At 44.9% G+C, this 122653-nt stretch overlaps 2 protein-coding genes across 3 annotated transcripts in view; one reads left to right on the plus strand and one right to left on the minus strand.

Moving 5' to 3' along the window:
- Positions 1-16383, plus strand: part of rcan2 (regulator of calcineurin 2) — a 148990-nt gene extending 132607 nt beyond the window's left edge. For both annotated transcript variants that reach the window (XM_029750542.1, XM_029750549.1), the window contains one exon: positions 12539-16383. In XM_029750542.1, the coding sequence (XP_029606402.1) occupies positions 12539-12693 (155 nt within the window). In that variant the 3' untranslated portion in view covers positions 12694-16383. The remainder of the gene's footprint in view (positions 1-12538) is intronic.
- A 6673-nt stretch (positions 16384-23056) lies between these two features.
- Positions 23057-110723, minus strand: msraa (methionine sulfoxide reductase Aa). The gene is made up of 6 exons (XM_029750561.1): positions 110516-110723; positions 66561-66629; positions 64120-64239; positions 55668-55772; positions 52004-52110; positions 23057-23582 (listed from the first exon to the last, which is right to left on the minus strand). The coding sequence occupies exons 1-6, from the start codon at positions 110649-110651 to the stop codon at positions 23418-23420; spliced, it is 702 nt and encodes a 233-aa protein (XP_029606421.1). The 5' UTR covers positions 110652-110723; the 3' UTR covers positions 23057-23417.
- Positions 110724-122653: the final 11930 nt, after the last annotated feature.

Below are 122653 nucleotides of genomic sequence, written 5' to 3' on the forward strand. Positions count from 1 at the left end.
GAAATAGACCTAAACGGAGTGCCAATCATCTTTTTGTCTGGCATGTTTTTCATATCTCACTAAATGCCTGATACGAGAGTGCTTTCTGTCCAGCAGTAAACCTAGGCCTTCTCAAAAAGCCAAGTTTGGTGATTACATAGTGTCCAGTAGTTAAGCTGTGAAAGGTAGGCTACTACTTTCTTACAATGCTTCATCTCAGTGTGTATGTAAATGTACAGGGATTATATTCCATACAGCCAGAGTCAAGTCCATCTGCCTTCCTGGCCAGAGACTCATTTTCTTTTCAGAACAGCTGTTTCACAGATTCTTGCCATTCTGCTAATTTTAGCTTGACTTTGCTGGAGCTGCCAATCGCACGGTTAACTCCCACGTAAAGAAACCCTTACTCCCAGTCAATGATGTGAAGGGAGGGAGGGAGGGAGGGAGGGAGGGAGGGAGAGAGAGAGAGATAACACCTGCAGTTTCTTGCTAACCTCTCTATTTCTCCCTCTCACGCTCTCTCTCATTCCTTCTCCATCTCTCGCTCTATCTCCCCCCCCCCCCCGCCCCCTCTGCTAAACTGACACTACCTCAGGTCAATCAAGGAGGCCATTTTGAAAAGTGAATATTGAATGTCACTGTCTGTCTGTCAGTATGTCAGTATGTCTGTCTGTCTGTCTGTCTCTGTCTGTCTCTGTCTGCCTGCCTGCCTGCCTGCCTGTCTGTCTGCCTGTCTGTCTGTCTGTCTGTCTGTCTGTCTGTCTGTCTGTCTGTCTGCCTGTCTCTTCTATTTGTAGCTGCAGTGGATGTTAAAATGGCTCTGGGTGGTGGGATGAGATGTAGGAACATTTAGATTATGCAACAGGGTTTGACATTACTAACTCTCAGCTGTCAACCCCCTAGGGAACTGTATCTTTCTTTCTCTCTCTCCCTCTCTCTCTCTTTCTCTCTCTCTATTTCACTTTCTTTTTATTTATTTCGTTCTCTCTCTCAATTTCAATTTCAATTACATTTCAATTTAAGGGACTTTATTGTCATGGGAAACATATATTTACATTGCCAAAGCAAGTTAAATAGATAATAAACAAGTCTTGCTGTGATGGCACACTGTTTTTATTTTTATTTAACTAGACAAGTCAGTTAAGAACAAATGATTATTTACAATGACAGCCTAGGAACAGTGGGTTAACTGCCTTGTTTAGGGACAGAATGACAGATGTTTACTTTCTCAGCTCAGGGATTAGATCTTGCAACCTTTCGGTTACTAATCCAACGCTCTAACCACTAGACTACCTCCCGCCCACTTAGTCTGTACATAGTCAAAGCTTTCCTTACGTTTGGGTCAGTAACAGTGGTCAGGTATTCTGCCACTGTGTACTCTCTGTTTAGGGCCATATAGCATTCTAGTTTTCTGTTTTTTTGTTAATTCTTTCCAATGTGTCAAGTAATTATCTTGTTGTTTTCTTATGATTTGGTTGGGTCTAATTGTGTTGCTGTCCTGGAGCTCTCTCTCTCCCCAAATCCCATCAAAACACATCCCGCTGAGAGTTATCTCACTCTCTCTCTCTCCCCAAATCCTATCAAAACACATCCCGCTGAGAGTTATCTCACTCTCTCTCTCTCCCCAAATCCCATCAAAACACATCCCGCTGAGAGTTATCTCACTCTCTCTCTCTCCCCAAATCCCATCAAAACACATCCCGCTGAGAGTTATCTCACTCTCTCTCTCTCCCCAAATCTCATCAAAACACATCCCGCTGAGAGTTATCTCACTCTCTCTCTCTCCCCAAATCTCATCAAAACACATCCCGCTGAGAGTTATCTCACTCTCTCTCTCCCCAAATCTCATCAAAACACATCCCGCTGAGAGTTATCTCACTCTCTCTCTCTCCCCAAATCTCATCAAAACACATCCCGCTGAGAGTTATCTCACTCTCTCTCTCTCCCCAAATCTCATCAAAACACATCCCGCTGAGAGTTATCTCACTCTCTCTCTCTCCCCAAATCTCATCAAAACACATCCCGCTGAGAGTTATCACACTCTCTCTCTCTCCCCAAATCTCATCAAAACACATCCCGCTGAGAGTTATCACACTCTCTCTCTCTCCCCAAATCCCATCAAAACACATCCCGCTGAGAGTTATCTCACTCTCTCTCTCTCCCCAAATCCCATCAAAACATATCTCACTCTCTCTTTATTCTTCCCTCTCTCCCTCTATCCTCCCTCTCTCTCGGTCCCTCTCGTTCTCTCTATCCCTCCTCCTCTCCCTGATCTGATATGCTGGGGTCATCCCTATACCTCAGGGAATAGACTGCATGACTGCATAGGCCCACTAACTGGAAGACACCGTAGGCCTACAACTAAGATTGGTTACTCATACGAGTCCTCAAGATCAGTTGCATTTGAATAGAATGATCTTCCTGTATCTATCAAGATAGACATACAGTATACTTACAATTCTCTCATATTTACTCGGACACCATTTCATATTCATATTGACTTCTTGTTTGATATTACGCGCATCTATTATGATGTAATAGTAGCGGATAGTGGTACTGAAGGTAGTGATTCACCTGTAGGTAGTGAAGCACTAGGCTCTGTGCACAAGATGGTGAAAGTGATCTTACCCGTCACTGTAACAGGCTCATTGTGTACGGGACATTGTCTGGCTTCATACTGTATAATAACTCTACAGACGGTTAGAGTTGGGTCTAAGCAAATCACCCATTCATAGTCATTAACACTGTAGGTGTACTTGTTAGTGGAGCCCAGGCCCTGTCAGTATGGGTCAGCCTGGGCTCCAGGTACGTCTCTCTGGGGCCGAGAGCTCTCTCTAGCTGGGTCTAAACCCCCAGGACAGCCACAGCTGGAGGTTACCACCATACACCAGCCACTTCGTGGCCTCATAGCCCTCTAAGTCGCTCTATATAGTGTCTAACTTTTACAAGCACAAAAATATCCCACTTGAAATGTTCCTTTACAGCACATGAAATGTCTTTCAAGTGACTGTATTCTTTCCTCTGTTTAGGGACTAGAGTGGGTTGCATAAGAGATTCATTTAAAGGATATTGCATATTCATTGAAGTGGAGTGGAGCAGAGCAGGATCAAACTGGTCTTTACCTCCTGTATCACTGGCCTTTCGTTTATACACTGACCTAGAATCAGAAGTGGAGCAGAGGCTGTCTGAACTCAGGGGTCAGAGACTGACATGAGGTCAGGGAATCGTAGTGCTTGAAGATGACTGTGTGAAAAGTGTATTTGGAGTAGAGGGTAAATGGTATGTACTGTAAGCAAGTGGGAATGGTTATTATCTGACATGTTTAGAAGACTTCGAGTGCAGCAGCTAGAATGTGATTGGGCTAACAATAACGATGCCTTGGTGGTGAATATTTCCTGGTACACTGAAGTAGCACTTCCATGATAAGGCCTGGTCATATGCCTTTTATGTCATGGAGTAGAGTGCAGTATGTATATGAATGTAAACTTTTAAAACCCTGTCTAGACTCTGATGTAAGGCTGTAGAGTGCAGTTTGTATAGAAACATTTTATTTTAAAGCTCTACCTTTTAAACTGTAAACATTACAAGCGCTTACCATAGCTATCTGTCATACATCATTAGTCTATGTTTGTGTGTATGCGTACGTGCATACTCCATTGTGTGTGTGTGTGTGTGTGTGTGTGTGTGTGTGTGTGTGTGTGTGTGTGTGTGTGTGTGTGTGTGTGTGTGTGTGTGTGTGTGTGTGTGTGTGTGTGTGGGTGTGTGAGAGAGCGCATTGCAGGCTTTTATTCTTCAGAGTATTAGTGGAGAAGCTTTAGGGTGAGCACTACCGAGAAAGTTGACTCAGTCATTCTGGTGTTTCATTTAACAAACAAATGATGGAGTTAATAGAGAATTGAAATATTAGCCTTCATATATTAGTTTATTGACACCGTCTTTAAGCTATAAACATTGTAATGTTTCTGCTGTTTCCTAACTACATTAAACTGTCTCAACACATCCCCATTAAATGAGCAAGAGACATATGGTTACAGAAACAAATGACTCATTCCTTATACATACCTTGATCATGTCAGATTGACCTCTTCCAGTGTGGCAATAGTAGCCAGTTACACAAGGAGAGGAAGTGTGTGTGTGCGTGTGCGTGTGTGTGTGTGTGTGTGTGTGTGTGTGTGTGTGTGTGTGTGTGTGTGTGTGTGTGTGTGTGTGTGTGTGTGTGTGTTTGCACTGGCAATTTTAGCATGTAAATCTTGGTGGGACAAGATTTGCATGCCAGCAAAGCCACTAAACAAACAGCACTGAACAATACATTAATTGCGCTATAACGGTGACAAACGGTGCCCACAAACTGTTAGGGCCTACATAAAGCTGTCCCAACAGCAGAGCTTTCTTTTCAGCACCATGGAGTGAATCCTTACCACTATAACACCTGGCTATCAGTGAAGCCTCGTCTGGCATCAAACAGTTCATTCAGCCTCATTTACTGCCTTTTTAAAAAACATAGCTGATATGGCTGACTTGCTTAAACAAATGTCGTTTCTACTGACAATTGAGATGTACAAATTATGGCATAAGGGAACAATGAGTGGATAAGAGGCAATCCTTCATTTCGATTAAGACATTAATGACCGAGCTGAGACGGACGTAGTCAATATAACTATTTGTTCAGCACTTTTGAAATGTACAGCGACAGAATTCAGAACATGGGCTGTTCTTACAGTATTCTCCCTGTACACCAAGTCAGAACGGTAGGATTAAGAGTGTATACAAGCAGACAATGAAAGCTCTTACAATAATCGATGATGACATTTCTCTAAAACAGACTATAGGCTACATGTGCACCACCAAGTCAGAACAGTAGGCTAAATTCTGAGGGGGGAAGGGACCAAATGATTAGGGTGAGGCACATGGGCTACTAACAGCTTACTACACAACATGCATTTAGTATTACTTTCTTAGCTACAGAATACATATCTCCCTGGCATATTACATCATTTATGCAGCAGCATACAACACATTGTTGGACTCACAGTTGTGCTGTGCTCACTTGAACAGGAAGGTGGCGTGGCAGTCCTTCTTGTGGGCAAATTTTGGCATACAACTTTGTCTTCAAAGTCTGGCATTCTCTGGATTTATGGTGCTTTCAAGACAACTGGGAAGTCTGAAAAAAACAAGGTTGAATCATGACATCAGTGATCTTCAGGTCGTAGCTCTAGAAAGAGGCCAGAGTTGCCGACTTGGAATTCCGAGTAGGATGACCGTTCAAAACGTATTTTCCCAGTCGGAGCTAGTTCTTTTCAGTTTCCAGTTGTCTTGAACTCACTGAAGTCTGAGATTTCACAGTTCTGAGTTTCCAGTTGTTTTGAAAGCGGCAGAAGTCACCTGGCTTGACAGCATGGCCAAAGTATTCAACCTTTTCTGGCCCATGGTGTTTCATGTGAATGTTTATCCTTTTAAGCTTTGAAAAGAGACCCTTAAACCCAGACTTGGACCACACACCCTCTCCACCGAATAGCAGGCAGGGGATGCAAAATAGTGATTGCTTTGCAACGCTTGTAGTGAGCCACTGATTCCTTCCAAACCACTCATTGTTGAATTTGCGATTTCCAACTTGTTGTGTAATGTTTATGTCCAATGGCCGATGAGCACCGATACATTTTATCTATAGGTTCTCTTCATATGACAAGGATGGAAAAGGATTTGCCAGTAGATTGTCGATGTGATTCATGATGATTATTGTCTAGCTTGCTAGCAAAGATTTTGAAATCACTCCAATCAAAGCTACGGTAAATTTGTCGTTATTTTATCTGTGGTCAATGACCTTGAGCCTTCTTGGATGGGCACTTCTAATGTAAATCTATAGCAGCACCCAAGGGGGCTTCAACTTTCAAGCTCTCCTTGTAGATTTCGTGGTGACGTATTGTCCCCATGAGTGACAGAACACTGAGCCAATCACGGCCCACCACAGAAAGCACTGAGCTAGGCTGAAACAAGTAAGAAAGTAAAAATGTATGCGGCTTTATATTTTATTTTTTTACATTGTTATCAAACTGATATATGACATGTATTAATGGCAAAATAACAAACAAAACAGGAACAAACCAGGTGGGGCTCAAAACAGGTGAATGACGAGTCGCCACTGTGTGTGTATGTGTGTGTGTGTGTGTGTGTGTGTGTGTGTGTGTGTGTGTGTGTGTGTGTGTGTTTCATCCAGTGCAGTGTTTCCACATGCACGCCAGCCTTCAGAGAGACTAGCTGAGTGTAGCGTGATTACGGCTCCACCAGTCTGCCTCCCTCCAACACAAGCCCTCGTTAAGGAGAGAATGCTTTTGTTGTTCCCAGCTTGTTTACAAGGCACGTATCCAGCCTTTCACTCGCTCTCTCACTAAGCCTGAGAAATAAAAACATTTGAGGCGCATCTGTGGGCAAGGGGGTTGCCAAGATGTGTGGCGGCAGGCAGGCAGGCAGGCAGGCAGGCAGGCAGCGCTGTACCATTACTATACCAGGGTCTGGAGCTGAAGGAACAGTGGTACAGTACTATAGTAATACTGTAGTAATACAGTGAAATCACGGCTGGGTGTATTGGCCCTTACGGTATACAGTAGAATAGATAAGGTCTTTAACATTTTTATTTCACATTCTAGTCATTTAGCAGGCTCTCTTATCCAGAGCTAATTGCAGGTAGTGCATTCACTTTAAGTTAGCTAGTTGGGACAACCACATATCAAAGTCATAATCAGTGCTAGTTTTCCTCAATAAAGCAGCTCTCAGCAAAACCAGTAAGAAAACGTTTCCACACTAGAACAGATGATGTCAGTGTATGGCATGCAGCAAACATATCAAATCAATTGTTATTTGTTGCGTACACATATTTTGCAAATGTTTTCGCAGGTGCAGCAAAATCCTTAGGTTTCTAGCGCCAATAGCGCAGTAATACTTAACAATACAAAACAATACACACAAATGTGAAATATCAGAACGAGCAATGTCAGAGTCCAGCATATAAATATACATGTATATTTAAGCAATAAAGCCCGAGGAGGTGTGGTATATGGCCAATATACCACAGCTACGGACTGTTCATAGGCCGCATACCCGTGGTATACGGTCTCATATACTACGGCTGTCAGCCAATCAGCATTCAGGGCTCGAACCACCCAGTTTATAAATATATGTATATAATGGTGTGTATAGACAGTATGGACAGTATATGAATAGAAAAGGTGTGTACAGCAGCAGTCAAACGCTCCTGAAGGAATTGTTGCCTCACCCATAACGGGGTTAACTCTGTACCAGAAGAGCAGTCCTGTGCTGTAGTCTACTACACCCGTTTATTTTGGGACTGTTGCTAAGGAATGTTGTATATTTAAGAAATGGTGATTCAGAGAGTGTATTATTTGGAGTGTTTGGCCTGGCTTGAAAGAATGCTGTAAAAGTAGCTGCACTGTGTTAGTGGTCCTGGGCCTAGGCCACACTGAAGCCCAAAGAGAGAGGCCATCACGTCCAGCTGTCCATCTGTCCTTCCACCCCCACACACACGCTCCGCATGGCACGACCCATTAGGTGCCATCCAATTTGATCCTGGTTAATACATAGCTTTGATAGGAGCTGGCCAGGTGGGTTGTGGTGGGATAGGCGTTCATTGCCATGGGGTTAGAGATGGTGAGCTTACTGCATACAGTACAGTCCCCCCACACACACACACACACACACACACACACACACACACACACACACACACACACACACACACACACACACACACACACACACACACACACACACACACAGAGCACATTCATTAGCAGAGCCTGAAATAGCAGGGATAATGCCAGGTGTGCTGGGAATGACAATGAACTCTGTGTGTGTGTGTGTGTGTGTGTGTGTGTGTGTGTGTGTGTGTGTGTGTGTGTGTGTGTGTGTGTGTGTGTGTGTGTGTGTGTGTCATTATGTGATAATTAGCTGTAGTGTTGTCGTTATCAGAACCCCTGAGACATACTAAATGACAGATGAGGGTATACTGTATAACAGCTCTTAAGGAGAGTGTTGAACCCCCAGTGTGGAGGTGAGTGTGTGTTCTGGGCTCTGTAGCTGATCTGGGAGTGAGTTGACTGATACTTATACAGTTCCATTATGTTGTTCTGAGTACTGGGCGTGTGCTGAGCCTCTATTATCCCCCTCTCATTCTCTTCCTCTCAGTACCTCCCCTTCTCTCTCTATTTCATTTTCACTCTCTTCTCTGTTTTCTGCATTCCTCTCCCTCTCCCACTCCCCTCCCCCACTCCCCTCCCCCTCTCGCCCCCCTCTACCTCGCTCCCCCTCTACCTCTCCCTCTCTCCCCCCTCTACATCGCTCCCCCTCTACCTCTCCCCCCTCCCCCTCTACCTTTCCCTCTACCTCTTCCCCCTCCCCCTCTACCTTTCCCTCTACCTCTCCCCCCTTCCCCTCTCCCTCTCTCCCTCTTTCTGACTCTGACTGTCTGACCCGGAGCGCCAGCACGCAGCAGCATTGACGTCACCCAGCGGTTGGCTGAGGAGCCCAGTCCTCAGGAGAAATGGAGGAAGGGAATGAGGGAGGGAGGATATTGCTTCAGTCCCCCCTGGGTTCAGGTCCTCCTAACCAGAGAATTACATAGTCTTTCTGTATATTAAGCTTCTGCCCCCAATTCTCACATGACCATTTAGTAATTATGAGGAGAAAATCATCACCCATGTTGAGTTTGCCTCACCTCACTGATTTACTGTCTCTCTTGGAACCAGGGCTCCCTCTTGAGGTCATGTACGCATTTACATTTTCAAATGTCTTGTACTGACCATCTCTTCCTCTCTCCCCCTCTGCTCTCTCTCTCTCTTTGTCTGTTTAAAAAAAACTACAATTTAGGGGGTAGATCAGCTTTAATATTGCAGTTAGATTGTAGCTTCCATCAATGTAATTATCTGCATCACTTCCAATCCCCCATATATATTTGGGCATATATATATACATACATACATACATACATACATACATACATACATACATACATACATACATTTTTTGAATATATTTTCCTTTATTACTTTCTAACCCTACCACTCCTTCCCTGATTGGAGTAAACGAAGGAACATCACCACTTAGGCTTCTACTTCCAGCTTATACATACTATATACATTTTATGGACAAAGTCTATTTTACAACAGTTCTAATTTGTTAGTTTTTACTCCTGTCCTTCCTCTACCTTCAACCTCTACCATCTATTTTGATGTCTTCCTCTACCCTCCCTCTCCCATCTATTTCTGATGTCCTTCTCTACCCTCAACCTCTACCATCTATTTTGATGTCCTTCCTCTAACCATCAACCTCTCCCACTATTTCTGATGTCCTTCCTCTACCCTCAACCTCTACCATCTATTTCTGATGTCCTTCTCTACCCTCAACCTCTCCCAATCTATTTCTGATGTCCTTCCTCTACCCTCAACCTCTACCATCTATTTCTGATGTCCTTCATCTGCCCTCAACCTTTACCATCTATTTCTGATGTCCTTCCTCTACCCTCAACCTCTACCATCTATTTATGATGTCCTTCCTCTACCCTCAAACTCTCCCATCTATTTCTGATGTCCTTCCTCTACCCTCAACCTCTCCCATCTATTTCTGATGTCCTTCCTCTACCCTCAACCTCTACCATCTATTTCTGATGTCCTTCCTCTACCCTCAACCTCTCCCATCTATTTCTGATGTCCTTCCTCTACCCTCAACCTCTACCATCTATTTCTGATGTCCTTCCTCTACCCTCAACCTCTCCCATCTATTTCTGATGTCCTTCCTCTACCTTCAACCTCTACCATCTATGTCTGATGTCCTTCCTCTACCTTCAACCTCTACCATCTATTTCTGATGTCCTTCCTCTAACCTCAACCTCTCCCATCTATTTCTGATGTCCTTCCTCTACCCTCAACCTCTCCCATCTATTTCTGATGTCCTTCCTCTACCCTCAACCTCTACCATCTATTTCTGATGTCCTTCCTCTACCCTCAACCTCTACCATCTATTTCTGATGTCCTTCCTCTACCCTCAACCTCTCCCATCTATTTCTGATGTCCTTCCTCTACCCTCAACCTCTACCATCTATTTCTGATGTCTTCCTCTACCCTCAACCTCTACCATCTATTTCTGATGTCCTTCCTCTACCCTCAACCTCTACCATCTATTTCTGATGTCCTTCCTCTACCCTCAACCTCTACCATCTATTTCTGATGTCCTTCCTCTACCTTCAACCTCTACCATCTATTTCTGATGTCCTTCCTCTACCCTCAACCTCTCCCATCTATTTCTGATGTCCTTCCTCTACTCTCAACCTCTTCCATCTATTTCTGATGTCCTTCCTCTACCCTCAAACTCTACCATCTATTTCTGATGTCCTTCATCTGCCCTCAACCTTTACCATCTATTTCTGATGTCCTTCCCTCTACCCTCAACCTCTACCATCTATTTCTGATGTCCTTCCTCTACCCTCAACCTCTACCATCTATTTCTGATGTTCTTCCTCTACCTTCAACCTCTACCATCTATTTCTGATGTCCTTCCTCTACCCTCAACCTCTCCCATCTATTTCTGATGTCCTTCCTCTACTCTCAACTTCTTCCATCTATTTCTGATGTCCTTCATCAACCTCTACCATCTATTTCTGATGTCCTTCCTCTACCCTCAACCATCTATTTCTGATGTCCTTCCTCTACCCTCAAACTCTACCATCTATTTCTGATGTCCTTCCTCTACCCTCAATCTCTCCCATCTATGTCTGATGTCCTTCCTCTACCCTCAAACTCTACCATCTATTTCTGATGTCCTTCCTCTACCCTCAACCTCTCCCATCTATTTCTGATGTCCTTCCTCTACCCTCAACCTCTCCCATCTATTTCTGATGTCCTTCCTCTACCCTCAACCTCTACCATCTATTTCTGATGTCCTTCCTCTACCCTCAACCTCTACCATCTATTTCTGATGTCCTTCCTCTACCCTCAAACTCTACCATCTATTTCTGATGTCCTTCCTCTACCCTCAACCTCTACCATCTATTTCTGATGTCCTTCCTCTACCCTCAACCTCTCCCATCTATTTCTGATGTCCTTCCTCTACCCTCAACCTCTCCCATCTATTTCTGATGTCCTTCCTCTACCCTCAAACTCTACCATCTATTTCTGATGTCCTTCCTCTACTCTCAACTTCTTCCATCTATTTCTGATGTCCTTCCTCAACCTCTACCATCTATTTCTGATGTCCTTCATCTACACTCAACCTCTACCATCTATTTCTGATGTCCTTCCTCTACCCTCAACCTCTCCCATCTATTTCTGATGTCCTTCCTCTACCCTCAACCATCTGTTTCTGATGTCCTCCTCTACCTTCAACCTCTACCATCTATTTCTGATGTCCTTCCTCTACCCTCAACCTCTACCATCTATTTCTGATGTCCTTCCTCTACCCTCAACCTCTCCCATCTATTTCTGATGTCCTTCCTCTACCCTCAACCATCTGTTCTGATGTCCTTCTCTACCCTCAACCTCTCCCATCTATTTCTGAATGTCCTTCCTCTACCTTCAACCTCTCCCCATCTATTTTCTGATGTTCTTCCTCTACCCTCAACCTCTCCCATCTATTTCTGATGTCCTTCCTCGTCCTCTACCCTCAAACCTCTCCCATCTATTTCTGATGTCCTTCCTCTACCCTCAACCATCTGTTCTGATGTCCTCCTCTACCCTCAACCTCTCCCATCTATTTCTGATGTCCTTCCTCTAACCTCAACCTCTCCCATCTATTTCTGATGTCCTTCCTCTACCCTCAACCTCTACCATCTATTTCTGATGTCCTTCCTCTACCCTCAACCTCTCCCATCTATTTCTGATGTCCTTCCTCCACCCTCAACCTCTCCCATCTATTTCTGATGTCCTTCCTCTAACCTCAACCTCTCCCATCTATTTCTGATGTCCTTCCTCTACCCTCAACCTCTCCCATCTATTTCTGATGTCCTTCCTCCACCCTCAACCTCTCCCATCTATTTCTGATGTCCTTCCTCTACCCTCAACCATCTGTTTCTGATGTCCTTCCTCTACCCTCAACCTCTCCCATCTATTTCTGATGTCCTTCCCTCTACCCTCAACCTCTACCATCTATTTATGATGTCCTTCCTCTACCCTCAACCTCTACCATCTATTTCTGATGTCCTTCCTCTACCCTCAACCTCTCCCATCTATTTATGATGTCCTTCCTCAACCTCTACCATCTATTTCTGATGTCCTTCCTCTACCCTCAACCTCTACCATCTATTTCTTTCACAAAAGTTCTTAACCTATACATCTTTTACGGGCACAGTATTTTTTACATTAGTTTACATCTAGTTTAGTTTACATTAGTTTACATCTAGTTGATATTAGTTTTTATTACTTCCAACCTTCAGCTCCATTCAACCCATCCCATCTATCTCTTAACACCATCCATATTGGATTTCTATTTGCCATGTATTTTTCAACTGTGCTATGATGTTGCTCTCTCTCCCGTCTCTCTCTCTCTCTGTCTACAGGAGAGAAGTTTGAGCTGCATGCAGGAACAGAGTCCACCCCCAGTGTTGTTGTCCACGTCTGCGACAGCGACACCGAGGAAGTGGAGGAACCAAAGAATTGCCCCAAACCAAAAATCATCCAGACCCGGCGCCCTGACCTTCCTACTTCTCACTGAACTCTGTCCCCCTGCCACTTCCTGCCGTAACATCGTCGCCTGGAGGAAGGAGAATCGATCCCCTGTCTCTCTCTCTCTCACAGGAACATTCCCCGTGTTCAGCACTCCCCACCCTACGGCCGCCCCGCCCGGGCCAGAAAGGGAAGTGCTCTCTGTTCCTCATCCTCGTCGACATACAGCCGTTGATGTGCTACATGTATGATTGTGTTGGCAATACTCCATACTTACATCAAGATTCAGCCACCATACCCTCAGTGATTGGTTCCTGTCTGTATGATTCTGTTGTTGTAATGTCACACAGTTAGCAGTGATGGGGCAGCACCTTACTTTGAGCTCGGCCTCTGATTGGCTTAGGGGTTGTGGCGAATGCCCGTGTAAAGAAGCCCATTGGTCGCCTTTATAGACGTGTGTTAGCTTTGCTCTCGCTCCACTGCGTATGTACCACAAGCACTGACAATGAATAGCGCTTCTCTCATTAGGGCATGCTAGCTACTGAGGTGGTGGGATGAGTTGAAGTAACCTGAAAGAGCATTATGCTAAATGGTCAATACTTAGTCTTATAGTCCCTTAAAGTTGTCAGAGGTTATCCATCGTGTTATCAGTGCTGTCTGTCGACCATGGGAATTTCTTCAATCTTGCCAATGCATGCACTGGTCTGATATAGTTTGTGTGTTTACTTTGTTCTGTTTTCTGTATGTAGCTGTCAATTTGACCTCTCTCTCTCGCTCTCTTCTCTAACTTCTCTCTTTTGTCTCCCTGTGTTTTCTGGCTATCGGTGTTCTTCACAGAAAACAATGCTAATAACAGTTACAATCCATGCATCTTCAAGTGAAAGCATTATGTACAATGATATTTCTGTGATTTTTCCTCAATGTGAATTTTTCTGTGCCCATGTCTTGTCCCTGAAAGTCTGTTTAAAGAAAAAGGAGTCTAAGAAAACAAAAGAAAAAAACAAAGAAAAAACGGAATGCCTGGTGGCCACCTTTTCCTTATAGGCTGAAATGGAAAGCCAATCATATATCATCACGTGAAGCCAGTCTATAAAGTGCATGGTTACATTTTTCTAGAGATATTGTGTTGTCTGAGAATCGTGGTTCAGTCATGGGATTTCCTCGTGTTTCCTTTATGTGCCTCTGTAGGGAGCGAGAAAGAAACATTTATTCAAACTCATAACGAAGAAAATAAATGCATGTTGACGATCCTGAGATGAGTAAAACAGAAAACAATGATGTTATTATAGAGTTATATTACACAAATCTTCCAAGTGCTATTACACAGTTTCTGTCGAGATGGTCAAGGGGAATTACATACTGTACTCTCACACACAACCATGTTTGTTTTCCTTTATTGTGTGTTTTGTTTTTCCTGTGTTGGTTCAATGAGTGTCTTCTTGGTGTGCCTGATTTAACTTCTAGGCAGTAGAACAAGCCCTGTACAAATTGGACCTCCCTGTCTAGTTGTGGAGAGCTGGCGTTGTGATCAATTTTCTATTGTCCAAACTTTTGACCCTTCCTGTTTCAGACATTGCACCTACACTCTGATTCTACATTACTGTGACCCACTGATTCAACCCTTGGTGCTTTTATACACTCTAAACCCTCACTCTAAACCCTCACTGTAACCCCTCACTCTAAACCCTCACTGTAACCCCTCACTGTAACCCCTCACTGTAACCCCTCACTGTAACCCCTCACTCTAAACCCTCACTGTAACCCCTCACTCTAAACCCTCACTGTAACCCCTCACTCTAAACCCTCACTGTAACCCCTCACTCTAAACCCTCACTGTAACCCCTCACTGTAACCCCACACTGTACATCATTCCAATCCCCATCTCTGATAACGATGGCTCAAATGATCAGATTTGATAACCCAGTTCAAAGTGCACTAACTGAAATAATTGTTTTATTCCAACCAGCTCCAGTAGGTTGTAGTTTTATTCCAACCAGCTCCAGTAGGTTGTAGTTTTATTCCAACCTGCTCCAGTAGGTTGTAGTTTTATTCCAACCAGCTCCAGTAGATTGTAGTTTAATTCCAACCAGCTCCAGTAGATTGTAGTTTTATTCCAACCAGCTCCAGTAGGTTGTAGTTTAATTCCAACCAGCTCCAGTAGGTTGTAGTTTAATTCCAACCAGCTCCAGTAGGTTGTAGTTTAATTCCAACCAGCTCCAGTAGGTTGTGGTTTAATTCCAACCAGCTCCAGTAGGTTGTAGTTTAATTCCAACCAGCTCCAGTAGGTTGTAGTTTTATTCCAACCAGCTCCAGTAGATTGTAGTTTAATTCCAACCAGCTCCAGTAGGCTGTAGTTTTATTCCAACCAGCTCCAGTAGGTTGTAGTTTAATTCCAACCAGCTCCAGTAGGTTGTAGTTTAATTCCAACCAGCTCCAGTAGGTTGTAGTTTAATTCCAACCAGCTCCAGTAGATTGTAGTTTAATTCCAACCAGCTCCAGTAGGTTGTAGTTTTATTCCAACCAGCTCTAGTAGGTTGTAGTTTAATTCCAACCAGCTCCAGTAGATTGTAGTTTAATTCCAACCAGCTCCAGTAGGTTGTAGTTTAATTCCAATCAGCTCCAGTAGGTTGTAGTTTAATTCCAACCAGCTCCAGTAGGTTGTAGTTTAATTCCAACCAGCTCCAGTAGGTTGTAGTTTTATTCCAACCAGCTCCAGTAGGTTGTAGTTTAATTCCAACCAGCTCCAGTAGGTTGTAGTTTAATTCCAACCAGCTCCAGTAGGTTGTAGTTTAATTCCAACCAGCTCCAGTAGGTTGTAGTTTTATTCCAACCAGCTCCAGTAGGTTGTAGTTTTATTCCAACCAGCTCCAGTAGATTGTAGTTTAATTCCAACCAGCTCCAGTAGGTTGTAGCTTTATTCTACCTGCAATATTTTCCTATCTGCTTTTGTAAAACATTTAGTCATTCTAATTGATATTTTAAGCAGATCAAAATATGTTGGTAATAATGAGCCACTATCCTTGTGGAAGTCATAGACTTCAAATGAAATTGAGTACAGGCCCTTTTCTAAAAACACCAGGTTTGAATCATGTATTGTATATGGTGCATATCAAATGGTTACAATAGTGTATTCCTCTTCCTTGTTTTATTTCATACATGCTGGCTTTAAGACACTGTTCCCTCACTGTATGGTCAGATAAACCAGACACAACACAATGACAAGCCACTGTCCAAGGTATGTACTACAGCCACCATTACTACCCTCAATGAGGTGACTTGTATACATGCAATGGGTTTTGTTCTGGACTTTGGTGTCTTTCGCCTAGACCTCTGGTCTGTTGAATCTGCACTCTTGTCCTGCAGTCATATTCCTCAAAACCTAAACACAGTAGACAGTATGTACCTGTGTATGATTCAACATGTCCAGATATTTGTATTTTATTTTCAAATTAAAATCATTATATTATTCTCTGTTTCTTGTAAGAGTCAGTTGGATTGGAAGGGAATATCAGTGATGGGGGTAACCAATAGGTGTATTGTGTAAAAATTGTGTATGACCATCAATGTACTTGTCATTCTACATGTAACGTTACAACAACCTGCCTGCCTACACTAAGGAGACATATCTGTATATATTAATCAATACTATTTTTACTGCATTTTTGTACAAATATTCATGGTAGCCATGTACAAGTAGTTCAAATGATTCTATGGTAGTATTAAAATAGTTTGGTTTTAATGAATTGTCTCGTGTTGTTATTTCATGGCTCTGTTGCTTATTGGACTACTGATTGTATAGGAAAATGAGAAGCGTTGTAACGGCTGTCGTCGGGAATAGAGGACCAAAACGCAGCAGGAATGTGGATGCTCATCTTGTATTTATTTTCAAATAAAGAGAACACCAAAATAACAAAACAGTCTTGTCATGCTCACACAGGCAAAACAAGAAACAATCTCCCACAACACTACACCAAACAATTACCCATATATAGGACTCTCAATCAGAGGCAACGAGAAAGCACCTGCCTCCAATTGAGAGTCCAACCCCCCATTAACCTACACATAGAAATACCACAAACCAGAAAGAACATAGAAATACAAAACATAGACCAAAACCCGGAAATAATAAATCAAACACCCTACTACATAAATCATTACCCCGAACCACATAAACAAAATACCCTCTGCCACGTCCTGACCAAACTACAATAACAAATAACCCTTATACTGGTCAGGACGTGACAAGCGTCTACATCACCTCCCCAGCCCAGCCTCCATTTACATGACTCCTATCTTGTAAAGTCTCCCCATTCAGCTAACCGTCACTCTATCCCCTTTAATTCCCTCCCTAGTGGAGCATCAGTGTGTACGGCTAGCCACGGCCAACAGCCATCACCATGGTACGGTGTTTCATTCTGAACAAAGAGGACGTCACAAAACGCAACGTTCACCTCATCTCTCTCTATCTCTTTCCCTTCCGCCCTCTCTCGCTCCCTCTCTCCTGATCCTTCCTTATTGCTTTATCCTCTGTCGGAGATCGCTTGTTATTCCCCTCACTCCACTGTTGCCGTGGGTTTCTAGGGCGATGCTGACGCAACAGCCGTCAATCACGCTGGTGTTTCCAGTGCTCGCCCCTTCTAGTGTGGATGACAGGTTACAATATGACGCTGATGTTCATTGTTCAGTCAGGGGGCTACAGGCTATGTTTATGAAGGCTTCAACTTTTTCTCCTTGCTGTAGGACAGAAATGATATGAAAAGTGGTGCTTTGACTCGCCCTCCTTTCCTCTCTTCTCCACAGTCTCCTGCCTCCTTCTAGCTGTTAGGTCATCCAGACACAAACCACTCACAAACCACTCACTAACTGGCTCCCACATAGACATGTAGAAACCACAGGCTTGAACTATAGGATGAGAATAAAGCCTGCTTATAGACACAACAGTGACATCAATCATCGTTCTTGCCAAACATATAACATTCACCAGGGTTGTAGAGTAACGGATTGTTTTATGGGTTAGAGTTAGGGTTAGGGTTAGGGTTTCTGACAGGCTGACAAGTGCAATGTATTATCAATGTAGGGTTAGGGTAATACATTGTGGAGCTGAAACCCTAGAATGGTAATACAATGCACTTACATCTGTTAGACTAACTCTTACCCTGTCCTTTCAATGGGTACATGTAACACAATACTGGATTTATTACACTGTACTTATAGGGGTAATTACACGCTCATAACAAAATTGTAATGCAAAATGTGACCATAAAAAATACTTGGTTTATTGTTAATACATTCCATTACTTATTTTCAAAGCAGTGTTTATGTCTAATTTGCTTGCCAAACATCTAGGTCTTTATGGAGATGTTAGGAGACAGACCGTAAATAAAGTGTTTGCTGATGAACCGGTGGTTTTCAGTAATAATAATATGAGACTGTGATGCTTGTGAGTAATAGATTAGGATTTACCATCTTCTATTTCATTGCATAGTAAAAATCCACAGCAGACATTAATCAATTCGCCTCTCTCTGCAGAGACGAGCAATATCTGCATGGACCACTAGGAGGCAGTAAATACCTTCCATTTTATAGGCTGCCTGTTTTATGGCCAAATTTAAGCAGCTGAGATTTGATTTTATGGGTGTTATTAAAAGGAATGATCATATCATTATAAAGTGAAATGCCACCATAAAATAATATATAGCCCCGTTTATACCTGGTTCTAACTTGCGTCCTTTGTCTTGATTTTGTCCACATTCTGATTGTGCACACATTGCCAGACAGGTGTAGACAATCAAAAGACACATTGTAATCTGATTGTGATCAGATCATCCTGCCCACATCCGGAGGTAGTCAGACAAGCATTGTGTCTGGATATCTTACAAGTGTAAACAGATCTGGACAGAAAAAACATTTAAATCATAATTTTTCCACCCTCTAAAATCATTAACAGGTGGCACCATTGACTGATTACATCAATGTGTCTTACATTAAATTAAAAAATCATATTTTGAAAGAATAGCTGTGAAATAATTTGCATAAAGGAAGAGACCAGGGAATCTGGTCACAATGCAGACACATTGGATGGATAACAGACACATTTTAATACCATGTGTAGACACATTTCTGGAAATATGCGTACGATCAGAATGTAGAAAAGATCAGGACAAAGGACCCATGTTAGTACCAGGTATAAACGGGGCTTTTGAATGCCTGTTAGCATGTAGACAATGTTGAAACATCACTATAGTGCTAGAATGACAGACAGTAGGCCACTGTACAATATAATCATTTCAGACCAGCTCTGTCAGTGTTCCATTGCTAATATTCATTTCATCGAGTCCATAAATATAACATTTGTTTCTTTGTTGGTAAAAATGTGTGTGTGCGTATCAGTGGTTGTTTCAGGGGGAGATGCTGTGTGACTTTCTGTCTGTGCCTATAGTACATATATGTGAGCATGCTGCGTAGCTCTCTGTTTTGTTTTGTTTAAGCATGTGTGCATGTGCGTGTGTGTGTGAGCGCGCACGCTTGCTGTTACCATGCTCCAGTGCTCTGACCATTTTTGATCCTGCATCCTGATCCCCAGAGCTAGGCGAGCTGTGCCCAGGCTGTGGTGGCAGATTTGGGGCAGCTGAGGTGGAGGAGCTTGGGGCAGGAGCCACCTGGTCTGGGTCTGGGGATTAGCCCAGCCAGCATGGCCTTCAGCTGCCTACTGAAACACCTCACCACAACCATCCTTTACTACCATCATTATGTTTACTGTAACAAACACCTCAGCTGAAAAACAAGCCTGTCCGTTCGGCCATCCATCCATCCATCAGAACAATCACTGATTCCCCTCACTAACACTCCTCATTATTACATCCCAACCCAACCAAAGACCATGCTTAGGCTACTGTAGAACTGCAACTCACCCTCACAAACCCCACATCAGCCGATAAAACTATTGTTGTTCAGCGGAGGAGAGTGTTAAGGAGAATGGCTTTGAAAAAAATGTCCTGCATGTTTTTTACAGCATCAAAAGATTCTTCAGCGATAGAAAAAGGATTCAGCCCATTTCCTTGGGTTGTTGGGAACAATGGTTTCTCTACGGGCTCTGTTCCAGCAGCAGCCCATTGTAAACGGACATGATCACAGCGTATTGGCATGCTGTTTGTTAGTGAAGAGAACCAACGCTACACCAAAGGAATCATATCCTGGAAAGCATCTTAATGTTGATGTGTGAGCCCGGCATAAAGGCTCTTCTTTGTTTGTGGGTTGTGGTTGTCAGTCAGCTCTTTTATTCAAGAGCTGGCTGGATGGGTGGCTGGGTAGCTTGGTAGCTAGATGGGTGGCTGGGTAGCTTGGTAGGTGGATGGGTGGCCGGGTAGCTTGGTAGCTAGATGGGTGGCTGGGTAGCTTGGTAGGTGGATGGGTGGCTGGGTAGCTTGGTAGCTAGATGGGTGGCTGGGTAGCTTGGTAGCTAGATGGGTGGCTGGGTAGCTTGGTAGCTAGATGGGTGGCTGGGTAGCTTGGTAGCTAGATGGGTGGCTGGGTAGCTTGGTAGGTGGATGGGTGGCTGGGTAGCTTGGTAGGTGGATGGGTGGCTGGGTAGCTTGGTAGCTAGATGGGTGGCTGGGTAGCTTGGTAGGTGGATGGGTGGCTGGGTAGCTTGGTAGCTAGATGGGTGGCTGGGTAGCTTGGTAGCTAGATGGGTGGCTGGGTAGCTTGGTAGGTGGATGGGTGGCTGGGTAGCTTGGTAGCTGGATGGGTGGCTGGGTAGCTGGCTGGCTGGGTAGCTGGGTTGGTGGCTGGCAGCGTTAGGCAGACTAGAGGACAGATGGAAAGGTGAATAGATACAGCAGGTGTAGGAACTGGAGAGACAGATAGATGGGAGATACAGATGTACTGTACTGGCTGCTATTTAGGTTTACAGAGTACTGGGTGTGTAAGTGTGTGTGTGTGTGTGTGTGTGTGTGTGTGTGTGTGTGTGTGTGTGTGTGTGTGTGTGTGAGAGAGAGAGAGAGAGAGCGAGAGAGAGAGAGATTCCAGATCAAGACTATTTATTAATCCTTCATTAAATGCCAGAGGTTCATCTACATACTCTTGGTGTACTGTAGCCCTGTTGTAGATGTAGAAACATCATGCATCCAGACACAGGGGTGAACAAACTAAATGTTAAAGCCTAACGTCTTGTCCTTGACTAGAACATATTTTAGAGCAGCAGTCTACAGTAAGAAGTACCAGTCAGACATCTTTTAGAGCAGCAGTCTACAGTAAGAAGTACCAGTCAGACATCTTTTAGAGCAGTAGTCTACAGTAAGAAGTACCAGTCAGACATCTTTTAGAGCAGTAGTCTACAGTAAGAAGTACCAGTCAGACATCTTTTAGAGCAGTAGTCTACAGTAAGAAGTACCAGTCAGACATCTTTTAGATCAGCAGTCTACAGTATGAAGTACCAGTCAGACATCTTTTAGAGCAGCAGTCTACAGTAAGAAGTACCAGTCAGACATCTTTTAGAGCAGCAGTCTACAGTATGAAGTACCAGTCAGACATCTTTTAGAGCAGCAGTCTACAGTAAGAAGTACCAGTCAGACATCTTTTAGAGCAGTAGTCTACAGTAAGAAGTACCAGTCAGACATCTTTTAGAGCAGTAGTCTACAGTATGAAGTACCAGTCAGACATCTTTTAGAGCAGCAGTCTACAGTAAGAAGTACCAGTCAGACATCTTTTAGAGCAGTAGTCTACAGTAAGAAGTACCAGTCAGACATCTTTTAGAGCAGTAGTCTACAGTAAGAAGTACCAGTCAGACATCTTTTAGAGCAGTAGTCTACAGTATGAAGTACCAGTCAGACATCTTTTAGAGCAGCAGTCTACAGTATGAAGTACCAGTCAGACATCTTTTAGAGCTGTAGTGTACAGTAAGAAGTACCAGTCAGACATCTTTTAGAGCAGCAGTCTACAGTATGAAGTACCAGTCAGACATCTTTTAGAGCAGTAGTCTACAGTATGAAGTACCAGTCAGACATCTTTTAGAGCAGTAGTCTACAGTAAGAAGTACCAGTCAGACATCTTTTAGAGCAGTAGTCTACAGTATGAAGTACCAGTCAGACATCTTTTAGAGCAGCAGTCTACAGTATGAAGTACCAGTCAGACATCTTTTAGAGCTGTAGTGTACAGTAAGAAGTACCGGTTAGACATCTTTTAGAGCAGCAGTCTACAGTATGAAGTACCAGTCAGACATCTTTTAGAGCAGTAGTCTACAGTATGAAGTACCAGTCAGACATCTTTTAGAGCAGTAGTCTACAGTAAGAAGTACCAGTCAGACATCTTTTAGAGCAGCAGTCTACAGTATGAAGTACCAGTCAGACATCTTTTAGAGCAGTAGTCTACAGTAAGAAGTACCAGTCAGACATCTTTTAGAGCAGTAGTCTACAGTATGAAGTACCAGTCAGACATCTTTTAGAGCAGTAGTCTACAGTAAGAATTACCAGTCAGACATCTTTTAGAGCTGTAGTGTACAGTATGAAGTACCAGTCAGACATCTTTTAGAGCAGTAGTCTACAGTAAGAAGTACCAGTCAGACATCTTTTAGAGCAGTAGTCTACAGTATGAAGTACCAGTCAGACATCTTTTAGAGCAGCAGTCTACAGTAAGAATTACCAGTCAGACATCTTTTAGAGCTGTAGTGTACAGTAAGAAGTACCAGTCAGACATCTTTTAGAGCAGTAGTCTACAGTATGAAGTACCAGTCAGACATCTTTTAGAGCAGCAGTCTACAGTAAGAATTACCAGTCAGACATCTTTTAGAGCTGTAGTGTACAGTAAGAAGTACCAGTCAGACATCTTTTAGAGCAGTAGTCTACAGTAAGAAGTACCAGTCAGACATCTTTTAGAGCAGTAGTCTACAGTAAGAAGTACCAGTCAGACATCTTTTAGAGCAGCAGTCTACAGCATGAAGTACCAGTCAGACATCTTTTAGAGCAGCAGTCTACAGTAAGAAGTACCAGTCAGACGTTTTGGTTGACAGCCGATTGTGCATCATTCTGTCCTTCAGCCATTAGGCCTACCCACAGTGCCTTGCTCCAGTCCCTGTGTAAGGAGGGGGACTGCCAGCCTGTGTGTGTGTGTGTGTGTGTGTGTGTGTGTGTGTGTGTGTGTGTGTGTGTGTGTGTGTGTGTGTGTGTGTGTGTGTGTGTGTGTGTGATGCTGCCCCTCTCTATCTCTCTCTCATTGTGTTATAGTTGATGCCAAGCTACACAGGCCCTGGCAGAGGGCTCTCTCCCACTGAGTGTTTGCCTGCACAAGCCACACACACCCCTCTGACAGATGAGTCAGGGAGTGATCAGAACAAGGCTTAAGGCAAAGATCAGAGAAAGGAGGTCATCCAACACACACCAAACACCACGCAAAGGAACCAGCCATACATATCAACACACAGTTTCATCATTTAATCCACCAGCACACACCATAGAGTTCAATCAGATGTACATAATGTAGCTGATTTGATTCAAACAAGACAATGTACACTAATGTGCATTCATTTAAACAGGTCTTATGTATGTAGTGCTTGATTACCAAACTATTTAAATGATACAAGTCTAGACTCAGATACAGACTGTTTTTATATAAACCCTGAATATGCTTCAGTACTGCATCATAATTAAGGTGACTTCCATTTAAATGAATAGATTAAATACTTATTTTGCAATGAGCAAGCGGAAATGCGTCTTTACATTTCCTCGTCAAAATCAGACAATCAGAGGTTGGTGGTCATTCCCTATTGGACAGAGGTGGTTATTTCTTGAGTCCTATTGGACAGGAGACTCCGGTGCCGCTCAGGCCACAGTATCCACCGGGGTTCTTGCTGAGGTACTGCTGGTGGTAGTCCTCAGCATAGTAGAACTCCTGGGCCTCGGCGATCTCTGTGGTGATTTCTCCAAAGCCCCCCTCTATCAGGACCTGTAGAAACAACAACAACACTGTATCATTAGGACTGACCTTCATGAATGAATGGCTCAGGATTGAATGGTTACAACACAAGAACATTTTTCTAAAAGTCACAAATGAACCATTTTGGAACCATTTTCCTGCCTTCTTCCATGTAATTACATTCAAAACGTTCGTCTGCCTCCTTCAAGGAAAATATTTTCTTACAAAGAAATGTATTGTTTTTCAAGATTACACATATTCTTACTGTTAGCAGTGTTACAGCTAATGCAATCTCTCTCTCTCTCTCACACTCTCTCTCACACTCTCTCAGTCATTTGTAAAGCACTGGAGCAGAGACGAGCACAGAGGTCATTAGTGCTCGGGTGGCCCTACGGGTGAGGCCCAGACAGATGTCGACTCACATGCCCCAGATGTGCCCAATGTGTGTGTATGTATGGGGAGGGGGCATCGGGTTTGTGTGTGTGTGCATGTGTGTGAGCTGTGACATGCCCCCACCAACCCAGTATACCCAATGCCTACAGCACGTTTATATGGTCCACACACACACCTCAGCCAGCCTGGCCTGGGTAATCTCCTCTAACCCCCAGCACAGGGCCGTCTAAGCAGGTACACCTCAGCCAGCCTGGCCTGGGTAATCTCCTCTAACCCCCAGCACAGGGCCGTCTAAACAGGTACACCTCAGCCAGCCTCACTGCTTTTCGTCCTCTATGAAAAATCCCAACAACAAAAAATAATACTGGACTTTTTAGGGTTACTGGTGCCTGGTGTCAGAACTCTGGGTTGAACTGTATACCAATGACACAGTTAGGCACTGGGAGTGACTCCCCACTGAAATCCCATTCCACATCACAGCACCTGTCCAAGTGGCAGTCAGTCAGTCAGGTTTAATAGATAGAGCCAGGCTGAATATCATTCGAAATCTGCCTCTGCGAGCAAGGTTTACATTTGAAGTGTACACTAGTCTAGCATGTACAGCATATTGAGAAATCCAGGTTGGAAGTAAATATATTGTTCTTGTGAGAATATGGAGATTCTAAACTGAGAAATGGTTATGTTAAGGGGAAAGAGGACAAAGTGGGGATATTGTTGACACAATGCCACTTGGGAGTTTCAAGAAAGTGATGCAAGGATGTGTCTATTGCTTTCCTTCTCTCTTTCTCTCTTTCCGTCTTTCTTTCTTTCTTTCCATCTATCTCCATCATTTCCCACTCTTGCTCTCTCTACATCTCCTCCGCCAACCTCCCCCTATCACTAATGTTTGTTGCTAAGTGTCTATGTGTGTGTGTGTGTGTGTGTGGCAGGGAGGGGGGACAGCGGGCTGTGAGAAGGAACCTGCCAACTACCTCATTTCTCGGACCATCTGCCTGGAGGCAGCCACGCACCTGTTAGGAGCAGCTGCCACCATACAGGAGACAGGAGAGAGAGAGAGAAAGGTAGCACAGAATCAACTCTCCTCTCCCCGCCAGTACCAGACCCAGTCCTAGCTCTATATACCTTCATCCCCAGCTCCAGCCCTAGCTCTATATACCTTCATCCCCAGACCCAGTCCTAGCTCTATATACCTTCATCCCCAGACCCAGTCCTAGCTCTATATACCTTCATCCCCAGCTCCAGTCCTAGCTCTATATACCTTCATCCCCAGACCCAGTCCTAGCTCTATATACCTTCATCCCCAGACCCAGTCCTAGCTCTATATACCTTCATCCCCAGACCCAGTCCTAGCTCTATATACCTTCATCCCCAGACCCAGTCCTAGCTCTATATACCTTCATCCCCAGACCCAGTCCTAGCTCTATATACCTTCATCCCCAGCTCCAGTCCTAGCTCTATATACCTTCATCCCCAGACCCAGTCCTAGCTCTATATACCTTCATCCCCAGACCCAGTCCTAGCTCTATATACCTTCATCCCCAGCTCCAGTCCTAGCTCTATATACCTTCATCCCCAGACCCAGTCCTAGCTCTATATACCTTCATCCCCAGCTCCAGTCCTAGCTCTATATACCTTCATCCCCAGACCCAGTCCTAGCTCTATATACCTTCATCCCCAGACCCAGTCCTAGCTCTATATACCTTCATCCCCAGACCCAGTCCTAGCTCTATATACCTTCATCCCCAGACCCAGTCCTAGCTCTATATACCTTCATCCCCAGACCCAGTCCTAGCTCTATGTATCTTCATCCCCAGACCCAGTCCTAGCTCTATATACCTTCATTCCCAGACCCAGTCCTAGCTCTATATACCTTCATCCCCAGACCCAGTCCTAGCTCTATATACCTTCATCCCCAGACCCAGTCCTAGCTCTATATACCTTCATCACCAGACCCAGTCCTAGCTCTATATACCTTCATCCCCAGACCCAGTCCTAGCTCTATATACCTTCATCCCCAGCTCCAGTCCTAGCTCTATATACCTTCATCCCCAGACCCAGTCCTAGCTCTATATACCTTCATCCCCAGACCCAGTCCTATCTCTATATACCTTCATCCCCAGACCCAGTCCTAGCTCTATATACCTTCATCCCCAGCTCCAGTCCTAGCTCTATATACCTTCATCCCCAGCTCCAGTCCTAGCTCTATATACGTTCATCCCCAGACCCAGTCCTGTCTCTATATACGTTCATCCCCAGACCCAGTCCTATCTCTATATACCTTCATCCCCAGCTCCAGTCCTAGCTCTATATACCTTCATCCCCAGACCCAGTCCTAACTCTATATACCTTCATCCCCAGCTCCAGTCCTAGCTCTATATACGTTCATCCCCAGACCCAGTCCTGTCTCTATATACGTTCATCCCCAGACCCAGTCCTATCTCTATATACCTTCATCCCCAGACCCAGTCCTAGCTCTATATACCTTCATCCCCAGACCCAGTCCTAGCTCTATATACCTTCATCCCCAGACCCAGTCCTAGCTCTATATACCTTCATCCCCAGACCCAGTCCTAGCTCTATATACCTTCATCCCCAGACCCAGTCCTAGCTCTATATACCTTCATCCCCAGACCCAGTCCTGTCTCTATATACGTTCATCCCCAGACCCAGTCCTATCTCTATATACCTTCATCCCCAGCTCCAGTCCTAGCTCTATATACCTTCATCCCCAGACCCAGTCCTAGCTCTATATACCTTCATCCCCAGCTCCAGTCCTAGCTCTATATACGTTCATCCCCAGACCCAGTCCTGTCTCTATATACGTTCATCCCCAGACCCAGTCCTATCTCTATATACCTTCATCCCCAGACCCAGTCCTAGCTCTATATACCTTCATCCCCAGACCCAGTCCTAGCTCTATATACCTTCATCCCCAGACCCAGTCCTAGCTCTATATACCTTCATCCCCAGACCCAGTCCTAGCTCTATATACCTTCACCCCCAGACCCAGTCCTAGCTCTATATACCTTCATCCCCAGACCCAGTCCTAGCTCTATATACCTTCATCCCCAGACCCAGTCCTAGCTCTATATACCTTCATCCCCAGACCCAGTCCTAGCTCTATATACCTTCATCCCCAGACCCAGTCCTAGCTCTATATACCTTCATCCCCAGACCCAGTCCTAGCTCTATATACCTTCATCCCCAGACCCAGTCCTAGCTCTATATACCTTCATCCCCAGACCCAGTCCTAGCTCTATATACCTTCATCCCCAGACCCAGTCCTAGCTCTATATACCTTCATCCCCAGACCCAGTCCTAGCTCTATATACCTTCATCCCCAGCTCCAGTCCTAGCTCTATATACCTTCATCCCCAGCTCCAGCCCTAGCTCTATATACCTTCATCCCCAGCTCCAGCCCTAGCTCTACATACCTTCATCCCCAGACCCAGTCCTAGCTCTATATACCTTCATCCCCAGCTCCAGTCCTAGCTCTATATACCTTCATCCCCAGACCCAGTCCTAGCTCTATATACCTTCATCCCCAGACCCAGTCCTAGCTCTATATACCTTCATCCCCAGCTCCAGTCCTAGCTCTATATACCTTCATCCCCAGACCCAGTCCTAGCTCTATATACCTTCATCCCCAGACCCAGTCCTAGCTCCATATACCTTCATCCCCAGACCCAGTCCTAGCTCTATATACCTTCATCCCCAGCTCCAGTATCCACAGACATTTAGGCCTCTCATTAACTCTCTCAGCCTCATCATCCCTCCTCTACCTCTCACTCCTCTCTCCCTAATCTTTCCTATGCCTCTGCCCCTTTCTAGTCTCTCTGTCAGCCTCTTTCTCTCTCTCTCTCTGTCTCTCTCCCTCTCTCTCTGTCTCTCTCGCTCTGTCTCTCTCTCTGGCTCTCTCTGTCTCTTTCTCCCTCATCCTCTCTGTCTCTCTCTAAACTCATCCTCTCTCTCTGTCCATCATTCACTCCCACATCCTCTCTCTTTCTCTCATTCTCCCTCATCCTCTCTCTTTCTCTCTCTGTTTCCCTCTCTGTTTCTCTCTCTGTTTCTCTCTCTCTCAATCTCTCTGTCTCTCTCTTGCTATCTGAGGCCCTGTGTGTGCTTTACAGTGGGGCTTAGCAGCTCCTATATCTCAGCATGGACACCCAGCAGGTAGCTATCGCCATCCGCAGTACACCACCGGGTGCACCCCTGGTTGGCGCCGGGCCAAGCTGGCACCACCAGATATGATTTAAGAGACGCATTTTTCTGTGGTGGTACCAAGTTGGGACGTCATGCCATCGTTCTGAATACCCATCATGGCAGCCTCCCTAAGAAGCCTGGTCGCTAGGGAGACCTCAGCTGCAGTGGGCAGCGCTAACACTTATTGTCACAGCTAGATGGGAGGAAGATGTGTGTGTGTGTGTGTGTGTGTGTGTGTGTGTGTGTGTGTGTGTGTGTGTGTGTGTGTGTGTGTGTGTGTGTGTGTGTGTGTGTGTGTGTGTGTGTGTGTGTGCTGGTGTTTTTCTCCCACTCAGCTCTGGAAAATGGAGCAGAGCAGGAGCTTGAGACAAAAGGCTGAGGTGAAACAAAACAAGGTGAGCAGGCCTGGTGGCCAAGAGGCTGACCACTTGGCAGTGCATTAAACCCAATCCCCAGTAGTCTATTTGTAGTCTATTTCTGGGCAATAAGGGATGTGTGAAGAGTGAAATATTTCATTGAGCATTAAGAGGTTGTAAAACACAACATAAGACTCCAGCAGCAGCAGCACACGTCTAAAGCAGCCTGTTTATGCATGGCCTCTGTCACAAACACACACAGCCTTGGATGCAGGTAGGTGAACAAAATTATTGAGGGTGTTGCTGAGATTTCAGCACTACCGTTCTGAATGTAAAGAACTAGAGCTACCAGTTCATATCTCCTATTCCTTTGTTTACAGTTTGCTAGCATCTTCAGGGAACTCGTGTTCATATGTGTGCTGATAGGCGTGTGTTTGAATACTTACAATGTGTAGTAAATGTATAGCTCCAGGCTTCTAATGTCTGTCCTGGTGCATATAACCACTGGGCTTACTGTACTATCCAACCAGATCCATCCAACCAGATCCTCCTCTATGAAGATACATGTCACTCTGGCAGCAGATGGCTCATAGTTCATCTGAGAGATGAAGGAAACCATGCAGAAGAAGAAGGACATGTTTATCTCTCATTTCTAATCTGTCTAAGCACTGAGTCATGGCAGGTTGGAGCCAACGGTTTAGAAGTGCACGGAAGCAAATGGGACTTGGCATTCATCCACTCTCTTGCCTCTCTATCCACAGCCTAATTCAGTCAGTCCAGGACCCTGGTGAGTGAGGTTCCTCTTCGTTTGCTCAGCTGACACACTCCCCTTCATCAGCTGACACACTACCCTTCATCAGCTGACACACTCCCCTTCATCAGCTGACACACTACCCTTCATCAGCTGACACACTCCCCTTCATCAGCTGACACACTCCCCTTCATCAGCTGACACACTCCCCTTCATCAGCTGACACACTACCCTTCATCAGCTGACACACTACCCTTCATCAGCTGACACACTCCCCTTCATCAGCTGACACACTCCCCTTCATCAGCTGACACACTCCCCTTCATCAGCTGACACACTCCCCTTCATCAGCTGACACACTACCCTTCATCAGCTGACACACTCCCCTTCATCAGCTGACACACTCCCCTTCATCAGCTGACACACTCCCCTTCATCAGCTGACACACTCCCCTTCATCAGCTGACACACTACCCTTCATCAGCTGACACACTCCCCTTCATCAGCTGACACACTACCCTTCATCAGCTGACACACTCCCCTTCATCAGCTGACACACTCCCCTTCATCAGCTGACACACTACCCTTCATCAGCTGACACACTTCCCTTCATCAGCTGACATACTCCCCTCATCAGCTAACACACTCCCCTTCATCAGCTGACACACTCCCCTTCATCAGCTGACACACTTCCCTTCATCAGCTGACACACTCCCCTTCATCAGCTGACACACTCCCCTTCATCAGCTGACACACTCCCCTTCATCAGCTGACACACTCCCCTTCATCAGCTGACACAACTACCCTTCATCAGCTGACACACTACCCTTCATCAGCTGACACACTCCCCTTCATCAGCTGACACACTCCCCTTCATCAGCTGACACACTCCCCTTCATCAGCTGACACACTCCCCTTCATCAGCTGACACACTACCCTTCATCAGCTGACACACTCCCCTTCATCAGCTGACACACTCCCCTTCATCAGCTGACACACTCCCCTTCATCAGCTGACACACTCCCCTTCATCAGCTGACACACTACCCTTCATCAGCTGACACACTCCCCTTCATCAGCTGACACACTACCCTTCATCAGCTGACACACTCCCCTTCATCAGCTGACACACTCCCCTTCATCAGCTGACACACTACCCTTCATCAGCTGACACACTTCCCTTCATCAGCTGACATACTCCCCTCATCAGCTAACACACTCCCCTTCATCAGCTGACACACTCCCCTTCATCAGCTAACACACTCCCCTTCATCAGCTGACATACTTCCCTTCATCAGCTAACACACTCCCCTTCATCAGCTGACACACTCCCCTTCATCAGCTGACACACTACCCTTCATCAGCTGACACACTACCCTTCATCAGCTGACACACTACCCTTCATCAGCTGACACACTCCCCTTCATCAGCTAACACACTCCCCTTCATCAGCTGACATACTTCCCTTCATCAGCTGACACACTCCCCTTCATCAGCTGACACACTCCCCTTCATCAGCTGACACACTCCCCTTCATCAGCTGACACACTCCCCTTCATCAGCTGACACACTACCCTTCATCAGCTGACACACTCCCCTTCATCAGCTGACATACTTCCCTTCATCAGCTGACATACTTCCCTTCATCAGCTGACATACTTCCCCTCATCAGCTAACACACTACCCTTCATCAGCTGACATACTTCCCTTCATCAGCTGACACACTTCCCTTCATCAGCTGACACACTCCCCTTCATCAGCTGACACACTCCCCTTCATCAGCTGACACACTCCCCTTCATCAGCTGACACACTCCCCTTCATCAGCTGACACACTCCCCTTCATCAGCTGACACACTACCCTTCATCAGCTGACACACTCCCCTTCATCAGCTGACATACTTCCCTTCATCAGCTGACATACTTCCCTTCATCAGCTGACACACTCCCCTTCATCAGCTGACACACTCCCCTTCATCAGCTGACACACTCCCCTTCATCAGCTGACATACTTCCCTTCATCAGCTGACATACTCCCCTTCATCAGCTGACATACTTCCCTTCATCAGCTGACATACTTCCCTTCATCAGCTGACACACTCCCCTTCATCAGCTGACATACTCCCCTTCATCAGCTGACACACTACCCTTCATCAGCTGACACACTCCCCTTCATCAGCTGACATACTTCCCTTCATCAGCTGACATACTTCCCTTCATCAGCTGACACACTCCCCTTCATCAGCTGACACACTACCCTTCATCAGCTGACACACTCCCCTTCATCAGCTGACATACTTCCCTTCATCAGCTGACATACTTCCCTTCATCAGCTGACACACTCCCCTTCATCAGCTGACACACTTCCCTTCATCAGCTGACATACTTCCCTTCATCAGCTGACATACTTCCCCTCATCAGCTAACACACTACCCTTCATCAGCTGACACACTACCCTTCATCAGCTGACACACTCCCCTTCATCAGCTGACACACTACCCTTCATCAGGTGACACACTACCCTTCATCAGGTGACACACTACCCTTCATCAGCTGACACACTTCCCTTCATCAGCTGACACACTCCCCTTCATCAGCTGACATACTTCCCTTCATCAGCTGACATACTCCCCTTCATCAGCTGACACACTCCCCTTCATCAGCTGACACACTCCCCTTCATCAGCTGACACACTCCCCTTCATCAGCTGACACACTACCCTTCATCAGGTGACACACTCCCCTTCATCAGCTGACACACTCCCCTTCATCAGCTGACACACTACCCTTCATCAGGTGACACACTACCCTTCATCAGCTGACACACTCCCCTTCATCAGCTGACACACTCCCCTTCATCAGCTGACACACTCCCCTTCATCAGCTGACACACTACCCTTCATCAGGTGACACACTCCCCTTCATCAGCTGACATACTCCCCTTCATCAGCTGACACACTACCCTTCATCAGGTGACACACTACCCTTCATCAGCTGACATACTCCCCTCATCAGCTGACACACTCCCCTTCATCAGGTGACACACTACCCTTCATCAGCTGACACACACACATCTCATCAGCTGAGAATGACATCATGCTGTGAACAGAGGTCACACCTCTCCTCTAAACCCCACACATCCAATCATTCTATCACCCTTTCATTAGCTGGGGCTCCTCGGTTCAGAGGTCATCCTACCCCCAGGTGGACTAGCATGCACCCTGATCCCAGCTGGGACTCCCTTGTAGGGGTAGACGAGGACAGGGGCTCCCCTGAGAGATCCAGGGGACTTGGATCTCCTCAATGGCTCTGTCTCTGTCTACTGAGCACAGAGGCCAGGCAGCCAGGCAGTAGGGTCCTTGCTATCCAGGATCCTAGGGATGTCCATACCCAATTGATGTTGACATTTTAAATGGTTACGGTAAGGATTAGGTAGGGGTTATGGTGAAGGTTAGGGAAGGGTAGGGGTTAAGGTTAGGGTTAGGATTAGGGTAGGGGTTAAGGTTAGGGTAGGGGTTAAGATTAGGTTTTGGGGTTAGGGTTAGGATTAGGGTAGGGATTAGGGTTAGGATTAGGGTAGGGGTTAAGGTTAGGATTAGGGTAGGGTTTAAGGTAGTGTTAGGGTAGGGGTTAAGGTTAGGATTAGAGGTAGGGGTTAAGGTAGTGTTAGGGTAGGGGTTAAGGTTAGGATTAGGGTAGGGGTTAAGGTTAGGGTTAGGGTAGGGGTTAAAGTAGGGTTAGGGTAGGGGTTAAGGTAGTGTTAGGGTAGGGGGTAAGGTTAGGCTTAGGGTAGGGGAAGGTTAGGATTAGGTTTGGGGTTAAGATTAGGGTTAGGATTAGGGTAGGGGTTAAGGTAATGTTAGGGTAGGGGTTAACGTTAGGGTTAGGATTAGGGTAGGGGTTAAGGTTAGGATTAGGGTAGGGGTTAAGGTTAGGGTTAGGATTAGGGTAGGGGTTAAGGTTAGGGTTAGGATTAGGGTAGGGGTTAAGGTAGTGTTAGGGTAGGGATTAAGGTTAGGGTTAAGGTAGAGTTAGAGAAGGGGTTAAGGTTAGGGTTAGGGTAGGGGTTAAGGTAGGGATTAAGGTAGTGTTAGGATAGGGTAGGGGTTAAGGTTAGGGTAGGGATTAAGGTTAGGGTTAGGATTAGGGTAGGGGATAAGGTTAGGGTAGGGATTAAGGTTAGGATTAGGTTTGGGGTTAAGGTTAGGGTTAGGATTAGGGTAGGAGTTAAGGTAGTGTTAGGGAAGCGGTTAAGGTTAGGGTTAGGATTAGGGTAAGGGTTAAGGTAGGGTTAGGGTAGGGTAGGGGTTAAGGTAGTGTTAGGGTAGGGGTTAAGGTTAGGGTTAGGGTAGGGGTTAAGGTTAGGATTAAGTTTGGGGTTAAGGTTAGGGTTAGGATTAGGGTAGGGGTTAAGGTAGTGTTAGGGGTTAAGGATAGGTTTAGGATTTAGGGTAGGGATGTCCCAAGGATCCTGGAAAGCACTAACCCAGGCAGTAGGGCTGGAACTCGTCATATGAACGACAGGTTCCCTTTTCACATCCAAACCATGGAGATACTGCATCCAACTACTACTGTATCTATTGACTATAAACTATCTACTGTATCTATCTACTCTATTGACTATAAACTATCTACTGTATCTATCTACTCTATTGACTATAAACTATCTACTGTATCTATCTACTCTATTGACTATAAACTATCTACTGTATCTATCTACTCTATTGACTATAAACTATCTACTGTATCTATCTACTCTATTGACTATAAACTATCTACTGTATTATCTACTCTATTGACCAAAAACTATCTACTGTATCTATCTACTCTATTGACTATAAACTATCTACTGTATCTATCTACTCTATTGACTATAAACTATCTACTGTATCTATTGACTATAAACTATCTACTGTATCTATTGACTATAAACTATCTACTGTATTATCTACTCTATTGACTATAAACTATCTACTGTATCTATCTACTCTATTGACTATAAACTATTTACTGCATCTATTGACTACAAACTATCTACTATATCTATTGACTATAAACTATCTACTGTATTATCTACTCTATTGACTATAAACTATCTACTGTATCTATCTACTCTATTGACTATACACTATCTACTGTATCTATCTACTCTATTGACTATAAACTATCTACTGTATTATCTACTCTATTGACCAAAAACTATCTACTGTATCTATCTACTCTATTGACTATAAACTATCTACTGTATCTATCTACTCTATTGACTATAAACTATCTACTGTATCTATTGACTATAAACTATCTACTGTATCTATTGACTATAAACTATCTACTGTATTATCTACTCTATTGACTATAAACTATCTACTGTATCTATCTACTGTATTGACTATACACTATCTACTGTATCTATCTACTCTATTGACTATAAACTATCTACTGTATTATCTACTTTATTGACTATAAACTATCTACTGTATCTATTGACTATAAACTATCTACTGTATTATCTACTCTATTGACTTTAAACTATCTACTGTATCTATTGACTATAAACTATCTACTGTATTATCTACTCTATTGACTATAAACTATCTACTGTATTATCTACTCTATTGACTATAAACTATCTACTGTATCTATCTACTCTATTGACTATAAACTAACTACTGTATCTATTGACTATAAACTATCAACTGTATTATCTACTCTATTGACTTTAAACTATCTACTGTATCTATTGACTATAAACTATCTACTGTATCTATTGACTATAAACTATCTACTGTATCTATCTACTCTATTGACTATAAACGATCTACGGTATCTATCTACTCTATTGACTATAAACTGTCTACTGTATCTATTGACTATAAACTATCTACTGTATCTATCTACTCTATTGACTATAAACGATCTACTGTATCTATCTACTCTATTGACTATAAACGATCTACTGTATCTACCTACTCTATTGACTATAAACTATCAACTGTATTATCTACTCTATTGACTTTAAACTATCTACTGTATCTATTGACTATAAACTATCTACTGTATCTATTGACTATAAACTATCTACTGTATCTATCTACTCTATTGACTATAAACCATCTACGGTATCTATCTACTCTATTGACTATAAACTGTCTACTGTATCTATTGACTATAAACTATCTACTGTATCTATCTACTCTATTGACTATAAACGATCTACTGTATCTATCTACTCTATTGACTATAAACGATCTACTGTATCTACCTACTCTATTGACTATAAACTATCTACTGTATCTATTGACTATAAACTATCTACTGTATCTATCTACTCTATTGACAATAAACGATCTACTGTATCTATCTACTCTATTGACTATAAACTATCTACTGTATCTATCTACTCTATTGACTATAAACGATCTACGGTATCTATCTACTCTATTGACTATAAACTATCTACTGTATCTATTGACTATAAACTATCTACTGTATCTATCTACTCTATTGACTATAAACGATCTACTGTATCTATCTACTCTATTGACTATAAACTATCTACTGTATCTATCTACTCTATTGACTATAAACGATCTACTGTGTCTATCTACTCTATTGACTATAAACTATCTACTGTATCTATCTACTCTATTGACTATAAACTATCTACTGTATCTATCTACTCTATTGACTATAAACTATCTACTGTATTATCTACTCTATTGACTATAAACTATCTACTGTATCTATCTACTCTATTGACTATAAACTATCTACTGCATCTATTGACTATAAACTATCTACTATATCTATTGACTATAAACTATCTACTGTATCTATTGACTATAAACTATCTACTGTATTATCTACTCTATTGACTATAAACGATCTACTGTATCTATTGACTATAAACTATCTACTGTATCTATCTACTCTATTGACTATAAACTATCTACTGTATCTATTGACTATAAACTATCTACTGTATCTATCTACTCTATTGACTATAAACGATCTACTGTATCTATCTACTCTATTGACTATAAACTATCTACTGTATCTATCTACTCTATTGACTATAAACTATCTACTGTATATATCTACTCTATTGACTATAAACTATCTACTGTATCTATCTACTCTATTGACTATACACTATCTACTGTATCTATCTACTCTATTGACTATAAACTATCTACTGTATATATCTACTCTATTGACTATAAACTATCTACTGTATCTATCTACTCTATTGACTATAAACTATCTACTGTATCTATCTACTCTATTGACTATAAACGATCTACTGTATCTATCTACTCTATTGACTATAAACGATCTACTGTATCTATCTACTCTATTGACTATAAACTATCTACTGTATTATCTACTCTATTGACTATAAACTATCTACTGTATCTATTGACTATAAACTATCTACTGTATTATCTACTCTATTGACTTTAAACTATCTACTGTATCTATTGACTATAAACTATCTACTGTATTATCTACTCTATTGACTATAAACTATCTACTGTATCTATTGACTATAAACTATCTACTGTATTATCTACTCTATTGACTTTAAACTATCTACTGTATCTATTGACTATAAACGATCTACTGTATCTATCTACTCTATTGACTATAAACGATCTACTGTATCTACCTACTCTATTGACTATAAACTATCTACTGTATCTATTGACTATAAACTATCTACTGTATCTATCTACTCTATTGACAATAAACGATCTACTGTATCTATCTACTCTATTGACTATAAACTATCTACTGTATCTATCTACTCTATTGACTATAAACGATCTACGGTATCTATCTACTCTATTGACTATAAACTATCTACTGTATCTATTGACTATAAACTATCTACTGTATCTATCTACTCTATTGACTATAAACGATCTACTGTATCTATCTACTCTATTGACTATAAACTATCTACTGTATCTATCTACTCTATTGACTATAAACGATCTACTGTGTCTATCTACTCTATTGACTATAAACTATCTACTGTATCTATCTACTCTATTGACTATAAACTATCTACTGTATCTATCTACTCTATTGACTATAAACTATCTACTGTATTATCTACTCTATTGACTATAAACTATCTACTGTATCTATCTACTCTATTGACTATAAACTATCTACTGCATCTATTGACTATAAACTATCTACTATATCTATTGACTATAAACTATCTACTGTATCTATTGACTATAAACTATCTACTGTATTATCTACTCTATTGACTATAAACGATCTACTGTATCTATTGACTATAAACTATCTACTGTATCTATCTACTCTATTGACTATAAACTATCTACTGTATCTATTGACTATAAACTATCTACTGTATCTATCTACTCTATTGACTATAAACGATCTACTGTATCTATCTACTCTATTGACTATAAACTATCTACTGTATCTATCTACTCTATTGACTATAAACTATCTACTGTATATATCTACTCTATTGACTATAAACTATCTACTGTATCTATCTACTCTATTGACTATACACTATCTACTGTATCTATCTACTCTATTGACTATAAACTATCTACTGTATATATCTACTCTATTGACTATAAACTATCTACTGTATCTATCTACTCTATTGACTATAAACTATCTACTGTATCTATCTACTCTATTGACTATAAACGATCTACTGTATCTATCTACTCTATTGACTATAAACGATCTACTGTATCTATCTACTCTATTGACTATAAACTATCTACTGTATTATCTACTCTATTGACTATAAACTATCTACTGTATCTATTGACTATAAACTATCTACTGTATTATCTACTCTATTGACTTTAAACTATCTACTGTATCTATTGACTATAAACTATCTACTGTATTATCTACTCTATTGACTATAAACTATCTACTGTATCTATTGACTATAAACTATCTACTGTATTATCTACTCTATTGACTTTAAACTATCTACTGTATCTATTGACTATAAACGATCTACTGTATCTATCTACTCTATTGACTATAAACGATCTACTGTATCTACCTACTCTATTGACTATAAACTATCTACTGTATCTATTGACTATAAACTATCTACTGTATCTATCTACTCTATTGACAATAAACGATCTACTGTATCTATCTACTCTATTGACTATAAACTATCTACTGTATCTATCTACTCTATTGACTATAAACGATCTACGGTATCTATCTACTCTATTGACTATAAACTATCTACTGTATCTATTGACTATAAACTATCTACTGTATCTATCTACTCTATTGACTATAAACGATCTACTGTATCTATCTACTCTATTGACTATAAACTATCTACTGTATCTATCTACTCTATTGACTATAAACGATCTACTGTGTCTATCTACTCTATTGACTATAAACTATCTACTGTATCTATCTACTCTATTGACTATAAACTATCTACTGTATCTATCTACTCTATTGACTATAAACTATCTACTGTATTATCTACTCTATTGACTATAAACTATCTACTGTATCTATCTACTCTATTGACTATAAACTATCTACTGCATCTATTGACTATAAACTATCTACTATATCTATTGACTATAAACTATCTACTGTATCTATTGACTATAAACTATCTACTGTATTATCTACTCTATTGACTATAAACGATCTACTGTATCTATTGACTATAAACTATCTACTGTATCTATCTACTCTATTGACTATAAACTATCTACTGTATCTATTGACTATAAACTATCTACTGTATCTATCTACTCTATTGACTATAAACGATCTACTGTATCTATCTACTCTATTGACTATAAACTATCTACTGTATCTATCTACTCTATTGACTATAAACTATCTACTGTATATATCTACTCTATTGACTATAAACTATCTACTGTATCTATCTACTCTATTGACTATACACTATCTACTGTATCTATCTACTCTATTGACTATAAACTATCTACTGTATATATCTACTCTATTGACTATAAACTATCTACTGTATCTATCTACTCTATTGACTATAAACTATCTACTGTATCTATCTACTCTATTGACTATAAACGATCTACTGTATCTATCTACTCTATTGACTATAAACGATCTACTGTATCTATCTACTCTATTGACTATAAACTATCTACTGTATTATCTACTCTATTGACTATAAACTATCTACTGTATCTATTGACTATAAACTATCTACTGTATTATCTACTCTATTGACTTTAAACTATCTACTGTATCTATTGACTATAAACTATCTACTGTATTATCTACTCTATTGACTATAAACTATCTACTGTATCTATTGACTATAAACTATCTACTGTATTATCTACTCTATTGACTTTAAACTATCTACTGTATCTATTGACTATAAACTATCTACTGTATTATCTACTCTATTGACTATAAACTATCTACTGTATTTATCTACTCTATTGACTATAAACTATCTACTGTATCTATTGACTATAAACTATCTACTGTATTATCTACTCTATTGACTTTAAACTATCTACTGTATCTATTGACTATAAACTATCTACTGTATCTATTGACTATAAACTATCTACTGTATCTATTGACTATAAACTATCTACTGTATCTATCTACTCTATTGACTATAAACGATCTACGGTAGCTATCTACTCTATTGACTATAAACTATCTACTGTATCTATTGACTATAAACTATCTACTGTATCTATCTACTCTATTGACTATAAACGATCTACTGTATCTATCTACTCTATTGACTATAAACGATCTACTGTATCTATCTACTCTATTGACTATAACCTATCGACTGTATCTATTGACTATAAACTATCTACTGTATCTATCTACTCTATTGACAATAAACGATCTACTGTATCTATCTACTCTATTGACTATAAACTATCTACTGTATCTATCTACTCTATTGACTATAAACGATCTACTGTATCTATCTACTCTATTGACTATAAACTATCTACTGTATCTATCTACTCTATTGACTATAAACTATCTACTGTACCTATCTACTCTATTGACTATAAACTATCTACTGTATCTATCTACTCTATTGACTATAAACTATCTACTGTATTATCTACTCTATTGACTATAAACTATCTACTGTATTTATCTACTCTATTGACTATAAACTAGCTACTGTATCTATCTACTCTATTGACTATAAACTACCTACTGTATCTATTGACTACAAACTATCTACTGTATTATCTACTCTATTGACTATAAACTATCTACTGTATCTATCTACTCTATTGACTATAAACTATCTACTGTATCTCCGAGGGTGTGAAACCCACACACATACGGCTCAACCTTCGTCCTGGTCAGACGAAGTGCAAGTGGCAGAATCCCCAAAATGGCGTCACTGTCCCTCATCTTCTCTCCCTCAGATGCTAGCTGCTGTGTTTGTTCCAGCGGTCCTGTGCTGTGTTCCGTTACCACATGGCTAAATGCATAATTCAGACTAATTCATTTGCATATCAGACAGAGCGCTCATTTGGAATGCAAATACCTGTGCGCCCTGGTTAACCGCAGAAACGTGAAAGGCAGCGATAAGCAGCCTGACATGACTTTCTATTCAGCCATTTCAGGCAGACAGGAGAAAGAAGAAAACGTGGGGGCAGAGAATGAAATGAAAAATACACACCCGCCGCGGCATGTTAAAAGAGCCAGAGCAGGATTAGAGAGAGGGAGAAGACAGGAGACACGGTACACACACACACACACACACACACACACACACACACACACACACACACACACACACACACACACACACACACACACAGCCTTTGTGCACAGAAATGGACACTCAGAGAAAAGAGGGGAGAAACAAAATGAAGAATGAAGGAGGAGGGAGAGGAGAAATGATTGAAAGAAGAAATTAATTTCTAGGAATAATTTATGCGAACACAAAGGGAGCAGCCCTCCACCCATTGAGGAATCAGGAGTTATCACCCAGGCCAGGCAGAGGTGAAAAGAAGACACAGTAGTTAGTCAGTAAGTCCTTCTACCCTAGCCCCTAATTCCACACACACACAGAGAAATACAGAAAATGATAGCGGTGCATCCAAGACACACTTTGCGACAACAAAGGGACGTCAAAGCCTAAAATAAAGGCGTGATCAGCAGGTGCACCATCCAGAGACACCACTACCTCAGGAACAATGGAGCACACACCCCAACCATAGACGAGTAGAGGGGGAGGGAGAGAAAGAGGGAGAGAGGGAAAGAAAAGGAGAAAGCCTTGTCTTTCTCTGTAGCCCCTCAGCCCCAGCCTCAGAGGTCATTTTCTGCAGTGCTGTGCCTCACACAGAGTGCTCCCCAATCACTCCCCATGTGAACAATACAATCAAGCCAGCCAGCGGAGCATACACGGTCAATACCCTGACATTAAATTAACCAGACTCTTCCCAATCCTCCAGCCCTTCAGGCCAATACTAAATGGAGAATGGAACAGGCAGTGGCTGAATCTGCTTTTTTCCCCCCGTTACAAATGGCTGTGAATGACAATACTTGGTCACGAGGCAGATTAGCAGAAAGAAAACATGTATTCTATATGGACGTATTCCTTCCTGACTGAGTGATTGTCAGAGAAGGGATGGGAGGCATTCACAATGCTCTGTAATGATTGCCTAATTTCAAAATGGGAAACACTGAAAACATTTCTAATGCTTTCAACATTGACTGTCAGGACAAGAGTCTGTGGTATCAAGTAGATGGATAGAGAAGGAGGAAATGGACTCATCTTCCTCGTACGAGACAGTCAGGTCATTCAAACAGAGGTAATATCCTCATGTGCATGCCTGCGTGTATTATTCATTATGTTTCTGCATGCAGTGTCTATGCAGTGTCTATGTAGTGTCTATGCAGTGTCTATGTAGTGTCTATGCAGTGTTTGTGCCGTGTCTATGTAGTGTCTATGCAGTGTCTATGTAGTGTCTATGTAGTGTCTATGCAGTGTCTATGCAGTGTCTGTGCAATGTCTATGTAGTGTCTATGTAGTGTCTATGTAGTGTCTTTGTGCATGTGTGCATATGTAGTGTATGCGTGTGTGCATGCGTGCGAGTGTGTTCTGCGTGCCTGGCTTTGTTCATGTGTGTGTGCTCTGTGCTGCTGGCGCGGAGTGTGGCTTCACTGGAGAGGAAGATGGCATGGCTCCCTCCCTGGCAGAGCAGACCCTCTGTCCATAATGATGTTTAGGGAAATGTGGGCGCACGTGCCAAAAATCTGTTACATACCATTTGTTCAGGTCTCCTGTGGGTACCATCAGAAAGCAAATGAAAATGGGAAAGTCTGCTTGTGAGAGGAGAGCAAAAGAACAGGAGGAAGGAAATAAGATGGGCTGCTTCACTCCTTTACTAAACGAAAGGCAGAGGATGGGAAGTGTGAAGAGCAGGCTGTAAGGACAGAAGGACGGGAGAGTGAGCGACACCAGTGAGGTAGCATGACTGTTCACACCCTGATGAGATGATGAGATGGGGACTGACCATCACAGCTTCACCGCCATCATAGAAGTGGAGAGATGGATGGATGTGTGTGTGTGTGTGTGTGTGTGTGTGTGTGTGTGTGTGTGTGTGTGTGTGTGTGTGTGTGTGTGTGTGTGTGTGTGTATGTGTGTGTGTGTGTGTGTGTGTGTGTGTGTGTGTGTGTGTGAGAGAGAGAAAGAGGATTTTGAGGCTATATATCATAATGCCCAGTGAGAGAACCAGGTTTCCAATGGGATATTGTGTATTAAAAACTTTGTGGGTAGAGCCCTGAATGCTGATTGGCTGACAGCCGTGGTATATCAGACCGTATACCACGAGTATGACAAAACATTTATTTTTATTGCTCTAATTACGTTGGTAACCAGTTTCTAATAGCAATAAGGCACCTCGGGGGTTTGTGATATATGGCCAATATACCACGGCTAAGGGCTGTGACCAGGCACTCCTCGATGCGTCGTTCCTAAGAACAGCGCTTAGCCATGCTATATTTGCCATATACCACACTCCCTTGGGCCTTATTGCTTAATTATAAACACCTGTGTTATTATACAACCAACAATCCAAGACTCTCGCTGAACAACAGAGGGACAGAGGTTGAGAGGAAGATAGAACACAATGGAAAAGAGGCTGATCTAGAGTCTGTAAGTCAACAGGGAGGATCTACACGACAGATTCATCTTCCCAAGGTGGACAGACAAGGTTCCAATACGGGTGAGTGTGACCCAACGTTTTCCCCCCCGACACCCACAACAACACCCTTATTTACTCAACCTCTGTCCTCTTAACATTCCAAGACATTATGAAGGACGGAGGGAGAGGGAGTGAGCGACAGAGAGAGGAGTTTAAAGGTGAGGAGAGGAGAGGAAGAAAGCTGAGTTCGCTACTAAAGCAATTCGAAGACAGATTTGGCCGGCAGATGGTGTTTGTTAAACCAACTGGTGTGGAGCATTAGGATGTTGGGAGCAGCATGCTACCCTGCTCCATCTAAAATAGCCACAGATGGAGGGGTACAGGGAGGAAGGGGGAGGTCGAGGGGGGGAGCGCCAGGGCCCGGCAAGCTGGTCAGGAAATAACGAGAGCAGCTAGCGAACGGAGAGGAACAGATAATTACCCCGACCATAGTCTCCAGTCACTCACTCATTCCACCGAGTGAGGAGATGAAAAAGGGGGAGAGGCGAAGAGAGGGGGAAGGTGTGATCTCTCAGGGTGTGCAGGTGAGAGGCTGTCACAGCTGGAGAGCAACCCCCCTCCATCACCAGGGGGGAGACTCACATTCACACCTCTCTCTCCCTCTCTGCCAGAGCAGGAGATCAGACAGTAACATTGTGCCACAGTACAGTATGCCACCTACCCTGTGCAATCTCCCCCACAGTGTCCTCCTAGAATATCACTCTATATTTCATAGCAGTCCTCTTTCCCCTCACCCTCCTAAGTCTGCCATATCCCTATATCTCCTCTCTCTCTAACAGTCCACTAACTGTCTCCTCTCTCTCTAACAGTCCACTAACTGTCTCCTCTCTCTCTTAACAGTCCACTAACTGTCTCCTCTCTCTAACAGTCCACTAACTGTCTCCTCTCTCTCTAACAGTCCACTAACTGTCTCCTCTCTCTCTAACAGTCCACTAACTGTCTCCTCTCTCTCTAACAGTCCACTAACTGTCTCCTCTCTCTCTAACAGTCCACTGTCTCCTCTCTCTCTAACAGTCCACTAACTGTCTCCTCTCTCTAACAGTCTACTAACTGTCTCCTCTCTCTCTAACAGTCCACTAACTGTCACCTCTCTCTCGCTAACAGTCCACTAACTGTCTCCTCTCTCTCTAACAGTCCACTAACTGACTCCTCTCTCTCCAACAGTCCACTAACTGTCTCCTCTCTCTAACAGCCCACTAACTGTCTCCTCTTTCTAACAGTCCACGAACTGTCTCCTCTCTCTCTAACAGTCCACTAACTGTCTCCTCTCTCTCTAACAGTCCACTAACTGTCACCTCTCTCTCTCTCTAATAGTCCACTAACTGTCTCCTCTCTCTCTAACAGTCCACTAACTGTCTCCTCTCTCTCTAACAGTCCACTAACTGTCTCCTCTCTCTGTAACAGTCCACTACCTGCCTCCTCTCTCTCTAACAGTCCACTAACTGCCTCCTCTCTCTCTCTCGTCCTGTCCTTGGTGTGGTTCAGTAGGGCCTTACATCTTGACTGCTGTCCACAGAAAGCATTAAATCAACCCCACCATGACCTAATGGCTCTGTGTATGACACAGTGACACAATGACACTGTCTGGCCCTCGCCATTAAAAGTCGAGGACACTGCTGGCTGCCACGGTTTCTCCCTGAATCAGGTCTGCTGTCAGGCCTGTCATATCACCTTGACACTAGTCTGTCAGTGTATCTGCACTAACCTCAATAGTAGCCCTGTTGAAAGGCTTATTGTGCACAGCAAACACACTCACGCACACAGTTGCTCCTATGCCATATCAGCTACTAAACAGCATATCTATATCACTATGTCCACATCAATATCTAGCCATAACAATCTCATAGCCTAACACAAGAGACACTGGAAATTGATAATACGGATAATGATAACATGGAGGGTCCTGGTAAATAGCATGCTTGCCCCGCACTGGTCACCTGTAGACAACAGCACTGATGATGCGAGAGTAGAGTCATCCTAACAATTTGATGGTGAAGGAGAAGACCAGGAGACAAACGCCGGAGATTGACTCTCCACCAATTAATCCGACTGTCAGTGTGGGTGAGAAATCAGCCTGTCTGTAATTAGCTAGCTAGCTTCCCCCGGTCTGCCTGCCTACTGCTATACACCAGCTCATGAGAACAGATCTCAGTAGGCAGGCAGACCGGGGGAAGCTAGCTAGCTAATTACAGACAGGCTGATTTCTCACCCACACTGACAGTCGGATTAATTGGTGGAGAGTCAATCTCCGGCGTTTGCCTCCTGGCTGGTCGGTCGTCTCAGCAGTGAACAGAGGTAAGCAGCAGAACACATGGTTTACAGCCTCTGAGGTAGAAAGCTGTCTATTGTTGGCCTGTAATTGACACACTAATAGATGGGAATATTTCATACTAGTTTCTATCTTGACTCTTCAGAGGAGGATGAAGTCAAGTTTACATTTGTCTGAGATGAGGAGAAGGGAGACGGAGGGAGAGGATCTGCTGTCTGTGTGTCAGTCAGGTGCCATGCTGTGAATGGTGAATGGGACACAATTCCCCCTGGAGATCAAAAACATGCATATTACATCTGAAATGTTCACTTTCCCTCGCAGACCATTTTTTTATAAAAAATGTGTAGCAATACAGTACTGTTGCTCAAATCCATACACAGGACACTGTTACAGTAGCTCAGCATATGGCTACAGGCCAGGCCAACTGATTCCAAACAGATAGTAACCCCACTGCCCCTTGCCTAGAACTTTGTCCAGCTTGTCTTTTGACTTCCTACACCATCATTTACTGAAACAAACTGAGACGGCAACGACAGTTGACTTGTTATTGACAGCCATCCATCTGTTGGGGGGGTTATGGGCCACTTCTGTTGGGCTACTTCCTCGTGGTCCTTCAGTGACTGGTCCTCGCAGGGGAAGGTCAGTGGAGAGGGAGACCCCACTGAATGAAGTGCTCTAGTGTCCATGTGCAAACTCCTCCCTCTCTCACTCTGGATTCCTCTCTCCTCCTCCCCCCTCCCTCCTCCTCTCCTCCCCCCTCCCCCCTCCCTCCTCAAACCCCCTCCCTCCTCCTCTCCGTCCCCCCTCCCTCCTCCTCTCCGTGCAGCCCGGCCCTCCCGCTGTGTGGGATGATGTGGCACCTCAGACGGCAACGCTCCGACGCAATAAATATTAATAACCCTAAACCCCCCAAAGTGGAGCGAGGGGGGGGGGGAATAACCACCAGCACCACACCCTCCCAGTCTCCCTCCACCTCCCTGTACCCCAGGAAACAAAGAGCAACCAACCCCCACCATATTGCCCTTTCGCTTTCCATTGGCCTCGCGCACGTCCAACCACTGTGCCCCTTAACCCCCTTCCACTTTAACCCTCTCCTCCCCCCCTCCCGCCATTACCCCCCTCCCTTCCCCCCCTCTCTCTATCTCTCTCTATCCCTCCCCTGACTCCCCCCATTAAGGACCCAGCCACCAGTCAGAGCGAGCTTTATTAACCCCTTCCCTGACATCCATTTCATTACGTCGGGGGTCAACAGCTGATTAAAATACAGCCGAGGTGCCTCTCTACAGATGACCTACGACCCCAGCCAAACCCCGCTTAATTTGGTCTGGCTGGGCCAATCAGAGGGCTTGAGGGATGGGACTGGGCTAGGAGGGGTGGGGGGTGGGGGACCCTCCTCTGTTTCCATGGCAACAGGGCCCTGCTGCTGGGTTTGCAGTGCGGAGCAGAAGTCTCAGCAGGGGGAGGAGGAGGGAGGAGGAGGGAGAAAGAAAGAGAGAGCAGACAATGGAGGAGGAAGAGAAGATGGGAGGAGAACAAAGAGGCAGCAAGGCCAGCAGAGGGAGTGTGTGAGCGTGTTTGTATTGTCTGTCAGTCTAGTCTGTGTGTGTATGTGAGCGTGTGTGTATGCAGCACACTTTGTCAGAGTAGTCATTGTGTAAGTGGAGGCTGTCGCTTTGTGCCCAGAAACACAGCCAACAATAGCAAACGCTACAGTAAAATAAACAGGTGGCATTGTCTCAGACACGTGACTGGGGGACATTAGTGGCAAATGGCCTCCTTTCAGCCGAGACGAGACACAACGAGACGAGCTCCGCTCACAGATGATATGATTGTCATGGTAGATGAGACATGAACCGGAGAATAAATTAGACCCCACTCCACAACCAATCGACGCAAATGTCAAACTTCACAGTTGGAGAAAACACACGAACCCAGTAAATGTGTGTTTCAAAACACCGCCACTGTTTTCAGCAAACAGCAGAGAAGCTAACAATGTAATATAACATGTAGCAGGTGATAATGTTCTGTTAAAGGGGGAAATGAAATGATGATTTCCCTTTTTATATGTCTGGAACACCTCCAAATCTTCCTGTCCTTCAGGACAGACAGACAGACAGACAGACAGACAGACAGACAGACAGACAGACAGACAGACAGACAGATAGACAGATAGACAGATAGACAGATAGACAGATAGACAGATAGACAGATAGACAGATAGACAGATAGACAGATAGATAGATAGATAGATAGATAGATAGTATTTTTTTAGGAACTCAGTCGGGGTCTCAACTTACTATTAATAGTAACAATAGTATAATACGCCAGGTAGTGGTAGCAGTTGTGTGGTAAAAGAGACACTGACAGTAGCCAATAGAAGGTCTCTCCTGCAGTGGCTGCAGGGCTGTGGCACCTGGCTGCATGTGTAAATGGGGTTCATTTGGGTGAGAGACTGGGCTCTATGGGAGGGGTAGAGGAAGGGGCGATGGGATGGAGGGACATGGGGGAAGGGGGAGAGAGGGAGGAGAGGGTGTCCTCTGGTCGTCTGTGTTATTAGGCAGCCATTAGGAGAGGAGGGGCTGCAGTCTGCAGGCTCTCAGCCTCCCTCCCAGTAGCTTCATCAGCTGGAGGCAGCACTCCGTGAAGGAACAAATCCAACCCATATGCTGCACCTCCTCCTCCTCCTCCAGCTCCTCCTCCATCTATTCCACATCCTCCTTTTCTCTGGGAGTGTGCTCCCTATTGCACCGGCTTGCCCAGACAACTCAACCCCGGTCTGACAACACCTAGCCACCTCTACACCCTGGGAAGCAGCATGGGGCTCTGTTAGCCTGATGAATAGCCCAATGGGGGTCAGGCACAGTAGAAAAGGAGGGAATGGAGTGATGGGGTAGACAAACTGAAAGAAAATGTGTGTGTTGGCAGCAACTAAACATACGCTTGTTTCTATTGAAGAAACATAGAAAGTGTTGAAAATGTAACTACTTAACGTTCATACCTTTCATAACTAACCAGAAACCAGATGTAGTGTATAGCTCCAAGCTTATTTCAGTCACGTCCATGTCTCAACTCAACTGTGTCTGCTCTGTGCCTCCCGAGTGGCGCAGTGGTCTAAGGCACTGCATCGCAGTGCTACCTGTGCCACTAGAGATTCTGGGTTTGAGTCCAGGCTCCGTCGCAGCCGGCCGCGACCGGGAGACCCATGGGACGGTGCACAATTGGCCCAGCGTCGTTCAGGTTATGGGAGGGCTTGGCCGGCAGGGATGTCCTTGTCCCATCGTGCACTAGCGACTCCTGTGGCGGGCCGGGCGCATTGCATGCTGACACGGTCGCCAGGTGTACGGTGTTTCCTCTGACACATTGGCGTGGCTGGCTTCTGGGTTAAGTGGGCATTGTGTCAAGAAGTAGTGCGGCTTGGTTGGGTTGTGTTTCGGAGGACGCACGGCTCTCAACCTTCTCCTCTCCCGAGTCTGTACGGGAGTTGCAGCGATGAGACAAGACTGTAACTACCAATTGGATACCACGAAATTGGGGAGAAAAAGGGTTAATGTCACAACGTCCACAGAAGGTGGCGCCACTCCCCGGTCGGGCGGCGCTCGGCGGTCGTCGTCGCCGGCCTACTAGCTGCCACCGATCCATGTTTCATGTGTTTGTTAGTTATGTCTGTTTTGTGCGCACCTGTTTCTTGTTTGTAATTAGTGGGAGGGTATTTAGTTTGTCAGTTTCTTGTTTGGGGTTGTGCGGGATTGTTTCATGTCTGTTCTTGTAGGTTAGGGGAATTTCTTTTCTGTCCATTTATATTTTAGCGTTTTGGCATTAGGGTTGCTGGGCTGCGTCCCGTGATATTCTGAAGACTTTGTTTAGTCTTCCTTTTGTTGGAATATTTTTCCCTGGCCTGGTCGGCTTTATATTTTGGACTTGGTTTTTTCCTTCATTAAAACATTTACGTGTTTCACGTACCTGAGTCTCCTGCGCCTGACTTCACCCCTCCTGCAGAATTATTATTTGACGGTTAAAAAAAATTAAAACTGTCTGCTCTGCTCTGTGCTGCCGATGAAGAGGTGGAGCATTGCTCATCCAGACGAACTCGACGAGTCTTCCTCTCATCTTTGCACAAAGACAGTACAGCAGCCCTTCATCTGAATCCAGCAGCTCAACAATAGAACCATGAAGGTATCCAGACATTCAAGGTCATCTCATCAACAATCTCCAGTGAGATTCAACTGTCAATAGAGACAAGGACACGTCTTTATCCATCTCACAGACCAACATCATATGGCTTACATAGAATGCCTCCGCTCCCATAAGGAACAAAGGACAGAGAAGAAGGGCCAGCGAAATGGAGAGCGAGGCGAGGGCGGAAAGCAGGCGAGAGAAAGGATAGAGGATACAGAATTAATCAAGACGAGAGAAGAGCAGTAAGGTTGTAGAGAAAAGATAGAAAGAGAGAGAAGAGCAGTAAGGTTGTAGAGAGAAGATAGAAAGAGAGAGAGAGAAGAGCAGTAAGGTTGTAGAGAGAAGATAGAAAGAGAGAGAAGAGCAGTAAGGTTGTAGAGAGAAGATAGAAAGAGAGAGAGAGAGAGAGAAGAGCAGTAAGGTTGTGGAGAGAAGATAGAAAGAGAGAGAGAGAAGAGCAGTAAGGTTGTAGAGAGAAGATAGAAAGAGAGAGAAGAGCAGTAAGGTTGTAGAGAGAAGATAGAAAGAGAGAGAGAGAAGAGCAGTAAGGTTGTAGAGAGAAGATAGAAAGAGAGAGAGAGAAGAGCAGTAAGGTTGTAGAGAGAAGATAGAAAGAGAGAGAAGAGCAGTAAGGTTGTAGAGAGAAGATAGAGAGAGAGAGAAGAGCAGTAAGGTTGTAGAGAGAAGATAGAAAGAGAGAGAAGAGCAGTAAGGTTGTAGAGAGAAGATAGAAAGAGAGAGAGAGAAGAGCAGTAAGGTTGTAGAGAGAAGATAGAAAGAGAGAGAAGAGCAGTAAGGTTGTAGAGAGAAGATAGAGAGAGAAGAGCAGTAAGGTTGTAGAGAGAAGATAGAAAGAGAGAGAAGAGCAGAAAAGGTTGTAGAGAGAAGATAGAGAGAGAGAGAAGAGCAGTAAGGTTGTAGAGAGAAGATAGAAAGAGAGAGAGAGAAGAGCAGTAAGGTTGTAGAGAGAAGATAGAAAGAGAGAGAGAGAAGAGCAGTAAGGTTGTAGAGAGAAGATAGAAAGAGAGAGAGAGAAGAGCAGTAAGGTTGTAGAGAGAAGATAGAAAGAGAGAGAGAGAAGAGCAGTAAGGTTGTAGAGAGAAGATAGAAAGAGAGAGAGAGAGAGAGAAGAGCAGTAAGGATGTAGAGAGAAGATAGAGAGAAGAGCAGTAAGGATGTAGAGAGAAGATAGAGAGAGAGAGAGAGAGAGAGAAGAGCAGTAAGGATGTAGAGAGAAGATAGAAAGAGAGAGAGAGAAGAGCAGTAAGGATGTAGAGAGAAGATAGAAAGAGAGAGAGAGAGAGAGAGAAGAGCAGTAAGGTTGTAGAGAGAAGATAGAGAGAGAGAGAAGAGCAGTAAGGTTGTAGAGAGAAGATAGAAAGAGAGAGAGAGAGAGAGAAGAGCAGTAAGGTTGTAGAGAGAAGATAGAAAGAGAGAGAGAATAGCAGTAAGGTTGTAGAGAGAAGATAGAAAGAGAGAGAGAGAAGAGCAGTAAGGATGTAGAGAGAAGATAGAAAGAGAGAGAGTAACAGCAGAAAGAAACCAATGTATTTCCACTGTAAGCTTGGATGTATTCTCCCTCTCTCAGTCTCTCCATTGTTCTGGAAGCCATGCATGCAGCAGTGCTGGAGAGGGTGGGGTCTTAGCGCAGCAAAGCTGCTCCACATAGCTTTCCTGAAAGAGATTCTGCTGTACCTCCGCGACTGTTCTCTCCTCTCACTGGGGGAATCAGCTGCAGCATGCCATCCCTCTCAATTAAACATATGCATATGTAGGCTGCCCGGCTCCATGCATGTTCTCTGTAAGGTGATGGGCTTTGAACCTTGACTGATTCTCTCTGGAGAGACGGGTGTGTTGCAGCAAGCTTTTAATGTGACTGGTGACTGATGCAGCCTAAAAACCTTGTTGGCTGGTACAATGTGCTCTGGTATGGGTACTGAATGTGATTTATTTGGGGGGGAAATAGATTTTCTTCCACACCAAGCTTTTGTTTCTAGAACATCTCTAGAGAACTGATTATTGAGTTGATGTGACTCCCACACACAGAAACGTTACCTTCTGATAGTCATCTTTGGAGGCCAGAGCCTGTTCGAGCTGCTCCTGTGTGTATGTGTAGATGGCTGATCGATAGGTCGTTCCTACGTCGTTGCCCTGACGCATTCCTGACAATGAGAGAGAACACAATGTTGGGTAACTTTAAGAGAAGTTACTGGACTAAAGAAAATATATTTCACTCAATATAGAGTAAGACATAAAAGAAGGACAAATCCGACAGACAAAGAGACACACACACACACACACACACACACACACACACAGGGTTACAAGGTACTCTAAGTTGACAAAAGTTTACTTCCATATAATTTCTTCTAAACGTCTAAACTATTCTGTCCATCCACCAACATACCAGCATACTGTTTACTTTGTGTGCTCTGACAGTCTTACGAAACAAACTCACAATCAACCCTGTTTGTCTGTCTGGGGAAAACAACCTGGGGACCAGACCAACTGCGGTGTCATTTCAATCAAAGCACAGTTCACCTTGATGCAGATGTAGAACATGATACAGCTACTGCCTGCCTGCCTGCCTGCCTGCCTGTACCTGCCTGCCTACCTGCCTGCCTGCCTCTGTGTAATTATTATGTTGCTGGAAGCGTAGCAGAGTGTGAGCCGTGCAGACAGACAGTGAATCACACTGATTTTGTTCCCTGACAAAAAGCTCCCATTCAAACACGCAATCGTTGGCTAGGTGTTAAAGGACACAGTGAAAATGTCTTGGGGGATGAAGACAAACCATTTAGTCATTCTGTTGAGAGGAGCCTCATGGAATCAGTAGGTTAACCTTATCTAGCATCACTGGGCATGTGAGCAGCACTTCAGAGAATACTTGACCTTAGTCTCTATCTTGACCTTTCTGAATAGTATACCCATATTGCATCCATACTACAGGTACATACACTACATGTCCAAAGGTATGTGGACACCTGCTTGTCGATGACCTCATTCCAAAATCATGGCCATTAATATGGAGTTGGTCAGGCCTTTGCTGCTGTAACAGTCTCCACTCTTTTGGGAACCATGAAAAACAGGCCCAGACCATTATTCCTCCTCCACCAAACTTTACAGTTGGCACTATGCATTCGGGCAGGTAACGTTCTACTGGTATCCGCCAAACCCAGATTTGTCCGTCGGACTGCCAGATAGAGAAGCGTGATTCATCACTCCAGAGAACACATTTCCACTGATCCAGAATCCAATGTCGGGTATGTTTACACCACTCCAACCAAAGCTTGGCATTGAGCATGGTGATCTTAGGCTTGTGTGCGGCTGCTCGGCCATGGAAACCCATTTCATGAAGCTCCTGACGAACAGTTCTTGTGCTGACGTTGCTTCCAGAGGCAGTTTGGAACTCTGTAGTGAATGTTGCAACCGAGGAGAGACGATTGTTACGCGCTTCAGTGCTCAGTGATCCCGTTCTGTGAACTTGTGTGGCCTACCACATCACGGCTGAGTCGTTGTTGCTCCTAGACGTTTCCACTTCACAATAACATCACTTACAGGTCACCGGGGAAGCAATAGCAGAGCAGAAGTTTGACAAACTGAATTTGTGGCGTCCTATGACGGTGCCATGTTGAAAGTCACTGAGCTCTTCAGTAAGGTCATTGTACTGCCAATGTTTGACTATGGAGATTGCATGGCCGTGTGCTCGATTTTATACACCTGTCAGCAACGGGTGTGGCTGAACTAGCCGAATAACCTAATTTGAAGGAGCGTCCACATACTTTTGTATACTGTATATAGTGTTGGTAATACATTATGGATGCATATAAACTCAGCAAAAAAAGAAACGTCCTCTCACTGTCAACTGCGTTTATTTTCAGCAAACTTAACATGTGTAAATATTTGTATGAACATAACAAGATTCAACAACTGAGAAATAAACTGAACAAGTTCCACAGACATGTGACTAACAGAAATGGAATAATGTGTCCCTGAACAAGAGGGGGGTCAAAATCAAAAGTAACAGTCAGTATCTGGTGTGGCCACCAGCTGCATTAAGTACTGCAGTGCATCTCCTCCTCATGGACTGCACCAGATTTGCCAGTTCTTGCTGTGTGATTTTACCCCACTCTTCCACCAAGGCACCTGCAAGTTCCCGGACATGTCTGGGGGAATGGCCCTAGCCCTCACCCTCCGATCCAACAGGTCCCAGACGTGCTCAATGGGATTGAGTTCCGGGCTCTTTGCTGGCCATGGCAGAACACTGACATTCCTGTCTTGCAGGAAGTCATGCACAGAACGAGCAGTATGGCTGGTGGCATTGTCATGCTGGAGGGTCATGTCAGGATGAGCCTGCAGGAAGGGTACCACATGAGTGAGGAGGATGTCTTCCCTGTAACGCACAGCGTTGAGATTGCCTGCAATGACAACAAGCTCAGTCCGATGATGCTGTGACACACCGCCCCAGACCATGACGGACCCTCCACCTCCAAATCGATCCCGCTCCAGAGTACAGGCCTCAGTGTAACGCTCATTCCTTCAACGATAAACGCAATTCTGACCATCACCCCTGGTGAGACAAAACCGCGACTCGTCAGTGAAGAGCCCTTTTTGAGTGAAGAGCACTTTTTGTCAGTCCTGTCTGGTCCAGCGACGGTGGGTTTGTGCCCATAGGCGGCGTTGTTGCCGGTGATGTCTGGTGAGGATCTGCCTTACAACAGGCCTACAAGCCCTCAGTCCAGCCTCTCTCAGCCTATTGCGGACAGTCTGAGCACTGATGGAGGGATTGTGTGTTCCTGGTGTAACTCGGGCAGTTGTTGTTGCCATCCTGTACCTGTCCCGCAGGTGTGATGTTCGGATGTACTGATCCTGTGCAGGTGTTGTTACATGTGGTCTGCCACTGTGAGGACGATCAGCTGTCTGTCCCGTCTCCCTGTAGCGCTGTCTTAGGAGTCTCACAGTACGGACATTGCAATTTATTGCCCTGGCCACATCTGCAGTCCTCATGCCTCCTTGCAGCATGCCTAAGGCACGTTCACGCAGATGAGCAGGGACCTTAGGCATCTTTCTTTTGGTGTTTTTCAGAGTCAGTAGAAAAGCCTCTTTAGTGTCCTAAGTTTTCATAACTGTGACCTTAATTGCCTACCGTCTGTAAGCTGTTAGTGTCTTAACGACTGTTCCACAGGTGCATGTTCATTAATTGTTTATGGTTCATTGAAAAAGCATGGGAAACAGTGTTTAAACCCTTTACAATGAAGATCTGTGAAGCTATTTGGGGTTTTCTTTGAAAGACAGGGTCCAGAAAAAGGGACATTTCATTTTTTGCTGAGTTTATAACCATCAAATCTAAAATACCATCCTTAACCCTGCATGCTATGTGCAACAGCACTATTCTTGAGCTAAATCACTCTCTCCCTTATTTCACAGAGCCTTGATTGCAACCTCTCAACATGGCAGACTCATATTCCTGTTACAGATAGCTCAAGGCAGAGAGGAAGCAGTTGAGAGTGGGATCAAGCTAGGCAAGAATTGGCTTTGGAAACACTGTAGTTATATATACCAGTATGTCTGTGTGTGGATGGAGGGAGTGGGATTTATATAACAGAGCAACTCAGTAGTGAGGACATACATTTTCATACTGGACCCCTGTGGGAATTGAACCCACGTCGCTGGTGTTTTAAGCACCATGCACTACCATCGGAGCTACCCAGGACCTTACCTTGAGTTGGGTTGTGGCTCTCCCAGAACACCTTGAGCAGTTTGGAGAAGCTTGTCTTCTCTGGCTCCCAGACCACCCGCACCACCTCAGTATGGCCTGTCCTACCTGAGAGAGACAACAGAAGACAGGAGAAATGGTGACGTTAGGAGAAATAGGCAGTTGCCCCTATCCACTGGTCCTGGAGCAGATATTTCCTTAGAATTCTGGTTAAGGTTAGGATTGGGGTATGATAATCTGATTCTAGATCTGTGGATACGTAACATTGAGTGTACCTCCACTCCTCAGATACAGTGAATGTTAACTGAGAGTGAATGCTGTTCTCCAGTGCAGCAGTGAGCTGCTGTCCTGGATCAATTCCGAATGTTTTAACCAAGCAGAGAGCCCCTCTGTCCCAGAGCTCTGGAGGGAGGAGTGTCCTCCAATCACGCAAGCTGGACACCGAGTTTGGGACATGCTGATTGGATAGAGCTGTTAGGAGAACTCTCCCTCTACCAGAGGGACATCCAGAAAGGTTAACATCGCAATATGAGGTGAGAAGACAGAGTAAAACCATGTTTAATAAAGAAGTGCTCTTCTATTCCCAATTCAAGACATTTCTAGCGAGATGACTTTATTCCACTGAGATGGGTGTTTAATATCACCTCATAAGGCTGTGTTCCCCACTATCTGCAGCACATCCACAGCTGGGATATTAAAAAAATGATAAGAACTAACCTGTAGGGTCACTCTCATTACAGACTGACGCTACAGAGGAACTGTACAATAAACATGATGGAAGAACACAGTGATGTCCTGGAGACAGGCGGAGGAACAAGGGAGTGTACGGGACACCATTGAGATGGTCTATAATTTGGTGCACACACACACAGAAGCACATGCACAGTCAAATGCACAGACGCACCCATAGATTCATAAATCCATTTAGTCCTTTCCTCTCTCCAACATTCTCTCTCCCTCCAAGCCATTCTTTTAAATCCATGAATCCATTCTCTCTCTCTGTCAGCCTCCCCCATTTTCTGCCATGCAATCTCTTTCAGCCTCCTTCTACTCACTCTCTCCCTCCCTCTCTTTTTTCCTCCCCCTCTCTCCTTTCTCCTCCTTCTGGTGGCTCCCTCGTTCAGCTGGTAGTGGAGCTGTGTGTTCAGGGTGAGCTGAAGGACATCTGAGGTACACACAATCTTTACTGCTGGCAGCTCAGGGGAGGACGGGCAAGATGGCTGCCAGCATGAAGCTCAGCAGGAGACAGAAGAGTCCATATGCCACCACTCTCCAACTCCCAATGCATGGCCACAGGGCTGGAGCAAAAGATATGTTACAATCTTTTTTATTCCTGTACTGCCCTATCCTATCCCTGTACTGCCCTATCCTATTCCTGTACTGCCCTATCCTATCCCTGTACTGCCCTATCCTATTCCTGTACTGCCCTTTAAGGTAAAGGCGAACCAAACCTCACATTGAGCTGCACTCCCAGTCTGTAACAGTCAGTAGCAGCCAGTAACAGTCAGATGCAGTCTGTAAGAGTCTGTAACAGTCAGTAGCAGTCTGTAACAGTCAGTAGCAGCCAGTAACAGTCAGTAGCAATCTGTAACAGTCAGTAACAGTCTGTATCAGTCTGTAGCAGTCAGTAACAGTCTGTAGCAGCCAGTAACAGTCAGTAGCAGCCAGTAACAGTCAGTAGCAATCTGTAACAGTCAGTAACAGTCTGTAGCAGTCTGTAGCAGTCAGTAACAGTCTGTAACAGTCAGTAGCAGTCTGTAACAGTCAGTAACAGTCTGTAGCAGTCTGTAGCAGTCAGTAACAGTCAGTAGCAGCCAGTAACAGTCAGTAGCAGCCAGTAACAGTCAGTAGCAGTCTGTAACAGTCAGTAGCAGCCAGTAACAGTCAGTAACAGTCAGTAGCAGTCTGTAACATTCAGTAGCAGCCAGTAACAGTCAGTAGCAATCTGTAACAGTCAGTAACAGTCTGTAGCAGTCTGTAGCAGTCAGTAACAGTCAGTAGCAGTCTGTAACAGTCAGCAGCAATCTGTAACAGTCAGTAACAGTCTGTAACAGTCAGTAGCAATCTGTAACAGTCAGTAGCAGTCAGTAACAGCCAGTAGCAGTCAGTAACCGTCAGTAGCAGTCAGTAGCAGTCTGTAGCAGTCAGTAACAGTCAGTAACAGTCAGTAGCAGTCAGTAGCAGCCAGTAACAGTCAGTAGCAGCCAGTAACAGTCAGTAGCAGTCTGTAACAGTCAGTAGCAGCCAGTAACAGTCAGTAACCGTCAGTAGCAGTCTGTAACATTCAGTAGCAGCCAGTAACAGTCAGTAGCAATCTGTAACAGTCAGTAACAGTCAGTAGCAGTCTGTAACATTCAGTAGCAGCCAGTAACAGTCAGTAGCAATCTGTAACAGTCAGTAACAGTCTGTAGCAGTCTGTAGCAGTCAGTAACAGTCAGTAGCAGTCTGTAACAGTCAGCAGCAATCTGTAACAGTCAGTAACAGTCTGTAACAGTCAGTAGCAATCTGTAACAGTCAGTAGCAGTCAGTAACAGCCAGTAGCAGTCAGTAACCGTCAGTAGCAGTCAGTAGCAGTCTGTAGCAGTCAGTAACAGTCAGTAACAGTCAGTAGCAGCCAGTAACAGTCAGTAGCAGCCAGTAACAGTCAGTAGCAGTCTGTAACAGTCAGTAGCAGCCAGTAACAGTCAGTAACCGTCAGTAGCAGTCTGTAACATTCAGTAGCAGCCAGTAACAGTCAGTAGCAATCTGTAACAGTCAGTAACAGTCTGTAGCAGTCTGTAGCAGTCAGTAACAGTCTGTAGCAGTCTGTAACAGTCAGCAGCAGCCAGTAACAGTCAGTAGCAATCTGTAACAGTCAGTAACAGTCTGTAACAGTCAGTAGCAGTCTGTAACAGTCAGTAGCAGTCAGTAACCGTCAGTAGCAGTCAGTAGCAGTCTGTAGCAGTCAGTAACAGTCAGTAACAGTCAGTAGCAGTCAGTAGCGGTCTGTAACAGTCAGTAACAGTCTGTAACAGTCTGTAACAGGCAGTAGCAGTCAGTAACACTCAGTAGCAGCCAGTAACAGTCAGTAACATTCAGTAACAGTCTCTAACAGTCAGTAACAGTCTGTAGCAGTCTGTAACAGTCAGTAGCAGTCAGTAACAGTCAGTAGCAGTCTGTAACAGTCAGTAGCAGCCAGTAACAGTCAGTAACAGTCAGTAGCAGTCAGTAACAGTCAGTAGCAGTCAGTAACAGTCAGTAGCAGTCAGTAACAGTCAGTAGCAGTCTGTAACAGTCAGTAGCCGTCTGTAACAGACAGTAGCCGTCAGTAACAGTCAGTAGCAGTCAGTAGCAGTCAGTAACAGTCTGTAACAGTCAGTAGCAGTCAGTAACAGTCAGTAGAAGTCTGTAACAGTCAGTAGCAGTCAGTAACAGTCAGTAACAGTCAGTAGCAGTCTGTAACAGTCAGTAGCAGTCTGTAACAGTCAGTAGCAGTCAGTAACAGTCAGTAGCAGTTAGTAGCAGTCTGTAACAGTTAGTAGCAGTCTGTAACAGTCAGTAGCAGTCTGTAACAGTCAGTAACAGTCAGTAACAGTCAGTAGCAGTCAGTAACAGTCAGTAGCAGTCAGTAGCAGTCAGTAGCAGTCAGTAGCAGTTAGTAGCAGTCTGTAACAGTTAGTAGCAGTCTGTAACAGTCAGTAGCAGTCTGTAACAGTCAGTAGCAGTCAGTAACAGTCAGTAGCAGTCTGTAACAGTCAGTAACAGTCAGTAACAGTCAGTAGCAGTCTGTAACAGTCAGTAGCAGTCAGTAGCAATCTGTAACAGTCAGTAGCAATCTGTAACAGTCAGTAACAGTCTGTAACAGTCAGTAACAGTCTGTAACAGTCAGTAGCAGTGAGCTGAGGCAAGGTTTCAGCACCACCAGATGGAAAGCTCCCTGCCTCAGTGCTGCACTCTTCATTCTACAGAGCACTGCCACTACTACCAAAACAGAAACGAAATGATAACAAAACATCAATAAAATGAAACACACACGCATGCACGCACACACACACACACACACACACACACACACACACACACACACACACACACACACACACACACACACACACACACACACACACACACACACATATTCTCTCTCTCTCAGATCCTACAGCAGTAGATGTTTAATGCCTCTAAACTCTAAGCTCTGACTTCAGTTCAAGATCCATCCTGAGAGAACGGCACTCTGGGAAAAGTCATCAAACAAATTTCCCCTGATGAAAGTCTTTACAAAGTTGTTTTCCACTGGAACAAAAGTCAATATCCAGATCAAAGACTAGTGACTTCCATGCTCCTAACAGCCCTAAACAAACTGTTATTGTACTGAACCACAGACGGGAGAGAGAGAGAGAGATAGGAGAGAGAGGGTATTTTGCAGATTCCACACACATGCGCACACACACGAACACAAGCGCACACACACACTGCAGAGGGCCCGGTCTGTGAAGGTCACAGAGCTGGACAAGAGGGGTCAGAGTTCAGAAAATGCCCTCAGTCCTCAGAGGAACACCCGGCAGGGTTTGCTCTGTTACTTCCTATTCTCGGAAAGCTATGTACATTCCCACTGAGAGCAAAATCTCATTTCCTAAATCCTAAATCCCTCAAAAGCAGGTCGGAGAGGCAGTGGGTGCGTCTAAAAATAATACAGAGACAGCTGGCAGTGTTTGGATAGCGCCCTGAATGTTCAAAAACACCCAACTCCCATTATTGCAACCAAAGGAAAACTGTAGTGAACAATTTCACCGTCTGAATCACAAAGACTTTCTTCCACCGCTGATTTGGATTCTCATTTCCAAACTACATTTCTGATTGTCCACTTTTCACAGAAAACAGACTGCTCAAAACGACAGCTAATGTTGCTGTTTTGTTACTAACAGGAGAGTGAGGAGGCCCATCACAGAACCATAGACGTAGTGATGCACAGCTAATGTTGAATTTCCTTCTCTCTGGACAGCACACACACTTAGACAGTATCATGTAGAGAGATCCTTCTGTCCATCACATAATGGCCGTACACACATTCCTTAACTGTCGGATCATTAAAATAAAAACGCAAACACACACGGATGCACACACACGTGCACGCACACAAACACGCATACAGGTGAGCGCACACACACACACACACACGTACTGCTAGAAAGCGGTCATTTGTCCCTGCCTCACTATAATAGGACCTAAGGGATTCCATTTGGTTTTCAGGGGCAGGCTGGGAGAAAACAACCTGTCAATATCAACACCAGATACCTCTGCTACTGAGTACAGTACAGTAGTACCTGATAGAAAGGCCCTTCATAGAGCCCCAGATACCTCTGCTACTGAGTACAGTACAGTAGTACTTGATAGAAAGGCCCTTCATAGAGCCCCAGATACCTCTGCTACTGAGTACAGAACAGTAGTACCTGATAGAAAGACCCTTCATAGAGCCCCAGATACCTCTGCTACTGAGTACATTACAGTAGTACCTGATAGAAAGGCCCTTCATAGAGCCCCAGATACCTCTGCTACTGAGTACAGTACAGTAGTACCTGATAGAAAGGCCCTTCATAGAGCCCCAGATACCTCTGCTACTGAGTACAGTACAGTAGTACCTGATAGAAAGGCCCTTCATAGAGACATGTACAAGTCATTCACATCAGGAGATGATCAAATCAAATGTGATTTGTCACATCATGAGGCTGGTTAGTGTGTTACAGACACAGGCTGTGGATGGCTGTGGAGGGCAGTTCATGAGGGAGATCAAGACTCAATTAAACACTAAATTCTAACACTGAATTATTCAGAGCACGCGAATGTTCTACAAGCACTTGGACAATGAGTGAGGGTCACTGTTGAGTAGGGTGTGGGGTCACTGTTGAGTAGGGTGTGGGGTCACTGCTGAGTAGAGTGTGGGGTCATTGTTGAGTAGGGTGTGGAGTCATTGTTGAGTAGGGTGTGGGGTCATTGTTGAGTAGGGTGTGGGGTCATTGTTGAGTTGGGTGTGGGGTCATTGTTGAGTAGGGTGTGGGGTCATTGTTGAGTAGGGTGTGTGGTCACTGTTGAGTGGGGTGTGGGGGTCACTGTTGAGTAGGGTGTGGGGATCACTGTTGAGTGGGGTGTGGGGTCATTGTTGAGTGGGGTGTGGGTAGGGTGTGGGGTCACTGTTGAGTAGGGTGTGGGGTCACTGTTGAGTAGGGTGTGGGGTCATTGTTGAGTAGGGTGTGGGGTCATTGTTGAGTAGGGTGTGGGGTCATTGTTGAGTAGGGTGTGGGGTCATTGTTGAGTAGGGTGTGGGGTCACTGTTGAGTAGGGTGTGTGTGGTCACTGTTGAGTGGGGTGTGGGGGTCACTGTTGAGTAGGGTGTGGGGATCACTGTTGAGTGGGGTGTGGGGTCATTGTTGAGTGGGGTGTGGGTAGGGTGTGGGGTCACTGTTGAGTAGGGTGTGGGGTCATTGTTGAGTAGGGTGTGGGGTCATTGTTGAGTAGGGTGTGGGGTCATTGTTGAGTAGGGTGTGGGGTCATTGTTGAGTAGGGTGTGGGGTCACTGTTGAGTAGGGTGTGTGGTCACTGTTGAGTGGGGTGTGGGGGTCACTGTTGAGTAGGGTGTGGGGATCACTGTTGAGTGGGGTGTGGGGTCATTGTTGAGTGGGGTGTGGGTAGGGTGTGGGGTCACTGTTGAGTAGGGTGTGGGGTTACTGTTGAGTAGGGTGTGGGGTCATTGTTGAGTGGGGTGTGGGTATGGTGTGGGGTCACTGTTGAGTAGGGTGTGGGGTCATTGTTGAGTAGGGTGTGGGGTCACTGTTGAGTAGGGTGTGGGGTCACTGTTGAGTAGGGTGTGGGGTCACTGTTGAGTAGGGTGTAGGGTCATTGTTGAGTGGGGTGTGGGTAGGGTGTGGGGTCACTGTTGAGTAGGGTGTGGGGTCATTGTTGAGTAGGGTGTGGGGTCACTGTTGAGTAGGGTGTGGGGTCACTGTTGAGTGGGGTGTGGGGGTCACTGTTGAGTAGGGTGTGGGGTCATTGTTGAGTAGGGTGTGGGGTCATTGTTGAGTAGGGTGTGGGGGCACTGTTGAGTGGGGTGTGGGGTCACTGTTGAGTGGGGTGTGGGGTCATTGTTGAGTAGGGTGTGGGGTCACTGTTGAGTAGGGTGTGGGGGCACTGTTGAGTAGGGTGTGGGGGTCATTGTTGAGTAGGGTGTGTGGTCACTGTTGAGTAGGGTGTGGGGGTCATTGTTGAGTAGGGTGTGTGGTCACTGTTGAGTAGGGTGTGGGGTCATTGTTGAGTAGGGTGTGGGGGGCACTGTTGAGTGGGGTGTGGGGGTCACTGTTGAGTGGGGTGTGGAGTCACTGTCGAGTGGGGTGTGGGGGTCACTGTTGAGTGGGGTGTGGGGTCACTGTTGAGTGGGGTGTGGGGGTCACTGTTGAGTGGGTGGGGGGTCACTGTTAAGTGGGGTGTGGGGTCACTGTTGAGTGGGGTGTGGGGTCACTGTTGAGTGGGGTGTGGGGGTCACTGTTGAGTGGGGTGTGGGGTCACTGTTGAGTGGGGTGTGGGGTCACTGTTGAGTGGGTGGGGGGTTACTGTTGAGTGGGGTGTGGGGTCACTGTTGAGTAGGGTGTGGGGTCACTGTTGAGTAGGGTGTAGGGTCATTGTTGAGTGGGGTGTGGGTAGGGTGTGGGGTCACTGTTGAGTAGGGTGTGGGGTCATTGTTGAGTAGGGTGTGGGGTCACTGTTGAGTAGGGTGTGGGGTCACTGTTGAGTGGGGTGTGGGGGTCACTGTTGAGTAGGGTGTGGGGTCATTGTTGAGTAGGGTGTGGGGTCATTGTTGAGTAGGGTGTGGGGGCACTGTTGAGTGGGGTGTGGGGTCACTGTTGAGTGGGGTGTGGGGTCATTGTTGAGTAGGGTGTGGGGTCACTGTTGAGTAGGGTGTGGGGTCACTGTTGAGTAGGGTGTGGGGGCACTGTTGAGTAGGGTGTGGGGGTCATTGTTGAGTAGGGTGTGTGGTCACTGTTGAGTAGGGTGTGGGGGTCATTGTTGAGTAGGGTGTGTGGTCACTGTTGAGTAGGGTGTGGGGTCATTGTTGAGTAGGGTGTGGGGGGCACTGTTGAGTGGGGTGTGGGGGTCACTGTTGAGTGGGGTGTGGAGTCACTGTTGAGTGGGGTGTGGGGGTCACTGTTGAGTGGGGTGTGGGGTCACTGTTGAGTGGGGTGTGGGGGTCACTGTTGAGTGGGGTGGGGGGTCACTGTTGAGTGGGGTCACTGTTGAGTGGGGTGTGGGGTCACTGTTGAGTGGGGTGTGGGGTCACTGTTGAGTGGGGTGTGGGGTCACTGTTGAGTGGGGTGTGGGGTCACTGTTGAGTGGGTGGGGGGTTACTGTTGAGTGGGGTGTGGGGTCACTGTTGAGTGGGGTGTGGGGTCACTGTTGAGTGGGGTGTGGGGTCACTGTTGAGTGTTACCTGTGCAGGTCTCTTCGTAGGTGGGGTTGGGGGTGAGGCCTCCAGCATAGCCCACCTGGGTGGAGTAGACTCCCTTCTGCTTCCAGAACTTTCTCTCTGCGCCCCAGAAACAGCCCATCCCTTTAAGACAACACAGCTCAGTCAGAAACAGACCATCCCTTTAAGACAACACATCTCAGTCAGAAACAGACCATCCCTTTAAGACAACACATCTCAGTCAGAAACAGACCATCCCTTTAAAAGTCCAATGCAGCCGTTTTTATCTCAATATCAAATCATTTCTGGGTAAATATAAAATACCTTACTGTGATTGTTTTCAATTAATGAATGGCCGAAAAAAAAAACTTTTGCTAGGACTTTTGCTAGGACTGTCTGGGAGTGGTCTGAGCGGGGAGGGGAAAAGTGAAAACTAGCTGGAACTCTCTTTCCTATTGGTATATTAACTAATTTACAGCCTGGTGATCACACCAGGCAGGCCAAGTCTCCATCCCACCAAAACAGACTGACATTTCAGGCAGTCCTTTCAAACAACTCTTACACTAAAAGGGAATTATCATAATTTTCATAATTTTACAGTATTATTACAACCTCGTAGTGTGAATATAAAACACAGAAAAATCATGTTTTTGACTGCACTGGGCCTTTAACACAACACACTCCAGTCAGAAACATCCCATCCCTTTAACACAACACACCCCAGTCAGAAACATCCCATCCCTTTAACACAACACACCCCAGTCAGAAACAACCCATCCCTTTAACACAACACACCCCAGTCAGAAACATCCCATCCCTTTAAGACAACACACCCCAGTCAGAAACATCCCATCCCTTTAAGACAACACACCCCAGTCAGAAACATCCCATCCCTTTAAGACAACACACCCCAGTCAGAAACATCCCATCCCTTTAAAACAACACACCCCAGTCAGAAACATCCCATCCCTTTAAGACAACACACCCCAGTCAGAAACATCCCATCCCTTTAAGACAACACACCCCAGTCAGAAACATCCCATCCCTTTAAGACAACACACCCCAGTCAGAAACATCCCATCCCTTTAAGACAACACACCCCAGTCAGAAACATCCCATCCCTTTAAGACGACACACCAGTCAGAAACGGACGGACAGGCATAGATGGATGGATGGATGGATAGTTAGAAAAATGCAATAAATAGATGAGTGGATGAAGGGAATAAAATCCTGAACCAGTGGCAATTTCAGACCTAGTATTAGGCTTATGTTGAGTACAAATGTATTATATCATACCCTGGCTGACTGGGCTCTCATGCACCTTGTTTATTGGACGATGTTGCTCTGGTCTCGATACCTCTCTTAGGTGTGAAATGAATACAACAGCCCACACACACTGATACAACCCATTAAAACCCTCCCACGACACTGAGGTGTATAGTCTGTCAGCAGGGAACACATCCAGTCACCTCCATAAAGGTCTTTGGATTTAGTGTCTAATCAAACCATAGTGTTCCTTGGTTATCAGATGTACTGTGGGCCTGTAAAAACAACCCACATAAAACTAATACCCACTGTAAACATTTAGCACCAAGTAATACTCCCCCACCAAATAAAACAGTAAAAATATATTCGGGTACAGTTTAAAAGCGGTTATCCACAGTCATTCATTCCCCCGATTGGGTGGAGTGATTTATCTGAGAAACCAAATGATTGGTGAGCTGGGTTTTCTCTCCATGCAGTACTGAAGAGCTGAGTGGGGCTCAGGCAGTTTGCCTCGATGTGTGTGTGAGAGGTTTTTTGTGTGTGTGAGGTGATTGGGACTGAAGAGGCTCCTACACGGCTCCTACACACACACGCACACACACACGCACACGCACACACACACACACGCTCACGTACACACACCTTTGTGTTTGGGAGCGAATGTTAGAGTATTAACACAAGGTAGTTCTGAACGTAGCCAATCACTGGCACAGCGGTAACGGGGGGGGGGTAGAAGACAGGCTTTTGTAGAGTCAAGGGTAACTGGCAACTTTTAAGGTGATCCACGGGAGGCTTTGTGATTTGAAATGCTCTGCGGGTCACAAGTGCATGTAAGGCTGTTTTAAAACATGCTTATTTGTACACAGGCCCGGGAGATAAAGAGGCTGATTTCTCTGCTGTCTGTCCTGATGGATTACGCAGTTTGACTCCCCGAATGGAGAAAAGAGGAGCTGAACTAATGCATTTTATTAAAGAGATCCTTATCACCCCTTGCAATTAATCTCTACACCCCCTCCTCCTACTCTATCCTCTCTCTCTCCTTTCATTTTGTTTTGAACGTCTTTTTCTGAACCTAACTGAGTATCAGGGGAGGGGGGACTAATTATACTACACTGTCTGGATGCCATCCTCCCCCGTTTCCCCTCTCCTCTCCCCCGGCCCCCAACTTCCTCCTCCCTCTCCTCATATGGATCACCTACCAAACGTAGCCATCTGCAGTCCCTCGGGGAATGGTGGTACGGTCCTGTTGCCGTTGACGTCGTGCTTGGCTGTAGGACACACAGGGAACAATGGAGAGAGTCTCTGTTAGTCAAACACACAGACAGTCCATCACACACACACACACACACACACACCACACACCACACACACCACACACACACCACACACACACCACACACACACACACACACCACACACACACACACACACACTACCATCCACCTACAGTCTCCACACCACTGATGCAATACACACAATGACTGTCCATTGTGAGAGACTTTGGTGTATCTGGTGTGTAAGGACTGCAGAGGCATTACAGTAGCTAGCGTTGCCATCGCAAACAATGAAAGAAAGTGAACATTCACCTGGGGGTTTTTGCAACATGCGCACATACACTGACCCATTTAAACATTCCCATTCATCTCATCCATGATTTTATAGCAGCTGCGATCTCTCCAATCAACTGACAAAGCCAGAGGTGGAAGAAGCCCATTGGGGCCTCGGAGCCACCTGGCTGCGCTAATGTGCGTTAGTGTCTGTGTGTGTGTGTGTGTGTGTGTGTGTGTGTGTGTCTGTACTGCAGATGGCCTGATGTTGTGGAGGGCAGTGTGTGGATTAGGATAAATGTGGGGGAGTGAGCCCAACATCTGGAGCTAGCCAAGCCCTTCCTGTGCTGTGTCCTCACGCATGGGTGCGTTGCCATGGCAGCTAGGCGTGCCGATACAGCCAGCTGGAGACCGAGCGCCAGGCAATCTACTGCAGCACCATATCCACACGCCCATCATAGACCCCCCCAACTGTCTGTCTGTCAGTCTCTCTGTCTGTCAGTCAGTCAGTCAGTCTGTCTGTCTGTCTGTCTGTCTGTCTGTCTGTCTGTCTCTCTGTCTGTCAGTCTGTCTTTCTCTCTGTCAGTCACTCTCTGTCTCTCTGGCACTCTGTCTCTCTGTCAGTCAGTCTCTCTGTCTGTCAGTCTGTCTGTCAGTCTCTCTGTCTGTCAGTCTCTCTGTCAATCAGTCTCTCTGTCACTCTGTCTCCATGTCAGTCAGTCTCTCTGTCTCTCTGTCACCCTGTCGGTCAGTCTCTCTGTCAGTCAGTCTCTCTCCCAGTCAGACTCTGTCTCTGTCACTCTGTCAGTCAGTCTCTCTGGCACTCTGTCTCTCTGTCAGTCAGTCTCTCTCCCAGTCAGACTCTGTCTCTGTCACTCTGTCAGTCAGTCTCTCTGTCAGTCAGTCTCTCTGGCACTCTGTCTCTCTGTCAGTCAGTCTCTCTCCCAGTCAGACTCTGTCTCTGTCACTCTGTCAGTCAGTCTCTCTGTCAGTCAGTCTCTCTGGCACTCTGTCTCTCTGTCAGTCAGTCTTTCTGTCAGTTAGTCTCTCTGCCAGTCTGTCTTTCTGTCAGTCAGTCTCTCTGTCTCTCTGTCACTCTGTCTCTGTCAGTTAGTCTCTCTGTCAGTTAGTCTCTCTGTCAGTAAGTCCATCAATCCTTTATCAGTCACAGTCATAATGTTGCGTACACCAATCTACACCAAGACCTACATAGAAGAGATTAGGGGCTAGGGAAAAGAGCTAGAGGTTGTTAGACCAGGATAGGCCATCTCTACTTGAAAGGACAAAGCTGGTGCATGTATATATGCTCCTGTCCTCTGCACTATGTGGCTCCATGATAATATCATCTGCATGGCCGCTCTAACTCCCCGCTGCAGAGGCATACTTTCCTTTTATTCTCCTGTGATGTGAAACATGCTGTGATGTGAAACATGTTGTGATGTGAAACATGTTGAGATGTGAAACATGTTGTGATGTGAAACATGTTGTGATGTGAAACATGTTGAGATGTGAAACATGTTGTGATGTGAAACATGTTGTGATGTGAAACATGTTGTGATGTGAAACATGTTGTGATGTGAAACATGCTGTGATGTGAAACATGCTGTGATGTGAAACATGCTGTGATGTGAAACATGTTGAGATGTGAAACATGTTGTGATGTGAAACATGTTGTGATGTGAAACATGCTGTGATGTGAAACATGTTGTGATGTGAAACATGTTGTGATGTGAAACATGTTGTGATGTGAAACATGCTGTGATGTGAAACATGCTGTGATGTGATACATGTTGTGATGTGAAACATGTTGTGATGTGAAACATGCTGTGATGTGAAACATGTTGTGATGTGAAACATGCTGTGATGTGAAACATGCTGTGATGTGAAACATGTTGTGATGTGAAACATGTTGTGATGTGAAACATGCTGTGATGTGAAACATGTTGTGATGTGAAACATGCTGTGATGTGAAACATGTTTTGTGAAACATGTTGTGATGTGAAACATGTTGTGATGTGAAACATGCTGTGATGTGAAACATGCTGTGATGTGAAACATGTTGTGATGTGAAACATGATGTGATGTGAAACATGTTGTGATGTGAAACATGTTGTGATGTGAAACATGTTGTGATGTGAAACATGTTGTGATGTGAAACATGATGTGATGTGGGCTGTGGCGCTCGGCTGTGAGTTTAAAGAAACCCCGGGCTTCCATAAATACACACACAACCTATGTCTGTGACTATACAGTCGATTTAGAGGATTTCATTTCCAGAACCGGTCACATTTGTATTCATACAAAAAGTTGGCAAGGTTAGTAAGACGGAAAAGACGTTCAACCCTCCTTCTGTGTTTGTGTAAAAACTCTGTCGTGTTGGCCTGAGTGGCAGAAGACCCACTGAGAGGCTCTGACTCCTGGCCAGCTTCAATAAACCCCCTCCACTTTGGAATGTGGAAGAGTGCTGCTACAGTGCTGTGAACAGACAGGCTAGCGTGGAGCCTAACTGGGCCTAACTCATTTCATCTGGGAGAGTGGAGTGAGGAGAATGCATTAGAACAGACATCATTAAATCACTTTTACATCCACACTGCTCACCAACCAGCCCAGAATGTCTCACAAAATACAGATTTCAGCATACAGGGACTCTCATGATACATGTAGCATAATAGTGACTTTGTGGCGTGGCGAGAATCTGTCTCCGCACCACGTGCTCTCACCACTGGTGTCCCCCAGGGCTCTGTTCTAGGCCCTCTCCTATTCTCACTATACACCAAGTCACTTGGCTCGGTCATATCCTCACATGGTCTCTCCTATCATTGCTACGCAGACGACACACAATTAATCTTCTCCTTTCCCCCTTCTGATAACCAGGTGGCAAATCGCATCTCTGCATGTCTGGCAGACATATCAGTGTGGATGACGACTCACCACCTCAAGCTGAACCTCGGCAAGACGGAGCTGCTCCTCCTCCCAGGGAAGGACTGCCCGTTCCATGATCTCGCCATCACGGTTGACAACTCCCTTGTGTCCTCCTCCCAGAGTGCTAAGAACCTTGGCGTGACCCTGGACAACACCCTGTCGTTCTCCACTAACATCAAGGCGGTGACCCGATCCTGTAGGTTCATGCTCTACAACATTCGCAGAGTACGACCCTGCCTCACACAGGAAGCGGCGCAGGTCCTAGTCCAGGCACTTGTCATCTCCCGTCTGGATTACTGCAACTCGCTGTTGGCTGGGCTCCCTGCCTGTGCCATTAAACCCCTACAACTCATCCAGAACGCCGCAGCCTGTCTGGTGTTCAACCTTCCCAAGTTCTCTCACGTCACCCCGCTCCTCCGCTCTCTCCACTGGCTTCCAGTTGAAGCTCGCATCCGCTACAAGTCCATGCTGCTTGCCTACGGAGCTGTGAGGGGAACGGCACCTCCGTACCTTCAGGCTCTGATCAGGCCCTACACCCAAACAAGGGCACTGCGTTCATCCACCTCTGGCCTGCTCGCCTCCCTACCTCTGAAGAAGCACAGCTCCCGCTCAGCCCAGTCAAAACTGTTCGCTGCTCTGGCACCCCAATGGTGGAACAAGCTCCCTCACGACGCCAGAACAGCGGAGTCAATCACCACCTTCCGGAGACACCTGAAACACCACCTCTTTAAGGAATACCTGGGATAGGATAAAGTAATCCTTCTACCCCCCCCCCCCCGAAAGATTTAGATGCACTATTGTAAAGTGGTTGTTCCACTGGATATCTTAAGGTGATTTGTAAGTCGCTCTGGATAAGAGCGTCTGCTAAATGACTTAAATGTAAATGTAAATGTCACTGTTTTACCTCAGCTTCATTTCTAGTTGTATGGACCCTGCAGCACTGCTGTGGGTGAACCATAGGTTTAACATCGTTGCATTGTGGAGTATCAGTGGTGGGCTAAAGGGTAAGCAGCCCTGGACTGACCAGAGAGAATAGCAGTGCTAGGGGGGTATTAGCCTAATCTTCAATGCATCCATGGCATTCTGCTGTGGCCATACCATAGGGCCCATACATCCACCCACAGACAGCCTTTTGACTTTCCCTGCCACTATAGCGCCACACACTAATGCTCACCACGCAGCCCCAGTCCCTATACCCCAGCCCCTATACCCCAGCCCCAGTCCCTATACCCCAGCCCCAGTCCCTATACCCCAGCCCCTATACCCCAGCCCCAGTCCCTATACCCCGGCCCCAGTCCCTATACCCCAGCCCCAGTCTCTATACCCCAGCCCCAGTCCCTATACCCCAGCCAGTCCCTATACCCCAGCCAGTCCCTATACCCCAGCCCCAGTCCCTATACCCCAGCCCCTATAACCCAGCCCCAGTCCCTATACCCCAGACGCAGTCCCTATACCCCAGCCTCAGACCCAATACCCCAGCCCCAGCCCGTATACCCCAGCCCCTATACCCCAGCCCCAGCCCGTATACCCCAGCCCTATACCCCAGCCCGTATACCCCAGCCCCTATACCCCAGCCCGTATACCCCAGCCCCTATACCCCAGCCCGTATACCCCAGCCCCAGCCCCAATCCCTATAACCTTGCCCCAGTCCCTATACCCCAGCCCCAGTCCCTATACTCCAGCCCCTATACCCCAGCCCCAGTCCCTATACCCCAGCCCCTATATTAGAGGTCGACCGATTAATCGGAATGGCTGATTAATTAGGGCCGATTTCAAGTTTTCATAACAATCGCAAATCGGTATTTTTGGACGCTGATTTGGCATTTTTTTTTTTGACCTTTATTTAACTAGGCAAGTCAGTTAAGAACACAGTCTTATTTTCAATGACGGCCTAGGAACGGTGGGTTAACTGCCTTGTTCAGGGGCAGAACGACAGATTTTTACCTTGTCAGCTCGGGGATTTAATCTTGCAACCTTACGGTTAGCTAGCCCAACGCTCTAACCACCTGCTTTACATTGCACTCCACGAGGAGCCTGCCTGTTACGCGAATGCAGTAAGAAGCCAAGGTAAGTTGCTTGCTAGCATTCGTCACATGTGACAAATACAATTTGATTTGATACCCCAGCCCCTATACCCAGCCCCAGTCCCTATACCCCAGCCCCTATACCCCAGCCCCAGTCCCTATACCCCAGCCCCAGTCCCTATACCCCAGCCCCTATACCCCAGCCCCAGGCCCTATACCCCAGCCCCAGTCCCTATACCCCAGACCCAGTCCCTATACCCCAGCCCCAGTCCCTATACCCCAGACGCAGTCCCTATACCCCAGCCTCAGACCCAATACCCCAGCCCCAGACCCTATACCACAGCCCCTATACCCCAACCCCAGCCATAGCCCCAATACCCCAGCTCCAGCCCCAGCCCTAGCCTCAATCCCATGCAACCCCATACACAAGCGCCAGCCCTAGTCCCAGCCCCAGCTCTAGCCCTAGTCCCAGCCCTAGTCCCAGCCCTAGTCCCAGCTCTAGTCCCAGCCCCAGCTCTAGCCCTAGTCCCAGCCCTAGTCCCAGCTCTAGTCCCAGCCCCAGCTCCAGCCCTAGTCCCAGCCCTAGTCCCAGCCCCAGCTCTAGCCCTAGTCCCAGCCCTAGTCCCAGCTCTAGTCCCAGCCCCAGCTCCAGCCCTAGTCCCAGCCCTAGTCCCAGCCCCAGCTCTAGCCCTAGTCCCAGCCCTAGTCCCAGCTCTAGTCCCAGCTCTAGCCCTAGTCCCAGCCCCAGCTCTAGCCCTAGTCCCAGCCCTAGTCCCAGCTCTAGTCCCAGCTCTAGCCCTAGTCCCAGCTCTAGCCCTAGTCCCAGCCCCAGCTCTAGCCCTAGTCCCAGCGACTAGCGGTTCTGGGGGGTGCAGGGGGGGCCAGTGCCCCTGTGACAACAATTTTGGACCCCCTAAATGTGGAGTATGAAATAATTTTTACATAACTAATTTTTGCTATCGTTCTTTTTTTACATCCGTTATTAGACAGTGGCAACGCGGAACACTAATTTAACCCGCACATTTTCTAGAGGGATGACTTTAGGCGGAACACAACAGTATCATACCACATGCAAAACGATATGACAACAATAACGTCTAATGTAACTGGCCCTAGCTTGGCCCCCCCCAGTTGAAATGGTCTAGAACCGCCACTGGTCCCAGCCCCTCCAGTCTCATTATCTTAGTGTGGTGGCAGTAATCACAGCGATTGGGGAACAACAGAACAGAAGCATGTTCATTAACGCCCCCCGCTGTAAAATAAACAATCTAAATGTAAATGTCAGCATGGAAAGACAATGAGTCCAGACAGAATATTAATGACTCGCCTCTACCACACTTTGCTGCGCTACGCTCTGCTCAGTGTGTGTGTGTGTGTGTGTGTGTGTGAGCCTCCCTGACTCCCCCAACCCCCCTAGCCTCCACCAGCGGCCCCCTTTATCCCCCACCATGTACCAAACTGCTCCCTGTCACCCTGCCCCCCAGGACACATGTCCCCCTCCATCCCTGCTACACATGAAGCCACTGTGAAGGGCAGTCGCCATCACGGGCACACATTGTTCACACACACACTCACCCACAAACACACTCTGAAATTGAAGAGATAGGTTTCGAAAAATACAACTAATACTACGCTATTTATTTGACAGGAAGATTGTAAAGAAATACATCTACATTGTTGGCCCTTTCTCTTAAAGATTCACAGAAAGAAAGCTGCTCCATAAATGAAGAATAGGAGAGGAATATAAGAGTGTGTTTCTTTTAGCCTCACAAAAGTGCTCAGGCTAATGCGTTTTGACTCGCACACGGCCTTCAGCCGAGCGTGATAAACTAAAGCCTGTCTTTAGCACTCAAAATGGCAGGGGACACACAGATAGGGGGAAAAAATAGCGTTTTCTAAAAGAAAAGGAGAAAAAAATACCACAGACAAAATGTTTTTGAGCACTTTCATTAATATTCACGTTTATCTTTCCCTTGACAGACAACACAAAAAGGATTTTTTACATACACTCATTCTTTTATGCCACGTCTTTGATAGGACATCGCTTCCTTTCCTTCCTCTATCTCTTCAGGAATTACAGTAAGATTGCTTGTTGATTAATTGAATTTACATTTTCTGTATTGGAGCGCTTCAGCCTCCACCACACAGATGACACTTATTGGATTGTGAAAGAATTGTTTAACCTTGCATTAAAATTCACATCACCAGCGAGTTACTTTGCAAAAACATCACAAGGACACACTACTACACACATACATACATGCAAGGACGGACGAGGAGGAGAGAATGAAGACTGAGGCTTGAATATAACAAAGAACGTGTTTTTGAAGTAACCTTACGAGAGAAGGTATCTTTTGAATATTATCATACGACATCATATTATCATTTTCATGAGTATGTCTCTCTCTTTAAACGTGGGAATGTAACTACCACCACAGAAGAAGGGAGGAGCAGTAAAAGCAAAGCACTTTATTCACATGAATAATTAAACAGCATGAAGTCCTACTCTAGTGTTTCTCTCTCTCTCTGTGTATTTGTCTCTCTCTCTCTCTCTCTCTCTCTCTCTCTCTATGTGTGTGACTATGTAAATCCAGCTGCAGTGGGAGAAGAACATCAGTATGACTCTATGTGATGGAACAATTCAGACAGGGGAAGCTGAATTTGGCTTTTTTGCCCCTTCAACCCACTCTCCACTACCCTGCCTTGTAAGCGCTTCCTCTCCCCCTCCCATCTCTCTGAGGGAGGGTAGGATATGACTAACTAGCCTGGCCTGGAGCTCCTTTTCCCAGCGCCCCCAAAAAACTGTCGGAATAATGAGGATAATCATGGAGCAGGCCTTATCTGGGGTGGCATTTGCACTCTCCCTTCCGCCCGCCTGCCTCCCTGCGCTATCTGTCCCCTCAACACAGTCCCTCCCCTAGTTAGTGCTGCTCTACTTCCAGCCACTCAGACCGGCCAGCCCAACTGTATCTGGGCAGGGCTGCTCATGTGGCAGCCTATTAGCACTGAGAATTAACCGCAAACATATGAGTCAGTTCATGTATACGGTACGAAAGCATGTGTGAGTTATCTCTGGATGTTTATGCAGGGAGTGAGTAAGCATTGATCTAGGCCCGGTTTCCTAAAAGCATCTCAAGGCTAAGTCCATCATTAAAACCTTCACAGGAGCATTGTTAACCCTTCGAGCTGTTCCCCAAAACAATCGTTATAAGCGTTGCACTTGAAAACGCTCGTAATCGTGCGCCTGCCTCTCAGACCACTCGTAGAACAGCTACGTGTGTCCTTAGATGATTTTTTTGCCCTCTCACGTCACGTTATACATCGAATATCTTCGCTAAACACAGAATCCCACGGTTTATCTGTATCTCTGTGACCGCCGGTAACTTCAGAACAAAGTTGCCAATGTCTTTGCATTTGATACGAACAGGTTACGTATAAAAATATGTTTCAAATGAAAACCGAGATGACTGCATTAAAATATAAACAGCGGGCTATAGGCCTATTTCAATCATGTTGAAAAACATTTCATCTTCAATCAGTTGAGTTCTATTTTGGTACTTGTAGCCTACTGTCTGTAATTTGTCTCAATATATTTCATGATGTGTAGCCGTGCGCAATGATGTGCAAAATCAGTGATTTAATGCATTTTTATTGGGTAAGCACTAGAATAAGCCGTCTCAATATTTGCAGCCATAGTCGGTAATATCTATCTAAGAGCTGATCCGATATCAGTATTGTGAAATAATTATAATGTCAAGGCAAGATTTGAATGGAGAAAGCTGATCTGAGAGCAAATCGCTCCATTTCTTTCGATCCTATCAGTATGGACACACGCTCCGACGACACCCACAGCGACCATTCTCTCTGTGTGGTGTTTTGGGAAACATGTTACATCTTCGGCCGTCGTAGGAAAGACGCATCATTAAAAACACCCGTAAGCCTAAATTCCATCCCTATCAGGAAGCCAGGTCCTGGGGTATTATTGTTCACGCACACAGATAGTGTGCCGTTTAGAGAGAGTCACAATGTGTCCTCTACTGAGGAGCGATGGACTACAACAGATGTATCTATCTGTCCTGTCCAGTCCAGGGGAGTAAAGGACCTTGTGATGAAGGGCTGGGTACACATCCTCTCTGTCTAACTGATGGCGTCTGGGAGGTGGACACATCCATAACGTCATCCCTTCTCGTCCCTCTCTACCTCCCTGGTCTAAGGGTGGGTACCACTCCCCCCAGGGCTCTTTGACTGGAGTACAGAGAGTCTACTTTAGTCCCACTCATGGGCGCTAATGGCTAGCAATAGTTTACAGTTACAGTGAAGTGGGCACTAATTTAAAGATACACTCTGAGATCTTAAGCACAACAAATTCATAGCATATCGCACACATTTCTAAATTCATATAATATCATACAAATTGCAAAAGCTATAACATATCACAGGAAATGGATGACGTAGGACACAACAAAACAGGGGACCACTTTTGGCTGGTGAGCACCACTTTCAAAACTCCTGGCTGAAATGATACAGAAGTTTGAGAGGTTTATTAGTTGTCCAACTAAATGCTTACTTGCAGGTTCCTCCTCGACAATGCAACAACAAGATATTGTAATGAACACGATGGGAGACAGACAGCTGGTTTCAAGTGCAGGGTGCAGCAGGTGTTTATTGTAAAGGACCACAGGAGGAGGCAGGTAGCTGGGTCCAGGGGCAGGGGCAGGGGCAGGAAACAGTACAGGCAGGGAAAAGGCTAGTAACGTCATCCAGGAGATCAGGTAATAGGTTGATAACAGGAAATCTGATAGGTTAAAGTACAGGCAGGGAATAGGTTGATAACAGGAAATCTGATAGGTTAAAGTACAGGCAGGGAATAGGCAACAGGAGTCATTAGTGAGGCAGGCAAAAACGATCATACACAGGAGGATTAAATTACGGGAAAAACCAGCGCTCCGAAAGAAGTATCACAAAACAAACAATACCTCACAGTGATGGGGTGCAAAGAACTGAACTAAATAGTGTGTGATAATGACATACAGGTGTGTGAACAGGTGATCAGAATTCAGGTGATTTGAATCTGGAGAGTGAGCTGCGTTCAGGGGATCTATGTGTTTGAGGGTGTGAGCTGTGTTCAGGGGATCTATGTGTTTGAGGGTGTGAGCTGGAAAGTGAGCTGCGTTCAGGGGATCTATGTGTTTGAGGGTGTGAGCTGTGTTCAGGGGATCTATGTGTTTGAGGGTGTGAGCTGTGTTCAGGGGATCTATGTGTTTGAGGGTGTGAGCTGGAAAGTGAGCTGCGTTCAGGGGATCTATGTGTTTGAGGGTGTGAGCTGTGTTCAGGGGATCTATGTGTTTGAGAGTGTGCGCTGGAAAGTGAGCTGTGTTCAGGGGATCTATGTGTTTGAGGGTGTGAGCTGTGTTCAGGGGATCTATGTGTTTGAGGGTGTGAGCTGGAAAGTGAGCTGCGTTCAGGGGATCTATGTGTTTGAGGGTGTGAGCTGTGTTCAGGGGATCTATGTGTTTGAGAGTGTGAGCTGGAAAGTGAGCTGCGTTCAGGGGATCTATGTGTTTGAGGGTGTGAGCTGTGTTCAGGGGATCTATGTGTTTGAGAGTGTGAGCTGGAAAGTGAGCTGTGTTCAGGGGATCTATGTGTTTGAGGGTGTGAGCTGTGTTCAGGGGATCTATGTGTTTGAGGGTGTGAGCTGTGTTCAGGGGATCTATGTGTTTGAGGGTGTGAGCTGTGTTCAGGGGATCTATGTGTTTGAGAGTGTGAGCTGGAAAGTGAGCTGTGTTCAGGGGATCTATGTGTTTGAGGGTGTGAGCTGTGTTCAGGGGATCTATGTGTTTGAGGGTGTGAGCTGTGTTCAGGGGATCTATGTGTTTGAGGGTGTGAGCTGTGTTCAGGGGATCTATGTGTTTGAGAGTGTGAGTTGGAAGCGGACGTTACAGATATAAAAGATAAGAATACGAACGTAAAGTAAATGAAGAATGAACTAAGGAACTAATGACAAAGATTCTATTCATCTATGCTAAATAATGCAGTCACATACAATCTGGGGTGAAAGTAGATTTAATTTCTTACCGGTACAGGAGTGAAAAAAAATGCATAGGTCTAATCATAGAATCACATGTAGAATCCCTATTAATGTAGTATCTCCATGGGCCTAGTAGGATCCCTATTAATGTAGTATCTCCATGGGCCTAGTAGGATCCCTATTAATGTAGTATCTCCATGGGCCTAGTAGGATCCCTATTAATGTAGTATCTCCATGGGCCTAGTAGGATCCCTATTAATGTAGTATCTCCATGGGCCTAGTAGGATCCCTATTAATGTAGTATCTCCATGGGCCTAGTAGGATCCCTATTAATGTAGTATCTCCATGGGCCTAGTAGGATCCCTATTAATGTAGTATCTCCATGGGCCTAGTAGGCATAGTACAGATTTGTCATATAACTTTTATCATGTATTTTACCTTTTAATGTGGCATAAACACAACCAGTCGTGATGTTTTCGTCTGATTGTCAATGAATCACTTCAAAGGTGCTCCTTTGCACGTTTATCCACTCACAAAATAATTCCAGCATCCTAACAGTGCACTGTGCACCCACAATTTGATGAATGGAAAGAGACATCTGTTACAAAGAAACTAAGTGTTATGACTTTTGGCGATTGCCATTAGGCCTACTACACTTGTAGCCTGACTTGATGCATCCACTGCTGTGGAAATGTTAGTGTTTTCGTCGAACCACAACGCAATTTAGAGGGTATACCGCCTGTTTTCAAGTGAATTAGCACATTTTAATGCAGCTGATATGCGGTAATGATAAATATTGTTGTAAAGGCCAATAGTTTTCTTGTCATTTTGTGTTAATTATTGTGATAGGCTCACATTTTACCGGTATGCAGTAACCCCACTATGTCCGTACCGGACCGGCTTACTTTCACCCCTGCATGACAGCCAACTCTCAAGACATATAGCTTATCACATTCTTCTTATCGCAGTACATCCCTCACTCAGTACACACAGAACATGAGACAAAATACCAAACGTGTCCCTGTATCTGAAGCTCTGATGACTGATAACACTTTCCCCTCAGTCAGTTGATTCTCTGCACTTCTTCTTCACACACAGAGAACTGATTGGGTTTGGAATGTGCTGAATCAGCCTCACTGTGTTGGCTGTTAAGATGAACCCAACCCAGGACCAAACTCTAACACACAGGCTAAACTCTGCAGAGTCATCATTGATTACTGTGCAGTGACTTTGATGGAGGGAGACAATGTGGCCCAACAGCACAGAACGCTTTGAGCACAAGCCAAGAGACTCTAGTCCTCTATAATCTACAACCACCATACAGCACCAGACGTTTGGTCAATAGCCATTTGAAAAGTGCTTTGATGGGTATTATGATCTCGAGGCTTAACTTGTGGCAGTTTAACTCTGTGGCTTAAGAAAAGGCAGGACAGAAATCATTCCATCAAGACGGAGGAAGAAAATAAGCCATGAGAGGACATGGCAGAGGCTTAAGCAGAGCAACTTCAAAGATGACTCCGTGGAAGCAGGAAGCAGAACAGGAAGGAAGGGCTGCAACACACAGCCCACAGTGGCGCTTTGTCTCTAGTTCATTCAAAGGCTCTCTCTGGCAGAGATGCCATGCTAATGGCGATTGGGAGAGTGTGTGTGGATAGAGGGTGCAGCACAGTGGAGTGTGTGTGAAGCGATATGATATCTCTGGTTTGCACCCCCACTCAGTTCCCCTACAGCTCTCACCATGCTACAGTACAGATTAGCAGGCCAGCCCAGCCCTGGGAGTTGCAGTGCTCAGCCAGCCAGCAGACATGCTCTGGGGCTTGGGCAGAGGTTCTCTGGCTCGGGCCCCCTCCCCCAGGCTCTGCCTCCCCCGGCCTGGTCTGACATTGATACACTGAACAAAAATCTAAATGCAACATGTAACCATTTCAAAGATTTTATTGAGTTCATATAAGGAAATCAGTCAATTGAAATAAATTAATTACGCCCTAATCTATGGATTTCACATGACTGGGAATACAGATATGCATCTGTTGGTCACAGATACTTTAAAAAAAGTTAGCGGCATGAATCAGAAAACCAGTCAGTATCTGGTGTGACCACCATTTACCTCATGCAGCGCGACATCTCCTTCGCATAGAGTTGATCAGGCTGTTGATTATGGCCTGTGGAATGTTGTCCCACTCCTCTTCAATGGCTGTGCGAAGTTGCTGGATATTGGCGGGAACTGGAACACGCTGCCGTACATGTCGAAACAGAGCATCCCGAGCCTGATCAAACATGTCTAGTGAGGATACAGGCGATGGAAGAACTGGGACATGTTCAGCTTCCAGGAATTGTGTAAAGATCATTAGCATTATCATGCTGAAACGTGAGGTGATGGCGGTGGATGAATGGCAAGACAATGGGCCTCGGGATCTCGTCACGGTATCTCTGTGCATTCAAATGGCCATCGATCACAACGTTGACATCAGCAAACCGCTCGCCCACACAAACGCCATACACGCTGTCTGCCATCTGCCCGGTACAGGTGAAAACAGGATTCATCCATGAAGAGCTCACTTCTCCAGTGTGCCAGTGGCCATCGAAAGGTGAGCATTTTTCCTTCTGGTGTCGTTTAGGATGCCGAAGTGCAGTCAGGTCAAGACCCTGGTGAGGATGATGAGCTCACAGATGAGCTTCCCTGAGACGGTTTCTGACAGTTTGTGCTGAAATTCTTCGGTTGTGCAAACCCACAGTTTCATCAGCTGTCCGGGTGTAAGGGGTGTTTAACTGGCGGCAGAGAAGTCAGACGCAGGAGAGAAATAACTGTTTCCAACGGCACAGTTTATTACAAAAAAAACACCGGAAAACATAATAATAAAAATCAATGTGTAAACATAACCCGACGCACACCAGTACAGACGTACACAAACACTTACAATAAACAATGAGGGGAAACAGAGGGTTAAATACACAACATGTAATTGATGGGATTGGAAACAGGTGTGAAGGAAGACAAGACAAAACCAATGGAAAATGAAAGATGGATCAGTGATGGCTAGAAGGTCGGTGACGTCGAACACCTGAACAAGGAGAGGGACCGACTTCGGCGGAAGTCGTGACACCGGGTGGCTGGTCTCAGACAATCCCGCAGGTGAAGAAGTCGGATTTGGGGTCCTGGGCTGGTGTGGTTACACGTGGTCTGAAGTTGTGAGGCCAGTTGGAAGTACTGCCAAATTCACTAAAATGGAGTTGAATGCGGCTTATGGTAGAGAAATGAACATTAAATTCTCAGGCAACATCTCTGGTGGACATTCCTGCAGTCAGCATGCCAATTGCACGCTCCATCAAAACTTGAGACATCTGTGCACATTTTAGAGTGTCCTTTTATTGTCCCCAGCACAAGGTGCAGTTGTGTAATGATGTTTAATCAGCTTCTTAATATGCCACACCTGTCAGGTGGATGGATTATCTTGGCAAAGGAGAAATGCTCACTAACAGGGATGTGAACAAATTGATGCACAACATTATTGAGAAATAATGTTTTTGTGCATACGAGACATTTCTTTGATCTTTTATTTCAGCTCATGAAACATGGGACCAACACTTTACATGTTGCGTTTACATTTTTGTTCAGTATAAATATGACAGCGCGGCTCATGCCTGGCTCTCTCTGATTGGAGCGCCCGCCCTCTCTAATAACAGGCGTGGTGGGAGAAAGAACACACTGCTTAATCGGAGTAGCAATTAAGGCAACAACATCCTTTCCCCCTTTCTCCCTCCCTCTCTTTCCTATCCCTCCCTTTCGTCTTCTGTAACCTCTGTCTCGCTCTCTCTCTGTCCCTCTCTCTGTCCCTCTCTCTCTCTCTCTCTCTCGCTCTCTCTCTCTCTCTCTCTCTCCGAGTATGATCTCTATCCAGCTGCAGCCCCTCTCCCTCTGATTACAATGATTGCTGTAATCACACAGCATCATCTTTTTTATTGTGGACATTATTACCAACATTGTTATTGTTATCTATAATAGCAATTAGTTGATCCGGTGGTGGGGAGAGAAAAGAGAGAGGGAGAGAGAAAGACAATGTAGTGAACCAAATGAAAAAGACCCAGGATGGGGTCTGACTGGAGATAGTGAGAAACACATTAACTGTGGAGTATTGGAGCCATGCAGACTACTGGGCAGAGATAAGGTGAGGCCCTATGATGGCAGGCAGGCAGGCAGGCAGGCAGGCAGGCAGGCAGGCAGGCAGGACAGTGATAGCTCTTTATCTCCAGCCTGTTGTTCCTGGAGTTCACCACACACTGTCCTGTTACCTTCTGTCACCCGCCCTGGCATGTTTCTGTCACTGGAGGAGAGGTGTGATTCAGAGAGTTCTGACAAATCACACTCCATGTTGACATCATCAGCCCATCCACAACAATCTGAGGGGGTTCTACTTGGGGACTGACAGCAGCTGAGGCCATTTGGAGTGTTGTGACTCCCACGTCAGCCCAAAAGATGGGGGGGAGAGAGAGAGAGAGAGAGAGAGAGAGAGAGAGAGAGAGAGAGAGAGAGAGAGAGAGCGCAGCATTGTATTAGAACTGCTACTAACCCCTCCATATACACAACAACACACACTGTCAGAGAAAACGTTAACAAGGCACACTTTTACTTTGCTCGTTAAAACATAAACGCCAGGGCTGGTTAGGAGATATGTGAATCACACAGCATACAGGTTCATATAGCCTGGATGTCTTTGCATCAAATGATTATGACTCAACAAAGCATTGACAATACTTTCCAACTTGTGATGACGCAGGCCTGTGAACCGTCCCCCCACACTGCAGAACACAGCCAGAGAACAACGCTGCAGACACATGTTTTATTCTAAAGGCTTCCTTCAAGCCAGGGCATGGAAACAATATCCAGGCTGTGTATGCCATAGTGATTAGAGAGAACTACTACCCACAGAGGGTCTCCTTGGCATCCGTCAACGCGAGATTCCAGAATGTAGCCAGCAGAGGAGAAGGGGAGAGAAAGAGGATCTGCTCTTCGGCTTAGGTCTAGCATGACACCCAGAGAAGATCCACACAGCAGATGTCACTGGCTACTGGCTCATCTGTAAGAGCTTCATTCATTGTACAGGATTAAGAGGGCCGTTTTTGTAAAGCCAACCCACCCAAACAAATCCCTGTGAGGAGGACTGGGAGGGGAGTCTAGCGGGCGTTGTGAGGTGTCGAGCTGAGCACAGCGGAGCTGAGGAGGGGAGATGAGGGGAATTAGCGTTGGCTGCAGCCACCAGGGTTGGTTGGTTCAGATGTACCAGCAATGGTGTCTGTCTGGGAGTGTAGAAGGATTACTAGCAGACATGCTGTATGTGTGTTGCACAAACAGACACATATAGACAAACAGTAAACATACACTATATATACTATATAGAACACAGCTTGCTTGCACACACACACACATACACACACACACACACACACACACACATACACACACATACACACACACAGCGCCATTATCATTAAAGAGCCACAGGAACCATCATTGGCCCTATATAAGTGTGGCTCCATGCTCATCTTCCACTGTGACTAACTGTTGCTAATTGTGATGACACACTCTGCAGGGGACAATTACTCCCTTTTCATATTCACACGCAAATCAATTCAGAAAAACAAATTAAAATTCCCCTTATCATCCCCCTTGAACTTGAAACATTCACTCACGCTCCAACCCTGTCAATCCTGTCAATCCTGTCAACCCCGTCACCCCTGTCAACTCCGTCAACCCCGTCAACCCCGTCAATCCTGTCAATCCTGTCAACCCCGTCAATCCCGTCAACCCCGTCAATCCCGTCAACCCCGTCAATCCCGTCAACCCCGTCAACCCCGTCAATCCCGTCAACCCCGTCAACCCCGTCAATCCCGTCAACCCCGTCAATCCCGTCAACCCCGTCAATCCCGTCAACCCCGTCAATCCCGTCAACCCCGTCAACCCCGTCAATCCCGTCAACCCCGTCAACCCCGTCAATCCCGTCAACCCCGTCAATCCCGTCAACCCCGTCAATCCCGTCAACCCCGTCAACCCCGTCAATCCCGTCAACCCCGTCAATCCCGTCAACCCCGTCAATCCTGTCAACCCTGTCAACCCCGTCAACCCCGTCAATCCTGTCAATCCCGTCAATCCTGCCACATCGCTGTAACAGAAGTGCGGTGTGATTAGAAGCGTGTCTAACAGCAAATGACTTTCTCAACACTTCTTCCCAGTAGACTGGGTGGGGCTCTCTCGGTGTGCTGCTGTGTTAACCCAGTAGAGCTATAAACACACAGCAGACCATACATATAGCTGTGTGTGTGTGTGTGTGTGTGTGTGTGTGTGCCTGTGTGTGTGTGCTGCTGTGTTAACCCAGTAGAGCTATAAACACACAGCAGAGCATACATATAGCTGTTTGTGTGCCTGTGTGTGTGCCTGTGTGTGTGTGTGTGTGTGTGTGTGTGTGTGTGTGTGTGTGTGTGTGCACGCGCGCGTGTGTGTGTGTGTCTGTGCGCGCGCGTGTGTGTGCCAAGGCAGCATCGATTGCTCTGCAGTACTCTGATGGAGGATGAGAACGTGCTCAAACACCCAATAACAGCTCAGACACAGCTCCTACACCTCACACACCCAGCTAGAGCTAGGCTAGTGTTATGCTAGCTAGGCTAGTTATCAGCATCTTAGTCATCGAGCCGTAAAGAAACTTCTTAGCAGAAATATACTGGATTTGTTTGCTTTCAATGATCTCCTATTTCCTATCTCATATTATGTGTGCATTGATTACTATTCTTTTGGTCGTTATTGTCCAACACCAAACAGCTTTAGCCTCCACCAAGCTACAATACATACGGTGGTTGTACGAGGTACACAATCAGCTATTCTGAACACATACATATTAGAGTCATGTCTGGTGTGCACTGGGCGTCAGGAGGCTGAGAATGGGAAGGAGAAAGAGGTAGCTGGGCTATTGACAGGTGTGGCATGCTCCATCGCCCAGAAAGCTTGACACACTGGCTATTGATTCTGTCAGACCAGATGAGTTTGAATGCAAAATGGGTTCAAACACAGGACAGACAGAGTTGCTGTTAGTGGTGTTGAAACAACGCAAATTAGAACAGATCTGAGCAAAGACAAAAGTCAAAGGATGGATTAATATTCAGCTTGCATATATGGATGTTGAAAAAAGAAATACTGCACTATGCTTACATCCCGGGCAACACGATCCTGCCGGAGCAAAGGAAAAACACTCTATCCACAATAAGACCTGGAAACGAACACTTTGAAAACCTACCTGACATCACATCCTCCTACTACACAAAACACTATGAAATTGGTTCAGAGGTTGAAGCAAAACAATAGCCTTCGACACCATTACCTCTGGGTAGAGTATAAGCAATGGGTTTAAAGCAGGGATAATGAGACTATTAGAGGAAGGACGGTGATGAAGAGTCCTTGTGCCCCCCGCCAGCACGGCTAGACCCCACCCCGCCCCCACACTCCCCCAGGGAGTCTCCCTCCCTATGAATCCAATTTAAAAACCCAGCAGGAGTCTAACCAGCGTGTCTCTAATGACTCTGCTGCTTTTAATTCAAGGCTGAAACTCAGTTAAAATGGCCGCCACTCCTTTTCTCTTTGTTTTTCGCTTTCTCTTTCCTCTCCCTCAGTAGGAAAACGTTGCGCTGATTAGCTGTGTTGATCTCCGTTCCTCACATCCTCCCCGCGGGGTATCTCTGACCACCTTGACCTGCCCGCCGGCCGGCCCGGTCAGGCCGTGGCTCGCCCTTATGACATAATCGCGGGAAAGTGGGGTTGTGGGAAGGGTCAATGGAGAAAGTAAGTACCTACCGTAGGTTACCAAAGTATCCTGGCTTTAAAGTGTTCATACGGTAACCCTACCTACACAGAGGATGGAACAGCGAAAGGGATGATTGTTTCAACAAGCCCAACATACTAGATTAAGGCTGCTTTACCTATTCCAATTCCGAGGATCAGATATCTAATTTCGCCGATAAAATAATGCCCTCTTGGGTCTACATTTCAGAGAATATAAATACATTTTATTTTATGCAATACCTTTTCTTGAATGACGTTTCAATATGATGTGAATATCCTTTTAGAATTGTATGACGTAGTAGACTAGTCTACATGGTAAAGATTGAAGCCTAGAATGTGCAATAAGCAACGTCAAACTAATTGCACACCTTGAAGTGTCTGAGAGAACAATGGCCACTGAGTAGGCTAAACATTACAGAAAGACTGTAGTCATGGCTGTCAAAGTGTACATCCCAGCAGCATCTCAAACAATGTTTCAATCAATGGATCAGTATCTCTTTTCCTCCCTGCAGATGGGCAGACTGCTGGCTGCTACCCTCTCTCGCTCTCTCTCTCTCCCTCTGTTTGAGCGACACCTAGTACATCAGCTGCCCTCCGCAGCGGTCACCGCCCTTGTTCTGATTGTCAACGGTAAGGGCGGGGAGAAGGGAGGAGGAAGTGTGACTGACAGCTGGTGTGAGTGACACACACAGGCCATGATGGATGAGCTGCAAGCGTGACTCAGAGAACCAGAGAGGGTCAGAGGTTAAACATGTCACTGCTGTCCGTCCTCTTCGCCAGGGCCCTGCCCTTTGGGCCCCCCGCCCCACCAAAACCAAGGAGGGAGGAAGAGGAGGGGGGAGGAAGAGGAGGGGGGGACCCAGGAAGCAAATGCACTCTAGACTTAACAAAAGATGGTGGTGGTGTGTGGGGGGTGTTGGAAGGAGTGGAGGGGCTGAGGTGAAATGTGAGGCACTAGGCACATGCTCTCTCTGGGTCTCAGTCAAAGCCAGGGCTGGACAAAGCCCCCACAGCCCCAGGAGCAAAGGCGGAGCTCGTCAATGGGCAAGGCTCAGGCAGGATGGTTCCTCTGAAAGAAATCATAGGCACGGGGGCAATTAGCCGTCCTTAGAGCCACATATATCTCCTGCAGTCTCTCTGGAACAACAAAGGAGAGAGCCATTCAATTTGCACCCCACACTGCCAGGACTTTTGTTCCCGGCTAAAGGGAGATGCTGGGTGAATAGGTGCACTAGCGTATTTGCCTCCACACTGCTTTGTAGAGAGACCTAGCTTGGCCTCATCAGAAAGGGAAAGGCATAAGCAATATTCAACGGGCTGTGTTTGTGTCTGCGGCTGGCTTGCTAGCTGGCCCAGGGCTCCTTGATTAAGGTACACGTACAGGCTTGTAAGGACGAGAAGAACTTGAGCATGCTGCCGCTTTCACAGCACACAGAAAAGACTGAGGGTCGACACAATGGCTGTAGGACTTTATACTCCAATGCCTCAATGTTTAAATGTTGCCATGTGCCTTTCTGCACAGAAATTGAAATCCTTTGAGCACTTTCGGTTGACAGCCTGTGACATAAAAAAACAGACAGGTGTAATTTAGTAGAGAATCTTAGCTAAACATGGTGGGTATTCAGTATAGATAGAAGCCTACACAAACCACAGGGTTGAATGCTTCCCTACCGAAACAGTTCGTTAGAGTTCATGCATATATTATAATTACATGTTTTGACTTTTGGTTCGTTCTGGACTTCGGTGAAGATCTTTTTCAGCTGTTCGGGGACACATTTTTTGGGGGGAGGCAAGCTGAAGTTTAGAGGCGAAGTCCACGCCCCTTCGTCTGTGATTGGTCAACAGTAGGGATTCTTTAATGAAGTCTTTGTTGTCATTCAACGAGAGACGACTCATTTTAATGCACATTTTGTCATTGAAAAATACTGCACCAAACATCTTAGATGTAAAATTGCACGACTAAGATCTCCTTGCTGCAGAAAAGTCTAAATGAATGACAGATTTCTAGAGTTATCTTAGATTAATTCTGACTATTTTGAGGAAGTGTATACTGGCTAAGGTGTCTCAAAATGGACAAACAGTACTATTGCCACTTTTTTTCCGTATTGAAGCGAAGGTCTTTTAAGGGAGTACGTTAGGCGCCAGCCGAACTGAAGCATGCTGACACCTTAAGGGATGGAAGTAGTGGAAACAGTCGCAAGTCTTTCAGATACAATTTGTAAACCATTTACTACAATGTAAGTAAGTATGTCAGTCAATTATCTATTTGAACCCCTTGATATGAAATAAAAACAGTAAAAATCACAATTAAATTCTTACTAAGCGCTAACCAGTGTAGGCCTTGACTTGACCATTTTAAAGCTCTGGCGACGTTGCGTCTTTAAAGAGTGATGCATCTGCTCAGTCTTCCACAGAGCCAATGAGTGTGCGTCCCCACCCATCACTCAGGAAGTCAATAAGTAATAACCATTCACCTTGGCCGGTTCCACACCATTACACAAGGCCTGTCCTGATGATGACTCAGGAGACACGACGAACGCTGCCTGCCTGAAGAACCTACCCGCCTGCAATCAACTGACAGATTGTAGGGTAAGAGAGAGAGATAGCGGGAGACACAGGAGAAGGAGGGGTGGAGAAAGAGACGGGGAAGAAACACAGAAAGAAAGAGAAAGGGATAAAGAGAAAGAAAGGGAAGGAGGAAGAGAAAAAAGAGGATAAGAGAGAGGAGAGAGAGAGAACATGAGAGCCATTAAAGGGCCCTATGTTGATCCAAACACAGGAGCAGATCTGATGATATGATGTAGGAGCGTGGGCAGCCATGTTACAGATAGCATAGAGGCGTCGCTCTGATCTTAACAAGAATCCAGGAATCAAAACAACAGCTATTGTAACACTGTGTGTATGTCTCATTGTTTCAGGTGATTATTGACGCCTTATCTGTGTGTGTTCGAACAAAGTGAGCGCATTATAACGAGCCGCCAGCGAGACAAAAGCCCCCTGGATGAGCGTGGGAGTTGACAGCCACATCTACCATTTCTACCATTTCTATCCTTCTCGCCTCTTCTCCCATCTTTTCTCTTTTCGTCCTTCCTTCTCTCCTCCTCTCCTCTCCCCTCTCACCGTTTGTCATTTCCTCCCCTCCTCTCTCCCCTCCTATCTTCTCCCCTCTTTTTTCCTCTCCCTTCCTCCTCTCTCCTATCCGGTCCTCCTCCTCTCCTCTGCTTCCCTCTCATTACAACATGGCATGATCGGCAGTTAAAAGAAATGGCGTGAGTTAGCCTTAAGACCACAGTATCCACAAGAAGGGAAACTGGCCACAGACAGACAGACGGTGTAAATATACTGCTGACATGGCGTTCTAGCCTGGCCATTCTGTCATCCATTACAGTCAATGGTGGGGTGGAGAGACGAGAAACACACACACGCTCGCCTCACAAAGGCAATGTCATCCGGAGTGCTTTTAATGTTAGGCCATTAAAGTGGTCAATAAGCCCACTTGAGTATCCTGTACTGCTTACGCTACAGTATATTCTCCCAGCTCCATGGATTCATGGCTCTAATCCAACAAGAGGTCTGATATCAAAATGATATTTAAACTGAGAGCACTGGGTGAGTCCCCTGAAACCAGGACAAAAATATATAATGATTTGGGGGATTTTCAGGAAATCTAGGAAGTATTGTTGACATTTATTTGACATTTGTATCTAAAAGCATAATTGAGAAATAATTCATCAAAGTTGGCATATTCATGACATTTTGGCCTTACCCAGGCCTCCTTTAAAGGGATACTTTGGGATTTTGGCAATGAGACCCTGTATCTACTTCGCCAGAGCCAGATTAACTTGTGGATACCATTTGTATGTCTCTGTGTCCAGTATGACGGAAGTCAGAGGTAGTTTCGCAAGACAATGCTAACTAGCGTTAGTGCAATGGCTGGATGTCTATGGGTATCTACTAGCATGCTGGACACAGAGACATAAAAATGGTATCCATGAGTTCCTCTGACTCTGGGGACGTAGATAAAGGGCCTCATTGCCAAAACCACAAAGTGTCCTTTTAAGACTCAGACATGTTTCATCTGTAGGTGCTACAAAGCAAATATTGGTGTCATATGAAGTTTTACGGCTTGCTCTGTAATACGGGTAGTATTTAAATTACATTAATTTATGAATATTGAGAAATATACATATGAATATTGAAAATATACAATTTTTGATTTGGCTAATTTATCAACATTTTGTTGAAAATAATATATTCTATGAGTATATCAAAGTTCCAGAGTGGGATCTCTGCTAGTTTTAAAGATTTGGCCCATTTTATACAGACATTGGCATAGTAGGCCATTTAACCAATCACAGCCCTCCTTTTGCTTGTTTCATTGCACATCTTGCAAATCACCAGCAGAGGGTGACCACTTTGAGTCCATTTTCACATTCACTCTGTTAGTAATGCTTACAAATTGGATCATAACTCATAACTGTTTTTCAATATTCATAAATAATGTAAGAAAATTGTTACTGAAATCAAAATACTGCTCGTACAACAGAGCAAGATGTAAAGCTTCATATGAGACCAAGTGTTCCCATATATTCATTTAGCAGCAGCGCCCTGCCGCTGCTAAAACTTTGCCACCACTCCAAAAAATATGATACCATTTTTTTTATATTATATTATGATTTATTTTTATATTTGTGCCGAGACGTGGCTTTAAAAGGATTGTTCTACTTTCCCACAGTGAGATGAACTCATGGATACCATTTTTAATGTCTCTGTGTGCAGGTCGAAGGAAGTTGCTAATTAGCATTAGCGCAATTTTTAACTAACGTTAGCACAATGACTGGAAGTCTATTGGAACAGCTAGCATGTTACCAGTCATTGCGCTAACGCTAGTTAGCAACGGCTCGTATACAAATACCTTCAAACTGCACGCAAAGACACAAAAATGGTATCCATGAGTTCATCTGTCTCTGGGTAAGTAGAATAAGGGCTTCATTGTCAAAATCTCGCACTATCCCTTTAAGATCAGAGTGACAAGTTACAGTATATTTGTAGCAAACAGAGCGATCAGTGGCTCAAATGACAGCTACGTGGAACATAAATGTAAATTAATTCCATTTTCATGCATTTTGGAGTAGAACGTCCTTTTAAACAGAAGTGACCTTCTCACAGCCCCCTATATGTCAACAATCCTTCCTCCAAAGGAGCATTCTATGGATTAAAGTTGTCCGGGTTTCGTAAGGAATTACCCCACTTCGCATTATTTACCGTCGTTGGCTGTGTTGTTCAGGCCGGTGTTGCTGCTTGGTGTCACTGGGTAGATGGAAACATGAAGCATCAACAACAATGAACCACTCAAACAAAACTCCCTGTCATGGACATTTGCTTGCCACAAACCTGAAGCCATGGAAGATGGAGAAAGCAAAATCACGCGCGAAAAAGAGAGAGAGAGGTGGTTCTGGCACCAACTTAGGAGGGCCTACAGCAGCACCTAGATCTTCTGCACAGATTCAGCCAGACCTGGGCCCTGACAGTAAATCTCAGTAAGACAAAAATAATGTTGTTCCAAAAAAGGTCCAGTCGCCAGCACCACAAATACAAATTCCATCTAGACACCGTTGCCCTAGAGCACACAAAAAACTATACATACCTCGGCCTAAACATCAGCGCCACAGGTAACTTCCACAAAGCTGTGAACGATCTGAGAGACAAGGCAAGAAGGGCCTTCTATGCCATCAAAAGGAACATAACATTCAACATACCAATTAAGATCTGGCTAAAAATACTTGAATCAGTTATAGAACCCATTGCCCTTTATGGTTGTGAGTAGAGGTCGACCGATTATGATTTTTCAACGCTGATACTGATACATAATGAAACATGTTCAATTTGGTTTAAATAATGCAAAAACAAAGTGTTGGAGAAGAAAGTAAAAGTGCAATATGTGCCATGTAAAAAAGCTAACATTTAAGTTCCTTGTTCAGAACATGAGAACATATGAAAGCTGGTGGTTCCTTTTAACATGAGTCTTCAATATTCCCAAGTAAGAAGTTTTAGGTTGTAGTTATTATAGGAATTATAGGACAATTTCTCTCTATACCATTTGTATTTCATATACCTTTGACTATTGGATGTTCTTATAGGCACTTTAGTATTGCCAGTGTAACAGTATAGCTTCCGTCCCTCTCCTTGCCCCTACCTGGGCTCTTACCAGGAACACATCGACAACAGCCACCCTCGAAGCATCGTTACCCATCGTTCCACAAAAGCCGCGGCCCTTGCAGAGCAAGGGGAACAACTCCTCCAAGGTCTCAGTGCGAGTGACGTCACCGATTGAAACGCTATTAGAGCGCACCCGGCTAACTAGCTAGCCATTTCACATCGGTTACACCAGCCTAATCTCAAGAGTTCATAGGCTTGAAGTCATAAACAGCGCAATGCTTGAAGCACAGTGAAGAGCCTCTGGCAAACGCACGAAAGTGCTGTTTGAATGAATTCTTACGAGCCTGCTGGTGCCTACCACCGCTCAGTCAGACTGCTCTATCAAATCATAGACTTAATTATAATAAACACACAGATATACAAGACTTAGGTCATTAATATGGTCAAATCCGGAAACTATAATTTCAAAAACAAAACGTTTATTCTTTCAGCGAAATACGGAACCGTTCTGTATTTTATCTAACGGGTGGCATCCATAAGTCTAAATATTCCTGTTACATTGCACAACCTTCAATGTTATGTCATAATTATGTAAAATTCTGGCAAATTAATTACGGTCTTTGTTAGGAAGAAATGGTCTTCACACAGTTTGCAACGAGCCAGGCGGCCCAAACTGCTGCATATACCCTGACTCTTTGCACGGAACACAAGAGAAGTGACAATTTTCCTAGTTAAAAGAAATGCATGATAGCAGGCAATATTAACTAAATATGCAGGTTTAAAAATATATACTTGTGTACTGATTTTAAGAAAGGCATTGATGTTTATGGTTAGGTACATTGGTGCAACGACAGTGCTTGTTAAATCAACACCCGTTTGGCGAAGTAGGCTGTGATTCGATGAGAAATGAACAGGCACCACATCGATTATGTGCAACGCAGGACAAGCTAGATAAACTAGTAATATCATCAACCGTGTGTTGTTAACTAGTGATTATGTTAAGATTGATTGTTTTTTATAAGATAAGTTTAATGCTAGCTAGCACCTTACCTTGGCTCCTTGCTGCACTCGCGTAACAGGTAGTCAGCCTGCCACGCAGTCTCCTCGTGGAGTGCAATGTAATCGGCCACAAACGGTGTCCAAAAATGCTGATTACCGATTTTTATGAAAACTTGAAATCGGCCCTAATAATCGACCCTTCAGATTAATCGGTGGACCTCTAGTTGTGAGGTCTGGGGTCCGCTCACCAACCAAGAATTCACAAAATGGGACAAACACCAAATTGAGACTCTGCTTGCAGAATTCTGCAAAAATATCCTCTGTGTACAACGTAAAACACAAAATAATGCATGCAGAGCAGAATTAGGCCGATTCCTGCTAATGATCAAAATCCAGAAAAGAGCCGTTAAATTCTACAACCACCTAAAAGGAAGCGATTCACAAACCTTCCATAACAAAGCCATCACCTACAGAGAGATGAACCTGGAGAGATGAACCTTCTGTGGGGTCTGTTCACAAACACACCCCACAGAACCCCAGGACAGCAACACAATTAGACCCAACCAAATCATGAGAAAACAAAAAGATAATTACTTAACACATTGGAAAGAATTAACAAAAAAACAGAGAAAACTAGAATGCTATTTGGCCCTTAACAGAGAGTACACAGTGGCAGAATACCTGACCATTGTGACTGACCTAAACTTGACTATGTACAGACTCAGTGAGCATAGCCTTGCTATTGACAAAGGTCGCCGTAGGCAGACCTGGCTCTCAAGAGAAGACAAGCTATGTGCACATCGCCCACAAAATGAGGTGGAAACTGAGCTGCACTTCCTAACCTCCTGTACAAATGTATGACCATATTAGAGACACATATTTCCCTCAGATTACACAGACCCACAAAGAACTTGAAAACAAACCCAATTTTGATAAACTCTCATATCTACTGGGTGAAATACCACAGTGTGCCATCACAGCAGCAACATTTGTGATCTAACCAAGGAAGAACAAACACCATTGTAAATACAAGCCATATTTATGTTTATTTATTTTCCCTTTTGTACTTTAACTATTTGCACATCGTTACAACACTGTATATAGACAAAATATAACATTTGAAATGTCTTTATTCTTTTGGAACTTTCATGAGTATAATGTTTACTGTTCATTTTTATAGTTTATTTCACTTCTGTTTATTATCTATTTCACTTGCTATGGCAATGTTAACATATGTTCCCCATGCCAATAAAGCCATTGAATTGAATTGAATTGAGAGAGAAAGGGAGAGAAAAAGAGAGAGAACACCCATTGCTATTATCTCTCCATGCACATAAACAGTGACCTCCAGAATCCCCCTGCAGTCAGCCCACTGTCATACAAAAACAGAGAACATCAATACAAACACACTCAGAGCACTACCCATGATTATGTTACATCCTGGTCTCTCTCCACTTACAGACGCCTGCTTAGCTGTTGGCCAGCCCGCCAGCCCCATCAACATGGCGCACAGACAGGGGAAATGGGCCCAGGCACAGATGATAAACACTGTGGCTTCACATTTCACTCTGACCTAAATCTACAGAGGGGGACAGCCTGTCGGTCAGCTGGTCTAGAGGAGAGTAGATGGGAATTTAAATTAACATACACTTGTGTGTTTGTGTGTGCCAGTGTGAACATGTGTGTGTGTGTGTGTGTGTGTGTGTGTGTGTGTGTGTGTGTGTGTGTGTGTGTGTGTGTGTGTGTGTGTGTGTGTGTGAAAGAGAGAGAGAGAGAGAGAATGTATATCTGGGTGTGTGTGTGTGAGAGAGAGAGCGAGAGAGAGAATGTATATGTGGGTGTCTGTGTGTGAAAGAGAGAGAGAGAGAGAATGTATATGTGGGTGTGTGCATGATTGTACCCACAGGAGAGCGTGTACCCATTTGAGGCATTGTAAAAATGCCAAACTGCCTCAATGGAGAAAAAATGGGCTTATTCATTCTTTGAAAAAATGGACAAAGCATTTTAGACATCCCACAGGGACCGAGAAAAGCCAAGGTTTGTTAATAACAGAGCTTAGTAGTGCAATAAAACCTGCTCAGCTAAGAATCATTAGAAAATAGCCTGACTCCGTTTAATTGTAAATCAAGTTCAAGAACTGCCTGGAGAGTCATCACTCAGTGCATCCAATTAATAAAGGAAAAATCCATTATCTGGCAACCATTTTATGGAAACAAAAATTCCACAACAAATGGGGAGGAGCAGGGGAAGAGAGGGGGAGGAAGGGAGAGAGGGAGGAGGTTTGGCCATGGGGCCCGTGCGGATGCTGAGGGCGTGAGCGTTTTGTGCGAGAGGGAGGGAAGCCTGGCCCCCGGCAGAACACTTGGCATGTGCCAACCACTCAGGTGTCAGGCCATCTCCCTCCCGCTCTTCTCCCCTAAATTCACGTCCTCTCGTCTTTTCCATGTTCAGGCCCTTGTCTGAACAGGGCCAGCTAGGTGGGTGTTCCAGGGCTGGACCGCCTGGGTGAGTGGCTGGGTCAAACGGTCAAATAGGGGGCGCTTATATTTGTCCTGTTTCACTGCATGTACAAGTGCTAACCTGTACGAGTGTGAGATGTGGAATGGAAGTGTGTTTTGTGCATATCCCAACCTCCCCTGAGACACCCTCAGAGAGTAGCGTCACGGACAGGGGTCAGCCATTATCGACGGCGACCCTGGAGCAATTGGGGTTAAGTGCCTTGCTCAAGAGCACATCGACAGAGTTTTCACCACGGGGATTAGATTACTGGCCCAACACGCTTAATGGCTAGGGTACCTGCCGCCCGCCCTTCTAGGGGGCTACAGAGCTATAGGGCCACTGCCAACTGGGTGGGGGGCAGGATCCTCGGGATCCTTGTTCGGAACAGACAGGCTGCTACTGAGCCAGCCTGGGGGACAGAGAGCACAACAGAGGGAAGGATGTAGGACTGGGCTGCCATCAGGGTGGACTGGGGCTCTCAGCTTCTCTTTGAATGGAGGAGTGAGACAGAAGAGCAGTGAATGTCTGATGCCTTCTGGCAATGGGCTTAATATAACTTTGTTGATAGTCCTTCTATTCATAACACTGATGATTCATGGAGCGAGTATTGCATCAGCTAAGGAGAATGCAGAGAGACATTTACCTTGTGTGAAGCCTCGCAGAATCCTTCAGGTTTCTGAGTCTCTGCGTGAGAGTGAAAGAGTCTTCAAAGATAAACAAGGACTTATCGGGAGGGGGCTTCATTTTTGGAGACACAAGAAAGAAAAGGTCCATGTGACTGGTCCCTGTGAGGCCTGCCTGCCTGCCTGCCTGCCTGCCTGCCTGCCTGCCTGCCTGCCTGTCAGCCATCTGATGTGAAATGAAAGCAGCATCACATGCAGGTGTTGTTTCTCCCCTCCTGCCATTGTGTAAGGCTATCGGCTGACTGGGACTGTGAATAAACAACAGTGCTTCTTCTGCATGGAGAAGAAGAGGTGGAGAGGAGAGGAGGGTGCTGAGGCGGGCAGCAATCAGACAGACTTTGTTCTGCTGGGGAATAATAGGCAGTTTAGCAGCAGTGCTTTACCTGCAATTAAACTAAAAAGATAATTGTGTTAAAAGCATCCAGTCTGCCAGCTGCATCTTGGGATATTGTCCCTTTGTCGTGGCGTGTGGAAGACAAGACACATTGTCAGTGATCTATATACTGTAACTCTCTGGGCTGTCACGCTTTATTGAGCAAACAGGAAGCTGAGTATGACGGGGTGGGATAATTCATCTTAAAAACATCGCTGGTTGAACTATTGTTCTTTGGTTTCTCTGTGAAGCTTCTTTACCTTTCAGATCTCAAAGCACTGCACTCCTACTGCACGCCACCATCTCAGGACGCCTAAATGTAATACTGGTGCTGGAGTTCCTGTAATGGCCGTCATTTGTTCACTCAGAGGTGTGGCAGTGCTAGTGTGAGAGGGGGGGGGGTGAAAGAGAGGGAGGGAGAGAGAGAGAGAGAGAGAGAGAGAGAGGGAGAGAGGGAGGGAGAGAGACAGAGAGAGAGACAGAGAGGGACAGAGAGGGACAGAGAGAGAGAGGTTGGGAGGGAGAGAGACAGAGAGAGAGACAAAGAAGGACAGAGAGAGAGAGAGAGGGAGGGAGAGGGAGGGAGACAGAGAGAGAGACAGAGAGGGACAGAGAGAGAGAGAGAGAGAGAGAGAGAGAGGGAGGGAGGGAGGGAGGGAGGGAGGGAGGGAGGGAGGGAGGGAGGGAGGGAGAGAGGACGAGAGAGACAGAGAGGGACAGAGGGACAGAGAGAGAGAAGGAGGGAAGACGAGAGAGGAGGAGAGAGAGACAGAGAGAGGGAGGGACACAGAGAGAGAGAGAGAGAGAGAGAGAGAGAGAGACAGAGAGAGAGAGGAAAAGAAGATAAAGAAAGAGAGAGAATGAAGACAGAGAGAGACGGAGGAGAGAGGGTATTTCCCAGAATGGGTTCTCTCCGGGGCCGACCCAACACTTCCTCAGACAGCAATATCATGCAAAATGGTCCAGCTGTGCTTTCATCTCCTAATGTCATTACAGTGAGCAGGTAGAGATCAGGGATGAATTATCCTCCTCTGTAATGTGGTTCACAGGCAGCCTCTCCGCTGCACGGCGCCTGACACACTCTTTGCATCTCCAAAGAAACGTCAGATCAGAAAACATAGGAGAGGAATCGCTTCCCTTCTGTGCTTCAGACACATCTCAGAGTCTCCTCTAAACGCATATTTTTCTACCCATAATTCAGCAACACATGCATTATTAGCAAAGCAGAGAAGCAGAGATTCGTCATTCTCATGGGGAGAGAAAGAGTGTTGTCATGTGCTGCCAATGCTCCAGAATCCCATTTTCATATTCATATAGAAAAAAACCCTCTGTCAAGGAGCTAGAGAAACATATCTGACATCTGCTATGTTTGGTATTTCATAACCTTGCCCTGGGGCGATGTAGGACAACTGCTGAGTTTAACCTGTACTCTCACCATTATATTCAACATGATGGAAGCTGAATCTGCAGCGAGGAGGGCGATGATAATTAATGTGAAGGTGCCAGGCAGGCTGTAACTCTCTCTCTCTCTCTCTCTCTCTCTCTCTCTCTCTCTCACGCACGCACGCACGCACGCACGCACGCACGCAGGAAATGGCAGAGTGGTGCTAGCGCTGCAGAGTGAGAGTGACTGAGGTAGATCTGGAAGGGAGCGGTTGTAATGAGCCAGCAAGGCAGGCTGAAGAGGAATGGGAACAGGAACAGGCCAGGGCTGGGTAGGATGGAACAGGAAGAGGAACAGGAAGAGAAACAGGAACAAGCCAGGGCTGGGTAGGATGGAATATGAAGAGGAAAAGGAACAAGCCAGGCCAGGATCAGATGGAATAGGAATAGAAACGGGTCAGAGGTGGGTAGGATGGAACAGGAAGAGAAAACGGGTCAGAGGTGGGTAGGATGGAACAGGAAGAGAAACGGGTCAGAGGTGGGTAGGATGGAACAGGAAGAGAAACGGGTCAGAGGTGGGTAGGATGGAACAGGAAGAGAAACGGGTCAGAGGTGGGTAGGATGGAACAGGAAGAGAAACGGGTCAGAGGTGGGTAGGATGGAACAGGAAGAGAAACGGGTCAGAGGTGGGTAGGATGGAACAGGAAGAGAAACGGGTCAGAGGTGGGTAGGATGGAACAGGAAGAGAAACGGGTCAGAGGTGGGTAGGATGGAACAGGAAGAGAAACGGGTCAGAGGTGGGTAGGATGGAACAGGAAGAGAAACGGGTCAGAGGTGGGTAGGATGGAACAGGAAGAGAAACGGGTCAGAGGTGGGTAGGATGGAACAGGAAGAGAAACGGGTCAGAGGTGGGTAGGATGGAACAGGAAGAGAAACGGGTCAGAGGTGGGTAGGATGGAACAGGAAGAGAAACGGGTCAGAGGTGGGTAGGATGGAACAGGAAGAGGAAGAGGAACAGGCCGGGCTGGGTAAGATGGAACAGGAAGTGGAACAGGAAGAGGAACAGGAACAGAACTCTCCCTGGGACACTGAGCTCCCCTCTCCCTGGGACACTGAGCTCTCCCTGACCCAGTTTAGGCTAGCACTGGGCTGCTCTGGGGGCTGTTCTGGGGTTGTTTGTATGGGCCAGTGCTAATCACTGGTTTACATATGTCCCGTCCAGTGGCATCACAGTGCTGCAGCTAACAGGGGAGGGGGGCTAGACACAGCACTCACCTGGGCCCTGTCCCAACGCAGCAGCCCCTCTCTCTCCCTCTCTTTTTCTCCCTCTCTCTCCACTCATCGACCAGCTGACAATTGTAATAATGCCTACAGTGTGTGTGTGTGTGTGTGTGTGTGTGTGTGTGTGTGTGTGTGTGTGTGTGTGTGTGTGTGTGTGTGTGTGTGTGTGTGTGTGTGTGTGTGTGTGTGTGTGTGTGTGTGCGCGCATGTGTGTATGTCTACAGGATATGGGACAGGGAATGTATAAAAATTGGTGACAGAGCGAGAGAGAGAGAGAGAGAAAGAAAAAGAGAGGGAGAGAGAGAAAGAAAAAGAGAGGGAGAGAGAGAAAGAAAAAGAGAGGGAGAGAGAGAGAAAAAGAGAGGGAGAGAGAGAAAGAAAAAGAGGGAGAAAGAGAGAGAAAAAGAGAGGGAGAGGGAGAAAGAAAAAAAGAGGGAGAGAGAGAGAAAAAGAGAGGGAGAGAGAGAGAGAGAAAGAAAAAGAGAGGGAGAGAGAGAAAGAAAAAGAGAGGGAGAGAGAAAAAGAGAGGGGAGAGAGAAAAAGAGAGGGAGAGAGAGAAAGAAAAAGAGAGGGAGAGAGAGAAAGAAAAAGAGAGAGAGAGAGAGAGAGAGAGACCTGCATCGATCAAAAGTAATTATTCACAACAGGAGGCTGCAGAGTTAATTCAACCAATCAGAGTGCATGTGGGGGATGGGGAGAGAGAGACGGAGAGTGGGGGAGAGAGATAGAAATACATATCTATATATATAGAGAGAGAGAACCCCTGTTTATAGGAATCACTGCAAAGTTACACTTGTTCTAGTTTCTCTTCACACAGCACACTCCAAAAGCACCATCCTATAATTGAAAAGGGTAATGATCATGGATAAAACTCCCTGACCTCTGTATTCAGAATGTTAACAGTGCAGTCATAGCAGGTTAATGAGGAAGTGGTGAGTCCACACCAGGAGCTACATTACAGCTGTAATTTCTAAAATGGCTGGTATTTCACCAGTTCTTTTGTAATGTCTTCACTGCTAGCAAGTCAGGTGATTTGTCTGAGAGGAAGCTCTCTTTGCTTCTGCCCTAGGAATATGTGATTGACTGCCTTCCAAGCACCAACACACAGAAGCCTTAGCCTTCACTCTTAGAAAAGCAGGTGCTATCTAAAACCTAAAAGGATTATTTGGCTGTTCCATAGGAGAACCCTTTGAAGAACCCTTTAGGTAGAACCCTTTTGGTTCCAGGTAGAACCCTTTTGATTTCCATGAAAGACCCTTTCCACAGAGGGTTCTAGATGGAACCCAAAATGTTTCTATGTGGAATCAAAAAGGGTTCTACCTGGAACCAAAAAAACAGTACTCCTACCCTTTTGGAACCCATTTACAAAAATGTCTATAAATTATAATCCACATAATAATTCACATTTCTTGTTGCTGCAGGATTATTTTCCTGCTGTAGCAAACTGGCTCAAATTAAGAGCCTGCATCTTTAAAATGAAGTTTTGCTTCCCCCAGAGGTAGAAACACTGGAAAGAAAAACAGTTCAGTACTCAGGACACAAGCTATCTTTAATTCTGTCAGTTCTTTGTTCAGGTGTTATGTATTTCTTCAAAAGGATGGTGAGAGGAGAGGAGAGGAGAGGAGAGGAGACTAACATTCTATTTGTACTGTCTGTGAAGGACAAATCCAATATTTTACTTTGTGTTATTGTAACCCTGTGAACCTCCTCCTCAGGGGTGTAAATCCAAATTCAATCAAGGGCAGCGCACCATTATGCTAGATTACACAAACCAGAGAACATTTTGATCATGCTAAAAAGATACTTGTACTTTCCGAGATGTGCCAATACACAAAAGAAAGTGGATATAACCTGTTGAGCATTAACAAATATGCATATTTTCTGACAAAGAACACAACATTTTTACCAACAGCAACTCTACCCCCTCGTGTAACGCAATAATGCAGTTAAGAGTAATCAAGATATCATTTCAATGGGGACATTTAGGTTACAGTATATACCATCAATAATATACTCACATTCTGTAACAACCACTTCATCTGACCCCATTGCTCTAGATACTGCACAACACAACAGTATATGCCAGAACATGTGATTTAAGAGCCTGGCTTCCAGCAGCACACCAGTACAGAGCAGCAATAATCCAACCCTTCACAGTCAGCAGCAGCAGAACGAACTACAGCAGTAGAGGTCTGGGTCACAAGCCAACAGCCACACATTCAACCAACGCTTCGTGCCCATGCAGCAAAGCTTCGCTCTGTTCTAAGAGGACACAAAACAGAGTAGCGAGGATACACAGGTAGCCATCAACCGTATGTGTGATGGCAATCCATTATGCGATCAAGAGAGGTTATGCAACGAGGGTTACGAAGGGTTAATCAGCCATCATGCCACTCCACCAAGCAAAGCCACAGCAATACCTCTACACATGGCAACAGCACAGCATCAGTTGCTATTGGAGCTCTGGAATGAGTGCATGGGCTGAGAAGGGGAGAAAGGTGTGTGTGTGTTTTGTGTGTGTGTGTGTGTGTGTGTGTGAGTGTGTGAGGATGAGGAAGGCTTTTCACACAGGCCTGCCTAATGGTATCTCGGCAACAGTGTGCTAAGCTCACACTGAAACCTCCAGCACTCCTGCCCACTGACAACTAGAGTAGAGTTCAGGTAAGTTATGCAATAGACAGCCCTGCTCAGAACCATCATGAGAGATGAGAGATGATAAAGAGAGAGATAGAGAGAGAGAAAAAGAGAGAAAGAAAGAGTGTGTGTGTGTGTGTGAGAGAGAGAGAGAGAGAGAGAGAGAGGAGAGAGAGAGAGAGAGAGAGAGAGAGAGAGAAAGGGAGAGAGAGAGAGAGAGAGGGAGAGAAATGGAGAGAGAGAGAGAGACAGAGAGACAGAGAGACAGAGAGAGGGAGGAGGCCACTGAGCTATAATGAGAGAGATAAACAATGTCACAATGTGTTGAGGTGAGAGCCCAGTTCTTTGACAAATGAACCAAGATCATTAGGCAGATGATCCTCTTAATGATAATCATTAAACAAATGATAAGAACCAGGAAGTGGTGCTGATTTGCTTGATATGTTCTTTATCCAACCAGATGGTCTCTTGAGAAAAGATGCTGCGACAAAAACAATGGAGACCTCCAGCTTTACACTGTACAATGTACTTCCAGATCGGTTTCCTTAGTTGGAACCGTGGTGAAATGGCAGAGGGCCGTGGTGTAATGGCAGAGGGCCGTGGTGAAATGGCGGAGGGCCGTGGTGAAATGGCGGAGGGCCGTGGTGTAATGGCGGAGGGCCGTGGTGTAATGGCAGAGGGCCGTGGTGTAATGGCGGAGGGCCGTGGTGTAATGGCAGAGGGCCGTGGTGTAATGGCGGAGGGCCGTGGTGTAATGGCAGAGGGCCGTGGTGTAATGGCGGAGGGCCGTGGTGTAATGGCGGAGGGCCGTGGTGTAATGGCAGAGGGCCGTGGTGTAATGGCAGAGGGCCGTGGTGTAATGGCGGAGGGCCGTGGTGTAATGGCGGAGGGCCGTGGTGTAATGGCGGAGGGCCGTGGTGTAATGGCGGAGGGCCGTGGTGTAATGGCGGACGGCCGTGGTGTAATGGCGGAGGGCCGTGGTGTAATGGCGGAGGGCCGTGGTGTAATGGCGGAGGGCCGTGGTGTAATGGCAGAGGGCCGTGGTGTAATGGCGGAGGGCCGTGGTGTAATGGCGGAGGGCCGTGGTGTAATGGCGGAGGGCCGTGGTGTAATGGCGGAGGGCCGTGGTGTAATGGCAGAGGGCCGTGGTGTAATGGCAGAGGGCCGTAGTGTAATGGCGGAGGGCCTTGGTGTAATGGCAGAGGGCCGTGGTGTAATGGCAGAGGGTCAGCTAGTTAATATAGGGCTAATATGAGCAGTAATATCCCCGTCTGTGTAATCCCTCTCAGTAATGAGATGAGCCAGGTCATATAAATATCTCTCACGACCACCACACGCTAATGAATACAGAGCTGTGGCTTTCTGAATATCTTTCTTCCAATTTGTTTTTAAGAGACTTTTTAAAGACTTTGTAGAATACCATTAGCATTATCATAACATAATGAATCTTTATTAATAACCCCCACCTGGTGGGTTTGAGGTTAATGAATGAATCTATAATTTGTTACATATAATCTTTTCATTTAATTAAAGTTGTGTGCCCAGGGCTAACATAATGAATCTTGATTACACTCAACTGTTTTCAAAGCGGGGGAGTCGTCGTTAATGTAGTGCCCTCCTACAGCACTTCCACCTCGGTTTCAGAGACATGGACTAGGCAACCAGGCTCACTAAATTATTCATACATACACCTTTTATGCTTGGTGTTTGTATGGACATCATGTTTACTGAGAGTGTCTTTGTAGGGGAGTAGACACAGAAAGTCCCTTCTTCCAATCCAGTCAGACAGAAAATGTAAAGAAACTGGTCCCAGTTGGGTTAGATTCTACATGGGACCATTTTGTCCCTAAATGTTCCCTGTAAGCTGGATCGTAATTGTTTTGATGATTGCGTCTGTACTCTTCAAATGTTGTAATGTTGTATTGATTGCAGCTCCCTGCTTGGCCAGGTTTCCCTTGCAAAACAGACCGTGTCTCAATATGCTTTTCCTGGTTAAATAAAGGTTCAATTGAATAAATCAATTCCTGGTTCCTGAGCATCTAAACAACTGGTCCTAGCCTGAAAGACAAGACAACCATGACTGACAGACATCTTAACCTGAGTTTACATTCAGTAGATGGGCAACTGTGGTTGAGAGGGATGAACCTCATGTGAATGACAGGTCATCTACATTCTCTGAGGCGTGAGCGGCAACTATTTTGTCTCCGAGGTCATCCGTGTCAGTGTAAACAAGGGACATTTGTGGTAAAATCCCCTGCATGTCACCAGAGTCTACGCCAGCATTAGCCAGGATCATTACTCAGCCTGTGACAAATTAAGACAGCTCTCCGTACAACAGAGGCCGATAAAGCCTTTAAATTCACTTAACATGCATGTGCATACATGATAAACTCTGCAATATTGCTCACGGGCAACCCAAGTACTCATTCTCTGTCACTGGAGCCCCTGGGTGGGAGATTTGTGATGTGTTTGCCGGGAAAGTTAAAGTGAAACGGCAGAGAGAGAGAGAGAGAGAGAGAGAGAGAGAGTGAGAGAGGCTCACAGAGACTGCTGGAGTACAGTGACCTGTGGAGATGAGAGCTTTGTGAATAATTCATAGACAGGCAGAGGTAGCCATGCATACATGGGTGGTCCTGGGTGAAGCCAACCTTGGAGAAATCTGAGTTTCCTCCTCCACTGTGTCATCTCCCTCCACATCAGTGAGCACTGGAGGCTAGAACAGAGCTAAAGTCCAACCATGACCATCACACACAGTCACTCACAAACCCAACAACCTGTCCTGCTATCTGGAGACTTCAGATTCTTTGAAAAAGTCAACCATTCTCAAGTTCACTGGACTTCTTAGGTGACTTGTGGCAACACTTTCATAGCAGTCGAGACTTTAAAAGGGCCAGAATCATGTAGCTATTTTTTTAGCATTACATTCAATTTGTAAGTCGCTCTGGATAAGAGCGTCTGCTAAATGACTTAAATGTAAATGTAAATAACAAAGTAGTCATAAGTCTGCTAAGCAGGGGGAGTAGCAACTAGCTAGATAGCTAGCCAAGCTAAAAGCCAAGGCCCAGTATGTGCTAGTAGTGCTCGTAGTCAAGGCCTAACTTCCTGCCCTGAACCTCCTTTAAAAGGCTGACTTCGTGTGTCAGGTTACTTGGGTCCATCAGAAAGCCCATCAGGAGCAGCTGTGTGTTAATGCATCAGCACTAAGCCTGTCTCCCCTCCTCTCCCTCCCCCATCCTGTCAGAGCTGGAGACTGAGGGCCTCACCCCTACATGAACCTGCACTTCTGATCAGGAGGAGAGAACAGCAGCACTCCAACTCTAAACAGCATTTCCTCCAACCTCTATTTACATGTACGGAACCTAAATCTAAAGGACAATTAGGGACTTCTTAATCACCATTGTCTTGATTCTGTGATTCTAGAATTTGGAGAATTGTGATGTATTAATGCTTCATCAGTACAGTTATAGCCTAACCACAGCTGTGAGCTGGGCATTACTTTTCATAACACTGCTGCCTGCTTTCTATTGTCCATAATTTGAATATAAGCTAAATATATGGACAAGTAATGATTAAATCACTGGAAATATTCCAACACGACAGAGACAAGCAAAATATGATGTTCCCACAACAAACTTTCCTAATTATGAGAGCCAGCACAGTACACCTGCTAACTCCACCTGCTATCTGCCGAAAACACATCTGGCAGATTCTAATTTGCCTTGGCAGCGGTTCAATATTAACCTCGAGGCGAACATTTCTTACTTTTCTATTAGCGTTTCCCTACGGTTATTAATCAAGCGCCAGACACGAATCAGAAACCATCATGCACAGCGCTTACCAAGGACGACAGGGGGGACAGGGCACTGCTGTGCCTGTGACAGATAACAGGAAGGGAATATCAGCCACACGGTGGAGATGAGAAAAGCCGCAGGTCCGGGGGGATTCGGAGACAGGGAGACCACTCTCTCTGAAGGGGCTGTAGTCAGTGTGAAATTCAGCGGCGAGCACGTTGATCGTGGGAAAACGGTAGAATGGTAGACACACCGGGTCCTCTGGGGAGGGATGGATGATCCTTAAGGAAACGTTTTAAGTCGTCCCTGACAATCCCCAGCCTCTGTACGTTAAGTGCCTTCCTTTTTGTGAAGTGCCCCGGGGACAACAACACAGCTGGCGAGGAATAACTTACCACGATGGGAACACCTATGGTTTATTTCTGGTCTAATGGGAGTTTAAGTAGAAGTCTATCTGTAGAAAACAGATATAACATATAACTTACCTTACATAGTACCACACTCCCATTGTGAAGCTGAGAATTCATTATTTTGAAAAAAACGTTATGTAGTAGTAAAAAACCACTCAGGCCTGTAGAACTCCAGCCATTTTCAACTGAGAGTAGGCAGCTTGAGGCAACTGCACTAGTTCAGTGCCACCCTCACATAGACTACTATAGATCCATTGGCCTCAGATCTCAAATCCAAACGCTGGAAAATCTCAGTCCTTTGAAGGCGAGATATCTTAACATTTTCTTCAGATAGTCCAACTGTGAGACACGATGGAAAACTAAAGCTTGGTCAACGAGCACTTGGCCTGAGTAACCAGTTGCTGTTGCTTTGCTGTAAAGCCCTCTCACAAAGAGGTCAACTTAGTGACAACAGAGGCAGTTAAGTTGATGTCATCAAACTTCGAACACTGGCGGCGTATTGCGGTCACCAAATGTTTACAATCACAAAACTTTTGAAGGCGAAATCTACTCCCGGTGATGTACTGATGGAGACTTAAAGTTCGATCATTGAAAAGGCAAAAAACTTTTTGGGCCACAACAGTTCTGGCAGTCCTTGATGGAGAAAATCCAGGTCCACTTTTGAGATTCCTTTTGTGTTCAAAAACATAGACAGAAAAGAGACGCGGCAGCTTCGTTCGCCTTGAAATTACAAAGAAAGATTGAGTTCAAATGATCATGGTCATCTCTTGGCTCAAGTAACTTGCTCCAGTCACGAAAAGAAGCATTGTGAAGTGTTGCTGGATGTTGAAAATCGCTTTTTGGTGACTATGCTTGCGCCCCATTCGCCCTCGGCGTCCTCTAATTTTCTAAGTAGTTTTCTCGCCTTGTTTTCTTGTTTGGTTTGGGGGGGTTTTGCGTTGAAGCAGAGCTCCTACACCCTGGGTATTTTGGATTTCCTTAACGCAAAGCTGAGCAAACAGACAAAGGGAGCTGCGATAGAACCCTGCCAAGTCTCGTCTGGCTTTTTCTCTTCCTCTCTTCTCCCTCTCTGCTCTCTCTCTCTCTCTCTCTCGGCATGGCAACCTTCCCGAGAAGCCTTGGCGGAGCTCCAGCCTGTCTGCCTGTCTACCCCCCAAACACCCACCCACCCCCTCCGAAATAAAACTGTCGATTTGGGCAAATATGATCAAAACGAATCTTAGATACATTTTTCAGCAACGCCACTCCCTGGCACTAGACCATTTCCTGCATCTCCCCCCTTCCAGATGCACACAATCACACAGTGTGGTACTTGGTATCCTTGCCAACCAATACTTCCCAATGCTTACCCACACACTCCCTTAACCTCCCCACACCCACACCACAGCCCATCCTCCTCTCCTCTCTCCATCCCACCCTCACCCAAGCAAGGCACCCAGGGAGTTCCTCCATGTCTCTCTCGAAGACACTTCCGAAAAAGTCTCTGGGACGTCTTTACAAGTCCTGAAGCCGCTTCGCTTTTTCAATGCCGGGGTAGTCTATTCATTGTGTGCCAAGGCACAGCACCTCATGTCATTCTGAGGGGGGCACCTCGGTGCCCACATCGCTGGTGCCAACTCACCACTGTCTGTCTCCATGTTCCCACCATCCAGTACCACATACCCACACCCCCTCACCATCCCGCACCACAGCCTAGCCTGCTGGAAGTAGGGCTGGCAGATGCAGGAGCGGTCCTATAGGGAATAGATAGGACAGAGCAGAACAGAGGCTGTTGATTGGCTGTCAATTTCTCTTAAAGGCATTTTGCTACTTTATTCATTTGTGGATTTCCCAGAAGGTTTGGGACATTAGATTCAAATGGATTTTAAGCTGTGTAGCTACTAGACTACAAAACATGCAAATGTTTACAAAAGGTAAAATCCTTTGTAAGATCTCCTTATGTCCATTAACTGGCTAGAGGTGATGCAGCATGTTTTTTTGTGAGGTGGAAGGAAAATATGTACTGCCTTGCAATTTGCAACTATGCAACTCATTATTCCTGATTATGAAATAAAACTGACAACACACTATACCACAGGCAGACTCCATCAGTATCCCTGACTATTCCAGAAGAGGATTGTGGATGGTATGGTACAGTATACACCTTACACAATCAGACTATTTCAAATGACCACATGAATCAGGATTTACCACTGTTCTCGTTTAGTAGAAGCTGCACTACACAGAATTATAGCCGTCTGGCATCGGCACAACACCAAACAGCCAGTCATATGCCTGTCAGCAACCACTGGGATATGGATGAATTTCACCATGTCCATAAAATGCGTAACAGATAACATGACTACTCTGTTATCCAGGACATCATAAGCCACTTCGTTCTGACCCTTCATTCCTCTTTCCTCACAGCTCCACCGCCCCGTCATGTGTGACCTTCAGCAGGCAAACAGCAACATCAGGATGTCTTGACAGAGAGAGCAGAGCCACGTGCCTTGGTGTGGTGCCTGTCTGTGTTGCAGTGCTTACGTCTCCTGGCAACCTGCCAGCTCTATAGTGCCGTGCTGTTGCCATAGGGAAAGCCTGGGACTGGGGAAGGAGGCCAGAGCTGTATGGGGCTGGTAATCAGACCACTGCAGTCCTGCGGGGTGGATCCCTTCGTGCCATTGCACAAAGTGCCCATGTGAGCCGCATCTCAAGCAGCCTGCAGCTGCTCCCGCCAGCCAGGCCCTTTCACCCTCTCTCTCTCTCTCTCTCTCTGCACACACAGACACACAAACGTTTTACAAGGGCTCTCTGCTGGATAGCCCGGACAGCCATGTGACTGCGATATGAACGTCTAATTTGGGGCAATTCTGAAGAAAAGTGAAATGCCGTTTACAATATGGCGGGTTAACAAGGTGTTGTGTTTGACATCCACTCAGGTGGGGCCCGTTTCTAAGAAATCTGCAGGACTCGAGACAAATTACTGTTATCATTTTCCCTTCCTATGTTGACAGGAACCAAGCAACACAAGGTACTGCCAACTTTTTTCTCTCTCCTGCTTTTTCCTTGCGATCAATGTTTAATGTCATCTGGATGAAGCTCATGCGACGAGCTCCTAGTTCTCTCTCTCTCTCCTCTCTCTTCCTGCAGTGCATCAGCTACAGTGGCCTAGGCTATATGTTCTCATTGTCATCACTGCAGATAGCACCCCGCTACCCTGCCTGGTGCATTTCCATTTTTATGTAACTCAACTTGTGTCAGCCGTTAACCATCAAACTGGAAGTTTACCTTTTAGTGCCTTTTTCCATCCTCTGCGAGTCAGACAGGAAACACAGTTAATCTTTAATCCAAACGGAGTGTTGGAGATAACATTTTTCTTTATAAATGCCTGAAAACAAGTCCTTGCCATTGGGATTCAGCAAATATTCAGTCACTTCTCCTAGGAATAAGGACTACATATTTGCAAGATTAATAGTGATATACTGGGAAAAAAGGGGGGGTTGATTCAAGGTACAATTAAGACAACCAGCTGTAATAGGATTGTGAGTTTGCTCAACAACATTTTCACACACAAACGTTTTGCTGTGAGTTTGCTCAAGACATTTTTTGTTGCCCAAACTCACCAGCCTATTGCAGCTGGTTGCCTTTTTTTCTCTCTTTTTTTTTACATTGTATGCACTATCATTTCCTACAATGGTTTCACCTCTTTTAATAACAAGCTTGTGAACAGGTTGCCTCAGTCAAGTGTGTGTGTGTGTGTGTGTGTGTGTGTGTGTGTGTGTGTGTGTGTGTGTGTGTGTGTGTGTGTGTGTGTGTGCGTGCGTGCGTGTGTGTGCGTGCATGTGTGCAGGGAGGGAGAGACATCCACTCTACTATTTCACTTGTTTTCCAGGCCAATAAAACCCTTAAACTGTATTGAGAGAGAAAGACATGACTACATAGTGATACAGTTGATGATAATTGCAGGAAATAGTCAAACTGGAAACATTGTGATGGGAAATGTCTGTGGTTAAATCAGCTCTTATTGCATCCCTTCGTCATGGCAAAAAGCTTTCAGACTATAGCAATATGTTGATTATCTACCCTGATTGTCTAGACACTTTTACACAAAATTTGAGTCATTTAACAGACGCTCTTATCCAGAGCGACTCACAATAGTGAGTACAAACACTTTCATACTTTTTTTTCATTCTGGTCCCCTTGGGAATAGAACCCACGACCATAGCGTTATAAGCGCCATATGCATTACCATCGGAGCTCCACGCATTGCAATGTAAAGTCTACACCTGGCGCATGTGAAAATATTCAAGTCAAATTAAATAAAATTGTATTTTTCACATGCGCCGAATACAACAGGTGTAGCTCCTGTTGCTCTAAACAGTCATAGCACCGCATAAGTGTTGTCGAACTCGCGCAACACATACGTACAGTCTCACAACAAAGGGAATAGGCCTTCTTTGTTGACAGAAATAGCAAATATTCGCGCTTTGTGTTTTCGTTTAGCATTATAGTCCTACGTTTTGGGAAGTTACTCTGTAGCCTAGCTGCTAAAGGCTATGGTTATGTTATAGCTACCGAGGAAACCATGCCGCACAGACACAGGGAAAGTCGCCCTACCTGATACTTTTAAACTTTCGCTTCTCCCGGGGAGAGCGGTCTCTGGAGTCGGCATCTGTGTTTTGGAAGACATATCTCCCGTTCTACTGTGGGTAAAATGACGCCAAATCAAACGGAGTCTAGTCGTTGCGACCATTGAGCTCGGGGTTAGCAGTCCAACACTTCCTGTGCCGATACAAAGTAGCCTATATAGCTACATAACAACTTGTGTAATGCGACAGTTTTATAAACGTGTTATACAACTGGCAGAGCGTTTCCGATTACCAAACCGGCACATCATTATTTATTTTATTTAGCTATAGGCCTATGTTGGCCTGTCTAAGTCATTTCAGCAAGTGTAATAATTGACAAATTGAGTTTACATAAATACTTTATTTTATGAATAGGCTATTATTATAAGGCAGAAATGTAGACCTAAATTATGTCATTATCAGAATAGAATGTAACCACTTGGTCAAGAGAAATCTTAAAATGGATCTCTGCTCATCTGTGGCTCAGCATCTTGTGTACACTAGGGGGGGGTCCCCTGTGACAACAATTTTGGACCCCCTTGTGGCCCCCCCTAAATGTAGAGTATGAAATAATTTTTACATAACACATTTTTGACATCATTCTTTTTTTTCATCGTTATTAGACAGTGATGATGATTATGAACATGGTCTTTTACCTGCTAATGCCTGCAATGCAGTGAAGAAAACGATATGACAACAATAACGTCTAATGTAACTGGCCCCTCTAACAGTAGAACTGGCCCCAGCTTGGCCCCCCCAGTTGAAATGGTCTAGAACCGCCACTGCTTGTGTAGCCACCATGTTCATCATAAGTCTTGAGCCTACTGAGCCGCTGAATTCTTCATGATCATTAGGCTACATTATAACAATTACAATAGCCTACACATTCTAACCATCTGTTCAGACACAAATCAGGTTCTGGTAGTTTCAGTAAGCTACTTAAAATAGCGAAATCCATGACCTGACAAAAATGTAGACATCTAAAAAATATTGCTAGTCGTTTTATTTGAAACATTCTATGTTAGGCTATGAGTAAATTGTCCATGTAACATTATTAGGAAATAAGCATGTTGCCAGAGTTGAACCACTGCAGTCCACAATAGTGTGTTCTATCAGGCATTGGTGAAATTGCCATGGGGGATGGGGGGACATGTCCCCCCAAATATTCAGAACAGGTCGATTCTTCACCCACAATAATTTCTTTAAAATAACATTACAAAAATTGGGTTGGGGGCCCGATAGCATATGAACATGTCATAAGCAATGGCAAAATGTGTAGAATTGCAGGAAATTTGCTTTAACGGTGGACTTTGGGCACAAAAAAACTGTCAACTCCTTTTTTTCAATTTTTCAACAGAAATGGGTGTGCCTTTAGTGTGAGGATGTGTCATTCTGGTCATGTGCGCTGCGACCAACATAGCTAGTTTGTTAACTAAGCTAGCCACATGTAGCTAGCCAGTAACTCATCTAGTATGTTTTGATATCGTTTCACAGGATTTGTTTTCGGACGGAAGCGGTTGAGATCGGTAAGAAATGGCATTTCTGTAGCCAAATATCTTATTCATAAAAAGCATTAAATTACCTGGTATGATGGTGCATTGATCAGTTATACAGTTTAAAGGCATTATTTTTTGCGTTTTTGCACCAAGTACATCTTTAAAGTAACGGTCCAGTGTTTCCAAATTTCTATGAAATACGATCTATATTTAATACAATATGAGTGAAATATTTTTCCTTATCAAAATGTTTAATTAAGTATGTTTTTCTGTGTTGGAATAGCTTTCCTGTGTTGGAAAAGTCTGGGCGTACCCCAACAACAGAATGGTGTGGCCGTATACCAGCTCACATCATCCTCTATGAGGAAATAGCAAGCACTGTGGCCACAAATACGGGTAGAGGATGAGTCAACAACATTATTTGGGTATGAGTTAACAGAACATTCACTTTTAAAAGTGTGATTTTCACTGGACAGTTACTTTAAAAGTGCAAAATCTTCTCTCATCCTCATGGCAAAATGTGAAGAATAGCATGAGATGAGCTATAAAACACTTTTTTTCTCTCTGCGACATGGCAAAATGTGTATAATTGCAGGAAATTACCTTTAAAACTGCAGTTTTCTCTCAGACTCATGACTAAATGTATAGAAGAGTATTATAAAACTGCTAATTTTTCTCTCTGCCCCATGGCAAAATGTGTTAAAATGCAGGAGGTTAGCTGTATTTTTTTTTCTCCCCCCAAAAATATGTTTTAATTTGGGGGTCGGGTGGTTGGTGGGCCTTCCACTTATACTGTGTTTTCAAAATACCCCACACATAACACTCAAAATACCCCTCTGGAGAGGCATAATAAGTCACGTCAAACTGTGTAGAATTGCAAGAAACGCGTTTTAGAATTTTTTACAAATGATCCGGGGCCCCACGTCTACTGTTCATCCACCCCAATATCTACACCACAATTTCGCTCTTGTGATCAGAGGATTTATTATTGCATTTTGCATTAGTAAATAGTTTAGAAATAGTATGCATTTAATGATGTAAAAACATAAATAAAGAATATAATACATTGAGAAAACGTGCCTATCTGTTTATTTATCGGGCTATATTTGCTGATAAAAAATTACCTACTGGGCACAGAAGTCACTTCAACATCTATTCCACATTGGTTCAATGTAATGTCAACCAGTGTGTGCCCAGTGGGAAGTCTGTCAAAGTTATTAACAAAGTTACTAAAATGAATATGAAAGAGGGTTACAATTGAGCAGGTTTGAATTAAAAAGGATTTGCTTCTTCAAGTGTGGAGAAAGTCGAATGTAGCTTTCAGTTCAAGGCCCTCGCACACAGCTCTGTTCGAGGGGCTTTGGGTACCATGCCTGAGCAGGCAACTAACATAGCCATTTAGAGATTTGTGTAAACTCGTTTTTAGCAGATAAATATGCAATAATCTGGAGTTAAAGTAGACAATTGTGAACGAGTTTAGATCATGTATAAACTTCAATTGCATTTTTACTTTATTGTTGGCCTTTTTCAAAAAAGGATATTATTTTGCCTACATTTCTCTGCGTAGCACTCACATCTGTAGCCATGAAGTGCTTTGAAAGTCTGGTCATGGCTTACATCAACACCATCATCTCAGACACCCTTGACCCACTTCAATTTGCATACTACCCCAACAGATCCACAGGTGACGCAGTCTTTATTGCACTCCACACTGTCCTTTCCCACTTGGACAAAAGGAACACCTATGTGAGAATGTTGTAGTTGACTACAGCTCAGTGTTCAACACCATAGCGCCCTCGAAGCGTATCACTAAGCTAAGGTCCCTGGGACTGAACACCTCCCTCTGCAACTGGATCCTGGACTTCCTGACGGGCCGCCATCAGGTGGTGAGGGTAAGCAACAACACATCCGCCACGCTGACTCTCAACACTGGCACCCCTCAGGGGTGCGTGCTTAGTCCCCTCTTGTACTCCATGTTCACCCACGACTGCGTGGCCACACATGACTCCCAACACCATCATTAAGTTTGCAGACGACATGACGGTGGTTGGCCTGATCACCGACGATGATGAGACAGCCTATAGGGAGGAGGTCAGTGACCTGGCAGTGTGGTGCCAGAATAACAACCTCTCACTCAATGTCAGTAAAACAAAGGAGCTGATCGTGGACTACAGGAAACAGAGGGCCGAGCATGCCCCCATTCACATTGACAGGGTTGTAGTGTACCTGGTCGAGATGTCCACATCACTAAGGATCTATCATGGTCCACACACATCAACACAGTCGTGAAGAGGGCACGACAACGCCTCTTCCCCCTCAGGAGGCTGAAAAGATTTGGCATGGGCCCTCAGATGCTTAAAAAGTTCTACAGCTGCACCATCAACTGCATCTTGACTGACTGCATCACTGCTTGGTATGGTAACTGCTTGGCATCCGACCGCAAGGCGCTACAGAGGGTAGTGTGTATGGCCCAGTACATCACTAGGTCCGAGCTCCCTGAAATCCATGACCTCTATACCAGGCGGTGTCAGAGGAAGGCTCCCCAAAAATTATACCACTCCAGCCAGCCAAGCCACAGACTGTTCTCTCTGCTACCGCACGGCAAGCGGTACCAATGCATCAAGTCTGGAACCAAGTGGACCCTGAACAGCTTCCATGCCCAAGCCACTTCTAAACAAGACTGCTAAATAGCTAATCAAATGGCATCCGGACTACTTGCATTGACCCTTTTTTGCGCTAACTCTCTCACACTGACTCTATGGACACACACTGACACCCCAACACACACACACATAACATGCACACACACGCATACGTACGCCACACACTCACAGACACACACTTTCACACTCACCACATATGTTGCTGCTACTGTCTATTATCTATCCTGTTGCCTAATCACTTTACCCCTTACTTATATGTACTGTACATAGCTACCTAAATTACCTCGTAACCCTGCACATCGACTCGGTACTGGTACTCCCTTACATATAGCCACGTTATTTTCTACTCCCTTTATATAGCCGTGTTATGTGTATTTGTTATTCACTGTGTATTTATTCCTCATGTCATTATTTATATTTTTGATTTAATTTCTTATCTTTAACTGTGCTATTGTTGGAAATGGACCCTTAGGTAAGCATTTCACTGTTAGTGTACACCTGTTGTCTATGAATCATTTGGTTGTGCATCAGCAGTTTTTCTCTTGTTATTTAAGTCACTGACAGTCACTCAATTAGCCCGTGTCATCTGAAAATGTTTTAGATTGGTAAGTTAGTCTAGCTAGCTATCTAAACTTGTAGTAATCATGGTCAAATTACCGACCGGGAGGCTCCCATTGATTTTGTTAGTCACTTTTACTCAGATATCATATTAAAAACTGCAAACATTTATCTCCACCCCATGGCAAAATTAGTAGAATAGCAGCAAACTTTCTTTAAAACTGCAACATTTTCTCTACACCAATAGAAAAATGTGTAGAATTGCGGGAAATTAACTCCAAAACTTCAAGGTAGGGGAGCCCCCCCATCAAAATTTCACTTAGGGCCCCCAAAAGGCTAGGGCCGACTGTGATCGCAAGTGTGGGTATGATGAGTTGAGATTTTTTGTGGCCGCCACCCCATCAAAGTTCCCCATCCCTGGCCTAGCTAGGTCTATAGGGCTACATGTTGCCTAAATAATGGGAGACTGGTGTGTTGTTAAATCATAGGCCTAAATGGATATACTCTTAGAAAAAAGGGTACCAAAAGGGTTTTTTGCGGAGGGATGGGGTTCTACCAAGAACTGTTTTTATCTGAAGAACCCTTTTTGGAAGACAAGGGTTCTTTATAAGCCAAAGGGTTCTACCTAAAACCTTTAACATCCTAAGAACTGTTTTTGGAAGAAAGGGTTATTTGATGATTATTTGGAAGACAAGAAGGATTCTGTATAAAACCATATAGAATATTTCCCAGCATGCTCTACTGCAGGGTGATTTTCAGTATTGTTTGTTTTAATATCTGTGTTTTTGCATGTACATTGATTGATTGATATATTTGAAGCTACACAAAGATGAATAGTATACATTTTTTCTAAACAAATCCAATCTGTTCATAGTTGGATTTATTTCACCTGTTACTGAGATGGTTGTTGCAGTTTAGATGATTGAGGTAGTCTCAGTATTCTATCTTCCCTACCCTGGTAGTCATTTTATATGCAGGTTGAGGGTGATTAACAATTCCACTGGCTGTAAATCCTAACTCTGGCCAGATTATAATAGGAATTACACATCACTTTGCAAGCCAGCACAATGTGACCTGCAAGTCTGATGTGGCCAGTAAACCAGGAGATTCCTAACAACACTGTGTTAGGGTATGACTAGACCCTCAAATTAAGGCCTTATGATATATGTAATGTATTGTCATAAATCATTAGATTTTAAAGGCTAATAAGGCTGGTAGAACAGTTCATAGAGGGTTCTAGGAAGAACCTTTTATAGATGGTTCTAGGAAGAACCTTTAGATGATAAAATGGTTCTAGGCAGAACCCTTTATAGAGGGTTCTAGGTAGAACCATATACAGTGGGTTATTTGAAAAACCCTCTGCAAAGGGTTCTACCCAGCACCAAAAAGGTTCCCGATGGGGGCAAACCGAATCTCTCTGTATGGTTCTACTTAGCACCAGTTTTTCTAAGTATAGGCCTAGACTACACTCAGGAAAATGATCTAATGTAAAAAAATCACAAATAATAAACAATTGCATTAAAACATACATGTACATGAGTTTTGTCATAAACCAACACATAATCAGGTGAAAACATTTTATTTATGGAAATTCCAGTTGGTCATGACGTGCACAGATGCTTGGGTTTGAGAAAAGGATTGTCTGTGGAGGACTGTCTGTGGAGGACTGTCTGTGGAGATCGATGTGGACGCTCTAGCTGAGACCATTGTGTCTTTCATTTGTGAAATCAGAAAACCTTGACGGCTGTATATAGGCTTTATAAAACTGAATAGCGTTGCGTCACGTCGCGATCACATTGGCATATATCCACATCGTTTAAAACTTGATGATGATGCATAAAGGATATGGTAAATGCACCTGTCTTGTGTGACCGAAGTCACTGTAGTCTTCAATTCAACACCAATATAATGTACACATTCAGTGTACCCTGTTATCACCTGCAGGCCTAAACGCCGCTGCTCCGTTTCACTGCGGGACACGCTGGATTGGTTGGCCTTTTTGTCCGCATGGAAGGTCTCTAAATCAGATAGGCTTTATCCATTACTCTGTAATATAGGTCAGCATAAAGGGGTGGATTGCAGAGCTTTGTTTACCCTACAGGCCATCTGGAGTTCACTGCGCGTCGAATCTGCTCACGGGAGGCACGCGTCCGGCAGACGACCCTTTGGGTAATAATATTGCAGCGTGAGAGGAGGATAAGGAGACCTCTGGTGACCTCAACCAAATGCAGGCAGATGCACGGGTGTTCACTTTAGAACTGAATAGGTCTGGGTGTATGGTGCAGCTAGACTACAACGTCGCCTTTGTTCTGCAGTACGCTACCGCCTTAGGCTGAGCCACTGATGCATTATATTACCGAAATGATTGAAAATAGTAGAACATTTATATTAGAATGGGCATTATTCGTAACGCAATTAAGCCTGATCCTTTTCAATGTAGTTCAATGTATCTTACCATGGATAGCTCCTATTCGGACTAGGCGTACATTGTTATTTTTTGTAAGAAAAAATAATTTGGTCATCTCTGTGTAATTTAATTCAAGGTTCGAATAAATAACGAAAGAATCACAATAAATCAATGGCTTCGTATGGGACAGGACAGGACAGGACAGGACGGGTGGGGGTTGGGGGAGAGAACGAACAGATGACAGGCCATATGGAGACGGACCATTTGGGGGTGGCCATATTTTGATTCCCAAAACTTCATGAAGGTTTCTCGCCATGTTAGCAAAATGTTTATTTAACATATGATTGGACGAGTATGAAAATACAGCAGTATAGGCCTACATGGACACAGGTCTTGAGAAACATAAATCATTCATTATTCGACCAGGCAAACGTGCAGTTTGATAATTGTGCATTCCGCAAGAGCCGAGATATATTCGAGAGAGATGGTGACTTCATTCTTCCAGATTTTGTTAAAAAGGACAAACTTTCGCCATATCAGCCTGTGCCTACACTTATTCGTGGTTATACTATTAGGTCCATATATATTATGGTATGGTTTACATATATTTCGTACGGTAGACTATCGTGCTAATTGAACATGTAACCTATAAAAACGAATTCGATTATCACATTTGTTTTCACACGTCGATGGTCAATTTATTGTCAGCAGAAAAAATGATGTCAATGCAAAATGTAATGATTATGGCGATTGAGTGTATTTTTCTGCCCAACAACATGTCTTTTGTGCTTATGCATATTTCAAGGTGTATAGCTAATCTGGTAATCCCGGTAATGTAAATTACAAGAGTGAGGGAAAAGGGGAGTTGGAGCGTCCCATTTCGAAACCCCTCCGATTTGTTTAGTAAACCGGCAGATGCTACCTCTTCCCCTCTGAATAATTCTCACATGAGAAGTGGATGAACAGCACAAGGGAGAGGAGCAGGGGGACCGCGCTTTAAGCTGTGCACGGCAATGATAAACTGGGTTGCTCTCCTCCTCTCTGTCAGATGGCTCTTTGCATCAGACGCTTTTGCATGACAGTCTCGGCTGGCTCTGCCTCCAGACTGCACCAAAGCTCCTCTCCTCTCAGTGTGTCGCTTAGATGTAGCCTATCCTTTTAGCATTTTGCCCATCTTTTGAACAGGTCCGGCGGGTCTTTTAGAGCACAGTCAGTGGAATATATGGGTGTTTTCATCATGGCACCAATTTCCACCTTTTGCAGCGCGCAGACAATACAGCAGAATCGATGTCACAGGACATTTTTGTTCAGCATCATCAGCGGAGGAGATCATCCTTAGTACCCAACCGGATGTACGGACTGTTTTGATGTTGGTTTGGGGGAAATGAGAGTTGATTGTAAAGGCATCTCGGCAAGGCATTTCTGTAAGTTGTTCGGCTGAATTGTTGCAATGTAAAAATATATGTTTTCCTATGCGTTTTGACACACTATTCTGTTTTTGTAAAAGGGGAACAACTCATTTAAATCCGCATAGACCTTAGGCCTATGTAGGCTAAATATGCATGCTTTTCGTTCTTTTTGTAGCCTAAATAAAGTGCTATTAGCTCTACTAAAAATAGGATTGTTGTTATATAGACTAGCCTATATTCTTTACATTTAGCACCTTCTCAATCCGTTATGTGACAATGTATTCTTGATTATGTCAATATGGCTTCTGTTTATCCCCAAAACCAATGTGTGTGCATGTCAGCTTTGCCAAATTGTATCTCCCACTGTATTTATTCAATATTGAGCGTACCCCCTTATGATGCAGGAGCGTTCAGTCCCTCCACATCCTAACCCAGCCCGCCCGACCCCCACAAAAGGAGGGGATGACTCTCGTTGAGCTCAACGCCCCCCCCCTTACCTCTGCTGCATTTTGCATGAGCTATCTCGGTCATTAGTATTTTAACGTATGCAAGACTTGACAAAGCTGATGAGAAGCCAGATGGGCCCTCCTATTTTTTTTGTGGGAGTTTAGCAACAGGACCGACTGCAGCAAGCCAGCAAGCCCTGTCTTTTCGCTGCTGTCACTCGGGCCTGGCGTTCGTTGCACCAGGGATCGGGATATCTATATCCTAGATAAATAATAAAATAGGCTAGGCCTACATCTCATGCACTCGGGAGGTTACCACTGCCAGGATAGGCAGGCTAATGTAATATGACATAACAGTTATTTGTGTGTCTTTTTTATCTTATCAGTAGAGTTTAATCTTATTATTTGTCATGTCCACCCGCATCTTTACCCCGCAAGGGGTAACAGTAATGCCACAGTGAATGACAATGCACGCGCATTATTTTATTGGATAAGATCCTTCGCCAGCTGGTGAAATACGTAGTGGTACATATTGGTGCAAGATCGCCGCTTTCAAGGTTTCCCTCCTCACGCACACTGAAACTCGTCAGGCAGATGTCACTGTACAGTAGCTGCGCTGTTACACTGACACAGCGAAAGACTAAAGGGCCCGGTCTCTCCTCGTGTTCACAGCGGACCTTGATTTAAATGACCATACAATTAAGGCACGCGGTGAATGCCAAGAGAGAGGGTACATATCATCGAGATGTGAGTTGAGGTGTGCGTTAAATGTTTGTCGTTATAATGGGTCGTCAGACAAGCCTCATACTTCCAAAGTTGAAAGTTATTTATTGAAGGTTCTTTCATGTGCGTTGTGTTAGCCATTTTGCAGGACGAGATTGGAGCGCGCCATTCAATTCTCTGCTATAGCTGTAAAGTCGAGGTGAAATCTCAGCCATAGAAGAGAGCACGCTGCGTCTTGCGGATAAGGGTGGAGTAGGAAAATGTAGATCTTTATGGTTTCCTCACTGGGACACGTAGAAGCTATAGAAGTGACTCTGGATGGTAATAAAACGCAAAGTAACATGACAATATTTAGCGAAGGCCTGTGAAATGGATTGCATAACTTCCTATAATGGGAAGAAAGAGGCAAACACATGAATGCGCACAACGTTTTTCGTGATGTATGGTCAACCTGGGATGCGTAAAAGCAAATTCACAGTAGAAATCAGGACATCAGTGACAATTCGTGTGGAGGAAATAGCAGTGCGGCCTAGCAGTGCATGTCAAATAGAATACAGTAGGCATTTGTCATACATGTTCCAGGTCAGAGTAAGAGGAATTGTGCAGTTATGTGATACGAACGACCTTTTCAGCCATGCAAAACGCAGTGATTAAATTCTCTCATATCAGCAGGGATTCACAAAAGGATTGTGGATTATGTGGATTACGTTTTGCATGTATGCACATTCTGCAATGTTCTGCTATTATGATTATTGTTGTATACCAATCTGTTGGCAATAAAATCTCACAATGCACAAAATAATGTTAAGAATATATTTTGTTAAACCACATAAATTACGCATCAGTTTAGCTTTTTTGGGGGTGCGCTATGTTCAGACAATCCACAAATGTGAAACTATAAAATGGTTTGTCAAACTGCAATGCAGAATGCTGACAGTTAACATTTGCATAATGAAACACATTTTCTATATTTCTGACAACATTCTTGAAATGTTTCTGGTGGTAAAGTGCATTATCACAAACGTAAATAGTGGCATAGCTTGTATTAAGTTAATAAATCAGTCATTTACGGTGTTTTTCCTTTCGACAGATTCTGAATTAAGAGAAATTCAATGTTGACGACTGGTATCTTTTGCAGGCAAATCAAACGAAGGAGCATAACCTACATTTGTAAATTTGCCATTTTTCCATGTAATATGGTGTGAACGTCAGCCCAATTAAGGGTTCATCTGAAAAGGACTCCAGTAACAGGAAAAAATGTATGTTTTTTATACTTTGTTTCGTTTATGTTTTACCTCTAGGCCTTTGTATTCATAAATAGACCCACAAAGAGGGATTCCAAGTACAACAATACCTAAGGCTAAAAAGTTCTGCTTATTGGCGTTTGAGATAATAACTCCTAGTACTAATGCCAATTTCAAAGCAATGAGCGCGTTTGGTTTTAAAAACATTATTTATGCAGGCTATTCAAATGTAACATATCTATAATATAGGATGAAGACTGTTGAATTATGTCCATTCTGACGCTTACATTTGAAGTTGTTTTTAGGCTAGTTTATTCGGTTTCTTTGCAATACAAATGTATGGTTATTATAACACAGGATTTCAGATTCTTATCGAAAGAAAAAACAAAGACTAGGCCTAGGCTGCCATTCTATCATATTTAAAACAGATGAAGAAAATATTGTATCAAATTATGTAAAATGTCCCTATGCTAATTTGATAGTAACATTTTACACAGGCCTGACATGCCTGTGTGTATCACATTAGGCCCATTTCATTTTGGTCAAAGAAGTTCTTTCAATGCACTGATTTCTATTAGGCCTAGGCAATTATGACACGAGACGCTGTGTTGACTTTCAATTAAAACATATTGTGACAAAAGGAAAGTTATGTATAATTATAAATGTGCAGGCAATATCTCAGACAGTTCAGTCCGTATTCATGCAGCCAATATGAAATTGGGCCTATACGGAATAGTTGAATATGCCTCAGTTTCTTCAACGCTTTTCTGAATTTTTAGGCCTCAAACACCTAATAATCCTATGAACTTTGAGCGGACACTGATGGGAAAATTTGGTGAACTACGTGTTCTTTTTTATCTTTGGAAGTAGCTTACCTGAGGAGGCACTGTGAGAAAGGCGCATACAATACACATTTGACGGCGTGTAAAAGTAAACTGTGCGTGGTTTTACGCACTGCATTGAGGTAGGATAAGCCTGTATTTCATTAAACCGTTATATGGGTTATAGTTTTTTTGTATAGGCTAATCTAATTATAAATCAGATAATTTGGGACGGAACAGTTACAGCATACCATAGATTTTCTGAAATAATTTGTATGGATGATAAAATGGTGGGCTGCCTAAACAAATAACCAACATAGGCAGATGCTGAGAGAAAAAAAAAACATTGTCACGTATGAA

This window comes from Salmo trutta, chromosome 1, assembly GCF_901001165.1.
Source record: "Salmo trutta chromosome 1, fSalTru1.1, whole genome shotgun sequence".
Lineage (NCBI taxonomy): Eukaryota > Metazoa > Chordata > Actinopteri > Salmoniformes > Salmonidae > Salmo > Salmo trutta.

Coding starts and splice junctions, on each gene's coding strand:
- msraa (XM_029750561.1), bottom strand. CDS start 110,651: ATGGTCGCAACGACTAGACTCCGTTTGATTTGGCGTCATTTTACCCAC. Junction 64,240..66,560: donor ACTGCAGATGGCTACGTTTG/GTAGGTGATCCA, acceptor GTTGTCTTAAAG/GGATGGGCTGTTTCTGGGGC. Junction 52,111..55,667: donor GAGCCACAACCCAACTCAAG/GTAAGGTCCTGG, acceptor TCTCATTGTCAG/GAATGCGTCAGGGCAACGAC.